The following is a 144,179-nucleotide window of genomic DNA, read 5'->3' as shown; positions in this document are numbered from 1 at the left end:
GATAAACGGGGCCAGGGTGGGGAATATTATTACCATAGGGGCTAATTAAGGGATATTATTACTGCAGTGATGTATTTATTTTATTTTTTGAGTATACTGTGTTAAATGGGGGACGGTCTTGTTACTGTGCAGAGTGACACTATATCACCTTTTTTTCTTCATGTGGTGTAATGTAGAAGTTGGGAAAATTTAAGTAATATGTAATTATGATGGAATATAGGCTGAACTGGATGGACAAATGTCTTTTTTCGGCCTTACTAACTATGTTACTATGTTCTGCAAGTGGAGCTTGAGACTTATTTCCTGCAGAGACGAGTCCTGGCTGGATGGCGGTCTGTGCTGGATGAAAGATGAAGGACTTCACCTAGAGACATCACTGGTGAGTCAGTGTTACCTATACACTGACACTATACACTGTATACTATATACAGAGCTCCTGTGTATAATGTCACCAGTGATCACTGTATTACCTCTACACAGACACTGCATACCAAGTACAGATCTCCTGTGAATACTGGCACTTATGGTGATAGTATTGTGGGTTTTTTTAATTACTGATCAGTAGATCAGTATTGTAGTATTCAGTCACTATGTGGTGGTAATATGTGGTCTGGAAATGGTGTTGTGGTATTTGTCCCTTGTATGTGCTATTTGGTCACCAAGTGGTGGTAATATGTGGTCTTGACATGGTGCAGTGGTATTTGTTCCTTGTATGTGATATTATTCGATCACTGTGGTTGTAATTTGTGGTCTGGTCATGGTGCGGTGGTATTTGTCCCTTGTATGTAGTATTATTCGGTCACTGTGGTGGTAATATGTGATCTGGTCATGGTGTGGCAGTATTTGTCCCTTGTATATAGTATTATTCGGTAACAATGTGGTCTGGTCATCGTGTGGTGGTATTTCTTCCTATATGTGATATTATTGGTCTTGGTATAGTGGATTGTGTTGTGTATGGTGGTCATTTGTTCTCGCTGATATTAATTAGGAGAATATTCTTCATTTCCATTAGAGTTTTAATGCTTTGTACACAGCGGCAAAGATGCACTTACAGGGGGTTTCCTGTGGAAAAAAGTAATCGCCTCTCCACAGGATAAGTGATAACGTATTGATTGGTGGAGGTCTGACTGCTTGGACCCATTCAGCAAAATGTGGAACTTTTTATCCCTATTAGACTGGAGTGGCATGTCTGACTAGATCACTGATCCATTCATTCACTCTGTGGCTGCACTTGTTTTTTTCTGGAAGCCCCAAAGAGAATGAATGGAGCTGCGGTCAGAAATCCCACCTGCCGCTGCATTTTAAAATAGTGATAAAAGTGTCCTGTCAGGAATAAAACTTCCCCATTCTTCCGATCGGTGCAGTTTCTAATGGTCGGATCTAAGCGATCACCTATCCTGTGGAGCCCATGGATGGGTGATACCTTGTTTTAACCAAGAACCCCATTAATGTAAACTACCGTAATTATACATCCCAGTTATTGGGGCACACGGTAGATGTGCAGCAGCCGCAGGTGTTTTACAGCCGATGCTCCACTATAATGACAGATATTTGCATATACAGTGGGGCAAAAAAGTATTTAGTCAGTCAGCAATAGTGCAAGTTCCACCACTTAAAAAGATGAGAGGCGTCTGTAATTTACATCATAGGTAGACCTCAACTATGGGAGACAAACTGAGAAAAAAAAATCCAGAAAATCACATTGTCTGTTTTTTTATCATTTTATTTGCATATTATGGTGGAAAATAAGTATTTGGTCAGAAACAAAATTTCATCTCAATACTTTGTAATATATCCTTTGTTGGCAATGACAGAGGTCAAACGTTTTCTGTAAGTCTTCACAAGGTTGCCACACACTGTTGTTGGCATGTTGGCCCATTCCTCCATGCAGATCTCCTCTAGAGCAGTGATGTTTTTGGCTTTTCGCTTGGCAACACGGACTTTCAACTCCCTCCAAAGGTTTTCTATAGGGTTGAGATCTGGAGACTGGCTAGGCCACTCCAAGACCTTGAAATGCTTCTTACGAAGCCACTCCTTCGTTGCCCTGGCGGTGTGTTTTGGATCATTGTCATGTTGAAAGACCCAGCCACGTTTCATCTTCAATGCCCTTGCTGATGGAAGGAGGTTTGCACTCAAAATCTCACGATACATGGCCCCATTCATTCTTTCATGTACCCGGATCAGTCGTCCTGGACCCTTTGCAGAGAAACAGCCCCAAAGCATGAGGTTTCCACCACCATGCTTTACAGTAGGTATGGTGTTTGATGGATGCAACTCAGTATTGTTTTTCCTCTAAACACGACAAGTTGTGTTTCTACCTAACAGTTCCAGTTTGGTTTCATCAGACCATAGGACATTCTCCCAAAACTCCTCTGGATCATCCAAATGCTCTCTAGCAAACTTCAGACGGGCCCGGACATGTACTGGCTTAAGCAGTGGGACACGTCTGGCACTGCAGGATCTGAGTCCATGGTGGCGTAGTGTGTTACTTATGGTAGGCCTTGTTACATTGGTCCCAGCTCTCTGTAGTTCATTCACTAGGTCCCCCCGCGTGGTTCTGGGATTTTTGCTCACCGTTCTTGTGATCATTCTGACCCCACGGGGTGGGATTTTGCGTGGAGCCCCAGATCGAGGGAGATTATCAGTGGTCTTGTATGTCTTCCATTTTCTAATTATTGCTCCCACTGTTGATTTCTTCACTCCAAGCTGGTTGGCTATTGCAGATTCAGTCTTCCCAGCCTGGTGCAGGGCTACAATTTTGTTTCTGGTGTCCTTTGACAGCTCTTTGGTCTTCACCACAGTGGAGTTTGGAGTCAGACTGTTTGAGGGTGTGCACAGGTGTCTTTTTATACTGATAACAAGTTTAAACAGGTGCCATTACTACAGGTAATGAGTGGAGGAAAGAGGAGACTCTTAAAGAAGAAGTTACAGGTCTGTGAGAGCCAGAAATCTTGATTGTTTGTTTCTGACCAAATACTTATTTTCCACCATAATATGCAAATAAAATGTTAAAAAAACAGACAATGTGATTTTCTGGATTTTTTTTTCTCAGTTTGTCTCCCATAGTTGAGGTCTACCTATGATGTAAATTACAGACGCCTCTCATCTTTTTAAGTGGTGGAACTTGCACTATTGCTGACTGACTAAATACTTTTTTGCCCCACTGTAGCTGCAGGGTGGGCCACTAGAGTCCATTCCTCAGGTGGGCCCCAGACACCCCAGTCCGACGCTGCAGGTCGGGAATGGGTTAAGGGTAGGTTAATTTTAACATTGAGAGAATATCAAAAATAAAATCCAGAACATCACATTATATAAATTATATAAATTTATAAACAGCTGTCTTTAACCCCTTTACCCCCAAGGGTGGTTTGCACGTTAATGACCGGGCCAATTTTTACAATTCTGACCACTGTCCCTTTATGAGGTTATAACTCTGGAACGCTTCAACGGATCCCAGTGATTCTGATATTGTTTTCTCGTGACATATTGTACTTCATGATAGTGGTAAAAATTCTTTGATAGTACCTGCGTTTATTTGTGAAAAAAACGGAAATTTGGCGAAAATTATGAAAATTTCGCAATTTTCCAACTTTGAATTTTTATGCAATTAAATCACAGAGATATGTCACACAAAATACTTAAGTAACATTTCCCACATGTCTACTTTACATCAGCACAATTTTTGAACCCAAATTTTTTTTTGTTAGGGAGTTATAAGGGATAAAAGTTGACCAGCAATTTCTCGTTTTTACAACACCATTTTTTTTTTTTTAGGGACCACATCTCATTTGAAGTCATTTTGAGGGGTCTATATGATAGAAAATACCCAAGTGTGACACCATTCTAAAAACTGCACCCCTCAAGGTGCTCAAAACCATATCCAAGAAGTTTATTAACCCTTCTGGTGCTTCACAGGAATTTTTGGAATGTTTAAATAAAAATGAACATTTAACTTTTTTTCACAAAAAAATTATTCAGCTCCAATTTGTTTTATTTTACCAAGGGTAACAGGAGAAAATGGACCCCAAAAGTTGTTTTACAATTTGTCCTGAGTACGCTGATACCCCATATGTGGGGGTAAACCACTGTTTGGGCGCGTGGGAGAGCTCGGAAGGGAAGGAGCGCCGTTTGACTTTTCAATGCAAAATTGACTGGAATTGAGATGGGACACCATGTTGCGTTTGGAGAGCCACTGATGTGCCTAAAGATTGAAACCCCCCACAAGTGACACCATTTTGGAAAGTAGACCCCCTAAGGAACTTATCTAGAGGTGTGGTGAGCACTTTGACCCACCAAGTGCTTCACAGAAGTTTATAATGCAGAACCGTAAAAATAAAAAATCATTTTTTTTCACAAAAATTATCTTTTCGCCCCCAATTCTTTATTTTCCCGAGGGTAACAGGAGAAATTGGACCCCAAAATTTGTTGCCCAATTTGTCCTGAGTGCGATGATACACCATATGTGGGGGGAACCACTGTTTGGGCGCATGGGAGGGCTCGGAAGGGAAGGAGCGCCATTTGGAATGCAGACTTAGATGGAATGGTCTGCAGGTGTCACATTGCGTTTGCAGAGCCCCTAATGTACCTAAACAGTAGAAACCCCCCACAAGTGACACCATTTTGGAAAGTAGACCCCCTAAGGAACTTATCTAGATGTGTGGTGGGCTCTTTGACCCACCAAGGGCTTCACAGAAGCTTATAATGCAGAGCCGTAAAAAATAATAAAAAATAGAATTATTCTTACCGTTAATTCGGTTTCTAGGAGCCTTCCATGACAGCCACAGGAGGTTGTCTCCATACCCTAATGGGGGACAGGAAGCACAAGAGGTTAAAAACCCCTCCCACCTCCCATTAACCAGTGACTTACAACTGAACCCATAGCACCGGTTACCTTTAGGTTCTCAGAATAAATATCCAAGAACATCGGGAGGGAATTAATGCTGTCGTGGAAGGCTCCTAGAAACCGAATTAACGGTAAGAATAATTCTATTTTCTCTAGCAGCCTTCCACGACAGCCACAGGAGGAATGCCAACCAATTCTGTATTTAGGGAGGGACCACAGCCTGAAGAACCTTTCGGCCAAAGGCAAGATCCCGGCTGGACCAGAAGTCCAATCTATAATGCTTAGTAAATGTGTGTAGAGAAGACCATGTTGCAGCCCTGCAAATCTGCTCTGTTGAAGCACCAGCCCTTTCAGCCCAAGAGACGGAAGTAGATCTGGTGGAATGAGCCTTTAGGCCCGCAGGAATCGCAATATTCTGAGCTAGGTATGCTTCAGTAATGGCCTTCTTTATCCAGTTGGCAATGGTACTCTTCCCTACCTTCTTGCCCTTGTTTCGGCCAAATAGATGAACGAAGAGATTTTTGTCAATTCTGAAGGATTTGGTTTGTTCCAAGTAGTATAACACTATACGCCGTACATCCAATGTATGAAATCTGTGTTCTTCCGGATTTGAAGGATTGTGACAGAACGATGGAAGGACTATATCCTGTGATCGATGAAATTCTGACACTACCTTCGGAAGAAAACATGGATCTGGTCGGAACACAATGGAATCATCTCTTATAGTAAGATAAGGTTCTCTAATTGAAAGGGCTTGTATTTCCCCCACTCGTCTTGCAGTAGAAATTGCAACTAAGAAGGCAGTCTTGCAGGATAGAAGCTGTGAGGAACAAGATGATAACGGCTCAAATGGAGGAGCCGTAAGGCCCTTTAGAACTATGTTTAAGTCCCATGATGGTACAACGATTTGTTTTCTTGGACAATGCCTTGATGCTGCGACCATAAACCTTTTTATCCAACGGTAACCTGCAAGGTGTTGGTCGAAGACAGAGCTCAAAGCTGATACTTGAACTTTTAAGGTACTTGGCTTCAGCCCCAACTCCAATCCTCTTTGTAGAAAATCTAATATTTGTGAGATATTAGGATGGAAAGGGTCAGGATTATGAGGATGACACCACGAGGAGAATCTCTTCCAAATTTTGCTATATATAGCATTGGTGACAGATTTTCTAGATTTCTGTAAAGTAGAGATTACTGACTCTGAAAAACCCTTAGCTTTTAGTACCTGGGCTTCAATAGCCAGGCTGCCAGCTTGAACTTTTGCGGCTCCGGATGATAAAAGGGGCCCTGGCAGAGTAGATCCTCTGATGTTTGGAGAAAGATTGGACCATCCACCTTCAGTTCTCTGATGAGGTGATACCAGCTTATCTTTGGCCATGCCGGAGCTACTAGAATAGTCTGGACTTGATAGTCTCGGATCTTCCGGAGGGTTTTTGCAAGCAACGGTATTGGAGGAAACACATATGCTAGATGGAATCTCCATGTATGAGCAAAGGCGTCTACTCACTGAGACCTGTCCTTGGGGTCTAAAGAGAAGTAGTTCTCAACCTGTGCATTCCGGTTTGACGCTAGAAGATCTATGTCGGGAAGTCCCCATCTGTCCGTCAACATTCTGAAAACATCCGCCTTCAGGCTCCATTCTCCTGGATGCAAATCGTGACGACTTAGGAGATCCGCATGAGTATTTACTGACCCTTTGAGGTGTATTGCTGATAGAGAGAGGAGATGTTTCTCTGCCCAGCAAAAAATTCTGTTTGATATTGTTTTCAATTGATTAAACTTTGGACTCCCCTGGTGTTTTAGATGCGCTACAGTCGTCATATTGTCTGAGTAGACTCTGACATGTTGATTTATGATGAGACTGCTGGTGGCCAGAAGGGCCCTCTCCACTGCCATCAATTCTCTGAAGTTGGAGGACCTAGAGCTTTCTTTCCGATTCCAGAGACCCTGGAATGGGATTTGCGAGACAACTGCTCCCCAACCTCTTTGACTGGCATCTGTTGTCACCGTCACCAGCAGATCTTGTATCTAGTCTACTCCTTTTAGCAGGTTTTTTTGGATCACCCACCAGGTTAACGAGGCTTTTACCTTCCCTGGAGTGTACACTCTTCTGTTCAGGAAATTTGGATTTCCGTTCCAGTTTCCTAGGATGTGTGCCTGCAGTACTCTGGAGTGGCTGTGAGCCCACTGGACTGATTGTATACAGGCAGTCATCGACCCCAGAAGAGACATTGCAGTCCGCAGAGTCGGAGACCGTTGTTTCTTAAAGTCTAGGACCTTGGATATCAGGTTCCTCTGGTGTTCCTCTGGTAGGAAAGATTTTTGATTTCCCAAGTCCAAAAGGACTCCGAGGAATTTTATCACCTTTGATGGTAATAATTGAGATTTGCTTAGATTAGGTATCCAACCCAAAAGCTGTAAGATATTCAGAGTTTTGGAAATTCTCTGATTGAGAATTTCGGCGGAAGGACCAATTATAAAAAGGTCGTCCAAGTACGGCACTATAGCGACGTCTTGGTTCCTGATGTGAGCTACAGCTTCCGCCATGACTCTGGAGAAAACCCTTGGGGCCGAGGAGATCCCGAAGGGGAGAACATTGTATTGGAAATGTAGGATTTTTTGATTGAATTGGACCGCAAATCTTAGGTATTTCCTGTGGCGAGGATGCATTGGAATATGGAAATAGGCATCCTTGAGGTCTATTGTTGCCATATAGGAATGAGGAGCTATCAGAGGGATGGCTGTCTTTACTGACTCCATTTTGAATTTGCGGTAAGTTATGTACAGGTCCTTCTCAAAAAATTAGCATATAGTGTTAAATTTCATTATTTACCATAATGTAATGATTACAATTAAACTTTCATATATTATAGATTCATTATCCACCAACTGAAATTTGTCAGGTCTTTTATTGTTTTAATACTGATGATTTTGGCATACAACTCCTGATAACCCAAAAAACCTGTCTCAATAAATTAGCATATTTCACCCATCCAATCAAATAAAAGTGTTTTTTAATAACAAACAAAAAAACCAACAAATAATAATGTTCAGTTATGCACTCAATACTTGGTCGGGAATCCTTTGGCAGAAATGACTGCTTCAATGCGGCGTGGCATGGAGGCAATCAGCCTGTGACACTGCTGAGATGTTATGGAGGCCCAGGATGCTTCAATAGCGGCCTTAAGCTCATCCAGAGTGTTGGGTCTTGCGTCTCTCAACTTTCTCTTCACAATATCCCACAGATTCTCTATGGGGTTCAGGTCAGGAGAGTTGGCAGGCCAATTGAGCACAGTAATACCATGGTCAGTAAACCATTTACCAGTGGTTTTGGCACTGTGAGCAGGTGCCAGGTCGTGCTGAAAAATGAAATCTTCATCTCCATAAAGCATTTCAGCCGATGGAAGCATGAAGTGCTCCAAAATCTCCTGATAGCTAGCTGCATTGACCCTGCCCTTGATGAAACACAGTGGACCAACACCAGCAGCTGACATGGCACCCCACACCATCACTGACTGTGGGTACTTGACACTGGACTTCAGGCATTTTGGCATTTCCTTCTCCCCAGTCTTCCTCCAGACTCTGGCACCTTGATTTCCGAATGACATGCAAAATTTGCTTTCATCAGAAAAAAGTACTTGGGACCACTTAGCAACAGTCCAGTGCTGCTTCTCTGTAGCCCAGGTCAGGCACCTCTGCCGCTGTTTATGGTTCAAAAGTGGCTTTACCTGGGGAATGCGGCACCTGTAGCCCATTTCCTGCACACGCCTGTGCACGGTGGCTCTGGATGTTTCCACACCAGACTCAGTCCACTGCTTCCTCAGGTTCCCCAAGGTCTGGAATCGGTCCTTCTCCACAATCTTCCTCAGGGTCCGGTCTCCTCTTCTCGTTGTACAGCGTTTTCTGCCACATTGTTTCCTTCCAACAGACTTACCATTGAGGTGCCTTGATACAGCACTCTGGGAACAGCCTATTTGTTGAGAAATTTCTTTCTGGGTCTTACCCTCTTGCTTGAGGGTGTCAATGATGGCCTTCTTGACATCTCTCAGGTCGCTAGTCTTAGCCATGATGGGGGTTTTGAGTAATGAACCAGGCAGGGAGTTTATAAAAGCCTCAGGTATCTTTTGCATGTGTTTAGAGTTAATTAGTTGATTCAGAAGATTAGGGTAATAGGTCGTTTAGAGAACCTTTTCTTGATATGCTAATTTATTGAGACTGGTTTTTTGGGTTATCAGGAGTTGTATGCCAAAATCATCAGTATTAAAACAATAAAAGACCTGACAAATTTCAGTTGGTGGATAATGAATCTATAATATATGAAAGTTTAATTGTAATCATTACATTATGGTAAATAATGAAATGTAACACTATATGCTAATTTTTTGAGAAGGACCTGTATTTGTTGAGAGCTTTTAGATTTATTATAATCCGAGCCTGCCCGGAAGGCTTTTTTACCATGAAGATACGGGAATAGTGTCCTTTCCCTTGCTCGTTTACTGGGACCACAGAAATAGCTCTCGAGTCTAGTAAGTCCTGTATTCCTGCCATCATCAGTTTTTGAGTCTCCCGAGATGACGGGGAGGTGACTCTTAAGATCCTGGGAGGAGGCGCATCGAACTCTATCACAAGACCCTGTTGGATGACACTCACAACCCAAGGGCTGTTGGAGATATTCTGCCAACTGTGAACGAAGTTCGAAAGCCTCCCCCCTACCGGATCGGAGTCATTGTTTTTCTTGTTGTGTTTGTTGGGGAATAAGGATGTTTTTAGGTTTCCCCTTGGCATAACTCCACCTCCCAGTTTTCCCTTTTCCTTTACCCTGGGAGAGCTGGGGCTGGGAGGGTCGAAAAAACCGCTTCCTGGGAGGTCTTTGTTCAGGAAGTTTTCTTTCTGTCCATGGCTTTTTCCAGGATGTCATCTAATGAGGGCCCAAACACATAGTCACCCTTAAAGGGAATGGAACAAAGTTTTATCTTTGAAGTGACGTCCCCACTCCACATTTTTAGCCAGAGAGCTCTTCTGGCTGAATTTGTCTGGACTAAAGATCTGGCGGCCACACGGATGGATTCCAGTGAGGCGTCTGCAAGGAACCCAGTTGTTTTATGTAAAATAGGCAAGGAGTCCAACACTTCTTCTCTCGGGGTACCCTGAGAGATGTGGTTTTCTAGCTCTTCTATCCAGCGGAAGAGAGAGCGGGCCACGAAGGTGGATGCAATGTTGAATTTGAGGGCCGGGGTAGAAGTTTCCCAGGATTTTTTGAGAAGGCTCTCAATCTTCTTATCTAAGGGGTCCTTTAACTGGGAAGAATCCTCGAATGGCAGAGCCGTCTTCTTAGCCACTCTTGACACCTGAACATCTATTTTGGGGATGTTCCATTTGATTGAATCCTCATCTAGAGGAAACCGATGTTTAAAGTCTGAAGAAGTAGTTAGCTGTTTCTCAGGCAGTTCCCACTCATTATTGATCATGTCTATGATACTTTTATGTACGGGAAACCCAGGTTGTTTTTCGGTATGTATACCGAATAATTCGTCTTGTATAGACTGAGGAACTGGTTCCTCTTTTAGCCCCATAGTATTCCTCACTGCAGACACAAATTCCTCAATGTATTCAGAGGAGAAAAGATATTTTCTAATTTCCGCAGATTTATGGGGTAACACATCTTCCCATTTGACTGAAGATGACATATAAGACCCTTCAGACTCTGACCCAGAATATTCCTGGATTTTCCTCTTTTTGGGAAGTGATGGACCAGGTGAGGATGGTGGTGGTGGAGGGGGGGGGGGGGCGAGTGTGGCCAAAGAGGTTTGGACCTCTTGTCTAACCAGGAAGCGAATTTCTTCAATTAAAGAAGGGTGTTCCGCCCGGACTACTTTATCCGTACAAGGTTGACAACTTTTTCTCCCAATTTAAGGGCATTTTCACATTACAGGTAGCGCATTTGCGTTTAGTAACGGTTCTAGGGCCAGGCTTGACTCCCTGAAATGAGAGAGGAAGCGGTGTAAGAAGGTATACTTAAAACTACCTTTAAACGGGACCCATCTCTGCCGCACTTACTGGGGCTTGAGGAGCGCTGGGCACTGCAGCTGCAGGGCAAGACAAATCCATGCTTACAGCAGGCTTACCTGAGACGTCTTCGCAGCTTATATAGAAAATAAGACTGCACCAGCGCGTGGCAAATAGCCGCCCCTCCCCCTCCGCGGTCCTAGGCAGGCGTGCGAGGGTGCAGCGTGCCTCACACGCCGTTCCGTAGTCCATAACGCTGGACAGGATATCGCTCCTATGCAGGAGCGCCGACCAGGAAGTAGAGCACCACGTGACTTCCGGGTCGCCGATCAGCGCGCACAGGAGGGGGAGACGCCGGAGAGCTCAGGGAGGCCTCCAGGATGGGCTCACCGGTCCGCTTTATCCCCCAAGAGGATGCAGGAGGACCGGGAATGCTGTCCCTAATCCAGAAGAGACTGGAGCATAACGGAGGAGGAAGCCCTGGGGGCCCGACTACCAATGCCCGGCAAAGAAATATAAAAGGTACAACTGCAGAGCCGGCTGCGCAGCGCACCAGGAACCTCTCCATACCCCATGGGGGACAGGAAAGACACTGGTTAATGGGAGGTGGGAGGGGTTTTTAGCCTCTTGTGCTTCCTGTCCCCCATTAGGGTATAGAGACAATCTCCTGTGGCTGTCGTGGAAGGCTGCTAGAGAAAAGGGAGATTTAAATTCTCAACAAGTTTATATACACCTTCTAACTTGTTTTACAGTACCATATAGCGGTTGTTATTTTGGTTAGATTTTCCAAAAAATGAGGAAGTCTCGTGGAAGAGGTCGTGGGCGGTGGTTGCCAGCTGGTACTGATGGTGGTGGTGCATCTGGTGGTGGCAAAAGCACAATAGCACCTAAGGCTTGAGGTGTTGAGCCAGCGTCATCGTCTGGCTACACAAGGCTTCGAAGGCTCAATATCTGAGAGTAGGAAAACCGCTTTTAAAGCCGGATGATCTAACCTTTATTAAAATGAACCAATCATGGATTTCAAATTATTTTGCCCCACCTTCCCCTGCTGACACGTAGCTTGCCTGAAAAATGTCTTGCTTTTGGCCTCCTCCATTTGCAGCTGCTGAATGTCCACCATAGGCCATTTTTATACCTCCCTAAATGGGCTGACTCCCCCCACAGGGCCGTGGTCACCACCTGGCACAAGCACCCGTGCGAGTGCCGTTTGCCTGGACAGGTGGGTGTGCCCACTCTGGGGCAATGGCACTGGCACAGGGTCCCTCATAGTACAATGAAGTGTCTCTGACGGTGGTGGTGCACAACCAATGTCACACACACCGTCGTAAGATGAGGGGCCCTATGCCAGTACCGCCGCCCACAACAGAGTGTTCACCCCCAGCTCGAACAGTGCTCCACCACTGTGTAGTCTGTGCTGTTAAATCCTTCAATGGCACTGCCAATACAAATTTGTTGAAATGATAGATGATAGTTAAAATATACAGGGGACCTGGCCTCCATTTAGACCAGTTAATACTTTGCACCTACTACCACTGTCTGCTACTCAGCAGAGGAGCCCACCCCAGTACCTAGCTATGCCGCCTGTTTAGTCCTGTTACCAATTTTGAACTGTATTTAGCCTACTTTTGTATTTTGGGCCTACTAACTGTGTCTGCGCCACTCTTTACAATTGCCCTCCACTGAACAAAGCTATGCCGCCTCTTTAGGCCTGTTTCCAATTTTGAACTGCTTTTAGCCTACTTTATTATTTGGGCCTATATCTGTGTTTCCTCCTCATCCTGCCAATTGCCCAGCCACTGCTAGATGAGTCTGCTGGTACATTGACCCAGACCACTACATTCCCCTTGCACTCTACACAGCCTGAATCTGACCCTTCCAGCATGCTATACCACCTTACACGAGGACAAAGAGGAAGGTGCAGATGAAAGTGCAGGTTCCTTTATCAGGTGGGGGGGCATACTCGTTGGCACTGGCACAGGGCCCTCATAGTACGTAAAGGTGTCTCTGGCAGTGGGAGGCGCCGCCCACCGTCAAAAACACCGCCGTACTATGAGGTGCCCTGTGCCAGTGCCAACTAGCGGGCCCCCCTGCTTGCTCAGGATCACAGCACTTGCAAAGTTGAAATACTTACCTCTCCCTGCTCCACTGCTGTGACGTATTCCGCGTTTCCTGGGCCCACGAGAATCTTGAGCCAGCCCTACCCCCCCACAACTTTAGCCAAATGACCCCGTTTTCAATGCCTAACTATTATTATTAAGTAAGTTAAGATTGACAAGCTTAAGAAATAAGAATTGATGTTCTTGGCATTAAAATGGGCACTGTAGGTGTTTTTCTGTCCTCCACTCACTGCTGACTTTGATTCCCCATTGACTTGCATTGGGTTTCGTGTTCCGGTCGGCCACCGACTTTTCGAAATAATCGGCCGATTTCACCCGACTTTTGACAAAGACGGGTTTCGCGAATCCCGACTCGATCCTAAAAAAGTAAAAGTTGCTCAACTCTAATCTGTGATTTAAGGGCATAAAAAAAATAAAAATTCAAAGTTGGAAAATTTCCGTTTTTTCACAAATAAACGCAGGCAATATCAAGGACATTTTACCACTATCATGAAGTACAATATGTCATGAGAAAACAATGTCAGAATCATCAGGATCCATTCAAGCGTTCCAGAGTTATAACCTCATAAAGGGATAGTGGTCAGAATTGTAAAAATTGGCTCGTCATTAACATGCAAACCACCCTTGGGGCTTAAAGGGAACATGTCACCCCGTTTTTTCAGATTGAGATAAAAATACTATTAAATAGGGCCTGAGCTGTGCGTTACAATAGTGTATTTTGTGTACCCTGACTCCCCACCTATGGTGGCGTAGTGGTTTGCGCATGCCCATCTTCTGAATCCACTGGGCAGAAGAAAAAACGCGCGATCGGCGCTATTTCCCTGGTGATCTGTGGGGGCGGCCATCTTCCAGAGGCCGCGCATGCGCATATGGAGTCCTCTGCTGCCCGGGGCTTAAGGAAAAGGGCCGCGGAATGCCACGCATGCGCAGATGGAGATCGCGGCAGCCATTTTCCTGAAGCCGAGATGCAAACTCGGCTTCAGGAAAATGGCCGCCGCGATCTCCATCTGCGCACGCGCGGCATCGCGCAAACCACTACGCCACCAACGGAAATATATGCAAGATCTGGGGGAAGAAACAGCGATGTCGCCACGCCCATATGACCTGACCAGCCTGATTGACAGGCGAAAACGGCGACTTTGGTAAGTTATTTCGGCAGCATAGGTGGGGAATCAGGGTACACAAAATACACTATAGTAACGCACAGCTCAGGCCCTATTTAACAGTATTTTTATCTCGTGCTGAAAAAACATGACAGGTTCCCTTTAAGGTACCTTCACACTGAACAACTTTCCAACAAGAACGACAGCGATCTGTGACGTTGCAGCGTCCTGGATAGCGATCTAGTTGTGTTTGACACGCAGCGATCAGGATCCCGCTGTGACATCGCTGGTCGTCGCTGAAAGTCCAGAACTTTATTTGGTCGTTAGGTCGGCGTGATTCCCCCTGTTTGACAGCAAAAGCAACGACCAGCGAGAACGATAAGTACGTCACTGGATCACTCCTGCATCGTTCTGCTGTTGCTGTGTTTGACGTCTTCTATCGATCTAAACAGCGATGCTGCAGCAATCTATATCGCTGTATATATCGCTGCAGCGTCGCTTAATGTGACGGTACCTTTAAATGGACTCTGTCACCTGAATTTGGAGGGAACAATCTTCAGCCATAGGGGCGGGGTTTTCGGGTGTTTGATTCACCCTTTCCTTACCCGCTGGCTGCAATATTGGATTGAAGTTCATTCACTGTCCTCCATAGTACACGCCTGCGCAAGGCAAGATTGCTTTCCACCAGAAAAAATTATATATATTTATAGTCAACCAACCCCAAACTCTTTAAGGCTATGGTCACATGTTCAGCATCTGTTGTAAGCCAAAACCAGGTGAGGAACCATCAGGAAAAGTTAAATAGAAACACGTCACCCACTCCTGGTTTTGGCTTACAGATACGGAGTGTGAGCGTAGCCTAACTGCAGGCAGCATCAGACACTTTCCTCTGTATGGCTATGTAGTAGAATGTCAAAAGACAGTAGTTATTCTTCCGCCCTACACCATTAGCACAAACTTAGACTGTACATTCACATAATGTCCCACTGAAGTTACAGATTTGTCAGCATTAACTCTATGTGTAGCAAAGCATAAACCACATAGATTAAGATAATGTATATTTTAGGAAGCATTGGCATCAGGGCAAGTGTGCAATATTTAGCTTTTATTTTATACCCACTGGTCCAGGCAATCCAATTTTTTGGTTTGACTACCATGAAATTAGTAAGAAATAAAAAGTGCCATCATCTTTAACAGTGTGATGGATTTACAAACATTACTGCGAGACTGAACACTTCTGCCCTAGCAACAGGTCCTTTTCAAATTCTGCCCTTCAGCATATGGACGGAAAATTTACAGCATATTAGCCGTGTGCTTACGCCATCTAGTCTTTATAGGCGCTTGTTCAAACATTGAGAAAATGCAATGGTAAAAAACTGCACCAAAAGTCAATGACACTTCTGAAGTCTAAGGCCAGTTTCACACGTCAGTAGCTCCGGTACGTGAGGTGACAGTTTCCTCATGTACCGGAGCCACTGACACACGTAGACACAAAAATCAATGCATCTGTTCAGATGTCATTGATTTTTTGCGGACCGTGTCTCTGTGTGCCAAACACGGAGACATGTCAGTCCCCCCCCCCCACTGGTGCTGAAGCCGCGATTCATATCTTCCCTGCAGCAGCGTTTGCTGCAGAGAAGATATGAATAATTGTGTTTAAAATAAAGATCTATGTGCCCACAAACGCTGCTGCAGGGGAGATATGAATCGCGGCTTCAGCACCAGATGCTGGTATGTGTGGTACCCAGCACGGTGCATGTGGTACCCAGTGGGCACACTGGTGGCACACATGTGCCACAAAAACGTAGGGGCACACGGACAATTCCGGTACCGATTTTTTTCTGGTACCGGAATTATCTGGACGTGTGAGACTGCCCTAATGCAGAGTCTCCCAAAACTTTTCCATTGCAGATTTTTAACCTGGCTTTTCTTAGAGGAAACAGGTCACACAAAAAACACTAGTAACCAGCAGATGGCAGGAGTTCTCTACTACTAGGACAACCACTTCTGAAAATAAATATTTGGCCCTGATAAAGTCTATACTCACCTCCCCGTGCAGTGTTGTTCCCATGGTGTCAGCACTCGCTCTCCCTGGAGCTGTGGTGCCGATGTCCAACCAGCGCTGGTGTCACTGCCCCTTCGGACATGCTGAACATAAAGAGTTAAGGTACTGTTACACTAAACGACTTACCAACGATCACGATCAGTGATACGACCTGGCCGTGATCGTTGGTAAGTTGTTATGTGGTCGCTGGGGAGCTGTCACACAGCTCTCTCCAGCGACCAACGATCAGGGGAACGACTTCGGCATTGTTGAAACTGTCTTCAACGATGCCAAAGTCCCCGGGTAACCATCGGGTTACTAAGTGCAGGGCCGTGCTTCGTAACCCGATATTTACCGTTTACCATTGAAACCCCCCCCCCCCAAAAAAAAAAAACAAAACAGTACATCAGAATGAGTATGTACTTTTTTTACTTTTACAATGGTAACCAGGGCAAATATCGGGTTACTAAGCACAGCCCTGCACTTAGTAACCTGATGTTTACCCTGGCTACAAGTGAACACATCGCTGGATCGGCATCACACGCCGATCCAGCGATGACAGCTACCAAAAAGGTCCTGATCATTCCCCAACGACCTCCCAGCAGGGGCCTGATTGTTGGTCGCTGTCACATAACGAGATCGTTAACGATATCGTTGCTACATCACAAAAAGCATGATGTTGCAATGATATCGTTAACAAAATCGTTATTTGTGAAGGTACCTTTAGTCCAGGATCAGCCAATTCCTGGCTTCCTCTTCATGTTCAGTTTGTTTGAAGGTGGAGACCATGACACCAGTGCTGATTGGGCACGGCACCACAGTTCCAGGGAGAGCAAGTGCTGACAGCAAGAACTGAGCCAGCACAGGAGGAGAGTATACACTTTATCAGGGCTAAATATTTTAGTTTAAGAAGGGGGTTGTCCTAGTAATTGATAAACTCTTTAATAGCATTCTGAAGCCATACCTACTGGGAGGAAATCGACTTGATTTCTCCCCAGCAGTGTCTTTCGGTCACAGAGGTGGCACCAGTTCAGTGGCCACTGTGAGGAGAGCAGCTGTAACTGCACCCCCTGGCACTGACTGACAGCTGACTATAGCCAAGCTGCTGTCAGTCCTTGCCAGGGGCAGTTACAACCGCTGCTCTCTTTACACAGAGCGATGACAACCTGCACCACCCAAATGCATTTCCTCCAAGCAGCAGGGCTCCAAGTGCAGGCTCAGAACTAGAGATTTTCTGGCGTTGATGCCATTGTACATTAAACAGCATCTATCAGAGTACCACTGTCAACTATATCCACATGTGGGGTGAGAAATATGTCAGCACTGATTGACGACGATGCTATTGACAATTTTGGATCATGATACCTTCTGGCGATGTTGCCCTCGCATATGCTATGACTCTGCTTTATTATTATATTTTTTGGTGGTGATGCCATCAAGTTTTGATCAGTTTACAATTTGTGCTCTATTTTTGGGACATTTTCGTTTTTTTTTTTTTTTCTCTGGCGATGATGTCATTATGTTTTATCATCATTTGTCTGGCAAAGATGCTCTTATAAATATTTGTATAAATCAAATAGAGTGATTATCTATCTGGCGCCGATGTTATTGTGCACCATAAAAGGACTAAACATTGTTCATCACGTATGTTCAGATATCTGAATGAATATATATGTCTTTCTGGCGTTGATGCCACTGCGCATTATAAAGGACTGTATTGAACGTCATTGATAGCCATGTTCCTATATATACAGTCCGTTTGGCATCGACACCATAAGTTGTACCTAGACTCTTCTGCCTGCTAATAAGTGACTTTTTTTTTTTTCTCTCGTGTACTCCATCTGATTCCACCTTTTAGAGGAGTATAGTGTGTTATCTAATATAGTCTATACCCTATTTCTGTAAATCACTTTATCTTCTAGTGTTTACATGATCAAGAGTCTTGGCTATTTCTCAGAGTCTATTTTATAAGCTCACCATTACTATCAGCAGTCAGTACTAGTTACAGCATTTCAGTGTTCATATTTCACTTTTTTCTTTTGTTTTTGTGTGGTGTTTGTTTGGGTGGTGGCTTGTGGTAGGGATACCTACTAGGGTCATCAGGGTCAGTCGACGTTGAGCGGGGGCGCCATTTCGTATCCCAGGGTGCCAACCTCCGCGGCAAGGAAGGGTACAGTTCTAGGGTGAGGCACCACTATCATCCCTAGCCCTTTCCTTATAGTATTATATTATATTTTTTCTGCTCTATCATTTTTTATGAGCTTATCCTGACCCTAGGATCCCTACTTTTTGTATTATAGGTTCTCAGTGGTTCGTTAGTTTTATTTATTTACAATAATAAAAATATACTTTTTAGGTCTTTTTTGTTTTTTTCAGAACTAGAGATGAGCAAATTGATCGGGTCCCAGCCTATTTAGCAAGGTATAGCGGTTAACCGAATAAGCTGCAGAGGGAACTTTGCTTCCTGGATCACTCTGATAATTAGCTCTTCGGCTCTGCAGCTGTGTGACAGTCAGCACATACTCGAGAGCCCAACAGCCAGGCTCTCCATGCATGCGTTGTGACTGTCAGAGCCGCATGACATGCAGCTGCGGAGCCAGACAGCTGATTATCCGAAGCACTCCAGGTTTCCTCTACAGCTTATTCAGTTAACCGCTATACCTTGCCAAATAAGCCCTGACCCAAGCAAATTAGCACATCTATTCAGACCACCATTAACCTCCACACAACAGTAAGTTGTTTTTTTTTGTTTTTTTTAAACACAAAACCCATCCCCTTTAAAGGGAACCTTTCACCCCAAAATCGAAGATGAGCTAATCCCACCGTCATCAGGGGCTTATCTACAGCATCCTGAAAGATGAGAGAAAGAGGTTAGATTATACTCACCCAGGGGTGGTCCTGGTTCAGTCAGATCCGATGAGTGTTGCGGTCCGGGGCCTCCCATCTTCTTATGATGACGTCCTCTTGTCTTCTTGCAGCGGCTCTGGTGTACTTTGTCTTCCCTGTTAAGGGCAAACCAAAGTACTGCAGTGCGCAGGTGCTGGGCCTCTGACCTTTCCCAGCACCTGCGCACTGCAGTACTTTGCTCTGCCCTCAACAGCGCAGACAAAGTACGCCGGAGCGTGAAGACAAGAGGACATCGTAAGAAGACAGGAGGCCCCGGACCAGACTGCGATACCCATCGGACCGGACCACCCCAGGGTGAGTATAATCAACTTCTTCCTCATCCTTCAGGATACATCCGGGGGCTTACCTCTTCAATGATTTTCACCCATTCAAAAACACATTTTATACCAAGTTCTTCCTACCAACACTTACCTAGTGCAGAAGAAACCCAACCTTTCTGCAAGTGATAATGTGTGCAAAACTGTAAAGTGCTGCAGAAGGTTATTATAAAATGTTTTTATAAAGTGCTCAATGTTCACATAGCCCAAGCTCCTACCACCATGCATAGAATGAACGGCAAACTCAGATTATTGCACAAAATTGTTTATTCCATTCAAACACTGAACAGGGAAGACTAACACAACATTCCCTTTAATTTTTGGCGTTTCTTGGTCCGACAGGGGTTTGGTTATTAACCTTTTCATTCACAGTGCATTTTAGTCTCCAACACTGGTGTCAAGTCATTATATGGGGTGTTGAGATTCATCCATCACCAATTCAGTTTTGTTTCTCTTGCTCAATTGCTGGAAAAAGGGGAAAAAGCTGATTAATAGAAGGTAGAAGTACAGGACCCTTCAGAGGAGACCTCAGCTCATGGGGAGTGTGGGGTAGAGGTGACAGCTGATAACAGGGAACAATAGATGCAGCCATTCATCCGGCAGATACTTACTCTCTTTTGTAGGCAGCGGGTTCTTCTCTTGGGTCACAGTTTTCTTCAGTTTGGACTTGTCAAATGTGCCAATTTCTCCCAGATCTGGTTTGTCTGCCATGGTGTGTGCTGCAGAGACCAGCAATGCCAGGGTCAGGACAGTAAGAGCCGCTCAGCACAATCACACCGCCATCAGCCCCGTGATAAACACCCCCGCGGCCATAACCGGCGCGGCCACACCGACAGCCCCGTGCTCACCTGTCACTGAACGCGCGGCTCACAAGCTGTACCGGCTGCCAGTCTCCACAAGAGGAACAATGGGAAAGAGGTCCCGGCCCCCTTTATATAGAAGACCCAGCCCAGAGGCCGCGTCACTGCTTCTGATCATTGGCCGAGACGGGGGAAAGTTCTCACGTGACGCAGCGCAAGGATGGGTCGGAACCGGCGGGCACGTGTGTGCTGCAGAACAATGGCTGGCGGGAAAGCACTGCGCTGTACTCCCCTCACATACTGTCGGACACTTGTGTTACAAAAAAACGGCCACTTATGCATTTAGTGGGGTGGGGGGCTTGGGGACTAAACTGTGAGGGGAGAAAAGCTCAACAGAAGCTGCTGCAGTCAGAGGAGCAGCATAGGAATAAAGAGCTGCCATTACTTCAGTCATGGAGCCAGACACCCTTGTGGCATTGGGTTTACACAGGAGAAATGTATGGTAGTCAGGACACGTCCTAACAGGAGGAATGACAGTGACCCTCCCACGGAGAACATGGGACGCCGCGACACGTAGTGTGGCAAGTCATGATTTGCTATGGTATCGCCTGCGACCCGGTCACAAATGTGCTGGATTTTCTGTCACACGTTGCACACGACAAACCATAAACGTTAGTGCAAGTGACACGCAGCTTGTGTGTGACGCCTGTGCGCTTCGGCCATTTATTTTATATGGTAGAGTCCCGTCTATGAAATGGTGGAGCGACAGCATGTCACACACAAGTTGCACAAACGGTTTTGGTGAGGCAGCACGTCGCCATGTAGGCCCAGGTTAGGCTAGGTTCACATTTGCGTTGTGCAGTCCGTCTAGCGCATACGCTAACGGACTGCATTAACGCAATGTCTAAAAAGGGATCGCGTTTAGCTAGCGCAGATGCCCGATCTGCGCTAGCGAGAACGGACCCAAAAACGCTGCAGACGGCGTTCGAGGTCCGTCAGAATAACGGATTCCGTCAGCGGACACCCACTAACGCAATGTGAACCTAGCCTTAGAGTTTGTGGGACTGTCAATGTTTCCCAAGAAAATGATGGTGCAAACAGAAAGTAATGAAAAACTACTGGGAAAGTGGCATGAACAAATGGGGGAAAAGAGGTTGATGAAAAAAGGGGTAGGCTCAAAACTCCCTGGCTAGCCTCCAAGGAACATGGTGCGTATGGCAGGATTAGATTAGGTCTGCTGTGTGTCCACGCACATCGGACATGCTGGCAGCAGATTTTCTACAGATATCAGCATTGTGGAAGAACTCGTCATCAACACGTTGCTGAGCAAAGTGTAAACTGAGAGATGCTGAAGACTTGACTTCACAGTTTATTCATTTATGCTGTGGAGATTGCATTCGGATGCGTGAAATCTGTAGTCAACCTACAGCGGAATTTGTATAGTCTGAACACCTAAAAGAGAACCTGTCAGCTAGATTTATCACTATAAATTAAAGATATGGCCATAATGGCACTAATACTCTGATTAACTTGATATTTTTGTTGAAGGAATCCGATTAGTGGTTCTTTTTTAACCCCTTCATGACCGGGGGATTTTTCGTTTTTCCGTGTTCGTTTTTCCCTCCCCTCCTTCCCAGAGCCATAACTTTTTTATTTTTCCGTCAATTTGGCCATGTGAGGGCTTATTTTTTGCGGGACGAGTTGTACTTTTGAACGACATCATTGGTTTTAGCATGTCGTGTACTAGAAAACGGGAAAAAAATTTCAAGTGCGGTGAAATTGCAAAAAAAGTGCAATCCCACATTGGTTTTTTGTTTGGCTTTTTTGCTAGGTTCACTAAATGCTAAAAATGACCTGCCATTATGATTCTCCAGGTCATTACGAGTTCATAGACACCAAACATGACTAGGTTATTTTTTATCTAAGTGGTGAAAAAAAATTCCAAACTTTGCTAAAAAAAAAAAAAAAAAATTGTGCCATTTTCCGATACTCATAGCGTCTCCATTTTTCATCATCTGGGGTCGGTTGAGGGCTTATTTTTTGCGTGCCGAGATGACGTTTTTAATGATAGCATTTCGGTGCAGATACGTTCTTTTGATCGCCCGTTATTGCATTTTAATGCAATGTCGCGGCGACCAAAAAAACCTAATTCTGGCGTTTCGAGTTTTTTTCCCGCTACGCTGTTTAGCGATCAGGTTAATACTTTTTTTTATTTGATAGATCGGGCGATTCTGAGCGCGGCGATACCAAATATGCGTAGATTTGATATTTTTTTTATTGATTTATTTTGATTGGGGCGAAAGGGGGGTGATTTAAACTTTTATGTTTTTTTTATTTTTTTCACATTTTTTTAAACTTTTTTTTTTAACTTTTGCCATGCTTCAATAGCCTCCATGAGAGGCTAGAAGCAGGCACAACCCGATCGGCTCTGCTACATAGCAGCGATCTGCTGATCGCTGCTATGTAGCAGAATTGCACGTGTGCTGTGAGCGCCGACCACAGGGTGGCGCTCACAGCGACGGGCAATCAGTAACCATAGAGGTCTCAAGGACCTCTATGGTTACCATTCACAAGCATCGCCGACCCCCGATCATGTGACGGGGGTCGGCGATGACGTCATTTCCGGCCGCCCGGCCGGAAGCGGTAGTTAAATGCCGCTGTCTGCGTTTGACAGCGGCATTTAACTAGTTAATAGGTGCGGGCAGATCGCGATTCTGCCCGCGCCTATTACGGGCACATGTCAGCTGTTCAAAACAGCTGACATGTCCCGGCTTTGGTGCGGGCTCACCGCGGAGCCCTGCATCAAAGCAGGGGAGCCGGCATCAGACGGTATAGTACGTCCGATGCCGGTAAGGGGTTAATCAAGGCTTTAAGTTTTTGTCTGATGATGTCTTCTGGGGGGGGGGGGGGTTGGGGTCTTCTGCTCCGGACCCTCCCCTTGCCTTCTGTGTTTCTACAGTCACTGATTATTCATGGACCTGATTTTGTTTTGAAACTTGGCGTTGTCACCATCATTGGGTGGGCAGTACTTGCACACTATGAGATTCAATGTCTGGTCTTCAATAAAATGTCGCCGGACTCAGCGCATGCACAGTTCAAGATCTGTAACCCTCAAAAAATATTCATCAGACCAAAGTTTGTTTTTGTTTTTTAAACAAAATATTAATTTTACTTTAAGGCTGTGTGCACACAATGCAGATTTGGTGCAGAATTTTCTGCGTTTTTTATGCGTTTTTTACCAATGGATTTCTATTATGGAGGGGTGCAGAAACGCTGCAGAACTGCACAAAAGAAGTGACATGCACTTCTTTGAAATCTGCAGCGTTTCTGCGCAGATTTTTCTGCACCATGTGCACAGCTTTTTTTTTTCACATTGATTTACATTGTACTGTAAATCACAGTGCAGTTCTGCAGCGTTTCTGCTGCAGAAAAATCTGCTGCAGTTCTGCACTAAATCTGCACCGTGTGTACATACCCTAATAGAATCACAATTATATCACCACAATTCATATACTTGAAATCTTTATTGATATTGACAAGATAAAATTATTATTTTTTAAAACAATAAGGATTAAAATATATATAACGTATAAAATGTGTATATATATATCTCCTATAAATGTGATTTGTGGAGATCAACATTTATTGAAACCTATGTATGTGCAGGGCAGGCCATACCCAAACTGATTGGCACAAATAATATAAATAATTATATAAATATATGTAATACTAAAATTAATTGGCAGCAATAAAATAATAATTCATATAAATATGTGATAATATATAAAAATAAAAAACAAATCCAGTGGTAAAAAGTATAAATATGTGTATATATTATATTATTTATCCCAATTTATTTAATAATCAAAGTGCCAAGGTGAAAAATATTCAAAATACTCAAAGTAAATACAACACTAGACTCAAATGTGTGACACAAGTAACAACAAGTGCATGAATCCAAAAAATGTCACCAAGATATAATTATACCCAAAATCACAATTGCTACCAATAAAAAGTGCCACATAAAATTAGTGCAATATACCAACAAGTATCAGGACACCACTGCCCCGCACACACCACTCCAATGCACGTTTCGCTTGCCGCTTCGTCAGGGAGGCACTTGCACACTATGAGATTCAATGTCTGGTCTTCAATAAAATGTCTCCAGACTCAGCGCATGCACAGATCAAGATCTGACCTGAGATCCCAAAGACCAGGTGAGGAATCTCACACTGAGCATGTGCTGCCCACCCAATGATGACAGCGCAAATTTTGAAAGCGGAGGCAGATCATTGAATAATTAAAGAGGACTTCCGGCACAACCGTCCAAAGATAAAAATTTATTGTGAAACCATTAAAAAACTCGGCATCCAAAATTACATGTTAAAACTAAGTAATCGGGAGCCTGCAGAAGCCCAGGAGGCAGGTGGAGGTACAGAAGAAGACCCAACCTCCCCCAGACCACCCCAATGCACAGAAGACGTTATCCGAAGATAACCTAACGCATGATTAGAAAAGAGCCACTGATCAGACTGCTTCAACAAAGGTATCAATTTAATCAGTGTTAATAGCGCCACTATAGCCAAACCTTTTATTTACATAGTAACATAGTTATTAAGGTTGAAGGAAGACTTTAAGTCCATGTAGTTCAACCCATAGCCTAACCTAACATGCCCTAACATGTTGATCCAGAGGAAGGCAAAAAAAACCCATGTGGCAAAGAGTAAGCTCCACATTGGGGAAAAAAATTCCTTCCCAACTCCACATACAGCAATCAGACTAGTTCCCTGGATCAACGCCCTATCAAGGAATCTAATATATATAACATGTAACATTATACTTTTCAAGAAAGGCATCCAGTCCCCCATCACAGGTCCTGCTCATACCAGCCCTGGGACCAGAAGCTGACGCTTGCAATGGAGCGGTCCCGGGAGCGTCGCGAGGAGCGGGAAAGGCGGCGGATGGTGAGTATAGCAGGACTTCAACGGGCCTTCGGAAGGTGAGTATATGTTTTGTTTTTTTTAAGTCTCTATACTACGTGGCTCTGTGCTGTATACTCCGTCGCTGTGCAATATACTATGTGGCTGGGCAATATACTATGTGGCTGGGCAATATACTATGTGGCTGGGCAATATATTACGTGACTGGGCAATATACTACGTAGCTCTGCTATATACTATGTGGCTGGGCAATATACGACATGGCTGGGCAATATGCTACGTGGCTGGGCAATATACTACGTGGCTGGGCAATATACTACGTGACTGGGCAATATACGACGTGACTGGGCAATATACTACGTGACTGGGCAATATACTACGTCGCTGGGCAATATACTACGTGGGCTGGGCAATATACTACGTGGCTGGGCAATATACTACGTGGCTGGGCAATATACTACGTGACTGGGCAATATACTACGTCGCTGGGCAATATACTACGTGACTGGGCAATATACGACGTGACTGGGCAATATACTACGTGACTGGGCAATATACTACGTCGCTGGGCAATATACTACGTGGGCTGGGCAATATACTACGTGGCTGGGCAATATACTACGTGGCTGGGCAATATACTACGTGACTGGGTAATATACTACGTCGCTGGGCAATATACTACGTGACTGGGCAATATACGACGTGACTGGGCAATATACTACGTGACTGGGCAATATACTACGTCGCTGGGCAATATACTACGTGGGCTGGGCAATATACTACGTGGCTGGGCAATATACTACGTGGCTGGGAAATATACTACGTGACTGGGCAATATACTATGTGACTGGGCAATATACTACGTGACTGGGCAATATACGATGTGACTGGGCAATATACTACGTGACTGGGCAATATACTACGTGGCTGGGCAATATACTACGTGGCTGGGCAATATACTACGTGGCTGGGCAATATACTACGTGGCTGGGAAATATACTACGTGACTGGGCAATATAATATGTGACTGGACAATATACTACGTGACTGCCCAATATACTACGTGACTGGGCAATATACTACGTCGCTGGGCAATATACTACGTGGACATGCATATTCTAGAATACCCGATGCGTTAGAATCGGGCCACCATCTAGTATGCAAATAACTGTTAGCCATTAACATCGACTGTAAAGCACACGCAGCTCCTGAACATCCACTGTGCATACACCATAACTGGAATGTACAATTACAGTACGGTAGTTTGCGTTAAAGGGCTCCACGATCCATGGGCTCTACAGGATAGGTGATAACTTATTGATCGCTTGGGTCCCACCATTAGAAACCCACCGATCGGAAGAATTGGGAAGTTTTATCCCTGACAGGACACTTTTATCCCAATTTTAAAATGCAGCGGCAGGTTGGATGTCAGACCGCAGCTCCATTCATTCTCCTCGGGGCATCAAGAAAAAAACAAGTGCTGCGCTAACAACCACTGAGGGAATGAATGGATCAGTGGACAAGTCGCACACGCTGCTCACGTCTAATGGGGATAAAAGGTCCACATTATGTCCATCAGTGTGGGTCCCAGCAGCCGGACCCCCACCAATCAATAACTTATCCCTCATTCTGTGGAGAGGTGATTACTTGTTTTCACCGGAGAACCCCTGTAAGTGCATCTTGTTCCAAGTATTTAATCACTAATAGAAATAAAGAATCTTCTAATTAATATCAAAGAGAACAAATGACCGCCATACACAAACAGTCCACTATACCAAGACCAATAATCCCACATACAAGGGAGAAATACCACCACGCCATGACTGGACGACATATTACGTCCACATAGTGACTGAATAATACCACATACTGTAGAAGGGAGAAATACTGCCACACCATGACCAGACCACATATTACCAACATAAAGCGACCAAATAATTTTACATTCTGTACAATGAGAAATACCGCCACACATTGACCAGACCACATATTACCATCATAAAGCGGCCAAATAATTGCATATACAAGGGAGAAAAACCGCCACAACGTGACCAGACCACATATTACTAGCATATATCTTCCAAATAATTCCAGATACAAGGGAGAAATACCTCCACACCGTGACCAGACCACATAGTGACCAAATAATACCACATACAGTGATAAATCCTGCCACACCATGACTGGACCACATATTACGACATCGTGACCAAATATTAGAATACTGATTATTAATTCAAACCACAATACTAACAACACTGTTATTACCACTGGTTACATTATACACAGGAGCTCTGTATATAGCTTATAGTGTATAGTGTAAGTGTACAGGTAATACAGTGATTCACCAATGACAATATACACAGAAGCTCTGTATATAGTGTACAGGATACAGTAATCGACAGTTACATTATACGCAGGTGCTCTGTATATAATTGTACAGGTAATACAGTGATCACTAGTGACATTATACACAGGAGCTCTGTATATAGTGTCAGTGTACAGGTAATACAGTTGTCACCAGTGACATTATACACAAGAGTTCTGTATATAGGGTAATTGTACAGGTAATACAAGGATCACCAGTGACATTATACACATGAGCTCTGTATATAGTGTACAGGTAATACAGGGATTACAAGTGACATTATACACAGGAGCTCTGTATATAGTGTCAGTGTATAATATAATGTTCCTTAATTGGCCTCTACAGTAATTATGGCCATCCACTTGCCACCATTAACAAATAATGTAGGTTCCTCATTTTGGCCTCCATACAGTAATTAAAGGAAACCTGTCACCTCGTTTTAGCTGTGTGCAATGTGAATCACTAACATGTTTTTGTCAAAGAAAAGCTCCAAGTATTATGCTTAAAAAAATACTTCATATCGTTAGGGGATTACCTCACATACTGTCACGCCGCTCCTGCCGCAGCTTGCCGCGTCCTCTCATACTTACCTGTCCTCGGCGTCCCGCGCGGCTCCTCCTCTGCAGCGTCTCTCCTTCAGCGTCCGCTCCTGGCTCCTGCTGCTCGTCGAATACGCGCGCACGCCAGGTTCAGCTCTGCGCGCGCGCACTTCTGACCTTCTCCTGCACTTCCTGTTCTGGCCTCTCTACTATCCTGGAGGACCTTCACCCGGAGGTAATGTGCAGAGTCCTTTCAAATACTGGCCTCTTCCTCTTCCCTGTGCCTATGATCATTTGTGCTTCAGGTGTTCTAGGCTGCCTACGTCTCTGTGCATTTCCTTGTCTTCTGACTCTAGGTCTTCTCCGCTTTTCCCCGCAGCCCCCGTCAGTTTCCGTGTCTCTGCCGCAATCCTGACAGTCTCCGTGTCACCACAGTATCCTGCCAGTCTGTTTCGCCGTAATATCCCGCCAGTCTTTGTGTCTCTGCCGCAATCCTGCCAGTCTCTGTCTAATCGCAGTATTCCGCCAGTTTGTGTCTCTGCCGTAATCCTGCCAGTCTCCGTCTCACCTCAGTATCCCGCCTGTCTGTGTCTTTCCCGCTACTCTGCCAGTCTATGTGTCTCTGCAGCACCTTGCCAGTTCCCGCGTCTCTGCTGCAATCCTACTAGTCTCTGTGTCTCCGTTAACCCTGCTGGTTCTTATTTCTCCACCGTATTCCTTTTCCGTCTTGGTCCTCCTGCTTCCGTGGCGGTAGTTCCTCACGGGCCTGCCCCTAACTCTCCCTGTATAGAATCGGTCCATCTGGTTAGCTCGTCCGTGGGGGGTTCGTTGCCTACGGTCTAGAGGGTCCACTTTTGCTTCCACGTTCCGCATCACACATACCTTTTCTTTCAGTCATAGGGGTGGCGATTTTATCTTTTCAGTAAGTTCACATTAGCGTTTTGCGTGTTTGCGTCGGGCGCCGCAGCGGCGACGCATGCGTCATGCGCCCCTATATTTAACATGGGGGGCGCATGGACATGCGTTGTGCTGCGTTGTGCTGCGTTGTGCGATGCATGCGTTTTTTTTGCCGCAAGCGTTGGGCGCAGAAAACGCAACAAGTTGCATTTTTTTTTGCGTCCAAATTTCGGCAAAAAAGGACGCATGCGTCGCAAAACGCAGCGTTTTAGCGTCCGTTTTGGTGTGTTTTTATTTGCGTTGTGCGTTGCGTCGCCGACACAGCGGCGCACAACGCAAATGTGAACGTAGCCTAACGGATTCGTCAGTGTGATATAATAATAATAATAATCTTTTTATCTAGCTCCAACATATTCCGCTTTACAATTCAACAGTTCATATACAAGAGTCATAAGTAACAAAGTTAGCTATAATGCAATAATTAATGCAAATATAATGATGATGATGCTGCTCTTCAGAGTTTACATTCTGCAATGAGGTGGGGGAGACACAAAGTACAGATGCATAATAATAATAATAATAATTTTTATTTATATAGCGCCAACATATTCCGCAGCGCTTTACAAATTATAGACGGGAATTGTACAGACAATAGACATTACAGCATAACAGAAATATAGTTCAATACAGATAACAGGAGGAGTGAGGGCCCTGCTCACAAGCTTACAAACTATGAGGAAAAGGTGAGACACGAGAGGTGGATGATAACAATTGCTTTAGTTATTCGGACCAGCCATAGTGTAAGGCTCAGGTGTTCATGTAAAGCTGCATGAACCAGTTATCTGCCTAAGTATGTAGCAGTACAGACACAGAGGGCTAATACTGCATAAAGTGTATGAGAACATGATGCGAGGAACCTTTTTTTTTTTTTTTTTTTTAAATAGGCCACACAGGGATCGTTAGGTTAATGCATTGAGGCGGTAGGCCAGTCTGAACAAATGAGTTTTTAGGGTACGCTTAAAACTGTGGGGATTGGGGATTAATCGTATTAACCTAGGTAGTGAATTCCAAAGAATCGGCGCAGCACGTGTAAAGTCTTGGAGACGGGAGTGGGAGGTTCTGATTATTGAGGATGCTAACCTGAGGTCATTAGCAGAGCGGAGGGCACGGGTAGGGTGGTAGACTGATACCAGGGAGGAGATGTAGGGTGGTGCTGAGCCATGGAGTGCTTTGTGGATAAGGGTAGTAGTTTTGTACTGGATTCTGGAGTGGATGGGTAGCCAGTGTAATGACTGGCACAGGGTAGAGGCATCGGTGTAACGGTTGGTGAGGAATATGATCCTGGCTGCAGCATTCAGGACAGATTGGAGCGGGGAGAGTTTTGCAAGAGGGAGGCCGATTAGTAGAGAGTTACAATAGTCCAGACGAGAATGAATAAGTGAAACAGTAAGAGTTTTTGCAGAGTCGAAAGTAAGAAAAGGGCGAATTCTAGAAATGTTTTTGAGATGCAGGTAAGAAGAGCGAGCCAATGATCGGATGTAGGGGGTGAATGAAAGGTCAGAATCAAGGATGACCCCAAGGCAGCGGGCATGTTGCTTTGGAGTAATGGTGGAACCGCACACGGAGATGGCAATGTCAGGCAAAGGTAGGTTAGTAGAGGGAGAGAACACGAGGAGTTCAGTTTTTGACAGGTTTAGTTTCAGATAGAGGGAGGACATGATGTTAGAGACAGCGGTAAGACAATCACTGGTGTTTTCTAAAAAGGTCAGTGTGATATCAGGAGAAGAAGTGTATAATTGGGTGTCATCAGCATAGAGATGGTACTGGAAACCAAATCTACTGATTGTTTGTCCAATAGGGGCAGTATACAACGAGAAGAGGAGGGGGCCTAGGACTGATCCTTGAGGAACCCCAACAGTAAGGGGAAGGTGAGAGGAGGAGGAACCAGCAAAACATACAGTGAAGGATCGGTCAGAGAGATAGGAGGAGAACCAGGAGAGAACGGTGTCCTTGAGGCCGATGGAGCGGAGCATAGTGAGGAGGAGCTGATGATCCACAGTATCGAATGCTGCAGAGAGATCCAAGAGAATTAGCATGGAGTAGTGACCATTAGATTTAGCTGTTAGTAGGTCATTAGAGACTTTAGTGAGGGCAGTTTCAGTAGAGTGTAAAGAGCGGAAGCCAGATTGAAGAGGGTCAAGAAGAGAGTTATCTGAGAGATAGCGGGTAAGACGGGAGTGGACCAGGCGTTCGAGGAGTTTAGAGATGAAGGGAAGATTAGAGACAGGTCTATAATTTGCGGCACAGTTTTGATCGAGGGATGGTTTTTTAAGTAATGGATGTATGATGGCATGCTTAAATGAGGAGGGAAAAATACCGGAAGTGAGGGAAAGGTTGAATATTTTTGTTAGGTGAGAGGTGACAGCCGGGGAAAGGGACTGGAGGAGATGTGACGGAATGGGGTCACTGGTGCAAGTGGTCGGGCGAGAAGATGCAAGGAGCCTGCTTACTTCTTCTTCTGTAACTGCTTCAAAGTCAGAGAGTGAACTAGATGCAGTGGGGGAGGGAGGACAGTGCATGGTATGAAGAGATTGGGAGATGATTTCCTGTCGAATGTGGTCAATTTTTTCTTTGAAGTAATTGGCCAGATCGTCAGCACGGAGATCCGTGGTTGGGGCCTGCACTCTTGGGTTGAGTAGGGACTGGAACGTGTCGAAGAGACGTTTAGGGTTATTGGACAGGGAGGTGATGAGGGTGTTGAAGTAGGTTTGTTTGGAGAGGTGAAGGGCAGAATTGTATGTCTTTAGCATGAACTTATAATGGATGAAATCTGCGGGTAGATTAGATTTTCTCCACAGACGTTCTGCGCACCTGGAGCACCGCTGCAGGAAACGTGTTTGCAGCGTGTGCCACGGTTGTTGCCATCTGTGCCGAGTTGTTTTATGTATAGGAGGAGCAGCTTCATCCAGAGCACTTTGCAGGGTTTCATTGTAATGCTTCAGAGCAGAATCAGGACATGAGATGGAGGAGATTGGGGCCAATGAGGACTGCAAGTTCTTCATAAGTTTCTGGGTGTTAATGTCCTGTATGTTTCTATAAGTGTGGAAAGTGGGGGTGACCTGAGCGGGAAGGCAGTTCTTGATAGAGAATGAAAGAAGGTTGTGGTCAGAGAGTGGGAGAGGGGAGTTTGTGAAATCATCCACTGAGCAAAGCCGGGAGAAGACCAAGTCAAGGGAGTTTCCATCTTCATGTGTTGGAGAGTTAGTATGCTGCGAGAGGCCAAAAGAGGAGGATAGCGATAAAAGGTGAGAAGCAGATGGGGAGAGAGGAGAGGCAATGGGGATGTTGAAATCACCCATGATAAGGGTGGGGGTGTCACAGGAGAGAAAGTGTGGAAGCCAGGTGGCAAAGTGATCCAGGAACTGATGAGAGGGGCCGGGAGGACGATACACCACCGCCACTCGCATGGAGAAGGGGACGTAGAGTCTGACCACATGGACCTCAAAGGAAGGGAAGACAAGTGAGGGTACTTGGGGGATAACTTGGAAAGTACATTTGGGTGAAAGGAGCAGGCCAACGCCTCCACCTGCTCTGTTGTCTGATCTTGGGGTATGAGAAAAGTGTAGTCCACCATATGAAAGAGCAGCAGCAGCAGTGGTGTCTGACTGCTGAATCCAGGTTTCAGTAAGAGCCAGGAGATTAAGAGAATTATAAAGGAAGAAGTCATGAATGAAGGAGAGTTTATTACACACAGAGCGAGAATTCCAAAGGGCACAATTGAAAGAGACAGAAGGCATGCAGGGAATATTAATAAGGTTAGAGGGGTTTCTGGGTGTAGCAATTGGGAGGTTTGACTGGCTATAACATGGGGGGCCGGGGTTTGGAGATATGTCTCCAGCGACTAGGAGAAGGAGGATCGAAAGAGTGAGCAGATGGTTAAGTGATTTGTGAGAGCGTCTCTTGTGTTGGATGGTGGGACTGAATGGATCTGTGCTGTTAAGCAATGTGAATAGAGCATGAGTGCTATACATAGGAGAGGCAAGGACAGAGGGGCCGATAAGGATGGAGTGTAGAGAGTTAATGCAAGGGCGGTGAATGTGAGTGAATGCGGCAGTCAGGATATAGATTATACAAATAAATATGGTGAGTATTTGTGCTGTTTCAAGTGAATATGGATTAGATTTAGTTTTTCTTACCTGTCTCCTGCCCTGTCTATCTGCCATGTTATAACTGCCGAGTACTTAGAAAAAAAAGTACTTTGAATAAAAATACACGAATAATTGTGCACGAATGCACCCCTGCACGAATGCATCCCCAAGCTAAGTCTACATTTATAGAAGGCTAGCTCTTAGATCTCCCCTTTTTTTTTTTTGGTTAAAGCTCGTTATCAATCAATCTAACTCAGTTGAGACAACAGGACACAATAAATGTAGTGATCAGATAAACAAATGTCCAGGTCTACATGGATCATAAACCGCTTTGAAACAGTTATGTGATCTCTCTGAGTAAAGACATGCAAAAGTCAGTTAAATATCTATAAACACAAACAAATGCATAATAGGATGACTATTGGTAAACTTATAACATATGTAGATACATGCAGGATTCAATGCCGAAGATAGAATGCATATTTACAATGATGATTCAGCCATCTTCAGGAAATGGGGGGTAGATAAAGGCTGAATGAGCTAGTCACAAGACAATATTTGTAGTGCTTTTGGGAGCAATGGAGTAAAGGGAGAAGTCTTGGAGCCGGGAGTGGGAGGTGCGGATTACTGCGGATGTTAAGGTACCTTCACACATAACGATATCGTTAACGATATCGTTGCTATTTGTGACGTAGCAACGATATCGTTAATGAAATCGTTATGTGTGACAGTGACCAACGATCAGGCCCCTGCTGGGAGATCGTTGGTCGCTGAATAAAGTCCAGAACTTTATTTCGTCGCTGGATCTCCTGCTGACATCGCTGGATCGGCGTGTGTGACACCGATCCAGCGATGTCTTCACTGGTAACCAGGGTATACATCGGGTAACTAAGCGCAGGGCCGCGCTTAGTAACCCGATGTTTACCCTGGTTACCATGCTAAAAGTAAAAAAAAACAAACACTACATACTTACCTACAGCCGTCTGTCCTCCAGCGCTGTGCTCTGCCCTCCTCCTGTACTGTCTGTGAGCCGGAAAGCAGAGCGGTGACGTCACCGCTCTGCTTTCCGGCTCCCAGACAGTACAGGAGGAGAGCAGAGAAGCAGAGCACAGCGCTGGAGGACAGACGGCTGTAGGTAAGTATGTAGTGTTTGTTTTTTTTTACTTTTAGCATGGTAACCAGGGTAAACATCGGGTTACTAAGCGCGGCCCTGCGCTTAGTTACCCGATGTTTACCCTGGTTACCGGGGACCTCGGGATCGTTGGTCGCTGGAGAGCGGTCTGTGTGACAGCTCTCCAGCGACCAAACAGCGACGCTGCAGCGATCCGGATCGTTGTCGGTATCGCTGCAGCGTCGCTTAATGTGAAGGGGCCTTTAGTCGAAAGTCACTTGCGGAGCGTAATGAATGGGTAGGTTGGTAAACAAATGAGGGAGGCGATGTAGGGGGTGCTGTACTTTGGAGAGCTTTGTGGGTGAAGTCAAGCAGTTTAAATTGATTCCTATAATGTACTAGAAATAGGCACGATGCAAATCCCCCGCCAAAGCCGGGCAGCACCACTCAGCTAATGAGTGGTGCCGCGCGCCTTGGGGAATTTGAATCCCGCGCTGCACAGCTCATTGGCTCAGCCGGTGGGCAGCTCAGCCAATGAGCGGTGCCGCGCGGCTTTGGCGGGGGATTCAAATCCTGCATGGCACCGCTCATTGGCTTAGCCGGCGGGGGACTTGAATCCCACGCCGTTCATTGGCTGAGCTGTCCCTGGCCGCGCGGCTTTGGCGGGGGGATTCAAATCCTGCGTGGCACCACTCATTGGCTCAGCTGGCGGGACGGGGCATTTGAATCCTGCGCCACTCATTGGCTCAACCGACAGGTGGCTCAGCCAATGAGCTGTGCCGCGCAGCTTTGGCGGGGGATTTCAATCCCGCACCGCTCAATGGCTCAGCCGGCGGCAGCTCAGCCAATGAGTGGCTTTGAGCGGCGGAGGATTCAGGGTATGTGCACACCTTGCAGATTTGCTTGCGGATTTTTCTGCACTGAATCCGCATCGGCAGAAAATGCAGGTGCGTTTTTTGCTCGGTTTTAATGAGTTTTTTTATGCCTTTTTTATGCGTTTTTGAAAGCTAAATAAAGATGTATTATTGAACAAAAAAAAAAAAAAGATTTGTGATGTAATTTCTTGTCCAACCTCCTCTTTTACATTTTTCTAACCCACACTCCATTACACACACAGACGGATAGATAAAGATAGATAGATAGATAGATAGATAGATAGATAGATAGATAGATAGATAGAAGGAATGTGATAGAGGATAGATAGAAGGAATGAGATAGATAATAGATGATATCTATCGATCTATGTATAGATCTATCTATCTATAGATCTATCTATCATCTATCTCATTCCTTCTATCTATAGATCCATTTATCTCATTCCTTCTATCTATCTCATACCTTCTATCTATATATCTATCATCTATCTACCTATCTCATTCCTTCTATCTATCTCATTCTATCTATCCCATATCTATCTATCTATCTATCTATCTATCTATCTATCTATCTATCTATCTATCTATCTATCTATCTATCTATCTATCCCATATCTATTTATTCTATCTATCATTTATCTATCTCATTCCTTCTATCTATCTAATCTATCTATCATCTATATCATTCCTTCTATCTATAGATAGATAGATCAATATGGGATTGATAGATAGAAGGAATGGGATAGATAGATAGATAGATAGATAGATAGATAGATAGATAGATAGATAGATAGATAGATAGATAGATAGATAGGTATTGGATAGATAGATAGATAGAAGTAATGTGATAGATACCTACAGTGCCGGCAAAAAAAATCTTTACACTTGTGCAGCAAAAATAACTTTACATATAAAATCCACATCATAATTTCACTTTTTAAAAGTGTACACAATGGGGGAGATAATAAAAAACTGTCTAATAGTAAAGCTGGCTTTGTTGCAAATATCAACCAATCAACGCTCAGTTTTCACTTCTCTGGTTAAGCAAAAGCTGCACTCTGATTGGTTGTTATGTGCAGCTCAGCCAGTTTTGCTATTAGGCAGTCTTTTATTATCTCCCTCAGTTTTTTATTATCTCCCACAATGGGTCGAAAGAAGCTTAAAATGGAAGAGAAATCCCGTGCCTTGACTCTGCTCGAGAAGGGAGATTCGGTGATTGCTGTAGCTAGAGACCTGGGAGTGTCAAGAGAAGCAATTTATCAACTGAAGCGGTCGGCGGCATCATTGCCAAGTCAGACTCTGGCGCACCTAAGAAGACTTCACCAAGGACTGATAAGCTTCTGAAGCATGAAGTGATGTCACATCCTTCTATAACTGCTGTTGAACTAAAAAACAAGTACCCTATGCTCCTCCAGAACATCGCAACTAGGACAATTCGTCACCGCCTGCAGAAGGACCTGGGTCTACCAAGTTGCCCTGCCGCAAAGAAGCCCCTGCTCACAGCAGCAATGAAGAAGAAAAGGCTTGCCTTTTATAAGAAATATCAAGATTGCACATCTGAAGAGTAGAAGAAAGTGATGTTTAGTGATGAGAGCACTTTCAGGCTGGTCAGGGGAGGCTCAAAGGTTGTGCGTCATCTGAGTACCGTGTCCAGCAACATCAACAATCTAAAGGAGGTGCTGAAGACACTGTGGGTAAACATGGACTCCACATACTTAGCCAGCCTTGCTGAATCCATGCCTAAACGACTGCAGATGGTGATAAAATGTAAGGGTGACATGACAAAATGCTAATTATAATAAAATATCCACAATAAAACACTTGAATCCACTTGAATATTAAGATTTTGTGGTTTCATTGAACTTGTAAAGATTTTTTTTGCCGGCACTGTATATCTATTCATATATCTATCTATAGATATATCTATTGATAGATGTGGATAGATATATGGATAGATATATCTATGTATCTATAGATATATCTATCCATATATCTACCTATCAATATATCTATCTACATCTATCCATAGATATATAATGGCAAGATCAATGTTTATTAATGAACATGCTTAATTTACAAAAGAAAAAAAAAGAAAACAGGGAAAAAATGGCGTGGGCTCCCGCACAATTTTCTGCACCAGAGGGGAAAAGTCGATGGCCGGGGCCTTATATTTGTAGCCTGGGAAGGGGGTAATACCCATGGATCTTCCTAGGCTATGAATATCAGCCCGCAGGTGTCTGTGTAGCCTTTACTGGCTATTAAAATAGGGCCCCCCAAACAAAATGACGTGGGGTCCTCCTATATTTTATAGCCAGAAAGGCTACGCAGACAGCTGTGGGAAGATATTCATAGCCTAGAGATGGGCCATGGATATTTGCCACAGATATATGCCTCAGAAATGGCGCACCTGTAAGATGTATGTACTGTATGTTGTATGTACTGTATGTCTATATGTATGCACTGTATATGTGTGTATGTGTTGTTGTTTTTTTTTTTTTTACATTCAACACATTAGCGAGATAATGGGACTACTATTGTCCCATCATTGGCTAATGTGTCACTCACTGTCACTGTAGCAGGCATAGCTGGATGGGACTTGTAGTCCCATTGGACGATGCCTGCACACACACACACAGCACCGCAGACCCCCGGCCAGCCACGGACACCCCCATCAGACACCCGCACACCCACGGGATTTGAATCTCCCGCCAAACCTCAGCCAGCGGGCGGCTCAGCCAATGAGCGGAGCCGTGCGGCTTTGGCGGGGGATTTGAATCCCGCGCTGCTCATTGGCTGAGCGCCAGGGGACGAACATTAGGTATTATATATTTCAGAAAAATCAAACATGAAGTGATCATAGTGTCATATTCCAGACCTGCAGCCCCCTTGGAATTCCCAGAGGTTTCCGGTGTTTAGTACTCTTAGACATGGCCAAGGTGAGGAAGGCTGAAACCTGACCTCCACTTCAACCCATGCCAGCAATGTGGAGGAGGGAGAGTCCTACTATGAGCTGGTATAATTAAAATGAACCAGTTAGACCTTTTCAGGTTGAAGATGAACTCAAAATCAACTCACAAAACTACTACAAGTTTTTAGAAGATGCTTTCTTCAGTGGGGTAGGAAAAAGTCCAAATTTTTAAAGAAAACCATGATTTCTATGGAGGATAATGCTCCATCACATGCATCAAAGTATTCCACTGCTTGGCTAGCCATTGTTTGGACCAGTCTTGATGTTTCAAATTATGCGTCTTATTCAGTGATGGTCAAATTTTATCCTTTTGTATCTTGACCATATTTTTTAGCACTGAACACCTGAGTTGCCAATGTTATCTGTCTCCTGGCTTCTTCTGGTGTGTCAGAAGACTTCTACAGCCAATCAGGGGTAGAGTGTGTACCTGCTGTACATAGCGGAGAATTCCCACACAGAGATTATGCAATATATAGTTCACTTGGTAATAAATGTGTACTGTATGCCACCAATAAAAAATTACATGGTAATGTAAACTCAGTTTTACCCATTATAGATAATGTGAAGCAGAAAAGAGCAAAGAAGCAGTCATTTAACTAGTGATTCTTTAAAAATCCACAAGGACTGAACCCTGTTGCTTTAAATATTTATCAGATGTTATGTTAGGCCTCATAAAGACATTTGTTCATCAGTGTTTTGGTTCCGATTTTAATCAGTGTTTGTCAGTGTATCGGTTTTAACCATCAGAATTTCATCAGTGATTTTTCACTGATAAAAAAAAACAGAAAAACTTCTATCTATAGGATTTTCATGGACACAGTCTGATAAAATAACAAATATGTCTTCATGATTTTTTGTGGACCAATCAGTTTGCATAAAAAGAGATACATGTGAACAGCCTCATAGAATATAATTGGTACATATTCTATCCGTCAAAAACACAAAACAAATACGTGACTCGCGGATGTCCAAATGAGGCCTTAGCACTGAACTGGTAGGGAGTTTTTAATTCTTCTAATCAATCCATATTTTCAACCAGGAAACTGCAAAACTGAAAAGAACATGAATTGTAGAAAGAATAAATTTGAGCATGGTGAAAGGAATTAAAGGGGTTATCCAATCCAAATTGATAAGTCCACTCTGTGTGACTGCAAACTTATGATTCCCCCCCAGCACACACACTTTGTGCTGTTGGGCCTCGCCGGTTTCTGACCTGGGACTGGAGGGGATGTTTGAGTTATACATACTTGTATTGAACAAGGCCACTCTCCGTCTAGTGATGCAGCCGATCAGTGGGCGTTACCGAGTATGTATGGAGAGCGAGGCCGCGCCGACTGGTCGGGAGTATGTATAACTCGCACATACTCTCCGGTCCCGGGTCAGAAACCAGCGAATAACCCGCAGCACACAGTACGTGTGCGTGGGGGATTCATAGTTCTGCAGTCACCCAGAGTGACTGCAGGCTTATCGATTCAGACCATTTCTATGAGGAAAGAGCAGAAGAAATCTATTACTAGCAAAAGTAAATGTGGAAAATGATGAGTACGAATTAAAATTATTGCCATGTGGTCTGATTAAAACAGAGTCTTCCACCTTACAAACTTTTGCAATTTCCATTTACAGCACTTTATATTGATGTGGTTAATAAGATGCTCAATCTCTGAACTCTGCATACGCATAAGTAGAATAATACAACATGAATAATGCAGACCACATAATATTACTTTTAGGCTTCATTTGCTCATCTTAGTTTTGTTGCAGTTCTTCATGATTTTTCTTTAATAGGAACTGGTAATGCATTCTAAAGAGAGGTAAAGTATAAAATAATTATCGTACTTATAATGTAACCCTGAAACCTCTGATTATGGTAAGGACTTGTTCAAACGAGCATATTTTATGTACATGTGCAGTCCATGTTAAAATCGGACAGCCAGCAAACCCATGTTATTGAAGAGGGCAGTCTATATGAAAGTATTATCACACGTATCCAGAGTCCATGTGGAAAAAAAATGACAGCACAGCATATATTGTTTTGCATGAGACTCTCCTATACAAGTCTATGTGTGTTGAAAAAAAAGTGTATCCCTTATGGATCCGTATTGCATCCCATTTTTACAGATACACTGGGTACGGAATATATTCAGACCCTTATAAATTTTTCACTTTTTGTTTCATTGCAGACATTTGGTATATTCACAAAAGGTTTTTTTTTCTCATTAATGTACACTCTGCACCCCATCTTGACAGAACAAAAATAACAGAAATGTAGGAATTTTTGAGTATTTATTAAAAAAGAAAAACTGAAATATCACATGTTCATATGTATTCAGACCAGAGGCGTAGCTAAGGTTTTGGTTCGGGGGAGGGGGGGGGGGGGCGAAGCTTCTGAGTGGGCCCCTAAACAGGTAACCTTGATTACAACTCAATGACACGCCCTAATAGGGGAGAAGAACCTCAGCAGATGACCGCGCTGTTACTAAAGGTGATATCTATATAAAAACCAATATTGATATTACCATATGCCATATGGTCAGTGGTGGATACCAGTCCTACAGAACATATAAGAGATCACAGTACAGTTACAGATGGTGACTTACAGAGGACGTTCTTTATGATGGAATCATTCATTTTTCCCATCTTTTCCATCTGGCCCAGACCAACATAACAACTTCTTCCAGCCAGGACTCAGCTGCAGAGAGTACAACAAAGACACATTGCACTTCTGATATTCCAGCCCCATCAGCATCTATTTCCAACCTGCACAAACTCCTCATCTTGCTGATACCACATTACTGAGCCGCTGCTGCTGCCGTATGTGTCCTTATTACTGCATCTGATACCCCAGTATTGAGCCTCTGCTGGCGTATGTGTCCCAATTACTGCACCTACTGTGTGGTTCACTGTGCCCTCTAAATTCTAAAGACAAAAACAAAAAAAAGACTCTACTATAAAATGCACACCACCCAACACAATATAGCAAAATACAAATTTTATTGGCACAAAAATTAAAACACAATTAAAAGCACTATGTTGCTTGCAATCCACTTGAATACATAGTATAAGTTGCTACAAAACATCCATATTCCAGCCTGGGGCACAGATACAATACATAATAATCTGTATACCATATATGGTTCAAAAGTGCCCTGCCTAATGGCTCATGGGGAGTCCAAATATATATAGACACTAGTAATCAGAACCATGCAAGACTAAGCAAAACGCCATAAGCAGATACAAACCAGCGTATAAAGCGAACAGGCTGGAGGATATCCGAGGATTTAACAAGCCATGGCCCCACGCGTATCGCCTCCCGAATGAGGCTTCGTCAGGGAATCACGACAGCTCCAGCCCACCCCAACGCGCGTTTCGGTAAAGTCCTTCCTCAGGGGAGGGCTGGAGCTGGCGTGATTCCCCATCTATTAGTGGTATGTTCACCTTTATCATATGTACCTATATATGTCTGTGGTTTGTTACATTGTATCATTTACAGCAATGTCCAGATATAACCATTTGACAGCGTTATATTTTTATATGTGAGCCCACTATATTTTTATGTACCAACTATGGTTTGACTTATTTATTCTTATCTGGGGATCACTACCTTACTCCTAGGTTCCATGAGGTTTGTTGTTTCACGTCCCCTATCTTGCTGACTGTGTTTGTCATTATATCTATTTAATAAAAAATCTTTTTCTATGTATTTGGACTATGGCACTATTTTTGTAGTAGTTTAGCTTATCAGCAATAGTGTGTCCCACACTTTTCCATATATTGGCTGGTTTCATTACATGACCATATGTATGAGTGTGCAAACTTTTAACAGCCTTCAGTGTTTGCCCTGTTTTCTATTCCTGTAGTATAAAGCAGCAGACCTTGTAGTATAAGGCAGCACCCAATAGGCAGACCCTGTAGTATAAGGCATCACCCCTATAGGCAGACCTTGTAGTATAAGGCTGCACCCCCATAGGCAGACCTTGTAGTATAAGGCAGCACCCCTATAGGCAGACCCTGTAGTATAAGGCAACCCCCATAGACAGACCCTGTAGTATAAAGCAGAACCCCCATAGGCAGACTCTGTAGTATAAGGCAGCACCCCATAGGCAGACCCTGTAGTATAATGCAGCACCCCCATAGGCATAAGGCAACACCCCTATAGGCAGACCCTGCAGCATAAGGCAGCACCCCTATAGGCAGACCCTGTAGTAAAATGCAGCACCCCATAGGCAGACCCTGTAGTACAAGGCAGCCCCATAGGCAGACCCTGTAGTATAAAGCAGCACCCTCATAGGCAGACCTTGTAGTATAAGGCAGCACCCCACAAGCAGACCCTCTAGTATAAGGCAGCCCCCATAGTCAGACCCTGTAGTATAAAGCAGCACCCCCATAGGCAGACCTTGTAGTATTAGGCAGCACCCCACAGGCAGCCCTTGTAGTATAAGGCAGCAAACCTTGTAGCATAAGGCAGAACCCCCATAGTCAGACCCTGTAGTATAAAGCAGCAGACCTTGTAGTATAAGGCAGCACCCCATAGGCAGACCCTGTAGTATAAGGCAGCACCCTTATAGGCAGACCCTGTAGTGTAAGGCAGCACCCCTTTAGGCAGACCCTGTAGTATAAGGCAGCACCCCCATAGGCAGACCATGTAGTATAAGGCAGCACCCCCATGGGCAGACCCTGTAGTATAAGGCAGCACCCTTATAGGCAGACCCTGTAGTGTAAGGCAGCACCCCTTTAGGCAGACCCTGTAGCATAAGGCAGCACCTCATAGGCAGACCCTGTAGTATAAGGCAGCCCCCATAGGCAGACCCTGTAGTATAAAGCAGCACCCCCATAGGCAGACCCTGTAGTATAATGCAGCACCCCCATAGGCAGACCTTGTAGTATAAGGCAACACCCCCATAGGCAGACCCTGCAGTATAAAGCAGCACCACTATAGGCAGACCCTGTAGTATAACGCAGCACCCCATAGGCATACTGTTATGATACGGTGGTCTAGGAGCAACATGGAACGAGCTCTGAAGGAAGTGGTAACTGTACTGACCGCAGTCCCTAAGCTCAACACAACACTAGAAGTAGCCGTGGAATGCTCCTAACTCTCCCTAGGCATCTCGTCACAGCCTAAGAGCTAACTACCCTGTTGTGAATTCTGTGGTCAAGCTCCCTCCTGTGGTCATGAGTGGTACTTCGGCTGGTTCTGTCTATGAGCTTCCTCTGGTGGATGTGAGTGGGGCTGCGGCTTCTGAGTTTCCTTCCTCAGGTGACGAGGTTAAGTCGTTAGGTGCTGCTCTATTTAATGCCACCTAGTTCTTTGTTCCTGGCCTCCAGTCAATGTTCCAGTATTGGTCTTGCTCTCTCCTGGATCGTTCTTGTGGCCTGTCTGCCCTGCATAAGCTAAGTTCTGCTTGTGTTACTTTTGTTTGCTATTTTTTCTGTCCAGCTTGCTATATTGGTTTGTCTTGCTTGCTGGAAGCTCTGGGACGCAGAGGAAGCACCTCTGTACCGTTAGTCGGTGCGGAGGGTCTTTTTGCGACCTCTGCGTGGTTGTTTGTAGGTTTTTGTGCTAACCGCAAAGCTATCTTTCCTATCCTCGGTCTATTCAGTAAGTCGGGCCTCACTTTGCTAAAATCTATTTCATCTCTGTGTTTGTATTTTCATCTTTACTCACAGTCATTATATGTGGGGGGTTGCCTTTTCCTTTGGGGAATTTCTCTGAGGCAAGGTAGGCTTATTATTCTATCTTCAGGGCTAGCTAGTTTCTCAGGCTGTGCCCGAGGCGCCTAGGTCTGGTCAGGAGCGCTCCACGGCTACCTCCAGTGTGGTGTGATAGGATTAGGGATTGCGGTCAGCAGAGTTCCCACGTCTCAGAGCTTGTCCAATGTGATTAGCAACTATCAGGTCATTTTCTGTGCTCGTATTCACCAGGTCCATTGTGGTTCTGAATCACCAGTTCATAACAGTACTGGAGGACCAAAGTACTAATGCTTCTCAATAGAGGGAAAAGAGAAGTTCTGAGACCATTTTTTTTTCTTTGCACTGTGTTTTGTCTTTCTTTTCCCCTTTACATCAGGGTGGTTCAGAACACAGGTGTAGACATGGACATTCAGGGTCTGTCCTCTTTGATGGATAATCTCGCTATAATTGTACAGAACATTCAAGATTTAGTGGTTCAGAATCCTATGTTAGAACCTAAAATTCCTATTCCTGAGTTATTTTCTGGAGATAGAGCTAAGTTTCTGAATTTCAAAAATAATAGTAAACTATTTCTGGCTTTGAAACCCCGCTCCTCTAGTGACCCAGTTCAACAAGTAAAGATCATTATTTCTTTATTACGGGGCGACCCTCAAGACTGGGCATTTTCCCTTGCGCCAGGAGATCCTGCATTATGTGATACTGATGCGTTTTTTCTGGCGCTCGGGTTACTTTATGATTAACCTAATTCAGTGGATCAGGCAGAGAAAATCTTGCTGGCTCTGTGTCAGGGTCAGGATGAGGTAGAGATATATTGTCAGAAGTTTAGGAAGTGGTCTGTGCTCACTCAATGGAATGAATGTGCTCTGGCAGCAATTTTCAGAAAGGGTCTCTCTGAAGCCCTTAAGGATGTCATGGTGGCATTTCCTATGCCTGCTGGTCTGAATGAGTCTATGTCTTTGGCCATTCAGATCGATCGACGCTTACGTGAGCGTAAAGCTGTGCACCATTTGGCGGTATTATCTGAGCATAAACCTGAGCCTATGCAATGTAATAGGACTTTAACCAGAGCTGAACGGCAAGAACACAGACGTCGGAATGGGCTGTGTTTTTACTGTGGTGATTCCACTCATGCTATCTCCGATTGTCCTAAGCGCACTAAGCGGTTCGCTAGGTCTGCCACCATTGGTACGGTACAGTCGAAATTTCTTTTGTCCGTTACTTTGATATGCTCTTTGTCATCCTATTCTGTCATGGCATTTGTGGATTCAGGCGCTGCCCTGAATTTGATGGACTTGGAGTTTGCTAGGCGCTGTGGGTTTTTCTTGGAGCCCTTGCAGCATTCTATTCCATTGAGAGGAATTGATGCTACGCCTTTGGCCAAGAATAAGCCTCAGTATTGGACCCAACTGACCATGTGCATGGCTCCTGCGCATCAGGAGGATATTCGCTTTTTGGTGTTGCAGAATCTGCATGATGTGGTCGTGTTGGGGTTGCCATGGCTACAAGTCCATAACCCAGTATTGAATTGGAAATCTATGTCTGTGTCCAGCTGGGGTTGTCAGGGGGTACATGGTGATGTTCCATTTCTGTCTATTTCATCATCCACCCCTTCTGAGGTCCCAGAGTTCTTGTCAGATTACCGGGATGTATTTGTTGAGCCCAAGTCCAATGCCCTACCTCCGCATAGGGATTGTGATTGTGCTATCGATTTGATTCCTGGTAGTAAGTTTCCTAAAGGTCGACTGTTTAATTTGTCTGTACCTGAGCACGCCGCTATGCGGAGTTACGTAAAGGAATCCTTGGAGAAGGGTCATATTTGCCCGTCGTCGTCGCCATTGGGAGCAGGGTTCTTTTTTGTGGCCAAGAAGGATGGTTCGTTGAGACCTTGTATTGATTACCGCCTTCTAAATAAAATCACAGTCAAATTTCAGTACCCCTTGCCGCTGCTGTCTGATTTGTTTGCTCGGATTAAGGGGGCTAGTTGGTTCACCAAGATAGATCTTCGTGGTGCGTATAATCTTGTGCGTATTAAGCAGGGCGATGAATGGAAAACAGCATTTAATACGCCCGAGGGCCATTTTGAGTACCTGGTTATGCCATTCGGGCTTTCCAATGCTCCATCAGTATTTCAGTCCTTTATGCATGACATCTTCCGAGAGTACCTGGATAAATTCCTGATTGTATACATGGATGATATTTTGGTCTTCTCGGATGATTGGGAGTCGCACATGAAGCAGGTTAGAATGGTTTTTCAGGTCCTGCGTGCAAATTCTTTGTTTGTGAAGGGGTCAAAGTGTCTTTTTGGTGTTCAGAAGGTTTCATTTTTGGGTTTCATTTTTTCCCCTTCTACTATCGAGATGGACCCTGTTAAAGTTCAGGCCATTTATGATTGGACTCAGCCGACATCTCTGAAGAGTCTGCAAAAGTTCCTGGGCTTTGCTAATTTTTATCGTTGCTTCATCAATAATTTTTCTAGTATTGCTAAACCGTTGACTGATTTAACCAAGAAGGGTGCTGATGTGGTCAATTGGTCTTCTGCTGCTCTGGAAGCTTTTCAGGAGTTGAAGCGTCGTTTTTCTTCTGCCCCTGCGTTGTGCCAGCCAGATGTTTCGCTCCCGTTCCAGGTCGAGGTGGATGCTTCTGAAATTGGAGCAGGGGCTGTTTTGTCGCAAAGAAGTTCTGATGGCTCGGTGATGAAACCATGTGCCTTCTTTTCCAGGAAGTTTTCACCTGCTGAGCGTAATTATGATGTTGGCAATCGAGAGTTGCTGGCCATGAAGTGGGCATTCGAGGAGTGGCGTCTTTGGCTTGAAGGAGCTAAGCATCGCGTGGTGGTCTTGACTGATCACAAGAACTTGACTTATCTCAAGTCTGCCAAATGGTTGAATCCTAGACAAGCTCATTGGTCGCTGTTTTTCTCCCGTTTTGACTTTGTGGTTTCGTACCTTCCGGGCTCTAAAAATGTGAAGGCGGATGCCCTGTCTAGGAGTTTTGTGCTCGACTCTCCGGGTTTGCCTTAGCCGGATGGTATTCTCAAAGAGGGGGTAATTTTGTCTGCCATCTCCCCTGATTTGCGGCGGGTGCTGCAAAAATTTCAGGCTAATAGACCTGACCGTTGCCCAACGGAGAAACTGTTTGTCCCTGATAAATGGACGAGTAGAGTTATCTCTGAGGTTCATTGTTCGGTGTTGGCTGGTCATCCTGGAATCTTTGGTACCAGAGATTTGGTGGCTAGATCCTTTTGGTGGCCGTTTCTGTCGCGGGATGTGCGTTCGTTTGTGCAGTCCTGTGGGATTTGTGCTCGGGCTAAGCCCTGCTGTTCTCGTGCCAGTGGGTTGCTTTTGCCCTTGCCGGTCCCGAAGAGGCCCTGGACACATATCTCTATGGATTTTATTTCGGATCTCCCCATCTCTCAAAAGATGTCGGTCATTTGGGTGGTTTGTGATCGCTTCTCTAAGATGGTCCATTTGGTACCCTTGTCTAAATTGCCCTCCTCCTCTGATTTGGTGCCATTGTTTTTCCAGCATGTGGTTCCTTTACATGGCATTCCGGAGAACATCGTTTCTGACAGAGGTTCCCAGTTTGTTTCGAGGTTTTGGTGAGCCTTTTGTGCTAGGATGGGCATTGATTTGTCTTTTTCCTCGGCTTTCCATCCTCAGACAAATGGCCAAACTGAACGATCCAATCAGACCTTGGAAACATATCTGAGATGTTTTGTTTCTGCTGATCAGGATGATTGGGTGTCCTTTTTGCCTTTGGCTGAGTTCGCCCTTAATAATTGGGCCAGCCCGGCTACTTTGGTTTCGCCGTTTTTCTGCAATTCTGGTTTCCATCCTCGTTTCTCTTCAGGGCAGGTTGAGTCTTCGGACTGTCCTGGTGTGGATACTGTGGTGGATAGGTTGCAGCAGATTTGGACTCATGTAGTGGACAATCTGACTTTGTCCCAGGAGAAGGCTCAACGTTTCGCTAACCGCAGGCGCTGTGTGGGTCCCCGACTTCGTGTTGGGGATTTGGTTTGGTTGTCGTCTCGTTATATTCCTATGAAAGTTTACTCTCCTAAGTTTAAGCCTCGTTTCATTGGTCCGTATAGGATTTCTGAGGTTCTTAATCCTGTGTCTTTTCGTTTGACCCTTCCAGCTTCTTTTTCCATCCATAATGTATTCCATAGGTCATTGTTGCGGAGATACGTGGCACCTGTGGTTCCATCCGTTGATCCTCCTGCCTCGGTCTTGGTTGAGGGGGAGTTGGAGTATATTGTGGAGAAGATTTTGGATTCTCGTATTTCGAGACGGAAACTCCAGTACCTGGTTAAGTGGAAGGGTTATGGTCAGGAAGATAATTCCTGGGTCTTTGCCTCTGATGTTCATGCTGCCGATCTGGTTCGTGCCTTTCATTTGGCTCATCCTGGTCGGCCTGGGGGCTCTGGTGAGGGTTCGGTGACCCCTCCTCAAGGGGGGGGTACTGTTGTGAATTCTGTGGTCAAGCTCCCTCCTGTGGTCATGAGTGGTACTTCGGCTGGTTCTGTCTATGAGCTTCCTCTGGTGGATGTGAGTGGGGCTGCGGCTTCTGGGTTTCCTTCCTCAGGTGACGAGGTTAAGTCGTTAGGTGCTGCTCTATTTAACTCCACCTAGTTCTTTGTTCCTGGCCTCCAGTCAATGTTCCAGTATTGGTCTTGCTTTCTCCTGGATCGTTCTTGTGGCCTGTCTGCCTTGCATAAGCTAAGTTCTGCTTGTGTTACTTTTGTGTGCTATTTTTTCTGTCCAGCTTGCTATATTGGTTTGTCTTGCTTGCTGGAAGCTCTGGGACGCAGAGGAAGCACCTCCGTACCGTTAGTCGGTGCGGAGGGTCTTTTTGCCCCTCTGCGTGGTTGTTTGTAGGTTTTTGTGCTGACCGCAAAGCTATCTTTCCTATCCTCGGTCTATTCAGTAAGTCGGGCCTCACTTTGCTAAAATCTATTTCATCTCTGTGTTTGTATTTTCATCTTTACTCACAGTCATTATATGTGGGGGGTTGCCTTTTCCTTTGGGGAATTTCTCTGAGGCAAGGTAGGCTTATTATTCTATCTTCAGGGCTAGCTAGTTTCTCAGGCTGTGCCCGAGGCGCCTAGGTCTGGTCAGGAGCGCTCCATGGCTACCTCTAGTGTGGTGTGATAGGATTAGGGATTGCGGTCAGCAGAGTTCCCACGTCTCAGAGCTCGTCCAATGTGATTAGCAACTATCAGGTCATTTTCTGTGCTCGTATTCACCAGGTCCATTGTGGTTCTGAATCACCAGTTCATAACACTACCCCTAAAGAAAGAAGCAGGAAAACTATCTTGCCTCAGAGAAAATCCCCAAAGGATAGATTAGCCCCCCACAAATAATGACTGTGAGTGGAGAGGGAAAAGACATACACAGAATGAAACCAGGATGAGCACAGGAGGCCAGTCTAGCTAAATAGATAGGACAGGATGGAATACTGTGCGGTCAGTATAAAACACTACAAAAATCCACGCAGAGTTTACAAAAAATCTCCACACATGACTAAAGGTGTGGAGGGCAAATATGCCTCCCAGAGCTTCCAGCAAGACAGAATTAATTCACACTGATAAGCTGGACAAACATAGAAAGCACAGAATGGATAAGTCCACAATCTATGGACAGAAAAGAGCAAGCAAAAACTTAGCTTAGCTGAACTGGTCAGGATAACAGGGAACTCCAAAGAGATGTGAATCCAACCAGGAACCATTTACAAGTGGCACTGGCTGAAGAAAGAGCCAGACCTAAATAGCCGAGCAGAAGAGAAGATAAGTGGAGGCAGCTGATGATAGCTAACTCCAAGGAGCAGCCATACCACTAGAAACCACAAGAGGGAGCCCAAGAGCAGAACTCACAAAAGTGCCACTTACAACCACCGGAGGGAGCCCAAGAGCGGAATTCACAACAGTACCCCCCCCTTGAGGATGGGTCATCGAACCCTCACCAGAGCCCCCAGGCCGATCAGGACGAGCCAAGTGAAAAGCACGAACCAAATCGGTGGCATGGACATCGGAGGCAACAACCCAAGAATTATCCTCCTGGCCATAACCCTTCCACTTGACAAGATACTGAAGCCTCCGCCTCGAAAAACGAGAATCCAAAATCTTCTCAACCTCATATTCCAACTCTCCCTCAACCAACACCGGGGCAGGAGGGTCAACTGAGGGAACAACGGGCACCACATATCTCCGCAACAAAGATCTATGGAAAACATTATGAATGGCAAAAGAGGCAGGAAGAGCCAAACGAAAAGACACCGGATTAATAATTTCAGAAATTTTATAAGGACCAATAAACCGAGGCTTAAACTTAGAAGAAGAAACCTTCAGAGGAACATGACGAGAAGACAACCAAACTAAATCCCCCACACGAAGCCGGGGACCAACACACCGACGGCGGTTAGCAAAACGTTGAGCCCTTTCCTGAGACAACGTCAAATTGTCCACCACATGAGTCCAAATCTGCTGCAGCCTGTCCACCATAGAATTAACACCAGGACAATCAGAAGGCTCAACCTGCCCAGAAGAAAAACGAGGATGAAAACCAAAATTACAAAAGAAAGGTGAAACCAAAGTAGCCGAACTAGCCCGATTATTAAGGGCAAACTCGGCCAAAGACACCCAATCATCCTGATCAGCAGACACAAAGCATCTCAAATAGGTCTCCAAGGTCTGATTAGTTCGCTCAGTTTGGCCATTAGTCTGAGGATGAAACGCCGAAGAAAAAGACAAATCAATGCCCATCCTAGCACAAAAGGCCCGCCAAAATTTAGAGACAAACTGAGAACCTCTGTCAGACACAATATTCTCCGGAATGCCATGCAAACGAACCACATGCTGAAAAAATAATGGAACCAGATCTGAGGAGGAAGGCAACTTAGGCAAAGGTACCAGATGGACCATTTTAGAGAACCGGTCACAAACATCCCAGATAACAGACATCTTCTGGGAAACAGGAAGATCCGAAATAAAATCCATGGAAATATGTGTCCAGGGCCTCTCAGGGACTGGCAAAGGCAAAAGCAACCCACTAGCGCGGGAACAGCAAGGCTTGGCCCGGGCGCAAGTCCCACAGGACTGCACAAAAGCACGCACATCGCGAGACAAGGAAGGCCACCAAAAGGACCTAGCAACCAAATCTCTGGTACCAAAAATCCCAGGATGACCAGCCAACACTGAACAATGAACCTCAGAAATTACCTTACTTGTCGATCTATCAGGAACAAACAGCTTCCCCACTGGACAGCGGTCAGGCCTATCAGCCTGAAATTCCTAAAGCACCCGCCGCAAATCAGGGGAGATAGCAGAAAGAATCACCCCCTCCTTAAGAATGCCAACCGGCTCAAGGACTCCAGGAGAATCAGGCGAAAAACTCCTAGAGAGGGCATCAGCCTTAACATTCTTAGATCCCGGAAGATACGAGACCACAAAATCAAAACGGGAGAAAAAACAGGGACCATCGAGCCTGTCTAGGATTCAGCCGCTTGGCCGACTCGAGGTAAATCAGATTCTTATGATCGGTCAGGACCACAACACAGTGTTTAGCTCCCTCAAGCCAATGTCGCCACTCCTCAAACGCCCACTTCATAGCCAACAACTCCCGATTGCCGACATCATAATTGCGTTCCGCAGGCGAAAACTTTCTGAAAAAAAAAACACACGGTTTCATCAAAGAACCATCAGACTCCCTCTGAGACAAAACGGCCCCTGCCCCAATCTCAGAAGCGTTGACCTCACCCTGAAAAGGAAGAGAAACATCCGGTTGACGCAACACAGGGGCAGAAGTAAATCGGCGTTTAAGCTCCTGAAAGGCCTCAACAGCCTCAGAGGACCAATTCGTCACATCAGCGCCTTTCTTCGCTAAATCAGTAAGGGGCTTAACCACACTGGAAAAATTGGCAATGAAACGGCGATAGAAATTAGCAAAGCCCAAAAATTTTTGAAGACCCTTCACAGATGTGGGTTGGATCCAGTCATGAATAGCTTGGACCTTAACAGGATCCATTTCTATAGACGAGGGAGAAAAAATAAAACCCAAAAAAGAGACCTTCTGAACTCCGAATAGGCACTTAGACCCCTTCACAAATAAAGCATTATCACGAAGGATCTGGAACACCATCCTGACCTGCTTCACATGAGACTCCCAATCATCGGAAAAAATCAAAATATCATCCAAATATACGACCATGAATTTATCAAGATAATTGCGGAAAATATCATGCATGAAAGACTGGAACACAGATGGAGCATTAGAGAGCCCAAATGGCATCACAAGGTATTCAAAATGGCCTTCGGGCGTATTAAATGCAGTTTTCCATTCGTCACCCTGTTTAATACAAACAAGATTATATGCCCCTCGGAGGTCAATCTTAGTAAACCAACTAGCCCCCTTAATCTGAGCAAACAAATCAGTAAGCAAAGGCAAGGGGTATTGGAATTTGACCGTGATCTTATTAAGAAGACGATAATCAATACAGGGTCTCAAGGAGCCATCTTTCTTAGCAACAAAAAAGAAACCCGCTCCCAATGGTGACGAAGAGGGCCGAATATGCCCCTTCTCCAAAGACTCCTTAACATAACTCCGCATGGCGGCATGCTCTGGCACAGACAGATTGAAAAGTCGGCCCTTAGGGAACTTACAACCAGGAATCAAGTTAATAGCACAATCACAGTCCCTATGTGGAGGAAGGGAACTGGACTTAGGCTCATCAAATACATCCTGGAAATCCGACAAAAACTCAGGGACCTCAGAAGAGGGGGAAGAGGAAATTGACATCAAAGGAACGTCACTATGTACCCCTTGACAACCCCAACTAGTCACAGACATAGTTTTCCAATCCAGCACCGGATTATGTTCCTGTAACCATGGAAATCCCAGTACAACAACATCATGCAGGTTATGCAACACCAGAAAACGGCAATCTTCCTGATGTGCAGGAGCCATGTACATAGTCATCTGTGTCCAGTACTGAGGTTTATCCTTGGCCAAGGGTGTAGCATCAATGCCCCTCAAAGGAATAGGGCTCTGCAAAGGCTGCAAGGAAAAACCACAGCGCCTGGCGAATTCCAAGTCCATTAATTTCAGGGCAGCGCCTGAATCCACAAATGCCATGACAGAAAAGGATGACAATGAGCAAATCAGGGTCACAGATAAGAGAAATTTAGGCTGTATAGTACTAATGGTAACAGACCTAGCGACTCTCTTAGTACGCTTAGGGCAATCAGAGATAACATGAGCCGAATCACCACAGTAAAAACACAGCCTATTCTGACGTCTGAATTCCTGCCGTTCTGTTCTAGTCAAAATCCTATCACATTGCATAGGTTCAGGACTTTGCTCAGAGGATACTGCCATATGGTGCACAGCTTTGTGCTCTCGCAGACGCCGATCAATCTGAATGGCTAGAGACATAGATTCGCTCAAATCGGCAGGCGTAGGAAAGCCCACCATAACATCTTTAAGGGTTTCAGAAAGACCTTTTCTGAAAATAGCAGCCAGAGCCTCTTCATTCCATTTAGTGAGCACAGACCATTTTCTAAATTTCTGGCAGTATAACGCTGCCGCTTCCTGACCTTGACACAAGGCCAACAGGGTTTTTTCTGCATGATCCACAGAATTAGGTTCGTCATACAATAATCCGAGTGCTTGAAAAAATGCGTCTACATTCAATAATGCCGGATCCCCTGTTTCAAGAGAAAAAGCCCAGTCTTGAGGGTCACCACGCAGCAAGGTTATGATGATTTTTACTTGCTGAATGGGATCACCAGAAGAACGGGGTTTCAAAGCAAAAAAACAATTTACAGTTATTTTTAAAGTTCAAAAACTTGGATCTGTCCCCAAAAAACAAATCAGGAGTAGGAATTCTGGGCTCTAAAGCCGGAGTCTGGACAACATAGTCCTGGATACTCTGTACTCTTGCAGCAAGTTGATCCACACGAGAAAAAAAACCCTGAACATCCATGCCAAAGCATATTTCCTGAACCACCCAGATATCAAGAGGAAAAAAAAAAAAGACAAACCAGAGCACAGAAAAAAAAATGGTTCAGAACTTTCTTTTCCTTCTTTTGAGATGTATTTAATTCATTTTTGGCCACTTGTACTGTTATGATACGGTGGTCTAGGAGCAACATGGAATGAGCTCTGAAGGAAGTGGTAACTGTACTGACCGCAGTCCCTAAGCTCAACACAACACTAGAAGTAGCCGTGGAATGCTCCTAACGCTCCCTAGGCATCTCGTCACAGCCTAAGAGCTAACTACCCATAAAGAAAGAAGCAGGAAAACTATCTTGCCTCAGAGAAAATCCCCAAAGGATAGATTAGCCCCCCACAAATAATGACTGTGAGTGGAGAGGGAAAAGACATACACAGAATGAAACCAGGATGAGCACAGGAGGCCAGTCTAGCTAAATAGATAGGACAGGATGGAATACTGTGCGGTCAGTATAAAACACTACAAAAATCCACGCAGAGTTTACAAAAAATCTCCACACCTGACTAAAGGTGTGGAGGGCAAATCTGCCTCCCAGAGCTTCCAGCAAGACAGAATTAATTCACACTTATAAGCTGGACAAACATAGAAAGCACAGAATGGATAAGTCCACAATCTATGGACAGAAAAGAGCAAGCAAAAACTTAGCTTAGCTGAACTGGTCAGGATAACAGGGAACTCCAAAGAGATGTGAATCCAACCAGGAACCATTTACAAGTGGCACTGGCTGAAGAAAGAGCCAGACCTAAATAGCCGAGCAGAAGAGAAGATAAGTGGAGGCAGCTGATGACAGCTAACTCCAAGGAGCAGCCATACCACTAGAAACCACAAGAGGGAGCCCAAGAGCAGAACTCACAAAAGTGCCACTTACAACCACCGGAGGGAGCCCAAGAGCGGAATTCACAACAGCAGAACCTGTAGTATAAGGCAGCCCCCATGGGCAGACCCTGTAGTATAAAACAGCACCCTCATAGGCAGACCTTGTAGTATAAGGCAGCACCCTATAGGCAGACCCTGTAGTATAAGGCAGCACCCCACAAGCAGGCCCTCTAGTATAAGGCAGCCCCCATAGTCAGACCCTGTAGTATAAAGCAGCACCCCCATAGGCAGACCTTATAGTATAAGGCAGCACCCCACAGGCAGACCTTGTAGTATAAGGCAGCACCCCCATAGGCAGACCCTGTAGTATAAGGCAGCAGACCTTGTAGTATAAGGCAGCACCCCCATAGTCATAACCTGTAGTATAAAGCAGCAGACCTTGTAGTATAAGGCAGTACACCATAGGCAGACACTGTAGTATAAGGCATCACCCCCATAAGGCAGCACCCCCATAGGCAGACCCTGTAGTATAAGGCAGCACCCTTATAGGCAGACCCTGTAGTGTAAGGCAGCACCCCTTTAGCCAGACCCTGTAGTTTAAGGCAGCACCCCATAGGCAGACCCTGTGGTATAAGGCAGCCCCCATAGTATAAAGCAGCACCCCCATAGGCAGACTTTGTAGTATAAGGCAGCACCCCCATAGGCAGACCCTGTAGTATAATGCAGCACCCCCATAGGCAGACCTTGTAGTATAAGGCAACACCCCCATAGGCAGACCCTGCAGTATAAGGCATCACCCCTATAGGCAGACCCTGTAGTATAACGCAGCACCCCATAGGCAGACCCTATAGTATAAGGCAGCCCCCATAGGCAGACCCTGTAGTATAAAGCAGCACCCCATAGGCAGACCTTGTAGCATAAGGCAGCACCCCCATAGGCAGACCCTGTAGTATAAGGCAGCACCTCTATAGGCAGACCCTCTAGTATAAGACAGCACCCCATAGGCAGACCCTGTAGTATAAGGCTGCACCCCCATAAGAAACCCTGTACTATAAGGCAGCATCCCTATAGGCAGACCCTGTACTATAAGGCACCACTCCCCTAGGCAGACCCTGTACTATAAGGCAGCACCCCCAAAGGCAGACCCTGTACTATAAGGCAGCACCCCATAGGCAGACACTGTACTATAAGGCAGCACCCCTATAGGCAGACACTGTAGTAAAAGACAGTACCCCTATAGGCAGACCCTGTAGTATAAGACCGTACCCTTCCATAGGCAGACCCTGTAGTATAGGGCAGACCTCCCATAGGCAGACCCTGTAGTATTAGGCAGCACCCCATAAAAAAATAAATACCTCTCTTCTTCCTGGTTCCTGCGCTGTTCTGCGTGCCCATTCATCTTCTGACAGCGGGCGCCGGGCAGTAACATCATCGTGCCCGCTGTCAGCCAGGTACAGCTGACCTTAGATGACAGGTGGCGGGCCCACTGCTGGCACTGGGGTCCCCCTGCCTGCTCAGGGGCCCCATAGCGGCCGGCGGCAGAGCAGGGAGATCGATTCTCCCTGCTCTACCGCAGAAGGTAACTGTATCGGCGAGCTGCGCGCGTCGATACAATTACAGTAGCAAAGCTCTGGGTGGGCCCCCTCTGAGCACCGGGCCTGGAGCGCCCGCACCCTCTGCCCCCCCAGTAGCTACTGGGTTAAAATTATCACAAGAACGGTGAGCGAAAATCCCAGAAACACACGGGGTGGGGACCTAGTCAATGACCTGCATAGAACTGGGACCACTGTAACAAAGGCTAACATCAGTAACAAACCACGCCGCCAGGGACTCAGATCCTGCAGTGCCAGACGTGTCTCCCTGCTTAAGCTACTACACATTCGGGCCCGTCTTAAGTTTGCTAGAGAGCATTTGGATTATCCAGAAGAGTCTTGGGAGAATGTTATATGGTCTGATGAAACCAAAGCAGAACTGTTTGTTAGAAACAAAACTCATTGTGTTTGGAGGAGACAGAATGCTGAGTTGCATCCAAAGAACACCATACCTACTGTGAAGCATGGGGTGGCAACATCATGCTTTGGGGCTGTTTCTCTACAAAGGAACCAGGACAACTGATCCGTGTATATGAAAGAATGGATGGGGCCATGTATCGTGAGATTTTGAGTGCAAACCTCCTTCCATCAGCAAGGGCATTGAAGATGAAACGTGGATGGGTCACTCAGCATGATAATGATCCCAAGCACTCTGCCATTGCAACGAATGAGTGGCTTTGTAAGAAACATATGAAGGTCCTGGAGTGGCCTAGCCAGTCTCCAGATCTCAACCACATAGAAAAGCTTTGGAGGGAGTTGAAAGTCTGTGTTGCCCAGCGAGAAGCCCAAAACATCACTGCTCTAGAGGGGATCTGCAAGGAGGAATGGGACAACATAACACCAACAGTGTGTGCTGTTATGATAGGCAATTCAGTAACACAATGTACATAGCGATCAGAGCACATACAGTGATCTGACAATAACCCAAAATAATAGAACGAGCTCTGAGACGTGGAAACTCTGTAGACCGCAATTCCTGATCCTCTCCAAACACAACTAGAGGCAGCTGTGGATTGCGCCTAACGCTCCCTATGCAACTCGGCACAGCCTGAGAAACTAACTAGTCTGAAGATAGAAAAATAAGCCTACCTTGCCTCAGAGAAATACCCCAAAGGAAAAGGCAGCCCCCACATATAATGACTGTGAATAAGATGAAAAGACAAACGTAGGGATGAAATAGATTCAGCAAAGTGAGGCCCGATATTCTAGACAGAACAAGGATAGGAAAGATAACTTTGCGGTCTACACAAAACCCTAAAGAAAACCACGCAAAGGGGGCAAAAAGACCCTCCGTACCGAACTAACGGCACGGAGGTACACCCTTTGCGTCCCAGAGCTTCCAGCAAAACAAATAGACAAGCTGGACAGAAAAAATAGCAACAAATAGCAAAGAAGCACTTAGCTATGCAGAGCAGCAGGCCACAGGAATGATCCAGAGAAACACAAGTCCAACACTGGAACATTGACAGGAAGCATGGATCAAAGCATCAGGTGGAGTTAAGTAGAGAAGCAGCTAACGACCTCACCAGATCACCTGAGGGAGGAAACTCAGAAGCTGCAGTACCACTTTCCTCCACAAACGGAAGCTCCCAGAGAGAATCAGCCGAAGTACCACTTGTGACCACAGGAGTGAACTCTGCCACAGAATTCACAACAGTACCCCCCCCTTGAGGAGGGGTCACCGAACCCTCACCAGAGCCCCCAGGCCGACCAGGATGAGCCACATGAAAGGCACGAACAAGATCGGGAGCATGGACATCAGAGGCAAAAACCCAGGAATTATCTTCCTGAGCATAACCCTTCCATTTAACCAGATACTGGAGTTTCCGTCTTGAAACACGAGAATCCAAAATCTTCTCCACAATATACTCCAATTCCCCCTCCACCAAAACCGGGGCAGGAGGCTCAACAGATGGGACCATAGGTGCCACGTATCTCCGCAACAATGACCTATGGAATACGTTATGTATGGAAAAAGAATCTGGAAGGGTCAGACGAAAAGACACAGGATTAAGAACCTCAGAAATCCTATACGGACCAATAAAACGAGGTTTAAACTTAGGAGAGGAAACCTTCATAGGAATATGACGAGAAGATAACCAAACCAGATCCCCAACACGAAGTCGGGGACCCACACGGCGTCTGCGATTAGCGAAAAGTTGAGCCCTCTCCTGGGACAAGGTCAAATTGTCCACTACCTGAGTCCAAATCTGCTGCAACCTGTCCACCACAGTATCCACACCAGGACAGTCCGAAGACTCAACCTGTCCTGAAGAGAAACGAGGATGGAACCCAGAATTGCAGAAAAACGGCGAAACCAAGGTAGCCGAGCTGGCCCGATTATTAAGGGCGAACTCAGCCAAAGGCAAAAAGGACACCCAGTCATCCTGATCAGCAGAAACAAAACATCTCAGATATGTTTCCAAGGTCTGATTGGTTCGTTCGGTCTGGCCATTAGTCTGAGGATGGAAAGCCGAGGAAAAAGACAAGTCAATGCCCATCCTACCACAAAAGGCTCGCCAAAACCTCGAAACAAACTGGGAACCTCTGTCAGAAACAATATTCTCTGGAATGCCATGCAAACGAACCACATGCTGGAAGAACAAAGGCACCAAATCAGAGGAGGAAGGCAATTTAGACAAGGGTACCAGATGGACCATCTTAGAAAAGCGATCACAGACCACCCAAATGACTGACATCTTTTGAGAAACGGGGAGGTCAGAAATAAAATCCATAGAGATATGTGTCCAAGGCCTCTTCGGGACCGGCAAGGGCAAAAGCAACCCACTGGCACGAGAACAGCAGGGCTTAGCCCGAGCACAAATCCCACAGGACTGCAAAAAAGTACGCACATCCCGCGACAGAGAGGGCCACCAAAAGGATCTAGCCACTAACTCTCTGGTACCAAAGATTCCAGGATGACCAGCCAACACCGAACAATGAAGTTCAGAGATAACTCTATTCGTCCACCTATCAGGGACAAACAGTTTCTCCGCTGGGCAACGATCAGGTTTATTAGCCTGAAATTTTTGCAGCACCCGCCGCAAATCAGGGGAGATGGCAGACACAATTACTCCTTCCTTGAGGATACCCGCCGGCTCAGATAAACCCGGAGAGTCGGGCACAAAACTCCTAGACAGAGCATCCGCCTTCACATTTTTAGAGCCCGGAAGGTACGAAATCACAAAGTCAAAACGGGCAAAAAACAACGACCAACGAGCTTGTCTAGGATTCAAGCGCTTGGCAGACTCGAGATAAGTCAAGTTCTTATGATCAGTAAATACCACCACGCGATGCTTAGCTCCTTCAAGCCAATGACGCCACTCCTCGAATGCCCACTTCATGGCCAGCAACTCTCGGTTGCCCACATCATAATTTCGCTCAGCAGGCGAAAACTTCCTGGAAAAGAAAGCGCATGGTTTCATCACTGAGCAACCAGAACCTCTCTGTGACAAAACAGCCCCTGCTCCAATCTCAGAAGCATCAACCTCGACCTGGAACGGAAGAGAAACATCTGGTTGACACAACACAGGGGCAGAAGAAAAACGACGCTTCAACTCTTGAAAAGCTTCCACAGCAGCAGAAGACCAATTGACCAAATCAGCACCCTTCTTGGTCAAATCGGTCAATGGTTTGGCAACACTAGAAAAATTGCAGATGAAGCGACGATAAAAATTAGCAAAGCCCAGGAACTTTTGCAGACTTTTCAGAGATGTCGGCTGAGTCCAATCATGGATGGCTTGGACCTTAACCGGATCCATCTCGATAGTAGAAGGGGAAAAGATGAACCCCAAAAATGAAACCTTCTGCACACCAAAGAGACACTTTGATCCCTTCACAAACAAAGAATTAGCACGCAGGACCTGAAAAACCGTTCTGACCTGCTTCACATGAGACTCCCAATCATCCGAGAAGATCAAAATGTCATCCAAGTACACAATCAGGAATTTATCCAGGTACTCACGGAAGATGTCATGCATAAAGGATTGAAACACTGATGGAGCATTGGCAAGTCCGAACGGCATCACTAGATACTCAAAATGACCCTCGGGCGTATTAAATGCAGTTTTCCATTCATCGCCTTGCCTGATTCTCACCAGATTATACGCACCACGAAGATCTATCTTAGTGAACCAACTAGCCCCCTTAATCCGAGCAAACAAATCAGATAACAATGGCAAGGGGTACTGAAATTTAACAGTGATCTTATTAAGAAGGCGGTAATCTATACACGGTCTCAGCGAACCATCCTTCTTGGCTACAAAAAAGAACCCAGTTCCTAATGGCGACGATGACGGGCGAATATGCCTTCTCCAGGGATTCCTTCACATAACTGCGCATAGCGGTGTGCTCAGACACGGATAAATTAAACAGTCGACCTTTTGGGAATTTACTACCAGGAATCAAATTGATAGCACAATCACAATCCCTATGCGGAGGCAGGGCATCGGACTTGGGCTCATCAAATACATCCCGATAATCAGACAAGAACTCTGGAACCTCAGAAGGGGTGGATGACGAAATTGACAGAAATGGAACATCACCATGTACCCCCTGACAACCCCAGCTGGACACCAACATGGAATTCCAATCCAATACCGGATTATGGGCTTGTAGCCATGGCAACCCCAACACGACCACATCATGCAGATTATGCAACACCAGAAAGCGAATAACCTCCTGATGTGCAGGAGCCATGCACATGGTCAGCTGGGTCCAGTATTGAGGCTTATTCTTGGCCAAAGGTGTAGCATCAATTCCTCTCAATGGAATAGGACACTGCAAGGGCTCCAATAAAAACCCACAACGTTTAGCATAATCCAAGTCCATCAAATTCAGGGCAGCGCCTGAATCCACAAACGCCATGACAGAATACGACGACAAGGAGCATATCAAGGTAACGGACAGAAGAAATTTTGACTGTACAGTACCAATGGCGGCAGACCTAGCGAACCGCTTAGTGCGCTTAGGACAATCAGAGATAGCATGAGTGGAATCACCACAGTAGAAACACAGCCCATTCAGACGTCTGTGTTCTTGCCGTTCAACTCTGGTCATAGTCCTATCGCACTGCATAGGCTCAGGTTTAATCTCAGGTAATACCGCCAAATGGTACACAGATTTACGCTCACGCAAGCGTCGACCGATCTGAATGGCCAAAGACATAGACTCATTCAAACCAGCGGGCATAGGAAATCCCACCATGACATCCTTAATGGCTTCAGAGAGACCCTTTCTGAAAATGGCTGCAAGCGCAGATTCATTCCATTGAGTGAGCACGGACCATTTTCTAAATTTCTGGCAATATAGCTCTATCTCATCCTGAGCCTGACAAAGAGCCAGCAAATTTTTTTCTGCCTGATCTACTGAATTAGGCTCATCGTACAGCAATCCAAGCGCCAGGAAAAACGCATCGATATCACTCAATGCAGGATCTCCTGACGCAAGAGAAAATGCCCAGTCCTGAGGGTTGCCACGCAAAAAAGAAATGACGATCCTAACCTGTTGCGCTGGGTCACCAGAGGAGCGAGGTTTCAAAGCCAGAAACAGTTTACAATTATTCTTGAAACTCAGAAATTTAGTTCTATCTCCAAAAAACAAATCTGGAATAGGAATTCTCGGTTCTAACAAAGAATTCTGAACCACAAAATTTTGAATATCTTGAACTCTTGCCGTGAGTTGATCTACACATGAAGACAGACCTTTAATGTCCATTGTAACACCTGTGTCCTGAACCACCCAAATGTCTAGGGGAAAAAAAAGACAAATCACAGTGCAAAGGAAAAAAAATGGTCTCAGAACTTCTTTTTTCCCTCTATTGAGAATCATTAGTACTTTTGGCTTCCTGTACTGTTATGATAGGCAATTCAGTAACACAATGTACATAGCGATCAGAGCACATACAGTGATCTGACAATAACCCAAAATAATAGAACGAGCTCTGAGACGTGGAAACTCTGTAGACCGCAATTCCTGATCCTCTCCAAACACAACTAGAGGCAGCTGTGGATTGCGCCTAACGCTCCCTATGCAACTCGGCACAGCCTGAGAAACTAAGTAGCCTGAAGATAGAAAAATAAGCCTACCTTGCCTCAGAGAAATACCCCCAAAGGAAAAGGCAGCCCCCCACATATGACTGTGAGTAAGATGAAAAGACAAACGTAGGGATGAAATAGATTCAGCAAAGTGAGGCCCGATATTCTAGACAGAACGAGGATAGGAAAGATAACTTTGCGGTCTACACAAAACCCTAAAGAAAACCACGCAAAGGGGGCAAAAAGACCCTCCGTACCGAACTAACGGCACGGAGGTACACCCTTTGCGTCCCAGAGCTTCCAGCAAAACAAATAGACAAGCTGGACAGAAAAAATAGCAACAAATAGCAAAGAAGCACTTAGCTATGTAGAGCAGCAGGCCACAGGAATGATCCAGAGAAACACAAGTCCAACACTGGAACATTGACAGGAAGCATGGATCAAAGCATCAGGTGGAGTTAAGTAGAGAAGCAGCTAACGACCTCACCAGATCACCTGAGGGAGGAAACTCAGAAGCTGCAGTACCACTTTCCTCCACAAACGGAAGCTCTCAGAGAGAATCAGCCGAAGTACCACTTGTGACCACAGGAGTGAACTCTGCCACAGAATTCACAACAGTGTGCCAACCTTGTGAAGACTTACAGAAAATGTTTGACTTCTGTCATTGCCAACAAAGGATATTTAACAAAATATTGAGATGAACTTTTGTTAATGATCAAATACTTATTTTCCACCATAAGACCAGGGTCACATTAGAGAGGAATACGGATGAGCAAGAGGCGCAAAAACAACGCATTGCACACAGACCAATGATTCTCTATGGGGCAGCTCCTATCTGCCGTATATTTCTCGACTGTATTTCACGGACTGAGTAAATCACAGCAGGCTGCGATTGTCAGCATATTGCGCAAAAAATCCGCCAATGCAAGTCTATGGGGGCGAGAAAAATACGGATTCCACACGGACCACACATGTGAGTTGCGAGAAATACGCAGCGGTGTTCTATAGAAAAGTCGGCAATTCAGTGCGGTGTACAGTAAAATCACACTGACAGGTTAAAATAGAATAGATAGAATAAATGTCTACACATATATATATATAAATATATATATAATGTCATTGACACACATATACAGTGGGGCAAAAAAGTATTTAGTCAGTCAGCAATAGTGCAAGTTCCACCACTTAAAAAGATGAGAGGCGTCTGTAGTTTACATCATAGGTAGATCTCAACTATGGGAGACAAACTGAGAAAAAAAAATCCAGAAAATCACATTGTCTGTTTTTTTTTAACATTTTATTTGCATATCATGGTGGAAAATAAGTATTTGGTCAGAAACAAAATTTCATCTCAATACTTTGTAATATATCCTTTGTTGGCAATGACAGAGGTCAAACGTTTTCTGTAAGTCTTCACAAGGTTGCCACACACTGTTGTTGGTAAGTTGGTCCATTCCTCCATGCAGATCTCCTCTAGAGCAGTGACGTTTTTGGCTTTTCGCTTGGCAACACGGACTTTCAACTCCCTCCAAAGGTTTTCTATAGGGTTGAGATCTGGAGACTGGCTAGGCCACTCCAGGACCTTGAAATGCTTCTTACGAAGCCACTCCTTCGTCGCTCTGGCGGTGTGCTTTGGATCATTGTCATGTTGAAAGACCCAGCCACGTTTCATCTTCAATGCCCTTGCTGATGGAAGGAGGTTTGCACTCAAAATCTCACGATACATGGCCCCATTCATTCTTTCATGTACCCGGATCAGTCGTCCTGGCCCCTTTGCAGAGAAACAGCCCCAAAGCATGATGTTTCCACCACCATGCTTTACAGTAGGTATGGTGTTTGATGGATGCAACTCAGTATTCTTTTTCCTCCAAACACGACAAGTTGTGTTTCTACCAAACAGTTCCAGTTTGGTTTCATCAGACCATAGGACATTCTCCCAAAACTCCTCTGGATCATCCAAATGCTCTCTAGCAAACTTCAGACGGGCCCGGACATGTACTGGCTTAAGCAGTGGGACACGTCTGGCACTGCAGGATCTGAGTCCATGGTGGCGTAGTGTGTTACTTATGGTAGGCCTTGTTACATTGGTCCCAGCTCTCTGCAGTTCATTCACTAGGTCCCCCCGCGTGGTTCTGGGATTTTTGCTCACCGTTCTTGTGATCATTCTGACCCCACGGGGTGGGATTTTGCGTGGAGCCCCAGATCGAGGGAGATTATCAGTGGTTTTGTATGTCTTCCATTTTCTAATTATTGCTCCCACTGTTGATTTCTTCACTCCAAGCTGGTTGGCTATTGCAGATTCAGTCTTCCCAGCCTGGTGCAGGGCTACAATTTTGTTTCTGGTGTCCTTTGACAGCTCTTTGGTCTTCACCATAGTGGAGTTTGGAGTCAGACTGTTTGAGGGTGTGCACAGGTGTCTTTTTATACTGATAACAAGTTTAAACAGGTGCCATTACTACAGGTAATGAGTGGAGGAAAGAGGAGACTCTTAAAGAAGAAGTTACAGGTCTGTGAGAGCCAGAAATCTTGATTGTTTGTTTCTGACCAAATACTTATTTTCCACCATAATATGCAAATAAAATGTTAAAAAAACAGACAATGTAATTTTCTGGATATTTTTTTCTCAGTTTTTCTCCCATAGTTGAGGTCTACCTATGATGTAAATTATAGACGCCTCTCATCTTTTTAAGTGGTGGAACTTGCACTATTGCTGACTGACTAAATACTTTTTTGCCCCACTGTATATATATATATATATACAGTGCCGGCAAAAAAAATCTTTACACTTGCGCAGCAAAAAAAAACTTTACATATAAAATCCACATCATAATTTCACTTTTTAAAAGTGTGCACAATGGGGGAGATAATAAAAAACTGTCTAATATTAAAGCTGGCTTTGTTGCAAATATCAACCAATCAACGCTCAGTTTTCACTTCTCTGGTAAAGTGAAAGCTGCACTCTGATTGGTTGTTATGTGCAGCTCAGACAGTTTTGCTATTAGGCAGTCTTTTATTATCTCTCTCCGTTTTTTATTATCTCCCACAATGGGTCGAAAGCAGCTTAAAATGGAAGAGAAATCCTGTGCCTTCACTCTGCTCGAGAAGGGGGATTCGGTGATTGCTGTAGCTAGGGATCTGGGAGTGTCAAGAGAAGCAATTTATCAAGTGAAGCGGTCGGCGGCATCATTGCCTCCTGGGATGGTACTGCAGAGGAAGTCAGGCTCTGGCGCACCTAAGGGTACCGTCACACAGTGCAATTTTGATCGCTACGACGGCACGATTCGTGACGTTCGAGCGATATAGTTACGATATCGCAGTGTCTGACACGCTCCTGCGATCAGGGACCCCGCTGAGAATCGTACGTCGTAGCAGATCGTTTGAAACTTTCTTTCGTCGTCTAGTGTCCCGCTGTGGCGGCATGATCGCATGGTGTAACATATATCGTATACGATGTGCGCATAGTAACCAACGGCTTCTACATCGCACATACGTCATGAAATTATCGCTCCAGCGTCGTACATTGCAAAGTGTGACAGCAGTCTACGACGCTGGAGCGATATTGTTACGATGCTGGAGCGTCACGGATCGTACCGTCGTAGCGATCAAAATGCCACTGTGTGACGGTACCTCACGAAGACTTCACCAAGGACTGATAAGCTTCTGAAGCGTGAAGATATGTCACATCCTTCTATAACTGCCATTGAACTAAAAAACAAGTACCCTATGCTCCTCCAGAACATCGCAACTAGGACAATTCGTCACCGCCTGCAGAAGGACCTGGGTCTACCAAGTGACCACTTCAGTTGATACAATTTTTTCATTTTACCAAGGGTAAAATGAGAAACTGGACCCCGAAAGTTGTGGTCCAATTTGTCTTGAGTACGCCGATACCCCATATGTGTGTGTGTGTGTGTGGGGGGGGACCACTGTTTGGGCGCACGAAGGCGCACTGTTTGGGCTCGGAAGGGAAGGAGCGCCATTTGACTTTTTGAATGAAAAGTTGGCTCCAGTCTTTAGCGGACACCATGTTGCGTTTGGAGAGCCCCTGTGTGCCTAAATATTTATAGCTCCCCCACAAGTGACCCCATTTTGGAAACTAGACCCCCCAAGGAACTTATCTGGATGCATAGTGAGCACTTTATACCCCCAGGTGCTTCACAAATTGATCCATAACAATGAAAAAGTACTTTTATTTCACAAAAAAAGTTCTTTTAGCCTCAATTTTTTTATTTTCACATGGGCAACAGGATAAAATGGATCCTAAAGTTTGCTGTGCAATTTCTCCTGAGTACACCGTTATCTCACATGTGGGGGTAAACCACTGTTTGGGCACACGGCAAGGCTCGGAAGGGAAGGAGCGCCATTTGACTTTTTGAATGAAAAATTAGCTCCAATTGTTAGCGGACACCATGTCGCGTTTGGAGAGATCCCATTTTGGAAACTAGACCCCCCCAAGGAACTTATCAAGATGTGTGGTGAGCACTTTAAACCCCAAAGTGGTTCACAAAAGTTTATAACGCAGAGCCGTGAAAATAAAAAATCATGTTTCTTTCCTCACATTCAGAAAGACCTTTTTGAATCAGGGCTACCATCCAAGAACATCTAAAAACCAGATTACAAGAGCGACCAGAATATCAAGGAATCACCCGCTACATTACAAAGCTAAAGAAGAAAATAAAAGGGTACCTCTAGTAGTTACCTACAATCCAAATCTGGAGGTGCTAAGGGGAGCTGCACGGAAATTACAACCTTTACTGCAAAAAGATGCCTGCTTACAATCCATTTTTCCAGACCCCCCACTACTGTGTTTTAGATAGCCCCCAAATCTAAGAAGCATCATTGTCAAGAGCTCCCTGTCCTCTCCAACAGCTGCAGGTACCTTTCCTTGCAACCAGAAAAAATGTAAAACCTGTCCATTTATAATGACCACGGACAAGATAAAGATCCCCAATTCACATCAGGACTACAAGATACCAGGTACTTTCAGCTGCGTCACTTCTAATGTGGTGTACCTAATTATTTGTACTAAATGTCCAACTGGGGGTCTGTATGTGGGGGAGACGGGGCAGAATCTGAGAACAACAATGAACTCTCATCGCCATACAATAAGTGAAAAAAGAATGGATCTACCTGTGGCAATACATTTTTGTCTCCCAAATCATAACATTATGGACATGAAATTACTTGTGTTAAAAGGTAGCTTCAAATCTCAGAGAGATGACATTTGACAGTCTTAATGCAGGAATGAATGTGTCGCACGGATTTATGTCTTTTTACATCAACTAAGGAACTTGCCCCTCAGACTATGAGGGGTCATCACAACAGAGACCCTAATCAGAGGGCAATAAAACATTCCTTATCTAAGAGCTGGCCCAATATTTATGGACATAACTGTTTATCACTCATGGTAATTCTGCTTCATGTCACCTGTCTTATCCATGGTTTTCCCCCTTTTTTTTTCTCTGTGCTATGTTGTGCATAAATATGTGATTCTTCAGAATTTGTTTTAGTCTTTGCCTGATGAAGAGACCTGTGTAGTCTCCGAAGCTTGCAATTTGTTACCATCTTTTCAGTTAGCTATTAAAAGGTATCAACCACTGAGGACTCTCAATTCTAAATATTTTTCTTTTCTCAAAAATTATTTTTAAGCCCACAATTATTTAATTTCGCAAGGGTAGCAGGAGAAATTGGACCCCAAAAGTTGTTGTCCAGTTTGTCCTGAGTACGCTGATACCCCATATCTGGGGGTAAACCACTATTTGGGCACACTTCGGGGCTTGGAAGGGAAGTTTTGACGTTTTGAAATGCAGACTTGGAATGGAATGGTCTCCGGGTGTCACGTTGTGGTTGCAGAGCCCCTGATGTGCCTAAACAGTATAAACCCCCCACAAGCGACCCCATTTTGGAAACTAGACCCCCCAAGGAACTTACCTAGATGTGTGGTGAACACTTTGAACCCCCAAGTGCTTCACAGAAGTTTATAACGCAGAGCCGTGAAAATAAAAAATCATTTTTCTTTCCTCAAAAATTATTTTTTAGCCCGCAATTTTTTATTTTCACAAGGGTAACAGGAGAAATTGGACCCCAACACTTGTTTTCCAGTTTGTCCTGAGTACGCTGATACCCAATATGTGGGGGTAAACTACCATTTGGGCACACTTCGGGGCTCGGAAGGGAAGTAGTGACATTTTGAAATGCAGACTTTGATGGAATGGTCTGCGGGCATCACGTTGTGTTTGCTGAGCCCCTGATGCACCTAAACAGTAGAAATCCCCCACAAGTGACCCCATTTTGGAAACTAATCCCCCCAAGGAACTTATCTAGACGTGTGGTGAGCACTTTGAACCCCCAAGTGCTTTACAGGAGTTTATAACGCAGAGCCATGAAAATAAAAAATCATTTTTCTTTCCTCAAAAATGATTTTTTAGCCTGCAATTTTTTATTTTCACAAGGGTGACAGGATAAATTGGACCCCAAAAGTTGTTGTCCAGTTTGTCCTGAGTATGCTGGTACCCCATATGTGGGGGTAAACCACTGTTTGGGCACACGTCGGGGTTCGGAAGTGACTTTTTGAACGCAAGGTTGGCTGGAATCAATAGTGACGCCATGTCGCATTTGGAGACCCCTGATGTGCCTAAACAGTGGAAACCCCTCAATTCTAACTCCATCACTAACCCCAACACATCCCTAACCCTCATCCCAACTCTAACCATGACCCTAATCACAACCCTAACCCCAACACACCCCTAACCACAACCCTAACCCCAACACACCCCTAACCCTAATCCCAACCCTAAACCCAACACAGACCAAAAGTTTGGACACACCTTCTCATTTAAAGATTTTTCTGTATTTTCATGACTATGAAAATTGTACATTCACACTGAAGGCATCAAAACTATGAATTAACACATGTGGAATTGTATACTTAACAAAAAAGTGTGAAACAACTGAAATTATGTCTTATATTCTAGGTTCTTCAAAGTAGCCACCTTTTGCTTTGATGACTGTTTTGCACACTCTTGTCATTCTCTTGATGAGCTTCAAGAGGTAGTCACCGGAAATGGTTTTCACTTCACAGGTGTGCCCTGTCAGGTTTAGTAGGTGGGATTTCTTGCCTTATAAATTGGGTTGGGACCATCAGTTGTGTTGAGCAGAAGTCTGGTGGATACACAGCGGATCGTCCTACTGAATAGACTGTTAGAATTTGTATTATGGCAAGAAAAAAGCAGCTAAGTAAAAAAAAAAACGAGTAGCCATCATTACTTTAAGAAATGAAGGTCAGTCAGTCCGAAAAATTGGGAAACTTTGAAAAGTTTCCCAAAGTGCAGTTGCAAAAACCATCAAGCGCTACAAAGAACCTGGCTCACATGAGGATCGTCCCAGGAAAGGAAGACCAAGAGTCACCTCTGCTTCTGAGGATAAGTTTATCCGAGTCACCAACCTCAGAAATCGCAGGTTAACAGCAGCTCAGATTAGAGACCAGGTCAATGCCACACAGAGTTCTAGCAGCAGACAAATCTCTACAACAGCTGTTAAGAGGAGACTTTGTGCAGCAGGCCTTCATGGTAAAATAGCTGCTAGGAAACCACTGCTAAGGACAGGTAACAAGCAGAAGAGACTTGTTTGGGCTAAAGAACACAAGGAATGGACATTAGACCAGTGGAAATCTGTGCTTTGGTCTGATGAGTCCAAATTTGAGATCTTTGGTTCCAACCACCGTGTCTTTGTGCGACGCAGAAAAGGTGAACGGATGGACTCTACATGCCTGGCTTCCACCGTGAAGCATGGAGGAGGAGGTGTGATGGTGTGGGGGTGCTTTGCTGGTGACACTGTTGGGGATGTATTCAAAATTGAAGGCATACTGAACCAGCATGGCTACCACAGCATCTTAGGCTCCCGTCACACTATCAGTATTTGGTCAGTATTTTACATCAGTATTTGGAAGTATTTGTCTGTAAAAACACTGACAAAATACTGAGGTAAAATACTGACAAAGTACTGAATGTGTGAACGTGGTCTCAGGAAAGGGGCAGAAAAGGCTGGGAGACCAGCTGTACTTTAATTCCTGAGAGAAGTAGATGTTTCTTAGCTGCTGTTATAAAGTGGAGTTGTTGCCTACACTATCCAGTTACAGGCTACTGAAAAAAAGTGGATGCTGACTAGTTGCTATTGCTTACTTTTCTGCTTTCCTTTTGCATGCTCCCCGCTTATAATTACGGTAAACTATTGCATAGCGGAAACAATCAGTATTTTGCAGCCTACTTTGTAATGGTTTTCATGCAGCAAAGCAACGAGCTAAAAAATGAGAAAAACATTGGCAGAGTTTCTAAGTAGTGGTTGGAACATATTTATGGTGTTGGAAACCTTAGGTCACAATGACATGGAGCCTCACAGGTCCGAATCAGTCACACATCTCGTCATGCTTCATTATCCACCAGCGCTCTCAGGTCGTCAACAAAATGGCGCCAACAGCAGACCATGGCAGAACACCGGATATCCCCCTGCCGGCCGCAGTGCGATGGGCTGCTCCGGGCTCAGGCTGATAGCGCAGCTTCCTCTTCCACTTTGCTCTCAGTGGCGGGTGAGGATGCAGTCCCCTGGAGAGGAGGATGGAGAGGTTGCCGGCCAGAGGGCAGGAGCGCCAGACGAGGAGGGCGCGCAGTACGAGGAGTATCCTCGGGAGGTAGACGGGGCCGGCGACTGTGAGCCGGATTACGAGCGGCTGTTTGAGCGCTACATTCCCTACAGGTACTGGCCACCTGGACTGTCCGGACTGCTTTCTCCTGGCTGTATGCCATAGGCGTGTTGTGTGACAGTGTGCGCTCTCGGGGCGCCACCTCTGTTACTATAACGCACGTGTGTGCATGTCTGCTGTCTCCGCAGGGATCGGAAAGAATGGGCAGATGTTACACCGGTTCCCCAGGACGATGGCCCGAGCCCAGTAGTGCAGATCGTGTACAGTGAGAAGTGTGAGTGCGCCATTATGGGGGGCGGCATCTGTGGTGCCACTTGTGGGGGACACCACTGCTAGAAAGCTCTGGAAGCATAGATGATCCATAAGTGCGTGTCCCTGTGTGCAGGTCATCACTTACTGGTTTGCTCTCCGCTGTTATACAGTGGGGCAAAAAAGTATTTAGTCAGTCAGCAATAGTGCAAGTTCCACCACTTAAAAAGATGAGAGGCGTCTGTAATTTACATCATAGGTAGACCTCAACTATGGGAGACAAACTGAGAAAAAAAAATCCAGAAAATCACATTGTCTGTTTTTTTAACAATTTATTTGCATATTATGGTGGAAAATAAGTATTTGGTCAGAAACAAACAATCAAGATTTCTGGCTCTCACAGACCTGTAACTTCTTCTTTAAGAGTCTCCTCTTTCCTCCACTCATTACCTGTAGTAATGGCACCTGTTTAAACTTGTTATCAGTATAAAAAGACACCTGTGCACACCCTCCAAACAGTCTGACTCCAAACTCCACTATGGTGAAGACCAAAGAGCTGTCAAAGGACACCAGAAACAAAATTGTAGCCCTGCACCAGGCTGGGAAGACTGAATCTGCAATAGCCAACCAGCTTGGAGTGAAGAAATCAACAGTGGGAGCAATAATTAGAAAATGGAAGACATACAAGACCACTGATAATCTCCCTCGATCTGGGGCTCCACGCAAAATCCCACCCCGTGGGGTCAGAATGATCACAAGAACGGTGAGCAAAAATCCCAGAACCACGCGGGGGGACCTAGTGAATGAACTGCAGAGAGCTGGGACCAATGTAACAAGGCCTACCATAAGTAACACACTACGCCACCATGGACTCAGATCCTGCAGTGCCAGACGTGTCCCACTGCTTAAGCCAGTACATGTCCGGGCCCGTCTGAAGTTTGCTAGAGAGCATTTGGATTATCCAGAAGAGTATTGGGAGAATGTCATATGGTCTGATGAAACCAAACTGGAACTGTTTGGTAGAAACACAACTTGTCGTGTTTGGAGGAAAAAGAATACTGAGTTGCATCCATCAAACACCATACCTACTGTAAAGCATGGTGGTGGAAACATCATGCTTTGGGGCTGTTTCTCTGCAAAGGGGCCAGGACGACTGATCCGGGTACATGAAAGAATGAATGGGGCCATGTATCGTGAGATTTTGAGTGCAAACCTCCTTCCATCAGCAAGGGCATTGAAGATGAAATGTGGCTGGGTCTTTCAACATGACAATAATCCAAAGCACACCGCCAGGGCAACGAAGGAGTGGCTTCGTAAGAAGCATTTCAAGGTCCTGGAGTGGCCTAGCCAGTCTCCAGATCTCAACCCTATAGAAAACCTTTGGAGGGAGTTGAAAGTCCGTGTTGCCAAGCGAAAAGCCAAAAACATCCCTGCTCTAGAGGAGATCTGCATGGAGGAATGGGCCAACATACCAACAACAGTGTGTGGCAACCTTGTGAAGACTTACAGAAAATGTTTGACCTCTGTCATTGCCAACAAAGGATATATTACAAAGTATTGAGATGAAATTTTGTTTCTGACCAAATACTTATTTTCCACCATAATATGCAAATAAATTGTTAAAAAAACAGACAATGTGATTTTCTGGATTTTTTCTCCTCAGTTTGTCTCCCATAGTTGAGGTCTACCTATGATGTAAATTACAGACGCCTCTCATCTTTTTAAGTGGTGGAACTTGCACTATTGCTGACTGACTAAATACTTTTTTGCCCCACTGTATATGTCTCAGGTCTACTTCTGCTGTATCAATGCAAAATGTAAAAAAAATCCCACTAAGGCTGCCGTCACACTATCAGTATTTGGACAGTATTTTACATCCGTATCTGTAAGCCAAAACCTGGAGTGGAACAATTAGAGGAAAAGTATAATAGAAACATATGCACCACTTCTGTATTTATCACCCACTCCTGGTTTTGGCTACAAATACTGATGTAAAATACTGACCAAATACTGCTAGTGTGACGGCAGCCTAACACTTATTAGAAAAGGTCTGGTTCTCCAGGGGTTAATGTGGCTTTGCTCTCATGTAGTGCTGTGTTTGGTAGGTTAGGCCTTGTGACTTGGGAACTGTTAGAGAAGGAATGATTCTCTCAGTACTGTCATTATTGCTATGACTAGGTAGTGGTTGGAGGGATATTACTTCTCTTAAGGACAGACCACTGAGACCCCTGCCGGTAATTGGGCTCTTAAGGACAGACCACTGAGACCCCTGCCGGTAATTGGGCTCTTAAGGACAGACCACTGAGACCCCTGCCGATAACGGGGCTCTTCAGGACAGACCACTGAGACCCCTGCCGGTAACGGGGCTCTTCAGGACAGACCACTGAGACCCCTGCCGGTAACGGGGCTCTTCAGGACAGACCACTGAGACCCCTGCCGGTAACGGGGCTCTTCAGGACAGACCACTGAGACCCCTGCTGGTGCTGCCGATAACGGGGCTCTTCAGTCCTCTGGATGAAACAATGGATGAGTTTGCACAACACTGCTCCGTTTATCATCTATGCCTCTGAGACATCTAAGCTCTGTTCTTGGCTGTCTACATCCCTCTCATTAAAGGGTTATTTCAATTTCTGAGTACGCCTGGCTGCGGTTTATTTTATTTTTTAGAGGGCCCATGATTCTGGTGGCTGTTATTGTCTGCAGCGCTGATTTCAGCACTGCAGCCAATCAGTGAGCTGAGCGTCCTGAGCAGAGCTGCAGACCTCACTTACTGGCTGCAGCGCAGTTGTCGATATCCGCTCCCGGGACTCGGTGTTGGACGTGCGGAGGGTGAGTAATGCACGGCTTGTTATTTTAAAGCAAACTGCAAGTGGAGGACAGTGGCTTTCTGAAACCGTAAAAGCCCTTTATCAATGATCCATCAGATATGCATTCTCAGCTAATGATGTTTGTATAGCGCCAATTTTACAATTAAGTGGGGACGTGTACTAATAACGACATTACAGATCAACCCAACTCACCTGGTACAAGCCTACAATCTATAACTACAAATGGGGACCCCCAAAGCTCTGTTTTCTGGACTCTAGGTTTCTCCGAGACAGACATCTAGCAATGAGCAGTTATTGGGTGGGGGGGGGGGGGGAGGAGCTGCAGTGAGTTTTGTTTTGCACGTTTCAGTGCAGGGCTAATAATGTCACCTCTCCCTTTCCAGTCCGTGATGTTTATGACTACTTCCGGGCTGTTCTTCAGCGAGATGAGAGGAGTGAGAGAGCTTTTAAGCTGACCGGTGATGCCATCGAACTGAATGCTGCGAACTACACAGTGTGGTGAGTATCATGCAGTATGATGGGTTTCCAGGCTCCAGGAAAACTGGTCCTATTGATTGTCTGGGTAGGAAAAGCACTGACATGAGCCACAGTCTTTTCATTGTGCTAACTTCCACTTCTTAAGGCTGACTTATCTGAAGTCATGTGACAAGGCTCGTTAAAGGGTCGACATTGACTGTTCGGGTTGCTACTTCCAATAGGTGACACTAGAGTTCTAGTCCTCTTCCTCTCTGAACAGACAATTTGCATCCAGAAAACTCAGATGATATATAACGCATTTTTTGGACTATAGGACGCACCTTACTATAAGACTCACCCCAAATTTGGGGTGAAAATTGCAGAAAAAAAGATTTTTTTATAAGATGGGGGTCCGTCTTATTGTCCGAATTTAAGATATCTTACCTGAGGGCAGGCGGTGGCAGAGCAGGGTCACAGGAGGCATGGTTTCAGCAGAGGTGCGGTGATGCTGAGGCGCGGTTGGCGGTACGGCGTGTACTTGAGCAGGGTCCCTTCCTGCTTAGATGGGTGACGCCATGGCCTGGTGTCCATGGGGGCAGTTGCTGCAGTGCTGTGGCGGCAGATGTGCGGTCACTTCCTCAGGTGAGGTGACGCCGCGGCCCGGTATCCAAGGTGAGCAGCAGAGCTGTGTTAATTACCAGTTTCTCAGTGGCGGCGGCCATCTTCCTGAGGCCGCGCGTCCGCAGATTTAGTACTCTGCTTCCCAGGGCTTCAGGAAAATGGCCGCGGGAGGCCGCGTGTGTGCAGATAAAGATCACGGCGGCCTTTTTCCTGAGTTCGAGATCTCAATCTGCGAACTCTGCTTCAGGAAAATGGCCACCGCGATCTCAATCTGTGCACATGCGGCCATTTTCCTTAAGCCCCGGGAAGCAGAGAACTCAATCTGCGCACGCGTGGCCTCAGGAAGATGGCCACCGAGAAAGCCGTGATTCACCTAGCTCTGCTGCTCGCCTTGGATACCGGGCCGCAGCGTCACCTCACCTGTTGAAGGGACCTTGCTCACACCATACCTCTCACCGCGCCTCATCATCCCCGCACCTCTGCCGCCGCCCCACTGCCGGTAAGCCTGTATTCCAACATCACTTATTAGTTTCCTTTTAAAGAACTGCAAATTATCCATAAAAATCGGATTCTATATTTCTCCATATAACATGATTGGTTTTCTTTGTACAATAGACTTGAACGGGTGAGTCTCATCCAACATGTGGAAGAAGCTAATACGTGCTGCAATTTTTTTTTTTCCATGCAGATTGTTAATGGGGAATAAACCCTCTCCTCTGTTCTGCCTTTTTGATACCAAAGGTGCGAGTGTTGTGTGTGGGTTTGTTTTTTTTATTTTTATTAAGCACTGGGACAAATAGTCGTTTGAAACTACCTTTAGGGTATGTGCCCACTATCCGGAACTGGCAGCACTTTGGACCCATCAGATATTCACTGCCTCCAAAGTTCTGCCATCTATTGAACACAGGTGAATCCTCTGTGATCACTGAACCGTGTGGTTTCACCGCGTCCGATACATTGTATGGGTGAAATTTCTCTGTAGGTTGGATGCTGTATAAGTACACAGCGTCCAACCCACAGCGCTTAGGCTACTTTCACATTTCCATCTTTTGTCACGTCGCAATCCGTTTTTTTTTTTTTTTTTTTTTTTTTTTTTTTCCCTTGAAAAAAATTTGCAGTATCCTTCATTTTCCCATAGACTTGTATTGCCGACGGACCGCGACGTATGGCCACACGTTGCGTCCGTCATGCACTGGATTGCGTCTGGTTTTGGTGGACAGTAATCACAGAAAAACGTTCAAGGGAACGTTTTTCTGTACGTCGCATCCAGTTTTCCTGTCTGCGCAAGCTCGGCAGGAAATGTCTCTCTCTGACTTTCTTGCCCGGCAACACAGAAGAAATTGCGAAAGCACACACTTCCGTCGGTACATCGCGCCGACGCTTCGTGACGGGCGACTACCGACAGAAGTGTGAAAGAAGCCTCACTGATCGTGGGCACGTACCCTAAGGAGGGTGGGCATATTTGTTCATTGCGGTGACAAATATTTCAGTAACCCTTTCCGAAAAGGTATTGATTCTTGTTGTCAGTAGTAGCTTTCTATAGTGTGCTATAACTAATCATGCGAAGTCCCTCTTCTCTAATCTCTACTTGTCATCTAGAGAATATCCATCTTCTGCTTCGTAGCTGATATGGAATAGGGACTTTAGGAAAGCGGTAACTCTTTTTTTTTTTTTTTTTTAATCACTTTTTCTGAGCAGATGAGGAGCATGTTATTTTTTTTTACCTTTATTGTGTAGTAACAGTTGAATCTATTTTGTTTCTTAGGCACTACAGAAGAGTACTCTTGCAAGCTCTGAAGAAAGACCTACAAGAGGAAATGAACTATATAACAGCAATAATTGAGGACCAGCCAAAAAATTACCAAGTCTGGTAAGAGTAGATAGGATATTGCTCTGTTTACTGAATATGGCCAACACATCCAGCCTAGAGGATACTATTAAAAATTAACTTTTAATTAAATCATAGCTTAAAAATTCAACAGAGCAGCAAGAGCCCAAATCCAAACCTAACACCTACTATCAGGATAGTACAAGCCACAGAAAATCATTCCCATCATTTAGTAAGAATGCTAGCTAATGCATCTGACTAGTGATGCTAGGACTAAATGAGTAAAGTGTCACAGTACAACAAAGTGAATGAAAAAGAGAGAACCATCATGGATCTCACTCAGTTGAAATGCAGACTGTTCTCCGGGTCACATCCATAAGAGAAGAAACATAACTCACACTGCCCAGTCGTGCCCTCTGCAGTAGCTCTTGCCCTTACAAGGGCAGTACCCAGGTGGAGATAGTATCCCAAAAAGAGGTTCCCTCCCAACATATTTCTCCATTAGGAGACGTCATCAGGGGTGTGTACTTGGTATTTGAAGGAGGGACGTGTGGGTTATCTCCCCATATCTTTATCAGGGTAACAGCACTGTAACAACTCATTGTTGGAGTTGTGACAGCTCTGGTTGTGCTTTAATTTAAACGTGGTTTTTACTTTTGCGCCAGCCACGGTTAATGGCAGCTTCTGTGTTGCTGGTCAGCTGATGTGGGTGGTCACCACTCCCACCATTCTTTCAGTAGTCACATGATGCATCAGCTAACTGTTGGTAAGAGTTTTTCTCTGGAGACCAGCCAAGGAGCTGGGAGCTCCCTGGTGCTATCTGTGTATCAGCTTCTTGAGGTCCTGGTTCCGTATCCTCTGCTGTGTAGAGCTTGCAGCAGAAGCTGGAGCTAAGTTTTTTTTTTTTTTCCGTTTTTTTTTGGTCCTTTCTTTGCCTGTCTCGTGCTTGTCACTACCAGCTGCAGTGGTGAGGCTAGCGTCCTTGCCGGCCAGTGCACTAGCCAGGGTATAGTGAGGTGACTAGGCACGTGACGGCAGCGGGGTAAAGGACCCGCTTAGGGTGTTAGTGGAGTTTAGGGATTGGCACAGATTGTTGTATAGGAGGTACCCCATCCCTTGTTCCCTATTGTTAGGGCCTCCCTCCCCCTTTTTCCATCGCATTGTGTGTTGTTCCATCTGCTGGACCGACCCCTGTTGGGTCGTGAGTCATGACTCGTGACAAGCACTCTGCCCTGAGGGAAAACCCACCACAGTGGGATTCCTTTAGATATTATCAAGCAAAAGCACTTTATATGCACAGATACACTTTATTCTTCTACACTGCAACAACTTCAGTGTATTTATGCTTGTGCCTCCCAATAACAAGTACACTCCCCTGATAACTAATGGAGAAATAAACATTTTCAGGAGGGAACCTCTTTTTGGAATAATAGCTCCACTTGGGTACTCCCCTTGTTAAAGCAGGAGCAACTGCAGAGGGCACGACAGGGCAGAGTGAGGGATGCTTCTACCCCTATGGACATGACCTGGAGAACAGTCTGCCCTTCAGTTGAGTGAGATCCACAATGTTTCTTCCTTTTTCATTGACTTTATTGTACTGTGACAATTTACTCATTTAGTCCTAGCATCACTAGTTAGATGTGTTAGCTTCCATTCTCACTAAAGGAATGGAATTCTTTTTTGTGGTTTGTAGTATCTTGATAGGTGTTAGGTTTGGATTTGGGCTCTTGTTGCTCTGTTGAATTTTTTAAAGCTATTAATTAAACGTTACTTTTTTATATCATCTAGACTGGATGTGTTGGTAATACTGAGGTGGTGCCCTCTTAACCCCTTCACGACCTATGACTCATACGCTGCGTCATGAAAGTCGGTGGCAATCCGATCTGTGACGCAGCGTATGCGTCATGGCGGAATCGCGTTTCTGCAGGCCGGGTGAAAGGGTTAACTGAAATTTCACCCGACCTGCAGGGACAGGGGAACTTGTACTTTAGCCCAGGGGGGGTGGCTTAGCCCCCACTTGGCTACGATCGCCCTGGTGACCACTTTGTCACCACCCCCTAGATCTGATTGGAGCCAGCGTCCATGTGAGGCTAGCTCTCCATTCAGATGTGGAGGGGCGGAGAAAACCATGACTGCCTCGCTGTCCAGCTTCATGCCTTCCATGGAAGCTGAACAGCGAGGTGCCTGTATACTGCCCTGCCACATACAGCGATCGCCGCTGCAGTGGCTGCCACCGCCAGGTGCTCCCCTCTGCTTCCGACCTTTTTCCTGCTCCTGCCCCCGACCTTGGCCCCCCCTCCCCCTGCCCCGGAGATCACCCCCCTGCTGCTGCCGACTCCATTTCCTCCTTCTGCTACATCGCACCTGACAGCCCCCGCCCCCAGTGATCCCCCTGCCTCGCTGATGCCCCCTCCCCCCGCTGATCTCCTCCTCCCTTCCCCGCTGATCTCCCCCCTGCCCTGTGGAACTCCCCCTGCCCTGCTGATGTCCTGCCCTGCCCCGCTGATGTCCTCCCCTGCCCCGCTGATCACCCCCCAGCCCCAGTTTATCCCATTAGGGTTAGGGTTGGGGCTAAAATTAGAATTGGGATTAGGGTTAGGATTAGGGTTGGAATTATGGGTAGGGTTAGGATTAGAGTTGGGATTAGGGGTTGGGGTTAGGGTTGGAGATAGAATTGGGGGTTTCCACTGTTTAGGCACATCAGAGGCTCTCCAAACGCGACATGGCGTCCTATCTCAATTCCAGCCAATTCTACATTGAAAAAGTAAAAGTGCTCCTTCCCTTCCGAGCTCTCCCGTGCGCCTAAACAGGGGTTTACCCCAACATATGGGGTATCAGCATACTCAGGACAAATTGGACAACAACTTTTTTGTCCAACTTCTCTTGTTACCCTTGGCAAAATAAAAATTTGGGGGGCTAAAAAACCCTTTTTGTGGGAAAAAATGATTTTTTTATTTTCGTGGCTCCGCGTTATAAACTGTAGTGAAACACTTAGGGGTTCAGAGTTCTCTAAACACATCTAGATAAGTTCCTTGGGGGTCTAGTTTCCAATATGGGGTCACTTGTGGGGGGCTTCTACTGTTTAGGTACATTAGGGGCTCTGCAAACGCAATGTGACGCCTGCAGACCATTCCATCTAACTCTGCATTCCAAATGGCGCTCCTTCCCTTCCGAGCTCTGCCATGCGCCCAAACGGTGGTTACCCCTCACATATAGGGTATCAGCGTATTCAGGACAAATTAGACATCAACTTTTGGAAACCAATTTCTCCTGTTACCCTTGTGAAAGTAAAAAATTGCGGGCTAAAAATAATTTTTGAAGAAAAAAAAAGATTTTTTTTATTTTCACGGCTCTGCGTTATAAACTTCTGTGAAGCATTTGGGGGTAAAAAGTGCTCACCACACATCTAGTTCCTTGGGGGGTCTAGTTTCCAAAATTTAGTCATTTGTGGGGGGTTTCTACTGTTTAGGCACATCAAGGGCTCTGCAAATGCAGCGTGACGCCCTCAGACCATTCCATAAAAGTCTGCCTTTCAAAACTTCACTACTTTCCTTCCGAGCCCCGATGTGTGCCCAAACAGGGGTCCTTCACCCCCACATATGAAGTATCAGCGTAATCAGGACAAACTGGGCAACAAATATTGGGGTCCAATTTCTCCTGTTACCCTTGTGAAAATAAAAAATTGCTTGCTAAAACATAATTTTTGAGGAAAGAAAAATGATTTTTTATTTTCACGGCTCTGTGTTATAAACTTCTGTGAAGCACTTGGGGGTTTAACCCCTTCATGACCCAGCCTATTTTGACCTTAAAGACCTTGCCGTTTTTTGCAATTCTGACCAGTGTCCCTTTATGAGGTAATAACTCAGGAACGCTTCAACGGATCCTAGCGGTTCTGAGATTGTTTTTTCGTGACATATTGGGCTTCATGTTAGTGGTAAATTTAGGTCAATAAATTCTGTGTTTATTTGTGATAAAAACGGAAATTTGGCGAAAATTTTGAAAATTTCGCAATTTTCACATTTTGAATTTTTATTCTGTTAAACCAGAGAGATATGTGACACAAAATAGTTAATAAATAACATTTCCCACATGTTTACTTTACATCAGCACAATTTTGGAAACAAAATTTTTTTTTGTTAGGAAGTTATAAGGGTTAAAATTTGACCAGCGATTTGTCATTTTTACAACGAAATTTACAAAACCATTTTTTTTAGGGACCACCTCACATTTGAAGTCAGTTTGAGGGGTCTATATGGCTGAAAATACCCAAAAGTGACACCATTCTAAAAACTGCACCCCTCAAGGTACTCAAAATCACATTCAAGAAGTTTATTAACCCTTCAGGTGCTTCACAGCAGCAGAAGCAACATGGAAGGAAAAAATGAACATTTAACTTTTTAGTCACAAAAATTATCTTTTAGCAACAATTTTTTTTATTTTCCCAATGGTAAAAGGAGAAACTGAACCACGAAAGTTGTTGTCCAATTTGTCCTGAGTACGCTGATACCTCATATGTGGGGGTAAACCACTGTTTGGGCGCACGGCAGGGCTTGGAAGGGAAGGAGCGCCATTTGACTTTTTGAATCAAAAATTGGCTCCACTCTTTAGCGGACACCATGTCACGTTTGGAGAGCCCCCGTGTGCCTAAAAATTGGAGCTCCCCCACAAGTGACCCCATTTTGGAAACTAGACGCCCCAAGGAACTTATCTAGATGCATAGTGAGCACTTTGAACCCCCAGGTGCTTCACAAATTAATCCGTAAAAATGAAAAAGTACTTTTTTTTCACAAAAAAATTCTTTTAGCCTCAATTTTTTCATTTTCACATGGGCAACAGGATAAAATGGATCCTAAAATGTGTTGGGCAATTTCTCCTGAGTACACCAATACCTCACATGTGGGGGTAAACCACTGTTTGGGCACATGGTAAGGCTCGGAAGGGAAGGAGCGCCATTTGACTTTTTGAATGAAAAATTATTTCCATCGTTAGCGGACACCATGTCGCGTTTGGATAGCTCCTGTGTGCCTAAACATTGGCGCTCCCCCACAAGTGACCCCATTTTGGAAACTAGACCCCCCAAGGAACTTATTTAGATGCCTAGTGAGCACTTTAAACCCTCAGGTGCTTCACAAATTGATCTGTAAAAATGAAAAAGTACTTTTTTTTCACAAAAAAATTCTTTTCGCCTCAATTTTTTCATTTTCACATGGGCAGTAGGGTAAAATGGATCATAAAATTTGTTGGGCAATTTCTCCCGAGTACGTCGATACCTCATATGTGGGGGTAAACCACTGTTTGGGCACTCGGCAGGGCTCGGAAGGGAAGGCGCGCCATTTGACTTTTTGAATGGAAAATTAGCTCCAATTGTTAGCGGACACCATGTCGCGTTTGGAGAGCCCCTGTGTGCCTAAACATTGGAGCTCCCCCACAAGTGACCCCATTTTGGAAACTAGACCCCCCAAGGAACTTATCTAGATGCATATTGAGCACTTTAAACCCCCAGGTGCTTCACAGAAGTTTATAACGCAGAGCCATGAAAATAAAAAATAATTTTTCTTTCCTCAAAAATGATTTTTTAGCCTGGAATTTCCTAATTTGCCAAGGATAATAGGAGAAATTGGACCCCAAATATTGTTGTCCTGTTTGTCCTGAGTACGCAGATACCCAATATGTGGGGGTAAACCACTGTTTGGGCGCACGGCAGGGCTCGGAAGGGATGGCACGCCATTTGGCTTTTTAAATGGAAAATTAGCTCCAATCATTAGCGGACACCATGTCAAGTTTGGAGAGCCCCTGTGTGCCTAAACATTGGAGATCCCCCAGAAATGACCCCATTTTGGAAACTAGACCCCCAAAGGAACTTATCTAGATGTGTGGTGAGCACTTTGAACCCCCAAGTGCTTCATAGAAGTTTATAATGCAGAGCCGTGAAAATAATAAATACGTTTTCTTTCCTCAAAAATAATTATTTAGCCCAGAATTTTTTATTTTCCCAAGGGTTACAGAAGAAACTGGACCCCAAAAGTTGTTGTCCAGTTTCTCCGGAGTACGCTGATACCCCATGAGTGGGGGTAAACCACTGTTTGGGCACACGTCGGGGCTCAGAAGGGAAGTAGTGACTTTTGAAATGCAGACTTTGATGGAATGGTCTGCGGGTGTCACGTTGCGTTTGCAGAGCCCCTGGTGTGCCTAAACAGTAGAAACCCCCACAAGTGACCCCATTTTAGAAATTAGACCCCCCAAGGAACTTATCTAGATATGTGGTGAGCACTTTGAACCCCCAAGTGCTTCACAGACGTTTACAACGCAGAGCCGTGAAAATAAAAAATCATTTTTCTTTCCTCAAAAATTATGTTTTAGCAAGCATTTTTTTAGATTCACAAGGGTAACAGGAGAAATTGGACCCCAGTAATTGTTGCGCAGTTTGTCCTGAGTATGCTGGTACCCCATATGTGGGGGTAAACCACTGTTTGGGCACACGTCAGGGCTCGGAAGTGAGGGAGCGCCATTTGACTTTTTGAATACGAGATTGGCTGGAATCAATGGTGGCGCCATGTTGCGTTTGGAGACCCCTGATGTGCCTAAACAGTGGTAACCCCTCAATTCTACCTCCAACACTAACCCCAACACACCCCTAACCCTAATCCCAACTGTAGCCATAACCCTAAACACAACCCTAACCGCAACACACCCCTAACCACAACCCTAACCCCAACACACCCCTAACCATAACCACAACCCTAATTCCAACCCTAACCCTAAGGCTATGTGCCCACGTTGCGGATTCGTGTGAGACATTTTCGCACCATTTTTGAAAAATCCGCGGGTAAAAGGCACTGCGTTTTACCTGCGGATTTTCCGCGGATTTCCAGTGTTTTTTGTGCGGATTTCACCTGCGGATTCCTATTGAGGAACAGGTGTAAAACGCTGCGGAATCCGCACAAAGAATTGACATGCTGCGGAAAATACAACGCAGCGTTTCCGCGTGGTATTTTCTGCACCATGGGCACAGCGGATTTGGTTTCCATATGTTTACATGGTACTGTAAACCTGATGGAACACTGCTGCGAATCCGCAGCCAAATCCGCACCGTGTGCACATAGCCTAATTCTAAAGGTATGTGCACACGCTGCGGAAAACGCTGCGGATCCGCAGCAGTTTCCCATGAGTTTACAGTTCAATGTAAACCTACGGGAAACAAAAATCGCTGTGCCCATGCTGCGGAAAAACTGCACGGAAACGCAGCGGTTTACATTCCGCAGCATGTCACTTCTTTGTGCGGATTCCGCAGCGGTTTTACAACTGCTCAAATAGAAAATCGCAGTTGTAAAACCGCAGTGAAATGCGCAGAAAAACTGCGGTAAATCCGCCATAAATCCGCAGCGGTTTAGCACTGCGGATTTATCAAATCCGCAGCGGAAAAATCCGCAGAGGACCAGAATACGTGTGCACATACCGAAACCCTACCCCTACTCCTACCCCTACCCCTACTCCTACCCCTACCCCTACTCCTACCCCTAGCCCTACCCCTAGCCCTACCCCTAGCCCTACCCCTAGCCCTACCCCTAGCCCTACCCCTAGCCCTACCCCTAACCCTACCCCTAACCCTACCCCTAACCCTAACCCTATTCTAACATTAGTGGAAAAAAAAAAATTTCTTTATTTTTTTATTGTCCCTACCTATGGGGGTGACAAAGGGGGGGGGGGGGGGGTCATTTATTATTTTTTTTATTTTGATCACTGAGATAGATTATATCTCAGTGATGAAAATGCACTTTGGAACGAATCTGCCGGCCGGCAGATTCGGCGGGCGCACTGCGCATGCGCCCGCCATTTTGGAAGATGGCGGCGCCCAGGGAGAAGACGGACGGGACCCCGGCTGGATCGGTAAGTATGATGGGGTGGGGGGGGACCACGGGGGGGGGGGGGGGGGGGGATCGGAGCACGGGGGGGGGAATCGGAGTGCGGGAGGGGTGGAACGGAGCACGGGGGGCGTGGAACGGAGCACGGGGGGGCTGGAATGGAGCACGGGGGGTGGAACGGAGCACCGGGGGGGGGGGGGGGGTGGATCGGAGTGCAGGAGGGGTGATTGGAGCACGGGGGGGTGATTGGAGCACGGGGGGAGCGGACAAGAGCACGGGGGGGAGCGGAGCACTGGACGGAGGGGAGCCGGAGCAGTGTACCGGCCAGATCGGAGGGCTGGGGGGGCGATCGGAGGGGTGGGGTGGGGGCACACTAGTATTTCCAGCCATGGCCGATGATATTTCAGCATCGGCCATGGCTGGATTGTAATATTTCACCCGTTATAATAGGTGAAATATTACAAATCGCTCTGATTGGCTGTTGAAAGTGAAACTGCCAATCAGAGCGATCGTAGCCACGAGGGGGTGAAGCCACCCCCCCTGGGCTAAACTACCACTCCCCCTGTCCCTGCAGATCGGGTGAAATGGGAGTTAACCCTTTCACCCGATCTGCAGGGACGCGATCTTTCCATGACGCCGCATAGGCGTCATGGGTCGGAATGGCACCGACTTTCATGACGCCTACGTGGCGTCAAAGGTCGGGAAGGGGTTAAAGTGCTCACCACACATCTAGATTAGTTCCATGGGAGGTCTAGTTTCAAAAATGGGGTCACTTGTGGGGGAGCTCCAATGTTTAGGCACACAGGGGCTCTCCAAACGCCACATGGTGTCCGCTAACAATTGGAGCTAATTTTTCATTCAAAAAGTCAAATGGCGCTCCTTCCCTTCCGAGCCTTGCCGTGTGCCCAAACAGTGGTTTACCCCCACATATGAGGTATCGACTTACTCGGGAGAAATTGCCCAATAAATTTTAGGATCCATTTTATCCTGTTGCCCATGTGGAAATTAACAAATTGAGGCTAAAAGAATTTTTTTTTGTGAAAAAAAGTACTTTTTCATTGTTACGGATCAATTTGTGAAGCACCTGGGGGTTTAAAGTGCTCACTATGCATCTAGATAAGCTCCTTATCTACATGGTGTCCGCTAACGATTGGAGCTAATTTTTCATTGAAAAAGTCAAATGGTGCTCCTTCCCTTCCAAGCCCTGTTGTGCACCCAAACAGTGGTTCCCCCCCCACATATAGGGTATCTGCGTACTCAGGACAAATTGTATAATAGCTTTTGGGGTCCAGTTTCTCTTTTTACCCTTGGGAAAATAAAAAAATTGTTGCTAAAATATCATTTTTGTGACTAAAAAGTTAAATGTTCATTTTTTCCTTCCATGTTGCTTCTGCTGCTGTGAAGCACCTGAAGGGTTAATAAACTTCTTGAATGTGGTTTTGAGTACCTTGAGGGGTGCAGTTTTTAGAATGGTGTCACTTTTGGGTATTTTCAGCCATATAAACCCCTCAAACTGACTTCAAATGTGAGGTTGTCCCTAAAAAAAAAAAAATGGTTTTGTAAATTTCGTTGTAAAAATGAGAAATCGCTGGTCAAATTTTAACCCTTATAACTTCCTAGCAAAAAAAATGTTGTTTCCAAAATTGTGCTGATGTAAAGTAGACATGTGGGAAATGTTATTTATTAACTATTTTGTGTCACATAACTCTCTGGTTTAACAGAATAAAAATTCAGAATTGTGAAATTTTCAAAATTTTCGCCAAATTTCCATTTTTTTCACAAATAAACGCAGAATTTATTGACCTAAATTTACCACTAACATGAAGCCCAATATGTCACGAAAAAACAATCTCAGAACCGCTAGGATCCGTTGAAGCGTTCCTGAGTTATTACCTCATAAAGGGACACTGGTCAGAATTGCAAAAAACGGCCAGGACTTTAAGGTCAAAATAGGCTGGGTCATGAAGGGGTTAAAGACAGAAATGAGGGCCTTTATTGCTTAATAGTGAATGTTTTACACAATGGGCCCAATTCATCATTTACGACTTATCTAAATCTTCTATTTTTGTTGTAGGATATTCACTGTCTTGTTTTTTTACTGATGCATTCCGTCCATGAATTTGGCTCAAAATGAAAAAATACTTTGCATTATTGCCTTTGTTCTTCCCAATTTTTCTGCATCAAAAATGCTCCAGTTTGGAAGCTCCTCCAGAAACCTTACTCCAGGAGGATACTGGAGTCACATGGACCACAATAATGCAACATTTGGTGAAAGTTGCGTTTCATGAATCAGTAGAAGCAGGGTTTTTGTGTACTTTCTCCTGAACTGATAATTATTTATTTATTTTTTTTTAATTTCAGTTCACGGGTAAAATCTGTATTTACTGAAAACTATTACATTACTGAGATATGAGATGACAGCTGTTGCTCATATAGGTCTATCTAAACAAGTGTTTCTCAACTCCGGTCCTCAAGACCCACCAACAGGTCATGTTTTCTGGATATCCTTAGTATTGCACAGGTAATAAATCCATCACCTATGCAATACTAAGGCAATCCTGAAAACATGACCTGTTGGTGAGTCTTCAGGACTGGAGTTGAAAAACACTGCTCTAGGAGTTAGATTAAGAGCTTTCTTCCTTCTACAGTACATAGAACTATATGAGCACCAAGTGCCACCTCCTTTCTCAGCGATGTAGCAATTAGTGATGAGCAAGCGTGCTCAGATAAGGTGTTATCCAGGCATGCTCGTGTCATAATCGAGCATTTTTGGTGTGCTCAAAAAAAAGAAAAAAATGCACGAGTCGCCGCGGATGCATGTCTTGTGGCTCTTTGACAGCCGCAACAAATGCAGGCATTGCCTAACACAGGCAATCCCTGCAGTGAGACATGCAACCGCGGCGTCTCGTGCCTTTTTTTCGAGCACACCAAAAATGCTCGATTATGACACGAGCATGCTCTGATAACACCCTATCTGAGCACGCTTGTTCATCAAACTGTCTTTGCTGAATATAGATTTTCTGTTAATTGTGAAATTTGAAAATGGAGGATTTAGTCCTTGAGGAGAATGAAACGCATTTCTCTTATAATATATTACATCAGTTCTTATTTTTATGTGCAATATTGACTTATCGAATAAAAATTAAATTGACGGTTACTCTTTAAAGGGAATCTGTCATCTCATTTTTGGCCTATAAGCTAAAGCCACCAGCATCAGGGGCTTATCTACAGCATTCTGTAATGCTGTAGATAAGCCCCCTATGTAACCTGAAAGATGAGAAAAAGAGGTTAGATTATTCTCACCCAGGGGCGGCCCCGTTTCGGTCCGACCCAATGGGCATCACGGTCCGGGTCCAGCACCTCCCATCTTGTTACGATGATGTCCTCTTCTTTTCTTCCTGCTGTGGCTCCTGCGCAGGTGTACTTTATCTGCCCTGTTGAGGGCAGAGCAAAGTACTGCAGTGCGCCGGGAAAGGTGAGAGAGGTCTGGCGCCTGCGCACTGCAGTACTTTGCTCTGCCCTCAACAGGGCAGATAAAGTACACCTGCGCCGGAGCCGCGGCAGGAAGAAAAGAAGAGGACGTCATCGTAAGAAGATGGGAGGCGCTGGAGCCGGACCGCGACATCCATCGGACGGGACCGCCCCTGGGTGGGTATAATATAACCTGTTATTATCTTTCAGGTCATTGGGGGGTGTATCTACAGCATTACAGAATGCTGTAGATAAGCCCCTGATGCCGGTGGCCTTAGCTTATAAGCCAGTTTTGGGGTGACAGATTCCCTTTAAGGGGTTGTCCCACAATAAACATTTTAATCAATAGATTTCAGAGCAAGTTTCACAACTTGGATGTGTTTAAAAAAAAATAAAAATAATAATAAATAAAAAATAAGGTCCCTGTGCAGGAATGTGGTCTGTACATACTGATACCACAGATCTTGGGTAGCAGAAGAAGAATACCGTATATACTCGAGTATAAGCCGACCCCCCCCCCCCCCTTCCTCTTCCCCCCTAATTTTGCCACAAAAAACTGGGAAAACTTATTGATTTGAGTATAAGCCTAGGGTGGAAAATGCAGCAGCTACCAGTAAATGTCAAAAATAAAAATAGATACCAATAAAAGTAAAATTAATTGAGACATCAGTAGGTTGTGTTTTTTGAATATCCATATTGAATCAGGAGCCCCATATAATGCTCCATACAGTTCATGATGGGCCCCATAAGATGCTCCATACAAAATACGCCCCGTATAATGCTCCATATAAAAATACGCCCCATATAATGCTGCACAAAGGTTAATAATGGCCCCATAAGATGCTCCATAGAAACATTTGCCCCATACAATGCTGCATAAAGGTTGATGGCCCCATAAGATACTCCACACATTATGGCCCAATAAGATGCTCCATACTTTATGGCTCCATAAGATGCTCCATACATTGTGGCCCCATACGAAGCTCCATACATTGTGGCCCCATACGAAGCTCCATACATTGTGGCCCCATACGAAGCTCCATACATTGTGGCCCCATAAGAAGCTCCATACATTGTGGCCCCATAAGATGCTACACACATTTGCCCCATTTGCTGTTTCTGCGATTAATATAAAAAAAAAATCACATACTCTCCTCTCTTCGCTCAGGCCCCCGGCACTTGCGATAGTCACCTTCCTCGTTCCACACTAATCGCGTCATTGCGCCCTCTGACCTGAACATTGCAGAGGATTGAAGACAGAGCCGCGCGCAGCGGTTGAACGAGGAAGGTGACTATCGCGCAATGCTCACCTCCCCAAATATACTCACCTGCTCCCGGCGCGGTCCCTTGCAGCGTCTCACTGTCAGATGTTCTCCGGAGCCGGCGGCATCTTCCTGTGTTCAGCGGTTACGTGGTACCACTCATTACAGTAATGAATATGCGTCCATATTCATTACTTTAATGAGTAGTACCACGTGACCGCTGAACACAGGAAGAGCTGCCCAGAGACCATGGGACATGTAGGGACAGCGCCAGGAGCAGGTGAGTATGTCACCGCGCCGCTCCCCCGCCGATGCCCCCCTCCCCTGCTGACAATGACTCGAGTATAAGCCGAGAGGGTCACTTTCAGCCTAAAAAAGTGGGCTGAAAATCTCAGCTTATACTCGAGTATATACGGTATATATTACTCAGTGTTTATCGACCTGATAAAGGATTTTAAGGATTCTAGATCTTGTTATATATATATTTTTTTTTTTTTTTTTTTATAGATAGTCCTATTTTTACATTATTCTTTGTATTCTTTTGCCTTTTTAGGCACCACAGAAGAGTTCTGGTTGAATTGCTAAAAGATCCGTCTGAAGAACTTGATTTTGTGGCAGATATCTTAAACCAGGACGCCAAAAACTATCATGCTTGGCAGCACAGGCAGTGGGTCATTCAGGTGCTGTATTAGTGAGCAATGGAACAATTACCCTTTAGCTCGCTTTAGCCAGCAATCACATCTCGTGGCCCTACACTTTTTTTTAATACTTCTCTACAAGGTATGACTAGTAACAAATGTCTGTTTGTACTCTTTATTTAATTTTCTAGGAATTCAATTTATGGGATGGTGAATTACAGTACGTTGACCTTTTGTTGGCCAGAGATCTCCGAAACAACTCTGCATGGAACCAAAGATACTTTATTATTTCTAATACGTCTGGGTATAGCAATCCCCAGATCCTAGAAAGAGAGGTCCAGTAAGTGAGATTTTATCCTGTTTTGACTGCTATAAATACATGCTATATTTATAATTGGTAGTATTTTTGCTAATTGGTAAAGACAAGTACAAGACTTTTCTGGATGTTGATGCTGTAACAATTTAACGAAATAGTGGTATTCTCCAAGAGATGGCAAAATGAAGGGTTATAGTAGGACTGTCAATTAGCTACATCCTCAAAGAGCACCGTCAGGGAAAAGTACAGACTTAGGCCGGCTTCACACTTGCGAGTTTTACGGACGTAAGAGCGCAGAAACTACGTCCGTAAAACTCGCAAAAAATACGGCACAATTATTCTCTATGCCTCTGCTCCTATCTGCCGTATTTTACTGATCAGTATTATACGGCTTTCTACGGCCGTACAAAATCGCAGCATGCTGCGTTTGTCACCGTACTGCGCAAGAAATACGCCAATGAAAGTCTACGGAAGCGTGAAAAATACGGATTACACACGGACAAGCAGTGTGACTTGCGAGAAATACGCAGCGCTGTTAGAGAGAAAACCCGGCAATTCAGTGCGGTGTACAGTAAAATCACACTGACAGCTTACAGTAGAATAGGTAGAATAAATGTCTACACATCGAATAGGTATATATATATATATATATATGTCAGTGAGACACATATATGTATATATATTAATATTTTTTCCAGCGCTATACAGCTTGAAAGCCGGTAATTCAATTACCGGCTTTTTCCTTCTCCTTCCTAAAACCCGACATGATTTGAGACATGGTTTACATACAGTAAACCATGTCTTCTCTCCATTTTTTTTTGCAGATTCCACACTACTAATGTCAGTAGAGTGTATCTGCAAAATTTGGCCGTTCTAGCTCTTAAAATAAAGGGTTAAATGGCGGAAAAAATTGGCGTGGGCTCCCGCGCAATTTTCTCCGCCAGAGTAGTAAAGCCAGTGACTGAGGGCAGATATTAATAGCCTGGAGAGGGTCCATGGTTATTGCCCCCCCCCTGGCTAAAAACATCTGCCCCCAGCCACCCCAGAAAAGGCACATCTGGAAGATGCGCCTATTCTGGCACTTGGCCACTCTCTTCCCATTCCCGTGTAGCGGTGGGATATGGGGTAATGAAGGGTTAATGCCACCTTGCTATTGTAAGGTGACATTAAGCCTAATTAATAATGGAGAGGCGTCAATTGACACCTATCCATTAATAATCCAATTGTAGTAAAGGGTTAAATAAAACACAAACACATTATTTAAAATTATTTTAATGAAATAAAAACAATGGTTGTTGGAGTATTTTATTCTACGCCCAATCCAGTCACTGAAGACCCTCGTTCTGTGAAAGAAATAACATAATAAACCAACAATATACTTACCCTCCGCAGATCTGTAACGTCCAACGATGTAAATCCTTCTGAAGGGGTTAAAACATTTTGCAGCAAGGAGCTTTGCTAATGCAATGCTACTCCTCGCTGCAAAACCCCGGGGAATGAGTCTAAATATAGATCAATGAGCTATATTTAGCTTCATTTGCGGTGAGGCGCCCTCTGCTGGCTGTTCATAGATCGTGGGAAATTACCTAGAAAGCATTTTTTCTCCTTCGCCTCATTGGGGGACACAGGACGATGGGTTATGCTGCTGTCACTAGGAGGCTGACACTAAGCTGAGACAAAAAAGGGTTAGCTCCTCCCCTGCAGTATACACCCTCATGCTGGCATCCAGAGACCCAGTTTAAGCTTAGTGTCCGTAGGAGGCACACTGATTTTTAACCCTTTTGGGTTTTTTTTCTTTTTCTTTTTTCTTTTTCCTTTTTCCGGACGAAGGGGGCGACGGATTCTTCTAAGGTCCGATCTCCCCCGAACCAACAACAGGCGAGCACGGGAGTTTCACCTCTCCGTATCCTCTCCTGCGTCGTGGGAGCCACTGCCTGAGCTGTCCTTTTTTGGGCGACGGTTTCTCCCCTAATGGGCCCCGATCTCCCCTTTTTGTTATACAGACGAGCACTGGTGTTCCTACCTCCAGTATCCTCCTCTGCAGCCAGGCCTTTTTATTGCCGGACATCTGCCCTGTCCACCAGGTCCTACCCTCGGCTGTACAGTGGCTTTATCCCAGTGGCGTCCGTGCAGACCACACTGCATCACCAATGTGACTTGTGACTCAGGTGGTGGACGGTTCCTCTCCACCCCCCATGTGGGGTCGGTGGATAGAAGGCTTCCCAACCCCTGCACCGTTCCTATGCATGGCACCTCCATATGGCACCCTCTCACCTCCATTTCAGGGTAAGTGCCCGGTGGGGGGATTTGGGGGGGGGGGTCGCCAGCGGTCAGGAGGGCTCCTCATCCCTGGGCTCCATCTGCAGGCTTTTTGGGCGGTGTCCCTTTCTTTTTCCGGCGCTTGCGACCGCGCGCCGGGCCGAGGCCGCAAATTTAGCCCCCGGCTTCGGCCTAGCCGCTGGTCGCCGCCGTTAAGCCCCGCCCACTCCAGTCAGTGTCAGCGGCGCCGCCCCCCGCTCCTGGCGCTTCTCACAGCCGCCGAGATTTCTCTTCCTGATCTCGGCGGCCATCTTGGCCCCTCTCCTCAGCGCCGCAGCTCCTGCCTGTCGCATCTCTGGTGCGTCAGTGGCCCACGTGCAGCCGGCTTCCTCTTCTCAGACTGAATATCTCAGCAGTTCGTCTCTCCTGGATAGCGAGACACAGGACCGGGGTAAGGAGACATCGTTAGCTCCCCTCTGCAGCGCCCTCTCAGACACTGGTTACCCTATATAGACCCCGTAAATTTTTTCTGCATTAGCATCATGTCGCAGTCAAGGTCTAAAAAATCCTCTAAGGTACATACAACCTTTTTTTCTGCGTGTACCACCTGCCAGGCCCCACTTCCCAGGCCTCAAAGCTCTCCCCTCTGCTCTGCCTGCGATGCCCCATGTGCCCAGGAGCCCTCCACCGCCGCCGACCCTGGCGTACCTAGCCCCCCCCCCGTGGGTCGCCTCTCTTTCTCAGTCCGTGGATTTTTTAGCTAACGCCATCAAATCCATTCAAAATCCTCCCGGGGAACGAGGCAATCCGCTACAGGTGCTAAGAGATCCCTCCATAGCAGGGGAATCGTCGGCCAGCAGGGGCCGCTCTCCTCTTAAAGAGGCACGGTCGTCCAGAAAACGGACCCGTACTACCTCTCCGGAGCGTTCTCCTCGCCACTCAGACTCTGGCAGCTCCACCTCTCGCTCACCCTCTTTGGGGGCTCGCAGCGTTCAGGACTCTGAACATGAGTCTGAAATTTCTTTGGATCCGGAGGCTCCGGAGTTCAGAGCCACGGTTGACTCCCTCATCGTAGCAGTCAATCACGCACTAAAGGTGGATGACTATTCTAATTCCGCTCCGGAACATGCGGTCTCCTTTTCCAGAACCAAGCGTTCTCACAAATCTTTTGCCTCTCATCCAGCCTTCCTGGATATTGTCAGGCGTCACAGGGAGCGCCCAGACAAGCGCTTCACGGGAAAGAAGGACTTGGTTTCCAAGTATCCCTTCTCAGCTGATCTCGTGAAAGACTGGACGGATCCCCCTACGGTAGATCCGCCGGTCTCGCGCCTGGCTTCTAAGACTCTTCTCTCAGTCCCGGAGGGCGCTTCAATTAAGAGCCCCACCGAACGCCAGATAGACTCTCTAGCTCGCTCTGTGTACGAAGCCTCTGGCTCGTCCCTGTCTCCCTCCTTCGCCGCGGCTTGGGTGTCCAAGGCTATGGTTTCCTGGGCGGATGACCTAGCGAAATCCATTAATGAGCAGGATCTCCCCTCTGAGAATGCGGACCTGGCTAAGCAGCTAGCCATGGCCAGTGATTATGTTATGTTCGCATCTCTCGACGCGGCAAATTGCGCTGCTACCAACACCATCGCTATTAGACGGGCCCTTTGGCTCAGAGATTGGCGTGCAGATTCTTCCTCTAAAAAATCCCTGATTTCTCTCCCTTTTCAAAGCGGGCGTCTTTTCGGCGAAAAGCTTGACCAGCTTATTTCCGACGCCACAGGGGGAAAGAGCAAGTTTCTTCCCCAACAGAGGCCCAAGGCGGCTTTCCAGCGCCAGCCTTATTTTCGTTTTCGGCCTTTTCGTACCAACTCTGCCTGGTCCAATCCCTCTGGCCTTCCCAGATCGGACCGCTCCGCCCGCGCAGACAGAGACGCTCGTCCATCCTTCAGACCTAATCCCTCCTGGCGCGGGAAACCGAGGCAGCCCCGAACCAGAGGTTCGAGACCCCCCAGATTCCCTTCTCAATGACTCGGGAACGGCGCCAGTCGATACCAGAAGAGTAGGCGGTCGTCTACTCCTTTTTCAGCAAGCCTGGCTCTCCGTCGTTCACGACGAATGGGTCAGAGATCTGGTATCATCTGGCTACAAGATAGAGTTCTCCTCTCCCCCTCCAACTCGGTTCTTCCCCTCTCGTCTTCCCAGTTCGGGAGCTCAGTCTCGCGCCCTTCTTTGCGCCATCCACTCCCTCCGCCAGAGCGGGGTCATCGTGCCGGTCCCGGAACACGAGCGGTTCAGAGGCTTCTACTCAAACCTCTTCGTCGTGCCAAAGAAGGACGGGACAGTTCGTCCCATTTTGGATCTGAAGCTCCTGAACAGGTGCGTGAGAGTCCGGCACTTCAGGATGGAATCGCTCAGATCGGTCATCTCCTCCATGGAAAGAGGGGAATTTTTAGCCTCGATAGACATCAAGGATGCCTATCTTCACATCCCGATTTTCCCGCCTCATCAGAGGTTCCTCCGCTTTGCCATTCGAGAAGACCACTTCCAGTTCACGGCCTTACCCTTCGGTCTCGCCACGGCGCCCAGGGTGTTCACCAAGGTCATGGCGGCTGTCATGGCCATTCTTCACTCTCGAGGAGTCGTCGTATTACCTTACTTAGACGATCTCCTCATAAAAGGCCCGTCTTTTCAGGCCTGCGAGTCAAGCGTCCACATTACCCTGGATTCGCTTTCGCGCCTGGGCTGGCTGATCAACTTAGACAAGTCATCTCCCGTTCCTTCCCGTCGGATCTCCTTTCTGGGAATGATCCTGGACACTTCAAGGGGGGCTGGTTTTGCTTCCTCGGTCCAAGGTCCAAGCGCTCCAACAGGGAGCCCGTACACTCTGCCATTCTTGCCCGCGAACCACTCGGTTCGCCATGAAGATCCTGGGAAAGATGGTTGCGGCAATCGAAGCTGTTCCCTTCGCTCAACTCCATCTCCGCCCTTTGCAACAGGCTCTGCTGGACAACTGGGACAGGAGTCTCTTTTCTCTCGACCTCCCTTGCCCTCTGTCCCCACAGGTCAGACATTCTCTCATTTGGTGGACCCTGGGACCGTCTCTTCGCCAGGGGAAGTCCTTCCTCCCGATCCGCTGGTTAGTGGTAACCACCGACGCCAGTCTTCTGGGCTGGGGGGCGGTGTTTCTTCACCACTCGGCCCAGGGCCGTTGGACTGTTCGGGAATCCAGTCTCCCCATCAACATTCTGGAGATTCGTGCTATCAGACTTGCTCTGATTCACTTCCACGCTCTGCTCGCGGGTCACCCAGTACGAGTCCAATCGGACAACGTCACGGCGGTGGCTTACATCAACCACCAGGGGGGTACCCGCAGCAGGGCGGCAATGAGGGAAGTCTCCCTCATCCTTCGTTGGGCCGAGACCAACCACTCCATCTCGGCGGTGCACATTCCGGGAGTCGAGAACTGGGCGGCGGACTTCCTGAGCCGCCAGGGCCTTGCCTCGGGGGAGTGGGAACTTCACCCAGAAGTTTTTCACCAGATCTGTCTTCGCTGGGGGACCCCGGACGTGGATCTGATGGCGTCCAGATGGAACGCCAAAGTCCACAACTTCATTGCTCGATCTCGGGATCCCCAGGCCATAGGAGTGGACGCGCTGATTTCTCCGTGGCATCATTTTCAGCTCCCATATGTGTTTCCTCCTCTTCCCTTACTGCCGAAGGTCATCCGAAAGATCAGGACGGAGGGAGTTCCGGTCATTCTGGTCGCCCCAGACTGGCCTCGTCGCGCGTGGTACGCGGAACTCGTCCAGCTCGTAGCCGACGTCCCCTTGCGGTTGCCAGACCGCCCAGACCTACTTCGCCAAGGACCGATCTACCATCAGAGCTCAGGGGCCCTACGTTTAACGGCGTGGCTGTTGAAACCTGGATTCTAGCTCGTGCTGGTTTCTCTCAGCAGGTCATCCCCACCATGCTAAGTGCTCGCAAGGCGTCTTCTGCCTCTATCTACCACCGCGTCTGGAAGACCTTCTTCTCCTGGTGCAGGCTCCGAGGGCACCCTCCGCTCAGGTTCTCCATCCCTTGTATCCTGAATTTCCTTCAGTCCGGTCTGGATTCCGGTTTGGCCCTGAGCTCTCTTAAAGGTCAGATCTCTGCCTTATCCGTGCTGTTCCAGCGTAGGATCGCCACCAACCTTCAGGTCAAGACTTTCATTCAGGGAGTCTCCCATGTTGTTCCTCCCTACAGGATGCCGTTGGAGACCTGGGATCTCAACTTGGTCTTGGGGGTTCTCCAGGAACCGCCGTTCGAACCCCTTCAAGACGTTCCGCTCTCTGTTCTCTCTTGGAAGGTTGCCTTCCTGGTAGCGGTGACGTCCATCAGAAGGGTTTCAGAGCTCGCCGCTCTATCCTGCCGGGCACCTTTCCTTGCCTTTCATCAGGACAAGGTAGTCCTACGTCCTTCTCCCGCGTTTCTTCCGAAGGTGGTCTCAGCTTTCCACCTTAACGAGGACATCATTCTTCCCTCCTTTTGTCCGCAGCCCAAACATAGGGTCGAGAAAGCTCTCCATACTCTGGACGTGGTACGGGCCCTCAGGAGGTACATCTCCAGAACGGCGCACTTCAGAAAATCGGACGCCCTTTTCGTGCTCCCGGAGGGTCACAGAAAGGGTTTGGCTGCGTCTAAATCCACGATAGCCAGATGGATCCGATCTGCTATCCAGGAATCCTATCGGGTCAGGGGCAGTCCTATCCCGGCGGGGATTAGAGCTCACTCCACTCGGTCGATGGGTGCTTCCTGGGCCATCCGGCACCAGGCATCAGCGGAGCAGGTTTGCAAGGCCGCGACGTGGTCCAGCCTACATACGTTCACAAAGCATTACAATGTTCACATCCAATCCTCTGCGGACGCGGCCCTTGGCAGGCGTATCCTGCAAGCGGCCGTTGCGCACCTGTAGTCAGACGGTACATGGAGTTATTATGGTTGTATTGTTTCCCTCCCAGGGACTGCTTTGGGACGTCCCATGGTCCTGTGTCCCCCAATGAGGCGAAGGAGAAATAGGGATTTTTGTGTGTACTCACCGTAAAATCCTTTTCTCCGAGCCACTCATTGGGGGACACAGCACCCACCCTGGTAGCCTTACGGCTAGTTATCTTTTTTAGTCTTTGACTGTTGTTTGACATGTTATGTTCCAATGTTTTTTGATATATTGTTCTCATTATCCTACTGCTTTTGCACTTAACTGGGTCTCTGGATGCCAGCATGAGGGTGTATACTGCAGGGGAGGAGCTAACCCTTTTTTGTCTCAGCTTAGTGTCAGCCTCCTAGTGACAGCAGCATAACCCATGGTCCTGTGTCCCCCAATGAGTGGCTCGGAGAAAAGGATTTTACGGTGAGTACACACAAAAATCCCTATTTTTGATTCACAAGGGTAACAGGAGAAATTGGACCCCAGTAATTGTTGCGCAGTTTGTCCTGAGTATGCTGGTACCCCATATGTGGGGGTAAACCACTGTTTGGGCACACGTCAGGGCTCGGAAGTGAGGGAGCACCATTTGACTTTTTGAATACGAGATTGGCTGGAATCAATGGTGGCGCCATGTTGCGTTTGGAGACCCCTGATGTGCCTAAACAGTGGAAACCCCTTTATTCTAACTTCAACACTAACCCCAACACAACCCTAATCCCAACTGTAGCCATAACCCTAAACACAACCCTAACCGCAACACACCCCTAACCACAACCCTAACCCCAACACACCCCTAACCATAACCACAACCCTAATTCCAACCCTAACCCTAAGGCTATGTGCCCACGTTGCGGATTCGTGTGAGATATTTTCGCACCATTTTTGAAAAATCCGCGGGTAAAAGGCACTGCGTTTTACCTGCGGATTTCCAGTGTTTTTTGTGCGGATTTCACCTGCGGATTCCTATTGAGGAACAGGTGTAATTCGCTGCGGAATCCGCACAAAGAATTGACATGCTGCGGAAAATACAACGCAGCGTTTCCGCGCGGTATTTTCCGCACCATGGGCACAGCGGATTTGGTTTTTCATATGTTTACATGGTACTGTAAACCTGATTGAACACTGCTGCGGATCCGCAGCCAAATCCGCACCGTGTGCACATAGCCTAATTCTAAAGGTATGTGCACACGCTGCGGAAAACGCTGCGGATCCGCAGCAGTTTCCCATGAGTTTACAGTTCAATGTAGACCTACGGGAAACAAAAATCGCTGTGCCCATGCTGCGGAAAAACTGCACGGAAACGCAGCGGTTTACATTCCGCAGCATGTCACTTCTTTGTGTGGATTCCGCAGCGGTTTTACAACTGCTCAAATAGAAAATCGCAGTTGTAAAACCGCAGTGAAATGCGCAGAAAAACCGCGGTAAATCCGCCATAAATCCGCAGCGGTTTAGCACTGCGGATTTATCAAATCCGCAGCGGAAAAATCCGCAGAGGACCAGAATACGTGTGCACATACCGAAACCCTAACCCTACCCCTAACCCTACCCCTAACCCTAACCCTAACCCTATTCTAACATTAGTGGAAAAAAAATAATTTCTTTATTTTTTTTATTGTCCCTACCTATGGGGGTGACAAAGGGGGGGGGTCATTTATTATTTTTTTTATTTTGATCACTGAGATTATATCTGTGATCAAAATGCACTTTGGAACGAATCTGCCGGCCGGCAGATTCGGCGGGCGCACTGCGCATGCGCCCGCCATTTTGGAAGATGGCGGCGCCCAGGGAGAAGACGGACGGGACCCCGGCTGGATCGGTAAGTATCATGGGGTGGGGGGGGACCACGGGGGGGGGGGATCGGAGCACGGGGGGGGGGGGGGAATCGGAGTGCGGGAGGGGTGGAACGGAGCACGGGGGGCGTGGAATGGAGCACGGGGGGGTGGAACGGAGCACCGGGGGGGGGGGGGGGGGTGGATCGGAGTGCAGGGGGGGTGATTGGAGCACGGGGGGGTGATTGGAGCACGGGGGGAGCGGACAAGAGCACGGGGGGAGCGGAGCACTGGACGGAGGGGAGCCGGAGCAGTGTACCGGCCAGATCGGAGGGCTGGGGGGGCGATCGGTGGGGTGGGTGCACACTAGTATTTCCAGCCATGGCCGATGATATTTCAGCATCGGCCATAGCTGGATTGTAATATTTCACCCGTTATAATAGGTGAAATATTACAAATCGCTCTGATTGGCAGTTTCACTTTCAACAGCCAATCAGAGCGATCGTAGCCACGAGGGGGTGAAGCCACCCCCCCTGGGCTAAACTACCACTCCCCCTGTCCCTGCAGATCGGGTGAATTGGGAGTTAACCCTTTCACCCGATCTGCAGGGACGCGATCTTTCCATGACGCCACATAGGCGTCATGGGTCGGATTGGCACCGACTTTCATGACGCCTACGTGGCGTCATGGGTCGGGAAGGGGTTAAAAACTAAATATTAGACAGATGCTTATAGGTATGTGATGAGGACACAAATGATTAGAACGCCACCATCAAAAACAGTATATAGGGCAATGTACTCTTATTACAAAGCCCAAAAGAGATTTTTTTTTTTTCTTTCCATGTTACATACATAAACAATAAACAGCCACTCCCATGTGAATAGTTGGCAAGACCAAGAGATCAATGTATAAAACTAAATATATATAAATAACCAATCCTAGACCAAATACCCTGTAGGGGGAACCCCAGCACTATGCAACAGATGTAGTAATAAAAATAAATATAAAAAAAAAAAAACACTGGAGCCCTGTGATGAAGTAGCAGTCCTGAACAGAGTGATGAAAAATAATAAATGCAAATATCAGAACAAATACATCAATAGAATCTTATAATGAGAATAACCGTACAGGGACAAGGGCACTAATATCAAGTGTGGGATAAAAGTATGGCCAAGGTATAAGAGGTAGTTAAGCTGAATAGGAGCCTGCAGCATCCCTAAGCAAATCCAGACCTAAAAATACACATGGAGGCTTAGAATCAGCCCCACTGACGACCATAAATGTCATGTGAAATGCACAATAAAGAGCCATAATACATTGAGCACTTGGACCAAACTGGAGATAATGGTGGACAGTCCGGGTGTTCCCCTCACCTCCCCATTATCTCCAGTTTGGTCCAACAGCTCAGGGTATTACGGCTTTCTATTGTGTATTTTAGATCTGAGATTGACAGCGGCTTTTAACATGTTTAAAAGCTGCGGGTGGATCGCGATTCCACCCGTGGCTCTTAGGGGCACATGTCAGCTAATAAAATCAGCTGTTATGTGCCTGAGGAGATGCTGGTTTAATGCCAGAGCCCGCATCAAAGAGGGCGAGTCAACCTATGACGTACCTATACGTCCTAGGTCATAAAGGGGTTAAAGTGTAACAATCGTTTTAATTATTTCATAACTAAGTAATACACATGACAATAAGAGGCTTTGTTATATATATATATATATATATATATATGTATGTATATATGTATGTATATATGTATGTGTATATGTATGTGTATATGTATGTGTATGTGTATATATATATATGTATATATATGTATGTGTATATATATATATATATATATATATATATATATATATATATATATATATATATATATATATATGTGTATATATATATATATATATATATATATATATATATATATATATATATATATATATATATATATATATATATATATATATATATATATATATATATATATATATATATTCAGAAATCTGCTCCTTTCTCCTTCGCCTCATTGGGGGACACAGACCATGGGTGTATGCTGCTGCCACCAGGAGGCTGACACTAAGTAATACAAAGAAAAAGTTAGCTCCTCCCCTGCAGTATACACCCTCCTTCTGGCTCCCAGCTAACCAGTTCTTGCTTAGTGTCCGTAGGAGGCACACGGACGGGTCTGCTATTCAGACCCAAAGAACTCTTTTTTACCGTTTTTTACTTTTTACTACGGTCGAATGGGGCGACGGATTCTTTCATGTTCCGATCTCCTCAAACCAACAACAGGCGAGCACGGGAGTTTCACCTCTCCGTATCCTCTCCTGCGACGTGGGAAGCCACTGCCTGAGCTGATTTTAGGGGCGACGGGCCCCTTCAAGGGCACCGATCTCCCCCCTCCCTTATCAGACGAGCACTGGAGTTTCACCTTCAGTATCCTCTTCTGCAGCCAGGCCTATTGCCGGACATTCAGCCCTGTCCACCAGGTTTTACCCTCGGCTGTACAGAGGCACCTTCCAGCGTGGCGTCCGAGCAGCCCCCACTGCATCACCACTGAAAGAGCGGATGATGGAAGGAGGCAGACGGTTCCTCTCCACCCCTCTTCTGCAGGGATGGTGGATGGAGGCTCCCCAACCCTGCACCGTCCTATCTACCCGGGCACAGCTCCTACCTGCAGCATCTGCCACCCCCTCCATATTGGGGTAAGTGCTCCGTGAGATTTGGCTTTTCCGGCGGTCAGAGGAGGGCTCCATAGCGACTGGGTCCCCACAGAGCTTCGCGGCACTTTTCCCCTCAGTCTGCGGGTGCGCGCCGGCCGAAGCCATAAATTTAGTCCCCGGCTTCGGCCCTGTTTAGGCCGCATCCCGGGAAGCCCCGCCCACCGCTTGCTCCCTTCTAGCGGCTCCGCCCCCCTATTCAGGCGCTTCTCGATCCAGACGAGATCTCGGCGGCCATCTTCTTCCTCCTCCAGTGCGGTCACTATTTCTTCTGGAGGGGGCTGCGGCCGGCGGTTTTTCAGCGCTGAAGTCAGCGCTATACCAGACGGGGGACTCAGAACCTGAGTAAGGTGCATCGCCCCAATATCTCCCCCCCCGGCACGCATCCCGGCAGCATTAAGGGACTAGCTTTCCCTGTTTTTTATATACTTAAGGCCTGCAATCTCTGGTGCTCCTGCAACTACAGAGTGTATAGTACAGTGGTAAGGTGTGCAGGCTTGCAAACAGAGAGCTGTGAGTTCCCAGCAATGAAGCTCTCATGACTCATTCCCTGGTGACTCATTCCCTGGTGACTCATTCCCTGGTATTTAATACTCTGCCCGGTAGTCGCTGGGCCCATAGGTGCATCCCCAGCTTTCCATGCCTTTTTATTAAACCCAGGACCAGCATTCCCTGGTCTTAAGGGTCCCCTAGTTTTAAAAGGGTCACATCCCCAGCATTCTCTGCTCTGCCAGAAGCCGGTCTCCTTTTCCTTAGTACTTAATCAGGCCAGTATGCCCTGGTCTTAAAGGCACAGGGCCAGTAGGCACTGGTCTTAAAGGCACATGGCAAGTATGCCCTCGTCTTAAAGGCACATGACCAGCATCCCTGGTCTTAAAGGAGCATGACCAGCATTCTTGTTCTTAAAGGCACATTACCAGCTTTGCTGGTCTTTATGGCACTTGTTCCAACATTCCTTTCATGACCAGTATTCCTGGTCTTAAAGGCACGTGACCAGCATGCCCTGGTCTTATAGACTCGTGACCAGTATCCCCTGGTCTTAAAGACACGTGTCCAGTATACCCTGGTCTTAAAGGCACATGACCAGTATGCCCTTGTCTTAAAGGCACGTGACCAGTATTTCCTGGTCTTAAAGGCACATGACCAGTATCCCCTGGTCTTAAAGGCACGTGACCAGTATCCCCTGGTCTTAAACGCTATAACCAGTAGGCCCTGGTCTTAAAGGCACATGACTAGTACGTCCTGGTTTTTCAAGGCCATGACCAGTATGCCTTGGTCTTAAAGGCACGTGACCAGTATCCCCTGGTCTTAAACGCTATAACCAGTAGGCCCTGGTCTTAAAGGCACAGGGCCAGTAGGCACTGGTCTTAAAGGCACATGGCAAGTATGCCCTCGTCTTAAAGGCACATGACCAGCATCCCTGGTCTTAAAGGAGCATGACCAGCATTCTTGTTCTTAAAGGCACATTACCAGCTTTGCTGGTCTTTATGGCACTTGTTCCAACATTCCTTTCATGACCAGTATTCCTGGTCTTAAAGGCACGTGACCAGCATGCCCTGGTCTTATAGACTCGTGACCAGTATCCCCTGGTCTTAAAGACACGTGTCCAGTATACCCTGGTCTTAAAGGCACATGACCAGTATGCCCTTGTCTTAAAGGCACGTGACCAGTATTTCCTGGTCTTAAACGCTATAACCAGTAGGCCCTGGTCTTAAAGGCACATGACTAGTACGTCCTGGTTTTTCAAGGCCATGACCAGTATGCCTTGGTCTTAAAGGCACGTGACCAGTATCCCCTGGTCTTAAACGCTATAACCAGTAGGCCCTGGTCTTAAAGGCACATGACTAGTACGTCCTGGTTTTTCAAGGCCATGACCAGTATGCCTTGGTCTTAAAGGCACGTGACCAGTATCCCCTGGTCTTAAACGCAATAACCAGTATGCCCTGGTCTTAAAGGCACATGACTAGTACGTCATGGTTTTCAAGGCACATGACCAGTATGCCCTGGTCTTTAAGGCACGTGACCATTATACCCTGGACTTAAAGGCTCAGGACCAGTACGCCCTGGTCTTAAACGCAAATGACCAGCATACCCTGGTTTTAAGGGCACATGACCATTATCTCCTGGATTTCAGCATGCCCTGCTTTTAAAGGCACATGAACAGTATGTCATCTTACAAAAGGCACAAGACCAGTATTCCCTGGTCTTAAAGGCTCATGGCCAGTAACCCCTAGCCTTAAAGGCGCATGACCAGTATTTACTGGTCTTAAGGGCACATCATCTATCCTAAGCTGGTCACCCTAACTGAGCTCTGGAGCACTCACATGCTCCCTCTCCTACAATGGGAGCCGTCGGCTAGCAGGGGCCGCAAGTATTCTAGAAAAACGTACAGGTTCTAGAAAATCTCCATCAACATTTGACGGTGATGCACTGGAAGACCTCTAAGTAGGATACCATACCTGGTCGGAATTTTATGGGCGACGGGTCCCTTAAAGGGCTCCGATTTCCCCCCACACCTTCAACAGACGAGCACACGGAGTGTCGCCTCCATGTATCTTCTTCTGCATCCAGGTCTATCGCCACAACCTGCCCTGTCCACTCGGAAACCTCAATTCTGGGGATGTGGCGTCCACATTTGTGGCGTCCCAACAAGGAGGTTTTCCCCCCTTTGTATCAGATGCAAGAAAGTGGACGATTCCTCTCCACTTACCTGTTAAGAAGATGGTGGATCGAGGTTTTTCCTTATTTTCTTCTCTGCACGATGATGGCAGAGACCTGCTGGTTACAGTCCCGCATTTTGTCACTTGGCAGACTCGCCGGGCAGAATTTCTTGCGGTATTCCTACCAGTATCCTGGCAGGTGTATCATCAATTAAGATTCCACAGACGGTCGGATAGCAAATCTAGTTCGTTCCGTCTTGTGGTTTCGGGTTCAGCGCTCTACCCTTCCTTAGCCGCCACATGGGTTGCTTGACCAAAGGGAGAGAATGAAAGTCTCCGGGTCCCAGACCTTATCTACTTCGTTCCACAGTATAGCTGGCCAATCAAATCTTCTGAGCGGGAGACTAGCAAGGGATCGTATCTCTTCTTCAGGCTCAACCAGCAGTGGAAGCATTGGCCAGGACAGTCTAGATCTAAGGGATCTTGGTTCCAAAATGGAGGGAATGAAAAGTATCTCCATTCCTGGACCCCAAACTTCTAACAACCTTTGACAGGGCCCTTTCTTTTTTCGGATGGAGTTCCTCCGCTCAGCCACTTCTTCAACAGAGAAACGTGGTTGTTTTCTGGCATCCATCGTCATTCGGGATTCTTACCCTCACATACCTATTTCTCCTCTCTACTATAATCTCTTCGCCTTTCCATTCGCGAACAGTATTTTCACGACCTGGCCCTTCTGCCTGGCTACCACACCAGAGTGGTCGCAAGGGTCATGACGGTTGTCATGTTCTTCTTGCACCTTAGAAGCATGGTCGTCCTGCCCTATTTGGTCGACTTTGTAGCCGCTCTCCTAGGACTACGCTGAGTCGTCCATATCACTTGCAATTACCTCTCTATTGGGCTAGCAGCTAAACTTAGACAAGTTTTTTTTCCTCATTCTCAGCCCAGCAGATCCTCTTTGAGGATGATCCTGCCCAAGAAGGATGGTTATTCTCTCTTGGGTCTAGGTCGTGGCACTTCTACAGGGAGCTTGCGCACTCGATCTCTCATTCCCTCGGCTCTTTCAATTCGCTAGGAGGGTTCTGAGGGAAAGGACGTCTACGGAAGCAGTTTCCTTCGCTGCGCTCGTTTTCTGCAAGTCAATCAGGCTCTCAAAGGGTAGTCTCTGAGCTCCTTTCTCTTCCAGAGCCTTCTCCTGGCCCAAGGGCTATTGGGAGATACCATTGCCAGTTTTCTTCTCCCGATCATCTCTCTGTAGATCCGAACGGTACGGCTATTCCTTCAGCAGGCCCTCTGCCTTCTGGCGGGTCTTCAGTTGGATAATGCCTCGGCTGTGCCCCAAGTTAGCCATCTAGCAAGTACCCTCAGTCAAGCGCCATGGCTAAGGTACCTCGCACTCTCTGATGGGCCGAGTTCTATCTTCGGTGATCTCAACAGTACATTCCCTGGAGTAGAACACTGGGCGGCAGACATATTCAGCCGTCCGGGTTTTTCCTCAAGTGAGTGGGAACTTCACTCGGAAATCTTCCATCGGACCTGCCTTCACTGGAGTACTCCAGAGGTAGTTCGGATGGCGTCCAAACTGAACGCCAATGTACTCCAGTTCATGGTTTGGCCTCGCGATCCAAGACCATTGCAGTGCATGATCTATTCTTCCATGGTACCAATTTCCATAACCCCTCTTCCACTACGTCTGAAACCTTTTCGGAAGCGGGTAGGGCCCCAGTGATCCCGGGAGACCCGCACTGACCATGTCAGGTTTTTTTCTCGCTTGCGGTACTAGTATTTTTCCGGCTTATTGTCTCAAGCTGGAAATATGGTCTTTCTTGCAGGCCTCAACCTGTAGTTCTTCCCTACCGCGTACCGTTAAATCCGTGGGACCTTAATGGTCCTGGGCATCTTACAGTGGACTCCTTTTCTGATCCGGATAGACTTTTCTATCAGGGAGGGTCTCTCCCCTTCTTTCTCTGCGCTCTTGTCCTCCTGATGAGTCTTCAGATCTCGACGCTCTGTTCTTTATCTTTTTTCCTTATTACCTTCAAGGCAAGGTTGCCCTCTAGCCATCCCCTTCCCTCGTTGCCAAGGGGTATTATATCTCCACTGTTGCAGGGGCATCGTCCTCTTATCTCCTTCGGCTCTAGTCCACAAAGCGGAATGGGTTCTCCATAATCTGGAAGAAGCGAGTGCTCCGAGTGGGTACGTATCGAGGACGACGTCCTTCCAAAGGTTGGACATTTTACTCGGGTTTTTCGATGGTAAGTAGGCTTCCTGACGGTCGCAGGAAGGGTTTAGCTGTTTTTCTTCGGCCACGTTAGCCTGGTGGATTCTTTTCTCCATCCAGGAGTCCTTTCGCGCTAGATGCCAGCCTATCTCCCTGTCTGAGGGCTCTAGGCGCCAGACGTCGGCAAGCACGACCGCAGGCTTGCGAATTCCTCCAGGCCGCATGCATTCTTGAAGCAATATAATTCACTCACTTCCACAGATGTGAGTCTGGGCAGGTGGACTTTGCAGGCCGCGGTGGCGCACTTGTAAGTAGCGGCTACACGGCCTGAAGTGATGTTGTCCCCACCCAGGGACTGCTTTGGGACGTCCCATGGTCTGTGTCCCCCAATGAGGCGAAGGAGAAATAGGGATTTTTGTGTACTCACCGTAAAATCCTTTTCTCCGAGCCATTCATTGGGGGACACAGCTCCCACCCTGTTATTAGCTTATGCTTTGTTTTTATCTTTTGATATGTTATACTCTTATATATAATGTGACATGCTTTACGCTTATATGTCGTTATTGATCTCCTACTGCTTTTGCACCGAACTGGTTAGCTGGGAGCCAGCAGGAGGGTGTATACTGCAGGGGAGGAGCTAACTTTTTCTTTGTATTACTTAGTGTCAGCCTCCTGGTGGCAGCAGCATACACCCATGGTCTGTGTCCCCCAATGAATGGCTCGGAGAAAAGGATTTTACGGTGAGTACACAAAAATCCCTATTTTTCCTCCTGGATTGATCTCTCGCTTTCAAATTTTTCAATTCTGGGTAAAATGTGTATCCAGAGAAGACTGAATGTTACGTTACTGAGAGCGATTAGTTCCTACTGATACAATTCTATGTGAACGGGAGGAGCTAGGAATTAACCTTCATGACCCAGCCTATTTTGACCTTAAAGACCTTGCCGTTTTTTGCAATTCTGACCAGTGTCCCTTTATGAGGTAATAACTCAGGAACGCTTCAACGGATCCTAGCGGTTCTGAGATTGTTTTTTCGTGACATATTGGGCTTCATGTTAGTGGTAAATTTAGGTCAATAAATTCTGCGTTTATTTGTGATAAAAACGGAAATTTGGCGAAAATTTCGCAATTTTCACATTTTGAATTTTTATTCTGTTAAACCAGAGAGATATGTGACACAAAATAGTTAATAAATAACATTTCCCACATGTTTACTTTACATCAGCACAATTTTGGAAACAAAATTTTTTTTTGTTAGGAAGTTATAAGGGTTAAAATTTGACCAGCGATTTGTCATTTTTACAACGAAATTTACAAAACCATTTTTTTTAGGGACCACCTCACATTTGAAGTCAGTTTGAGGGGTCTATATGGCTGAAAATACCCAAAAGTGACACCATTCTAAAAACTGCACCCCTCAAGGTACTCAAAACCACATTCAAGAAGTTTATAAACCCTTCAGGTGCTTCACAGCAGCAGAAGCAACATGGAAGGAAAAAATGAACATTTAACTTTTTAGTCACAAAAATTATCTTTTAGCAACAATTTTTTTATTTTCCCAATGGTAAAAGGAGAAACTGAACCACGAAAGTTGTTGTCCAATTTGTCCTGAGTACGCTGATACCTCATATGTGGGGGTAAACCACTGTTTGGGCACACGGCAGGGCTTGGAAGGGAAGGAGCGCCATTTGACTTTTTGAATAAAAAATTGGCTCCACTCTTTAGCGGACACCATGTCACGTTTGGAGAGCACCCGTGTGCCTAAAAATTGGAGCTCCCCCACAAGTGACCCCATTTTGGAAACTAGATGCCTAGTGAGCACTTTAAACCCTCAGGTGCTTCACAAATTGATCTGTAAAAATGAAAAAGTACTTTATTTTCACAAAAAAATTCTTTTCGCCTCAATTTTCTCATTTTCACATGTGCAGTAGGATAAAATGGATCATAAAATTTGTTGGGCAATTTCTCCCGAGTACGCCGATACCTCATATGTGGGGGTAAACCACTGTTTGGGCACTCGGCAGGGCTCGGAAGGGAAGGCGCGCCATTTGACTTTTTGAATGGAAAATTAGCTCCAATTGTTAGCGGACAACATGTCGCGTTTGGAGAGCCCCTGTGTGCCTAAACATTGGAGCTCCCCCACAAGTGACCCCATTTTGGAAACTAGACCCCCCAAGGAACTTATCTAGATGCATATTGAGCACTTTAAACCCCCAGGTGCTTCACAGAAGTTTATAACGTGGAGCCATGAAAATAAAAAATAATTTTTCTTTCCTCAAAAATGATTTTTTTAGCCTGGAATTTCCTATTTTGCCAAGGATAATAGGAGAAATTGGACCCCAAATATTGTCCAGTTTGTCCTGAGTACGCTGATACCCCATATGTGGGGGTAAACCACTGTTTGGGCGCACGGCAGGGCTCGGAAGGGATGGCACGCCATTTGGCTTTTTAAATGGAAAATTAGCTCCAATCATTAGCGGACACCATGTCACGTTTGGAGAGCCCCTGTGTGCCTAAACATTGGAGATCCCCCCCCCCCCCCCCCAGAAATGACCCCATTTTGGAAACTAGACCCCCAAAGGAACTAATCTAGATGTGTGGTGAGGACTTTGAACCCCCAAGTGCTTCACAGAAGTTTATAACGCAGAGCCATGAAAATTAAAAAAAAAAAATTATTTTCTCAAAAATGATTTTTTAGCCTGCAATTTATTTTCCCAAGGGTTACAGGAGAAATTGGACCCCATAAGTTGTTGTCCAGTTTCTCCTGAGTACGCTGATACCCCATGTGTGGGGGTAAACCACTGTTTGGGCACACGTGGGGGCTCAGAAGGGAAGTAGTGACTTTTGAAATGCAGACTTTGATGGAATGGTCTGCGGGCGTCACATTGCGTTTGCAGAGCCCCTGGTGTGCCTAAACAGTAGAAACCCCCCACAAGTGACCACATTTTAGAAACTAGACCCCCCAAGGAACTTATCTAGATATGTGGTGAGCACTTTGAACCCCCAAGTGCTTCACAGACGTTTACAACGCAGAGCCGTGAAAATAAAAAATCATTTTTCTTTCCTTAAAAATGATGTTTTAGCAAGCATTTTTTTAGATTCACAAGGGTAACAGGAGAAATTGGACCCCAGTAATTGTTGCGCAGTTTATCCTGAGTACACTGATACCCCATATGTGGGGGTAAACCACTGTTTGGGCACACGTCAGGGCTCGGAAGTGAGGGAGCACCATTTGACTTTTTGAATACGAGATTGGCTGGAATCAATGGTGGCGCCATGTTGCGTTTGGAGACCCCTGATGTGCCTAAACAGTGGTAACCCCTCAATTCTACCTCCAACACTAACCCCCCCCCCCCCCCACACCCCTAACCCTAATCCCAACTGTAGCCATAACCCTAATTCCAACCCTAACCCTAAGGCTATGTGCCCACGTTGCGGATTCGTGTGAGATATTTCCGCACCATTTTTGAAAAATCCGCGGGTAAAAGGCACTGCGTTTTACCTGCGGATTTTCCACGGATTTCCAGTGTTTTTTGTGCGGATTTCACCTGCGGATTCCTATTGAGGAACAGGTGTAAAACGCCGCGGAATCCGCACAAAGAATTGACATGCTGCGGAAAATACAACGCAGCGTTTCCGCGCGGTATTTTCCGCACCATGGGCACAGCGGATTTGGTTTTTTATATGTTTACATGGTACTGTAAACTTGATGGAATACTGCTGCGAATCCGCAGCGGCCAATCCGCAGTGTGGGCACATGGCCTAATTCCAAAGGTATGTGCACACGCTGCGGAAAACACTGCGGATCCGCAGCAGTTTCCCATGAGTTTACAGTTCAATGTAGACCTATGGGAAACAAAAATCGCTGTACACATGCTGCGGAAAAACTGCACGGAAACGCAGGGGTTTACATTCCGCAGCATGTCACTTCTTTGTGCGGATTCCGCAGCGGTTTTACAACTGCTCAAATAGAAAATCGCAATTGTAAAACCGCAGTGAAATGCGCAGAAAAAAACACGGTAAATCCGCAGCGGAAAAATCTGCAGAGGACCAGAATACGTGTGCACATACCGAAACCCTAGCCCTAGCCCTAACCCTAGCCCTACCCCTAACCCTATTCTAACAGTGGAAAAAAAAATTTCTTTATTTTTTTTTATTGTCCCTACCTTATGGGGGTGACAAAGGGGGGGGGGGGTCATTTATTATTTTTTTTATTTTGATCACTGAGATATAATCTCTCAGTGATCAAAATGCACTTTGGAACGAATCTGCCGGCTGGCAGATTCGGCGGGCGCACTGCGCATGCGCCCGCCATTTTGGAAGATGGCGGCGCCCAGGGAGAAGACGGACGGGACCCCGGCAGGATCGGTAAGTATGATGGGGTGGGGGGGACCACGGGGGGGGGGGGGGGGGGGATCGGAGCACGGGGGGGGGGAATCTGAGCGCGGCAGGCGTGGAACGGAGCACGGGGGGGTGGATCGGAATGCAGGGGGGGTGATTGGAGCACGGGGGGGAGCGGAGCACAGGACAGAGGGGAGCCGGAGCAGTGTACCGGCCAGATCGGGGGGGTGGGGGCACATTAGTATTTCCAGCCATGGCCGATGATATTGCAGCATCGGCCATGGCTGGATTGTAATAATTCACCCGTTATAATAGGTGAAATATTACAAATCGCTCTGATTGGCAGTTTCACTTTCAACAGCCAATCAGAGCGATCGTAGCCACGAGGGGGTGAAGCCACCCCCCCTGGGCTAAACTACCACTCCCCCTGTCCCTGCAGATCGGGTGAAATGGGAGTTAACCCTTTCACCGGATCTGCAGGGACGCGATCTTTCCATGACGCCACATAGGCGTCATGGGTCGGATTGGCACCGACTTTCATGACGCCTACGTGGCGTCATGGGTCGGGAAGGGGTTAAAGGCAGTGCTCCTCCTCTGTGGTCTACACGGAATCTTAATAGTAAGTGCCATCTCCTATCTCAGGAATGTAAAAATCTGTCTTCACTGAATACAAATTTTACCTGAGAATTTTGAAAGTGTAGGATGAGCCCTGACAGAAAAGGCAGATTTCCCTGATGAGGTATATAAAAGTTGCTTGTTTTCATGTGTTACCATTTCTAAAATTAAAAATGTAAACTACAGTTGCTCTTAAGGCTACTTTCACACTAGCGTCATGTGACGGATGCGTTGTGTTTTTGGCGGCCGCTACGCACAAAAAACTTTCAATGTATCTTTTTTTGTGCGTCGGGTCCCCCATTTTTGACTGCGCATGCGCGGCCGAAACTCCGCCCCCTCCTCCCCGGAACTCACAATGGGCAGCGGATGCGTTGTAAAACTGCATCTGCTGCCCACGTTGTGCTACATTAACACACTGTCCGTCGGTACGGGCCATTGCCATTTGTGAAAGTAGCCTTACAGAGCCTTTGCAGCCACAGGTTTCCCCACCCAGCACCGGCCTCTGTAGATAATGAGCTTTCACTCCATCTAAAGGGAGGCAGAAGCTAAGGAAGTGCTCTGTCACACTCCAAGGACGTAACCTCGTTTGCAAACTTCCTTGAAGGAATTATATAATTTTTTTTTTAATTTTTATAGCTTAAATATTTTCATTGGTTTTAACAATGTTTGTTATGAATTATTATATAGACTCCTTTATCCCCCAGGTATGCTCTAGCGATGATCAAAGTTGCTCCTCATAACGAGAGTGCTTGGAACTACTTGCGTGGGTAAGTCCGTGGAATGGTTATATGTAGTACAATTGCAGTTGTTTGCCCCAAGCAATTCTAATGATTTTTTTATAGATATAGATATATCATGTATATAATTAGAATTACAATTAACTTGCTCCTCCTTTTTCAAGGGCTTAGGCAATTCCATTGTATACAGTAATGGGAATTGATTTTTCTCCTTGATATTGTTTGTAATGTCTACAATATTGCTATTTATCAGTTTATAAAATGTGAAATCTTCAATTTTAGATTTCTAAAAGCAAGTACAAAATTGAATATTACTCCCATTTTCTGATCACTTTTTCATATCCCCCCCCCCCTTTTTTTTTTTGCGTGTTTATTTGCATTTATAATGCATTGTCAAAAGCCGTAAGTTTCCTTTCATGTACAATAGTATATAAAGCAATGCCAAGGGTAGACCATCTCTCCTTGCATGGGGAAGACCAGGGTTAATCAGTTATGGGGCTCAGGTACACGGAGGCAAAGGGTAGGGGTGTACAAACAATATTCCTAATTACAAGTATGAGAATACCCTTTTATAAGTAATAATGGACCAGTTATAATGCATATATTCTGTACAAAGTAAGACCCTGAAAATAACAGGAGTATGTGAAAGGCAAGTTCCCATGAAAGGTGTTTGTGAGAGTTAGGGGTACACCGAGAGGTCTGCTTGATGTGCATGGGGTGTATAGAAGTCATTTTCATTATTTCAGAAGTCTTACTTGCAACCAATATGTTTGTTCTAGAATATTACAAGATCGAGGCATGTCGGATTATCCAAGCCTGTTGGAGCAAATTCAGACTTTGCAGCAAACGCACAGCTCTCCACTTCTCGTGGCTTTTCTGATAGATTTATATGATGACATGTTAGAGAAAAAATGTGACAACACAGAAGAAATCTTGAAACAAGCACTAGAGGTTTGTGCTATTTTTTTCGTTTAATTCTGGAAAAATGTAAATCCTTGTTTGGCTTTGTTCTGATTTACTATGTACTAGTATACAAGTAGGTTGGTGAAATATGGACATTAATAGACAAAGAAGTTGATTGTATTAGTTCTGTCAGCAAGTTATTCTTAGAGGGTGAAATAAAGACAGTGGTAAGCAGTCCAATGTTCTCTCATTCATATAGACCAGGGGAGTACAACATTCATGAGTCTGAGGGCTACATTATTAGATTGCACCAACCCCTTGGGCTGCAATATTCCCAAAATATTAACTTCTGATAAATTTACTGCATATTGAAAGTATATGCCATAAATAACTAACCTGCTGGATCCACTTATAGGGCTCCCACCTATCGGGAAGGTAGCGGTACCCCCCTTCTCATTGGCTTGCAGTCCAGAGAGGAAGATGCAATGCATACAGCTTCCCTTCTTCATAGACTACAATTAATATAACGGTACTCATGCATGACCGCTTCTTCACCTCATCTACTCCTTTCTGTGCTATATCAGTCAGGACTCATCCGTTCTGACAAAACATGGCTGTCACAGAAATCCCGACTCGGCATAGTTACCAGTCCATATGGAGCTACACACCACTGGTCTTCTCCATGACCTGTGACCAGACACTATGCAGATGATTGAGGCCTGCACAGGAAAGGGTATCACGGGCTTCAGGTTGTGCACCCCTTCCCAACCTGTGACACAGCATATGCGTCATGAAAGTCGGTGCCATATGCTGCGTCACAGGCCGGGTGAAAGGGGTTAACTGTAATTTCACCCGACCTGCAGGGACAGGGGGAGTGGTACTTCAGCCCAGAGGGAGTGGCTTCGCCCCCCGTGGCTACGATCGCTCTGATTGGCTGTTGAAAGTGACATTTCACTTTCAATCAGAGCAATCGTAATATTTCATCAATGAAAATTGGTGAAATATTACAATCCAGCCTTGGCCGATGCTGCAATATCATCGGCCATGGCTGGAGACCGCGATCTGCCACTGCCACCGATCCACCTCCTCCGTCCTGTCCTGTGCTCTGCTCCCCTCTGTCCTCCTGTCCGCTCCCCCCGCAGCCCGATCTCACCCCCCATCCCCCCCCACCCCAATCAAATAAACTACCCCCCCCCCCCTTATCACCCCCATAGGTAGGGACAATAATAAAATAATGAAAATATATTTACTTTTATTTTTCCGTTAGGGTTAGAACTAGGGTTAGGGTTAGAACTAGGCTTAGTGCACACTGTGCGGATTGTCCGCTGCGGATTCGTATTTGTATTTTCTGCAGCATGTTAATTCTTTGTACGGATTCTGCAGCGTTTTACACCTGTTCCTCAATAGAAATCCACAGGTGAAATCCGCACAAAAAACACTGGAAATCCACAGTAAATCCGCAGGTAAAATGCAATGTGTTGAAAAATCCTCACACGAATCCGCAACGTTTGCACATAGCCTTAGGGTTGGAATTAGGGTTAGGGTTGGAAATGGGGTTAAGATTAGGGTTACGGGTGTGTTGGGGTTAGGGTTGTGGTTAGGGGTGTGTTGGGGTTAGGGTTGTGGTTAGGGGTGTGTTGGGGTTAGGGATGTGATTAGGGTTATGGCTAGAGTTGGGATTAGGGTTAGGGATGTGTTGGGGTTAGTGTTGGAGTTAGAATTGAGGGGTTTCCACTGTTTAGGCACATCAGGGGTCTCCAAACGCAACATGGCGCCACCATTGATTCCAGCCAATCTTGCGTTCAAAAAGTCAAATGGTGCTCCCTCGCTTCCGAGCCCCGACGTGCACCCAAACAGTGGTTTACCCAAACATGTGGGGCATAAGCGTACTCAGGAAAAATTGCACAACAACTTTGAGGGTCTAATTTCTTCCGTTGCCCTTGGGAAAATAACAAAATGGGGGCTAAAATCTAATTTTTGTGGGAAAAAAAATGATTTTTTATTTTCACGGCTCTGCGTTGTAAACTTCTGTGAAGCACTTGGGGGTTCAAAGTGCTCACCTCACATATAGATAAGTTCCTTGGAAGGTCTAGTTTCCAAAATGGGGTCATTGTGGGGGGTTTCTACTGTTTAGGCAAACTTAACATGACGCCCGCAGACCATTCCATCAAAGTCTGTATTCCAAAACCTCATTACTTCCCTTCCGAGCCCTGCCGTGCGCCCAAACAGTGGTTTACCCTCACATATGGGGTATCAGCGTACTCAGGACAAACTAGACAACAACTTTTGGGGTCCAATTTCTCCTGTTACTCTTGTGAAAATAAAAAATTGCGGGCTAAAAAATTATTTTTGAGGAAAGAAAAATGATTTTTTTATTTTCACGGCTCTGCGTTATAAACTTCTGTGAAGCACTTGGGGGTTTAAAGTGCTCACCGCACATCTAGATTAGTTCCTTGGGAGGTCTAGTTTCCAAAATGGGGTCACTTGTGGGGGAGCTCCAATGTTTAGGCACATCAGGGGCTCTCCAAACACGACATTGTGTCTGCTAAAGATTGGAGCCAATTTTTCATTCAAAAAGTCAAATGGCGCACATATGGGGTATCAGCGTACTGAGGATAAATTGTACAATGACTTCCGGGGTCCAGTTTCTCCTTTTACCCTTGGGAAAATAAAAAAATTGTTGCTAAAAGATCATTTTTCTGACTAAAAAGTGAAATGGTCATTTTTTCCTTCCATGTTGCTTCTGCTGCTGTGAAGCACCTGAAGGGTTAATAAACTTCTTGAATGTGGTTTTGTGCACCTTGAGGGGTGCAGTTTTTAGAATGGTGTCACTGTTATTTTCTGCCATATAGACCCCTCAAACTGACTTCAAATGTGAGGTGGTCCCTAAAAAAACAAATGATTTTATAAATTTTGTTGTAAAAATGAGAAATCGCTGGTCAAATTTTAACCCTTAACTTCCTAACAAAAAAAAATGTTTCCAAAATTGTGCTGATGTAAAGTAGACATGTGGGTAATGTTTATTAACTTGTGTCACATAACTCTCTGGTTTAACAAAATAAAAATTCAAAATGTGAAAATTGCGAAATTTTCACAAATAAACGCAAAAATTATCGACCTAAATTTAGTACTAACATGAAGCCCAATATGTCACAAAAAAGAGTCTCCGAATCTCTAGGATCCGTTGAAGCGTTCCTGAGTTATTACCTCCATAAAGGGACACTGATCAGAATTGCAAAAAAATGGCCAGGTCATTAAGGTCAAAATAGGCTGGGTCATGAAGGGGTTAAAGCCAGATTAAAAATATTTGTATATGTTATTTTTAGGTTTTGGTTATTTTGGTACTCTTTACACTAACACAAATCTACAGCAATTGTAGAATTCTGTTATTTTTATGACTTTCATCATGTAAGATGACTTATATTTTTAAACAAGCAAAAAGGAGTGGTTTAATATTTATTCTTAGTTTCCCTGGGGGATTTAAACCTATGATCACTTGATTGCTGATGTAATACACTGCAGAACTGTCAGGACTTTATAGGAGTACAGAGATTGCTGACTTCATTAAGCCCCCAGCTGCCATGACCAATCCATCAGCACACCACAATAATATCTTAGATTGGCTGTGGTACTGTGGGTTAACCCCTTCCCGACATGCCCCATACTAGTACGGCGCATGTCGGGTCCCCTGCTTTGATGTGGGCTCCGGCGGTGAGCCCACATCAAAGTCGCGAGATGTCAGCTGTTTTGTACAGCTGACATGTGCGCGCAATAGCAGCGGGTGAAATCGCGATTAACCCGCCGCTATTAACCTGTTAAATGCCGCTGTCAAACGCTGCGATATTTTTTGAATATCTGAAAAAATATATATAAAGGTTTAAATCACCCCCCTTTCGCCCCATCCAAAATAAAACCATAAATAAAATCAAACCTACACATATTTGGTATCGCCACTTTCAGAATCGCCCAATCAATAAAAAAAGAAGCATTAACCTGATCGCTAAACGGCATAGCGAGAAAAAAATTTGAAATGCCAGAATTGTTGTTTTTTTTGTTTTGGTTTTTTTTTTTTTTTTTTTCCCATCACTTAGATAAAAAAAAAAAAAAAAACTAGACATGTTTGGTGTCTATGAACTCGTAATGACCTGAAGAATCACAATGGCAGGTCAGTTTTAGCATTTAGGGAACCTAGCAAAAAAGCCAATCAAAAAACAAGTGTGGAATTGCACTTTTTTTTTGCAAAAAACGAAAACACAAACGTAAAAGGCCCGTGGCGGGCTGGGGTTAAAATGCCTCTAATACCTTTTTGTTGCAGTTACAGGCGGGTATGAGCTGTATTACAGAACTGGTACCGTTACGTGTGGAACAGGTTAGAGTCCCCAGTATTCACGAGTGCCTGTCATTGACCGTACATATAGAGCGTTGTAACAGTTATCACCTATTCATTACCTAGATGATAACAAGTAGAAGGTGGAAATTGTGTCCCTCATTTTAGGAAGAATTGAATGGAGAAGCTAGTCATGCATGTGTCCTGCTGCCCCATACAAGGCTTTGAGAACGTAAATAATGGAAGGTTGCCTAGCACTACACCAAGCGTGGCTATCTTCATCTGAATCATAGACTTGATTAGAGCAGCAGGGCATAAATATAATCTATGGCTCTATTCTGTGCATTCTGGATGTGGCCTTGCGACCAGGGAGAACGAAGTGCGTTTTCAGTATGGCCAAGCACTGCATTTTATTTTTAAATAACTCTGCAGCAGTCAGAGGCAATAGTCCCAAGCTCTTAATGTAAGGGTATGACGGCCTTGTTCTGGCTCTCATGGACTTCTATTAAGAAGTGACTTCCAGTCTGCCCATCAAACACTGGAGTGATCGGGCAGGTCACAAGCTGCTTGAGATGACCGGAGCAAGTGCCAAAGACAGCAAAAGACGGCGGCTGGTAAGTATTTTACCAAGGGCAGGGAACGTGCATTAGTGACACCACTCTGGTGCTGACATAATACAAAAACGCCAGAATGGTGCATGGTTACATGAGACATTCCTAACCTCTGCATTTATTTCACTTGACCATTGTATCTCCTTCAGCTGGTAATTAAACATTTTTTTTTTTTTTTTTTATTTTGCTGTAAATTGAATTGTGCAATGTAAAGTCCATGAATTTCTTTTAATACAAGATGCTATGTCTTCTTAGCTTTGTGACATCCTGGCAAAAGAGAAGGACACAATTAGGAAAGAATACTGGCGATACATCGGGCGGTCTCTACAAGCAAAATATGACACAAACCCGTCCCGGACAGAAGAGTTTAACTCTGTGGAAAATGAAGTGCAATGAAATTTGACTACTTAAGATATTTTCATATTTTTACAAGTACATAAAACTAATGTCACTGATTAATCTTACTAATGCACTTACATGACCCCTGTAATAGTCTAAAGGCTGACCAAGTTCTGTGTAACTGCTCCGGCAGCACACGTTGCTCTTTGTGACAATTGCATTTTGAAGTTTAACAATTAGCTTTGCAATGCACCGTGGCTTCAATAGAAGTGAACATTCATCCGTAAAAAAATCTGCCACTTTATTAATCCTGTACTGGTTTCTAGTAGCATTAATAATTAATTAGTGCATGCAAATAACAGATATGGAATATTAATAGAAGTTTCAAAAAGGGGCATATGAAGGTCCTTGTAGTGTGCTTGATACATACTGTAGAAGTATTACAAATATACTATTTTAAAGAGTCATTTATTAAGTTATTTTTGGGTTTTTTTTGGTCTATAATTCTGAGCAGGCCTGTTTTCTCCAGGTCTTGACCCTTGCCTACTCCTAAATTCCCTACACGATCACTCAAAAGATGCCTGAGAAGTGTGTGCTTCTCACTCCTGATGTGCTCACCGATTGCTGAAAAGGTGGCAGGGGTCTCAGGACCTGGACCTCCACCCATCTGCTTAGAATTAGACAGTATAAACTTAAAATTAGAAATAAAAATAAGCCAATTTTTCCTTTTTTCTTTATTCTATTTTTTTTTGTAAGAGATTGATCTCTTGATCTTGAATAGTAATAATTGATGTGGTTATGTGGGGACATATGTGGCTCACTGTCCATAACTTGAGTTACCTTCTAAATATATTGTCTAGGTATACATGGATCTTGATCCACACAATGACAACACTCACTTATGAGCATTCTTACAAAGACCACCATATACCTGGCAGCCTTAAATGGAACCTGTCACCCCCAAGATCGAAGATGAACTAAGCCCATCGGCATCAGGGGCTTATCTACAGCATTCTGTAATGCTGTAGATAAGCCCCCGACGTATCCTGAAAGATGAGACCTGGGGGGGTGGTCCGATCTGTTGGGCGTCGCGGTCCGGTCCGGGGCCTCCCATCTTCTTACGATGACGTTGTCTTCTTTCAGCAGCTCTGGCGCAGGTGTACTTTGTCTTCCCTGTTGAGGGCAGAGTAAAGTACTGCAGTGCGCAGGCGCTGGGCCTCTCTGACCTTTCCTGGCGCCTGCGCACTGCAGTGCTTTGCTCTGCCCTCAACAGGGCAGACAAAGTTCGCCTGTGCCGGAGCCGCGGCGTGAAGACCAGAAGAGGACGTCATCCTATGAAGATGGGGGGCACCGGACCGGACTGCGACGCCCATCGGACCCAAATTGAACCAGGACCGCCCCTGGGTGAGTATAATCTAACCTCTTTTTCTCCTCTTTCAGGTTACATCGGGGGCTTATCTACAGCATTACAGAATGCTGTAGATAAGCCCCTGATGCTGGTGGGCTTAGCTCATCTTCGATTTTGGGGGTGACTGGTTCCCTTTTAAAAGGGTTTGAAATTCCATGGTTTAAAAAAACTATCTAGTAAAGTTATATTATCCCACATACTGTGGCGCCAACGAGTGATGAAAGTATATAGCAAAGTGAAGGTCCATCTTATGTGCTGGAATGCTGCATAGTGTGTGTATGGTCACTGCTGACCAGCCAATAGAAATAACTTTCTGCCTCGCCAGCTGTTTCTATTGACTGCTTTTTTGTGACCAGAGACTCTATATGGAGAGTGACTGAGCATGTGTGTCCATCAGCACTCAACTCATTAGCTGCACTCTCGCGTTTTTGTATTCTATGAACTCTAGGTGGCACCATACTACGTTAAAGTATTTATCCAGTGAAGTATGGCCGTTTCCTAGGGTGCTGTCACAATACATTTAAGAACCCGTTTGGGGGCTCGCGTCCAAACCCCCCAGCAAAACTGGATTTGGACATGCGCCCTTACTGGACCATAGACTATAATTGTGCTGGCAAAGTGAACGTACGCTGTCGTGCATCATATTCGGGCGTATACACCTACTGGTGGTGAACACGCAGATGTGTCTGACTGTCTGGGTGCCCGCCTACAGTAGGTATGCCTGAAAATCATGCACGACAGAGCGCATGTTCACTTTGCCAGCACAATTATAGTCTATGGTCCAATCGGCGCATATGTCCAACTCTCATTTTGCAGGGGGTTTGGACGTAGGCCCTGATGGGAGCCAGTGAACAGTCGCTTAGTGTGAAAACACCGTTACAGTGAAACTATTCTAATCTATACAGTGGATGTTTTATGTAAGGATGGGCTGACCCTGTATGGCTGTGGCTACTCTAAACCTTGTCTTGTTGAGGTGGCTTGTTTTTCATCCACAGTTACTTAAGACAACACTGACCATCATGAGCACATAAACATGGTCATAAAGACCAGGTAATCACAAAAGTGATACATTATCCCGAAAGCCAGAAGATTTGCACACAGTTTCACATGCTCCTCTTTTTTAGAAGTTTTACTTTTAACCAGAACATTCATCTGTAAAAACAATACTTCTCTCACCAGATTTTACAGTACACACTGTATAAATTAAATCTAGGGCTGATGCACTTACTTTGAAAATACTTCTGACAATGACAGCATAATCCTTTACGAAAGGTTTCCAACATTATCTTAAATTTAAGTGAAGCTGATATGCAGCTTGTAATGTAAAATATGGTGGCAGATACTGTTACTTGTTTCTAGCCGGTTTATTTTCTTGGAATAAATTTTGAGAAATGTGCATTATGTAAGTGTGCTTTATATTCATATTTTCCTTTTAACTTGCACATTAATTTGAGACCTAGTTAGATTAGATACAGAATAAATATAATTAATAGTTATATGTAAATATGGATTTGATTAAATCTTGTGTAGAATAATGGTAGAAAATTGTAGGGTCATGGCTTAGTGACATTTCTAGTATAAACACATTAAAGGGAAGCGATCATCAGAAAATGACCTGTTTAAATGAGACTTTTTTTTTTTTTACATGTAATAAATTATATTGAATATAAAAAATGGAAATCTGTTTACACTGACCACTGGGGCTTTTTAGACTTAACTTCCTGTAGTTTCAGGAAATTACACATGTACATAACAAACACCTGACTCTACTTTTGCATTGAAGCATCTAATGAGTGTTTGCACAGGTCATGGTGCAGGGAGTAGGGTCAGCTGTGACCTAGCATAAGATCAACCAACCTCTATAGGTGATCAGCTGTGTATAGATGTTACCTGTGACTGATCGTGCTTCGGATAAGGAGCCTCTAGCAAAGCCCCAGTGGTTAGTGTGGAAATTGCAAGACTATTAAATGATTTTTTATTTTTTCCCCAATAAAGATCTTGATCCAAAAAAATACTTTGCCAGTTTGTCTTGCATGCATGTAGCAACCTATATATGGTAATATTCTGATGGACATTATTACTATTCCATTTAAGATTAATATCCCATTTTCAGAATTTCCTTAACCCCTTTACCCCCAAAAGTGGTGATTCTGAGGTTGTTGTTTTTTTGTGACATATTTTAATAATAATTTTTTATATAATTTTTATTTTTATATAGCGCTAACATATTCCGCAGCGATTTACATTTTGCACACATTATCATCGCTGTCCCTGATAGGGCTCACAATCTAAATTCCCTATCAATGTATTTGGAATGTGGGAGGAAACTGGAGAACCCGGAGGAAACCCATGCAAACACATGGAGAACATACAAACTCCTTGCAGATGTTGTACTTGGTGGGACTCCAGCGCTGCAAGGCTGCAGTGCTAACCACTAAGCCAGCGTACTGCCCTATTGCATATTGTACATCATGATAGTGGTAAAATTTCTAAGGTATGACTTATGTTTATTTGTGAAAAAAAATGGAAACTTGGTGACATTTTTGCAGTTTTCCAACTTTGAATTTTCATGCCCTTAAATCACAGAGATATGTCACACAAAATAGTTAATAAATAACATTTCCATTTGTCTATTTTACAACAGCAGAATTTTGGAACCAATTTTTTTTTTGTTAGCAAGTTATAAGGGTTAAAAGTTGACCAGCGATTCTTAATTTTCCCAACAAATTTACAAAACTTTTTTTTTTTTTTTAAGGGACCACATAACATTTGAAGTGACTTTGAGGAGACTATATGATAGAAGATACCCGAAAGTGACAATTCTAAAAAAAACTGCACCCCTCTAGGTGCTCAAAAACATATTCAAGAAGTTTATTAACCCTTCAGGTGCTTCACGGGAATTTAAAAATAAATAAATGAACATTTAACTTTTTTGCACAAAAATTTACTTCATATCCAATTTTTTTATATTTTGACAAGGGTAACAGGAAAAAAAACACCCCCAAAATTTGTTGTGTAATTTCTCCTGAGCATGCCGATACTCCATATGAGGCCCGTGTCACACTTGTGTGTGCAATGCGAGAAACTTGCCTCAATACCCGACACTGCTGCCGGTGGTTCAGACCGGAGTGTTCAGCTGCATAAATACATGCAGACGCACACTCTGGTTCCTAGTGTCGGCAGCAGTGCCTGGGTATTGATACATGAGTTTCTCGCATTGCACACGCAAGTGTAACACCGGCCTAAGGCCGGCGTCACACTGGCGTTATAAACGGCCGAGTGCAATGCGATAAAAAAATCACATTGCACTCGGACCAATGTTAACATATGGGGCAGCTCCCAGCAGCCGACTTTTTGTCGGCTGTTTTCCTCGGTCTGAGACAATCGCAGCATGCTGCGATTGTCTCGGACCGAGGGAAACTCTCGGCTCACTCGCACCCATATAAGCCTATGGGTGCGAGTGAGACAGCGCACATCACTCGGATATCATCCGAGTGATGTGCGCTATAAGCGGACCCCAGCAATGAAGGAGATTGAGAAATTCATTTCTCCGCCTACTCCGCAGCTGTGCTCTGATCCTCGCTGTGCGAGAGAATCGGAGCACAGACGCATGACACTCGGCTCCCGCTCTGCTGCGAGCAGGAGCCGAGTGTCATTAGCATATCGCATCCGATATTCTCGCATCGGAAGCGATACGCCAGCCTAAGGGAGAAAACCACTGTTTGAGTACATGGCAGTGCTCGGAAGGGAAGGAGCGCCATTTGACTTTTTGAATGCAAAATTTGCTGGAACAATTGGCGGAGGCCATGTTGCGTTTGGAGAGCCTCTGATGTGCCTAAACAGTGAAAATCCCCCACATTTGACACCATTATGGAAACTAGACCCCCCCCCCCCCCCCCCCCCCCCCCCGAGAAATGATCTAGATGTGTGGTGAACCTCCAAGTGTTTCACAGTTAACAACGTTAAGCCCTAAAAATACAAATCTAATTTTCCCCACAAATGTTTTTAGCCCAAAATATTGCATTTTCATAACTGTAAGAAGAGAAATTGCATGATACATTTTGTTGTGCAATTTCTCCTGAATATGCCAATACCCAATATGAGGGAGAGAACTACTGTTTGGGTGCATGGCAGGACTCAGAAGGGAAGGAGCGTCATTTTACTTTTTGAATGTAAAATTTCTTGGAATCATTAGTGGACGTCATGTCCCATTTGGAAAGCCCCTAAATGTGGGGGTTTCCACTGTTTAGGCACAAGTGACCATATTTTAAAAAAATAACTACATTTTTACCGTCTAAATTTAGTTTTAGCCCCAAATTTTAAATTTTCACATAAGTGGGTAAAAATGGCAACAAAATTGTCCCACACTTTCTACTGAACGTGGAAATACTCCATATGTGGCTGTACAGTACTACTTAGCCATACTGAGAGACTCGGGAGGAACGGAGCGCTATTTGCCACCTGGAGCGCAGATTTTCCTAGAAGAGTTTGTGGACCCAATGTACAGAATCCCCCCTCAAGTGATATCATTTCGGATTTTTTACCCCTTTGGGAATTTATCTACAGATGTAGTGACTATTGACTCCATGGGTATTTTCCAGAAACAAGCAGCAATGAATGTTTTTTTTTTGTTTGTTTTTTTTTGTCGTTTATTAAACATAAAAAAAAGAACAATAAGATATACATGTTGCTTGCAACCAAGCCAGTACAAATGTATAGCTCAAATCATATCGGCACATATCTTGGTACATAGACTTAGTCTCAGAAAACTTAAAGTAATACAGTATATCCAAGGACCTGTAATAAAACTCTAAAACTGTCTTGCTGCCAAAACTAATTCCATTTTGATTATGTTTAAATGTTGAAACGAGGCGCGAAGCAATGTAGAATTCTACCATTTATTGTAATGAGGCTAGGCTATCTGTCACGTGATAACATGGTGAGGTATGATGAGTTCCATATATCCCAGATCTTATCAAATTTTCCCATACAGCCCCTATTCTGGTATAATGTACGTTCATAAGGTATAACTGAATTCACCAGATCAATCAGGCCCTAAGGGATGGGTGATTGTTTCCCATCCAGCGCAAAGCTATTATTTTCCTTGCCAGAAAACGTTTAAAAAAAAATTTGAACATAGTGCCCCCACGTCTCTTCTTCCAGCACCCTGAATAAACATATTAATGGGTTCCAAGGAACGGAGATATGTACAAGGGAGGTTAGTAACGATGTCACCTCACTCTAAAAGGATTGAATAGCTGGACATCCCCGGACCATATGTAAAAAATCTGCTTCCCCTATATGGCACCTCAGACATTCTGAAGAGTTAGTCCAACCCATTTTAAATAGTCGTGAGTTAAATATGATTGATGTAATATATATATATATATATATATATATATATATATATATATATATATATATATATAGTTGGATCATTTTATTGTTGGCTGAAGAGGACACCCTAGATGGGGAATCAAGAATGGTCTCCCAGTCCTCATCTTGAAGATCAGGAACTAGAAGTTTCCATTTTTGCTTAACCGGCAATGCCATCGAATCCGCACTTACGGACAGCATATGAGTGTACAATGTGGATATAAGACCCCAGGGTCCCTGTGATTTAAGGATCACTATTAATGGGAAGGATGATATTGTTAGCACGGTATTTACTCAGCGCATGTACGATTGTATTGCTGATCTGAGCTGCAGATAACGGAAGAATTGGGGCCTCGGGATATCATACTTAGTCTGGAACTGTTCGAAAGACATTAAGATGCCCTGCTCATATAAATTATTAATGGAAACAACACCGCACGAGGTCCAGAATTGAGTAGATGGGTGGTTCAGTAGCTCCGGGAAGTACATATTATTCCATAATTGCATTTCGGCTCTAATGCCTTCAAAATGAATGGCCCTTTTCACCTGATTCCAAACCAACCTCACTAAGCGGAGAAGTAATAATTTAGAGGTATTGGGTCTATCAATTTTCAAAAATCCTAACAGGCAATCAAGCTTCGCAGCGTGGGCCAGATGACTCTACGAATTTGTTTAATGACCCCCAGGCATCCACTTACCCAGAGCCCTAAGTTGTCCGACCAGGTAATACAGGAAAAAGTCAGGTAACGCCACACCTCCCATTTGCTTGGATCTATATAAGGTAAATAATTTAAGTTTAGTCCTGGCTTTCCCCCATATAAGGATAAGATTAAAGAATTTAGATTTGAGAAAAAGGATCTGGGAACAGGAATTGCACTGTGCTGAAGGGAATAATTGAGCTTCGGAAGTAATATCATCTTGATCAAATATATGCAGCCAGAAACAGACAAGGGTAATTTACTCCACACTGCAAATTTATGTTTGACTAGATCCAATAACGGGAATACATTGAATAGTAGGTCAAATCTATTGTATTTGGGTATAATTATCCCTAAATATTTAAAGTGGGACACCACTGGCAATAAGGATAGCTCTTTAAGATGATCTGCTGAAACATGGGAGGTATTAAGGCGGATTTGTCCCAATTTATATACAATCCCGAGCATTTACTAAATGTGGTAATCACATGCGGCAGTGTCTCCGCTACATCATCCATGAATATTACCATATCATCGGCGTATAAGCCAATAACCTCCACGCGGTCTGCTATCTCAATACCTTTAATGGATGGAGTGGATCTTACGTATTGCTAGTGCTTCAATCGCGAGAGCAAAAAGGGCCGGTGAAAGGGGTCAACCCTGTCGGGTTCCCCTCATCAGGGAGAATGTCTCTGACATGGAGCTATTAATAATTATCCGGGCTTTAGGTTTCATATATATTGCACTGATCCATTTTTGAAATTTGGGGCCAAATCAGTATCTCTGTAAACATGTGGACAGGAATGGCCATTCAAGGGAGTCGAACGCCTTGGCCGCGTACAGCGAGGCCAAAGCCCATCTATTCTCCAATACCAGTGAGCTATATTGGGCAACCAACTGGACCCTCCTAATATTGATGGACGTATTTTTACCTGGCATGAATCCGGTCTGGTCTGGGTGTATTATGTCTGGTACTACCGTATTTAACCTAGTGGCTAATATTTTAGTGAAAATTTTATAATCTACATTTATCAATGAGATAGGGCGATGTGATCCACATTCCAGGGGGTCCTCACCTTCCTTTTTTAAAACTATAATATTTGCTTCATAATAGGAGTCTGGCAAAGAACCTCCCCTCCAGATCCCTTGAAACACCTTCAAAAGACACGGTGCTAAAATATCCCGGCATCGTATATACATTTTTTTGGGGAACCCGTCTGGGCCTGGTGCCTTTCCAGAAGCTATAGCCGCATTAATCTCTTCCAGAGTGAAATCTGCATCTAGAAAAGCTTGTTGTGTAGGGCTCAACGTAGGAAACTCAATGTCTGATAAATAGTCTAAACAACCTGGTGCATCGAGGTCCACCTGAGAGCGATACAGCTCTTTATAATATTCCTGAAAGCATTGAAGTATATCATTTGTGGAGGTCACTATTGCACTATCTGGTTTCCGGATTTTAAGTATAGTATTAGATGTATTGTGTTGTCGTACCATGAATGCTAGTGGTTTACTCGATTGATTCCCTAACTCAAAGTATGCTTGTCGAGTAAAAAAGAGTTTACGATTAAACTTCGTTTCTACATATTGAGTATATAATCTATGGGAAAGCAACCATTCAGTCCTATTCTCACTGGTCTGGCTAGTAATATAGGCCTCTTCTGAGTCTCTCAGTCGTCTCTCCATCTCATCATCTTCCTGTGAGGTTATACGTTTAATGTAGGAAATTGTAGAGGTCAAGCATCCTCTCAAGTATGCCTTCAGAGCATCCCAAAACATTTATATTCTGTGGTTCCGGGTCAGACGTTATGAAAGTCTATAGTTATATCATTAGGGCCTTTCAGCTTGAGCCAGAATGGATTTAGTTTCCAGACCGCATTATGTCTTGTCTGACCAAAGTTGAGCTTAAGTATTACCGGGCTATGGTCTGAAATTCCCCTGTTTCCATGTTCTATCTCCCCCACCCACATCATCAAGTTACTAGAGCCAAAAATATAATCCAAGTGGGATAGGGTGTGTCTAACGGATGAGTGGCAGGTGTATTCTTTTACATCTGGATGACGTATTCTCCACAGATCTAACCACCCACTGCCCTCCATGAATGTGGACAAACGGTAAGGGGAGGGATTCACCCCCAAAACCTCACTACTTAGCCTGAGCCTATCAAGGCCCTCGTCCATAACCAAATTGAAGTCTCCCATGCATAAGATATATGCATCTGGATAATTTAGAGCAAAACTCAGCGCCTTTTTTTTTTATGGACATATTAGCAGGAGGGGGGTTGTATATACAAATTATAACATAGTCTTTCAAGTTAATCCACGCATGTACAAAGATAAAACGGCCCTCAGGATCCCTCCATACTCCCCCAACCTCCCATCTAACATCCTTATGATTTAATAAAGAGACCCCCCTAGAATAACTAGTATGGTATGTATGTACAGACCATTGTACCCACGTTTTTTTTTTTACATAGCGGGCCGTATCTCTGATCAAGTGTGTTTCAACTAGTGTTACAATATGAGGATAGTGATGTCTTATTTGAGAAAATACTTTAACTCTCGTGGTGATCCAAGACCTCTCACATTCCAGGTCAAACATGTAAGATGAGATGCCATACCTTTTCATCCACATATAATACACATTGTCTCGCCAATCACGTTTCTGGTATACAATGGAAAAAAACATGGCCGCAATTCCTATATAACCAATACCTAACAGTACTAAAACAAGATAAAGCAAAATACACTTCAAAAGGGAGCAAAGTTTCTTGCTTCTATCGCTGTCCAAAAAGAAAGACGGCACTATCTCTAAAAACAGAGTCCGGTATAGTTGTTTTCTTGGACTTTGGCGGAAAGAGCTCTTATCATTGAAAATAGAAGAGAAAATAAAAGGAGAAGAAAACCCAGTGAAAGAGTTCCATTTCCGGAGTATCTATATGTAAAGATGGCATGTAATTTAGGATTTTTCCCCCCATTCACTTCCACATGAGATCGCATCCAATCTTCGGCTTCTGCTGGGGTCATAAGAAAAGAGGAAGAGCCCTTGTAAACAATCTTAAGACGGGCTGGATAGATCATTGAATATAAAATGTTGTTTTCCCCGAGTTGTTTCTTTATCTCCATGAATTGGGCACGTTGTTTCTGCAATTCCATAGAGAAATCAGGGAATATTGATATAGTGGCATTATTAAATTTAATAGGGCTTTTTTGTCTTGCCTTACGGAGCACTGCATCTCTATCTCTACAATTCAAAAGGCGCGCCAAAAAGGGTCTCATTGGGGCGCCAAGCAGAAGAGGTTTTGTTGGTACTCTGTGAGCTCTTTCCGCAGAGAAGGTAGAGGAGAATTCATCTCCTAAAGTATCTTTGAGCCAACTCTCCAGGAATTGTTCCGGTTGCTGACCCTCTGAGCATTCTGAGTCTATTTTCCAGGTCGTCCGCCTTTTGCTTCCAGGCATTTATAGAGCCAGCCACTTTTGTCAATTTAGTTTCCATGGGTACAGAGTTGTCTTCCAGGCGAGATACCCGGGACTCCACCTCCGTGATGCGGCCCCTAATAGATTGCATGTCCTGTCGTAGGCGTCCCACCTCAGAGTGCACCTCTTCTATTTTCTCAGTTAAGGATGTCCTGGTTAGTGATATAGCCTGCATTAACTGCTTGGACGCTTGTTCCAAAGTTAGATCCTCCCGATCTCCATCCTCCTCGCTATCAGAAGCTCGTTTTTTTGGCTGACTAGCGGTCTTAAGGTACCGTCACATTTAGCGACGCTGCAGCGATCTAGACAATGATCCCGATCGCTGCAGCGTCACTGTGTGGTCACTGGAGAGCTGTCACACAGACAGCTCTCCAGCGACCAACGATGCAAAGTTCCCTGGTAACCAGGGTAAACATTATTATTACAGCAGTGCACAAAACTGTGGCGACAGCACTTTTATGCAATCCTAAAAAGACGGACACAGCCGGATCACAGGTCAGACGGCGTCCACAGTGACTCCAGTGCCTCCATCTGCCTCATTATAGGGAATCTTTCACCAGAGGTTCTGTCTGAATCACGTATTTCAGAGATTTACACGGAAACCCTGGTGTAAGCAGTCGACGCAGAGTGCAGGATAAATGTGCGCCGAGCCTTACTGAGATCTTTGGCAGGCAGAATGAAAATATCAACAGCAGGTGAAGAATTTTTTTTTTTACGCCATTCCTCGTGCAGCAGTATACAGTAAGTACGGAAAGACCCCTTTTAAATTTTTCACTCTGTTTCATTGCAGCCATTTCATAAATTCAAAAAAGTTCATTTTTTTCCTCATTAATATACACTCTTCACCCCATCTTGACTGAAAAAAAACAGAATTGTAGAAATATTTGAAAATTTAATAAAGAAAAACTGAAATATCACATGGCCATAAGTATTCAGACCCTTTGCTCAGACACTTGTATTTAACCCCTTAACGACCGCCGATACGCCTTTTAACAGCGGCAGTTAAGGGTACTTAAACCACAGCGCCGTTAATTAATGGCGCTGTGGAAAAAGTGAATAGTGCCCCACAGAGTCCGATTTTCGCCGGTCTCGGGTGCCGGGGGTAGCCGAGACCCCAGAGAACATGATTCGGGGGTTTTTTACCGACCCCGCTTTTGCGATCGCCGGTAATTAACCGTTTACCGGCGATCAAAAAAAAAAAAGCGATTTCTTTTTAATTTCTCTGTCCTCCGATGTGATCGCACATCAGAGGACAGAGAAAAGGGGTCCCAGATAGCCCCCCGATACTCACCTGTCTCCCCCGGTGCTTCTCGTGGTTCCCCATGGGCGCCGCCATCTTTTTCCGGCAAAAAAAAATGGCGGGCACATGCGCAGTGCGCCCGCCGGCCGGCACCGGGAGAATCTTTGGGGTCTCGGCTGCCGGGGGTAGCCAAGACCCCAAAGAACATGATCGGGGTCGGTTTTACCGACCCCTGTTTTGCGATCGCCGGTAATTAACTGTTTACCGGCGACCGCAAAAAGAAAAAAAGTAATGTGTAATTCTCTGTCCTCTCATGTGATCGCACATCAGAGGACAGAGAAATAGGGGGATTCGGGGACCCTATTATACTTACCGGTGTCCCTAGGTCCTCCTGCGTCCTTCTCCTGCCCGCCGGCGTCTTCATGGGGAAAGAAAATGGCGGGCGCATGCACAGTGCGTCCGCCATCTGCCGGCCGGCAGGAGAAGAGCAGTTGCGGCTAAAATTAGGGCTAAGGTTAGGGTTGGGGCTAAATTTAGGGTTACGGTTGGGGCTAAATTTAGGGTTAGGGTTGGGGCTAAATTTAGGGTTACGGTTGGGGCTAAATTTAGGGTTAGGGTTGGGGCTAATTTAGGGTTAGGCTTCTTTCACACTTACGTCAGTACGGGGCCGTCGCAATGCGTCGGCCCGACATACCGACGCACGTTGTGAAAATTGTGCACAACGTGGGCAGCGGATGTAGTTTTTCAACGTATCCGCTGCCCAATCTATGTCCTGGGGAGGAGGAGGCGGAGTTACGGCCACGCATGCGCGGTCAGAAATGGCGGACGCGACGTACAAAAAACCGTTACATTGAACGTTCTTTTGTGCCGACGGTCCGCCAAAACACAACTGATCCAGTGCACGACGGACGCGACGTGTGGCCATCCGTCACGATCCGTCGGCAATACAAGTCTATGGGCAAAAAACGCATCCTGCAGGCACATTTGCAGGATCCGTTTTTTGTCCAAAACGACGGATTGCGACGGATGCCAAACGACGCAAGTGTGAAAGTAGCCTTAGGGCTAGGGTTAGGGTTGGGGCTAAAGTTAGGGTTAGAGTTGGGATTGGGGTTAGGGTTTGGATTAGGGTTGGTATTAGGGTTAAGGTTGGCATTAGGGTTACGCTTGGGATTAGGGTTAGGTTTGGGATTAGGGTTAAGGTTAGGGTTGTGATTAGGGGTGTATTGGGATTAGGGTTAGGTTTGAGGTTAGGGTTGAGATTAGGATTAGGGGTGTGTTGGATTTAGGGTTTTGATTAGGGTTATGGTTAGGGTTGACATTAGGGTTGTTTTGGGGTAAGGGTTGTGATTATCGTTAGGGTTAGTGATTAGGATTATGGATCGGGTTGGGATTAGGGTTAGGGGTGTCTTGGGGTTAGGGTTGGAGCTAGAATTGGGGGGTTTCCACTGTTTAGGTACATCAGGGGTCTCCAAACACGACAGCCAACTTTGCGCTCAAAAAGTCAAATGGTGCTCCCTCCCTTCTGAGCTCTGCCGTGCGCCCAAACAGTGGGTTACCCCCACATATGGGGCATCAGCGTACTCGGGATAAATTGGACAACAACTTTGAGTCCAATTTCTCCTGTTACCCTTGTGAAAATAAAAACTTGGGGGCTACAAAATCTTTTTTTGTGGAAAAAAAAAATATTTTTTATTTTCATGACTCTGCATTATAAACTTCTGTGAAGCACTTGGGCATTCAAAGTTCTCACCACACATCTATATAAGTTCTTTGGGGGATCTAGTTTCCAAAATGGGGTCACCTGTGGGGGGGTTACTACTGTTTAGGTACATCAGGGGCTCTGCAAACGCAACATAACACCCACAGACCATTCTATCTAAGTCTGCATTCCAAAACGGAGCTCCTTCCCTTCCGAGCTCTGCTGTGCGCCCAAACAGTGGTTTCCCCTCACGTATGGGGTATCGACGTATTCAGGAGAAATCGCACAACAACTTTTGTGGTCTAATTTCTCCTGTTACCCTTGTGAAAATAAGAATTTGTGGGCGAAAAGATCATTTTTGTGTAAACAAATGCGATTTTTTATTTTCACGGCTCTACGTTATAAACTTCTGTGAAGCACTTGGGGGTTCAAAGTGCTCACCACACATCTAGATAAGTTCCTTAAGGGGTCTAGTTTCCAAAATAGTGGGGGGTTTCCACTGTTTAGGCACATCAGGGGCTCTCTAAACGTGACATGGCGTCCAATCTCAATTCCAGCCAATTCTGCATTGAAAAAGTCAAACGGCGCTCCTTCACTTCCAAGTTCTGTGGTGCGCCCAAAAAGTGGTTTACCCCCACATATGGGGTTTTGGCGTATTCAGGAGAAATTGCATAACAAAATTTATGGTTACATTTCTGTTTTTACACTTGTGAAAATAAAAAAAATGGTTCTGAATTAAAATGTTTGCAAAAAAAAGTTAAATGTTCATTTTTTCCTTCCACATTGTTTCAGTTCCTGTGAAACACCTGAAGGGTTAATAAACTTCTTGAATGTGGTTTTGAGAACCTTGTGGGGTGCAGTTTTTAGAATGGTGTCACACTTCGTTATTTTCTATCATATAGACCCCTCAAAATGAATTCAAATGTGATGTGGTCCCTAAAACAAAATGGTGTTGTAAAAATGAGAAATTGCTGGTCAACTTTTAACCCTTATAACTTCCTAACAAAAAAAAATTTTGTTTCCAAAATTGTGCTGATGTAAAGTAGACATGTGGGAAATGTTATTTATTAACTATTTTTCGTGACATATCTCTCTGATTTAAGGGCATAAAAATACAAAGTTTGAAAATTGCAAAATTTTAAAAATTTTCGCCATATTTCCGTTTTTTTCATAAATAATCGCAAGTAATATCGAAGAAATGTTACCACTGTCATGAAGTACAATATGTCACGAAAAAAGAATCTCAGAATCAGCGGGATCCGTTGAAGCGTTCCAGAGTTAGAACCTCATAAAGTGACAGTGGTCAGAATTGCAAAAATTGGCTCGGTCATTAAGTACCAAATTGACTCTGTCACTAAGGGGTTAAGTCACATGCTGTATATTTCCATGTGATCCTCCTTGAGATGGTTCTACTCCTTCATTGAAGGCCAGCTGTGTTTAACCCCTTCATGACCTTGGGATTTTTCGTTTTTCCGTGTTCGTTTTTCACTCCCCTCCTTCCCAGAGCCATAACTTTTTAATTTTTCCGTCAATTTGGCCATGTGAGGGCTTATTTTTTGCGGGACAAGTTGTACTTTTGAACGACACCATTGGTTTTAGCATGTCGTGTACTAGAAAACGGGAAAAAAATTCCAAGTGTGGTGAAATTGCAAAAAAAAGTGCAATTCCACACTTGTTTTTTGTTTGGCTTTTTTGCTAGGTTCCCTAAATGCTAAAACTGACCTGCCATTATGATTCTCCAGGTCAGTACGAGTTCATAGACACCTAACATCACTAGGTTATTTTTTATCTAAGTGGTGAAAAAAAATTCCAAACTTTGCTAAAAAAAAAAAAACAAAATCGCCATTTTCCGATACTCGTAGCGTCTCCATTTTTCATCATCTGGGGTCGGTTGAGGGCTTATTTTTTGCGTGCCGAGATGACGTTTTTAATTATAGCATTTTGGTGCAGATACGTTCTTTTGATCGCCCATTAATGCATTTTAATGCAATGTCGCGGCGACTAAAAAAAGTAATTCCCTCGTTTCGAATTTTTTTCCCGCTACGCTGTTTAGCGATCAGGTTAATGCTTTTTTTTTTATTGATAGATCGGGCAATTCTGAGCGCGGCGATACCAAATATGTGTAGATTTGATTTTTTTTAATTGATTTATTTTGATTGGGGCGAAAGGGGGGTGATTTAAACCTTTATAAAAAAAATTTTTTGCACATTTTTTTTTAACTTTTGCCATGCTTCAATAGCCTCCATGGGAGGCTAGAAGCAGGCACAGCACGATCACCTCTGCTACATAGCAGCGATCTGCTGTTCGCTGCTATGTAGCAGAAAATCAGATGTGCTGTGAGCGCCGACCACAGGGTGGCGCTCACAGCTACCGGCGATCAGTAACCATAGAGGTCTCAAGGACCTCTATGGTTACAATGGAGAAGCATCGCCGACCCCCGATCATGTGACGGGGGTCGGTGATGATGTCATTTCCGGCCGCCCGGCCGGATGCGGTAGTTAAATGCCGCTGTCTGCGTTTGACAGTGGCATTTAAAGGGAACCTGTCACCCCGTTTTTTCAGATTGAGCTATAAATACTGTTAAATAGGGCCTGCGCTGTGCGTTACTATAGTGTATGTAGTGTACCCTGATTCCCCATGTATGCCGAGAAATACATTACCAAAGTCGCGGTTTTCGCCTGTCAATCAGGCTGGTCTGGTCAGGTGGGCGTGTTCACAGCGCTCTTTTCTTCCCCAGCTTTCCGTTGGTGGCGTAGTGGTGTGCGCATGTCCAAGGTCCGAATTCCCTGCGCCCACGTGAAGACACAGCGCGTGATCTGCGCTGTAATCCCTTGCATCGGTGGGGGCGGCCATCTTCCTGGGGCCGCGCATGCGCAGATGGAGTGCTCTGCTGCACGGGGCTTCAGGAAAATGGCCGCGGGATGCCGCGCGTGCGCATTAGAGATCGCGGCGGCCATTTTCCCAAAGCCGAGATGCAAACTCGGCTTTGGGAAAATCTGACCTCGGACGTACTATCCCGTCCGAGGTCAGAAAGGAGTTAATTAAAGGGAACCTGTCACCTAAATTTGGCGGGACAGCTTTGCGGTCATAGGGGCGGGGTTTTCGGGTGTTTGATTCACCCTTTCCTTACCCGCTGGCTGCAATATTGGATTGAAGTTCATTCTCTGTCCTCTGTAGTACATGCCTGGGCAAGGCAAGATTGCATAAAGGGTGTGGCTAATGGCAAAGGCGTGGCTTAAGCTGATCTCAAGTAGTTAAAGGGATGGTCCAGTGAAGAAAAGGTTATGGCTAAATAATCACAAGATAACTTACTGATTGGTGGGTGGCCACCGCTGGGGCACGAAGAGATCAGCAGCTCAGAGCCCTTGCGCAATCTTGCCTTGTGCAGGCGTGTACTATGGAGGACACAGAATGAACTTCAAGCCAATAGTGCAGCCAGCATGCAGCCAGCGGGTAAGGAAAGGGTGAATCAAACACCCGAAAACTCCGCCCATATGACCGAAAAGCTGTCCCGCCAAATTCAGGTGACAGGTTCCCTTTAAATATTAAGTGCTGCAGAATACGTTGGCACTATAAACCTACAAAATATTGTTATCACTAGATTGAGCAGCAGTCGGCTCCAAAACTGCCATCTTGTAACGGGACTATAAGGGCTCTGATCTGTCGATCTCTTCGTGCCCCAGCGGTGGCCACCCACCAATCAGTAAGTTATCTTGTGATTATTTAGCCATAACCTTTTCTTCACTGGACCATCCCTTTAACTACTTGGGATCAGTTTAAGCCACGCCTTTGCCATTAGCCACACCCTTTATGAAAGTTCGCGCTGAAAACTGGCCTAGCTATATACATAATAAATATGGCACAAAGCGCAATGCAGGCAGAATCCTGGCACATGTGGCTCCGGGTGACTCTCTCCAGAACGTGATGACGTCAGTAACACGTGACTGGCACGTCCGCACACAGAACAGCGGCCGCTGCCTGGTCTCATGAGACCCCGCATTCAGTCACGTGATCATGATGTCATCCAGGTCCTTGTACAGTACAGGAGGCTGCCGCTGCTCTCCTGCACAGGTGTTATGGCGGCCGACTGCTCCCTGGGTGACAGACGTAGCCGGGACCGCGCTGTAGCCGCACCGGTACATACACAGGTTCCCAGCCGCAGTGTGTGCTCACGGCTCAGTACTGCGCGGCAGCTGTACACAGAGCGCCTTCTGTGCCGGACAGTGGAGGCAGGCGGACAGGGCCAGCGCAAAGCGGTGTGGTCAGTATGAAGCCGGGGGAGCAGCCACTCCCCATGATTCCTGAGAAGAGAAACCACCCGAGTACCCGCATGGCTCATCGGAGGAGCAGATCCACCTCCCTCCATAACTCATGAGGAGCAGCTCCACCTTCATGACTCTTGAGGGGAGCAGCTCCGCCTCTGTGACTCTTGAGGGGAGCAGCTCCGCCTCTGTGACTCTTGAGGGGAGCAGCTCCGCCTCTGTGACTCTTGAGGGGAGCAGCTCTGCCTCCTCCATGACTCTTGAGAGGAGCAGCTCCGCCTCCGTGACTCTTGAGAGGAGCAGCTCCACCTTCATGACTCGTGAGAAGAGCAGCTCCGCCTCCGTGACTCGTGAGAGGAGCAGCTCCGCCTCCGTGACTCGTGAGAGGAGCAGCTCCGCCTCCGTGACTCGTGAGGAGCAGCTCCGCCTCCGTGACTCGTGAGGAGCAGCTCCGCCTCCATGACTCGTGAGAGGAGCAGCTCCACCCCCATGACTCGTGAGAGGAGCAGCTCCACCCCATGACTTATCCTAGGAGCAGCTCCACCCCATTGACTCATTAGAGGAGCAGCTCCACCCCAATGACTCCTTACAAGTCATTAGAGTTTAGCACTAGCTGTCTCCTACTTTTATAATCTGCCGTCACAATATAGAAGGACAAGGAGCGACCTCACTTACATTCATGTACCTAACACTGGTTTTGTTTTCCCACTGTGGTTTATACTTTTTTCCCATTCTTTTAGGATGTGACCAGATCTTCTGCAGAGTAGAATGGATAAAAGATCTGGTAGTAAGAAGAATGGCAGCTGGAATTGTCTTCTGCTGCTGGTAATCCTGCTTCTCCTCACCGTCGTGTTCACAAACATTCTGCTGTACGTTTACCTGGAGCACGCCTATGTCTCGCCAAGTTATCCTCATGCAGAAACCAGCACGTGTCCGCAAGGGTTCTTCAAGATTGGCAACATGAAGAATTGCTCTGCATGGCTGAATTGTCAGCGCATGAATGAAGAGGTCCGCAGGCTGAAGCTGGTGGGGGAAGGAGTCGTGAAAAAGGTGAGTATTCTTACAGTGCAGATTATTTTCTGAAGGATTTACAGCTGGTCTTTAATCTTTAAAGGGAACCTGTCACCCCGTTTTTTGAGATTGAGATATAAATACTGTTAAATAGGGCCTGCGCTGTGCGTTACTATAGTGTACCCTGATTCCCCACCTATGCTGAGAAATACATTACCAAAGTCGCCGTTTTCGCCTGTCAGGTGGGGAATCAGGGTACACTACATACACTATAGTAATGCACAGCGCAGGCCCTATTTAACAGTATTTATATCTCAATCTGAAAAAACGGGGGTGACAGGTTCCCTTTAAGCAATTGTCCATAGTAGTGTCGCCCCTTCCTTTCAGAACCAGTTTTTGCCTTCATTTATTTTTCTTCAGACATAACTTTTGCTTTGAAGTTGTAGTTTTGACTGGCACCATATAATGCACTAAGAAAATGGAGAAAAAATTCCAAGTGTGGTGGGGAAAAAACAAACAATTTTGCCAGTACATTTCTTGTTATTACAGTAAAAATGGCCGGACAACATGAATCCTTCGGTCGATATGATTATGGCGATACCAAACCTGAAAAATGTATGTTAGTAATAACTTAATTATTTTCTCATCAGTGGACAGGTGGGAGGGCTTGTTTTTTTTAGCATAGTGAACTATAATTTCCTTATCATTTTGGGGTACATGCAACATTTTTGTTCCAACAAACTTTATTGGGTTTTGATTATTTTTTAACTGGGGAGGAAAGACTGGGGAGGGGAGGAGGGGATAAAGGGGAGGGGTACGAGTGTAGGGAAAAAGAAACCCCTATAGAAATAGGGGAACAGGCAATCACACAATATTGTAAGAATTTACAAGATAGACACGATACGAAAATATTGCATAGTAGAGTGGTGAGTAGGATATATTAGTAGTGAATATTTGAAGGCTGCATACTGTGACTATGTGTTGTAGCTGAGAAAACAAAACCTAAAAGAGGTTTAACTAGTAAGTATGGTAACTTAGGTAGTATCATAATATACATGTTAATATGGATGACCCTTAAGCTGTCCAGTAGATAAGAATATCGTACGAAGGCCTGTTGTCTCCAGGTCATCTTCAGATGACCCTTGGACCTTGTGGGCAAAATGTTCGGTTTAGACACAGGCTGTGACGTGGACTAAACATAAAGAGATGAAATGTCCCTCAAAGCTCTCAATTTGGTTTGGGTTTGGACGAAGGGTCAGAAGGAGATCCGGGAGGGCCCATACCCGCACAGTCTAAAAAGTCCGCCGCCCCATCCGGGGAAGTGAAGGTATGCCACTTTGCCGCAAAGAAGAATCTTAGATTGGAGAACTGGTGCCATATGTATTGTAATCCAGCCTGTTGCAGTCTATGGGTGATGTGTTGGAACGATTTTCGTTTTTGTAGAGTCTCCTTACATAGATCCCTGTAGAAGGTTAAGTGACCGTATGGGGAAGAAAGGAATCTTGATTCTCTTGCAATGTTAAGCAATGAGTCTCTCAGCCAGTTAGGATAAAATGAGACAATAACGTCTGCGGCTAAGTTTGACGGAAGAGATGGTGGTCTGGGTATCCTGTATGCTTTAACAATTAAGTTTTCCCCTTTCGTATGGGGGAGTAAATAAGATAACATAGATGAAACATAGGCTTCCAGTTGAGATCTTCCCACTGATTCCGGGATTCCTCTGACTTTTAAGTTGTTCTTTCTTTTAAAGTTTTCAAAATCTGTTAAGTTGTTTTTAAATGAGATTATATCCCTCTTTAGGTTGATCAGAGGATCCGGTCGTAAAGGCTCGCTCCCTGCGTCATTAGAGGACGTCAGCTTATGATGTTTACTGGAGGTGCCATACTTTTTCGGGGTGTTGGGAGGTTTGGCAGATGACACTTTTAGGCCAGAGGTTGGAACAGCGTTACTTTGTGAAAAAATGTCTTTAAATAGTTTTTTGAGAATTTTCTCAGATATTTTAGTTCCCGCTATTTCCATAGATGATAGTAGAGCCTTGCATAGTTTGACCGTGAATTTCCCTGAGGGGTAACCGTCAGAAGCTGAGATATTGTCTATCAAGGAATGGCTAGGGATCTCGTAGCAGGACTGTTTCTGCTCCATGTCACTGATATCTGAGGAATTTGACGTGACATCTGAGCCACTCAGCTCCTCAATTTCGCTAAAACCCTCTGAGTATCCGTCCGAGTCTGATAAACCCTCGAAGTCGTCAGAGGAACCATTATAGTTGTGATCAGAGGAAGTTGAGGAGTCTGTATAGTTGTCTGAGTGCGCATATTTCTCCGCCGACGGTGACATAGGAGGGTCAGGCGTTGAGTAAAAGTTGTCCGTATTAGAATGGTCTTTGGATATCCCTCTATTAATGGACTCAAGTTTCTCCTTAAGCTGTGAAGTGAGTGTATCAATGAAAGTCTGGGGCATCATTGCAGTAAGTTTTGTTATTTCTCCAAGTGAAGGGGATGTATTTCCATGTACGATGGAACTGCTTTTTGAGGGTATACTTTCATTAGTGTTGTTTATCTGGATTCCCAGTTCCAGTGATAATACTTCTTCCTCATTGTGGCTCAGCATTGGGGGAGATAGGGGGTTAATCCTGTGGCTATGCCCCTGCTGTTTGTGTGATTCCTCCTCATCCCTAAGGATACTGTCCCCGTCTGATTTCTTTTGTGTGTTGTCATTTATTTTGACCATATGTATTGTCCTCCTCCTGCTCAGGAGAGGAGCACAGTTCCATGAGTGCTCTCCCTCCTGGTACGGTGCAGCGTGAGAACCCTGCTGTTGTGGTATCTTTTTACTGTCCTCCGACGCCATTCTCAGCGTCTGGTGCCGCTGGTCACCTTCATTTCCGGGTATGAACTCCGGTGCTTCATACCTGAGGCAGCCTCGGAGCGTCGGGGAGATTACTCCGCGTCTGGGCTGCTGTGCTGCCGGTGAGTACTCCATCTGTCCCCTCAGCGTCGCTGATGCTAGCGGTGCCGGGGGAATCTCTCGGCGTTCCTTCCTCTCCTCCCCGCCCGTCACCGCCGGTTTGACAGGCGCGGGGATTCTCGTCGCTGGCGCCGCTGTTCTGGCTATGGTATCCTTCCGCCGCGTCGCTGCATAGCGAATCTCCGCGGTCGCGTTGTCTCTCACCTGTTCCTCGACAGTCTGTGCTGAGGGTGAGGCAGGGGTATGGGTCTTCCGTGCAGCAGTCCGGGTGTTCGTCTGTGCTCTTTGGGGCTGTAGAGCCGCCGGTTTTCGTCCAGCTGCTCCACCGCTCTGAGTCACGGGACTACTTTTCCCCTCACCATGAGGAGGCTTGTCGCCGCCATTGCTGCATTTCTCCCAGGGACTTCTCTGCCCTATTGAGGGAGATTTCTTCGGTGTGCCCGCAAAATTCTGCTTCCCACTTGTTCCTGGCATATTCTTGTGGGTTTATGAATAGAATAGTCCACGTTTTAGTAAGCCTTTTAAGTAGCAATCAAGGGATAAACAGGAGCTCTGCAGAAACACTGCTCCTGTCCCTTGGCAAACCACGCCCCCCCCGTACATGCAACGTTTTTAACCTTTTTATTGCATTTTCTGGGGGAGGTGGGAAGACTGAAAAATGTGGCATTTTAATTTTTTATTACGGTGTTTACTGTACAAATTAATAAATACATTTATATAATTATTAATCAAATATTTCCAAACTTTTTTTATTTTTCTAATGGGGAAGGGGGATTTAATTTAAATTTTTTTAAGTCACCCTAGGGGACATGAACCTTTGATCATTTGATTGCTTGAAGTATGTTCTGAAACATTTCGATATTGCAGTATATAGTGAAATTAATAATCTACTATGAAGCCCACCACCAGCTGAACTTCATGTCACATGACCACCCGCGCACACATGCAGTCCCAGAGAATCCTCACAGTAAGCCCACCACACGCTGTCAGGTTTCAGATGCCTGCAGTTACATCAGCCTTTTATTCCAAGCCTAGACAACCCCTTTAAGACTTAAGCTGGATTCAGACGCCATTAATATATGCTCAAGCCTCAGTGTCTGGAATGCCAGCGGGTCTCCTGAGCTGAAGTAACTGCCTAAGAGGCCAGACTAGTGGTCAGGAGTGATATTGTGGTCTGAGCACGAACTGTCATGTGAACCCAGGCTGCAGTCACACATCCGGGTGACATCCTAGTGCTCTCTGTGTTTTCTGTCTTAATAATAATAAAAAAAAAAAAAAAACACATTTCATTGATCCACAGACACATCAGTTTTAAAAACGGGTCCCTGTCTCTAGTCCGTGAGGCTCTGATTAAGGCCACGTTCACACTACCAGTATTTGGTCAGTATTTCACATCAGTATTTGTACCTGGAGTAGGTGATAAATACAGAAGTGGTGCGTATGTTTCTATTATACTTTTCCTCTGATTATTCCCCTCCTGGTTATGGCTTATAAATACTGAGGTAAAATACTGACCAAATACTGAGGTAAAATATTGACCAAATACTGAGGTAAAATACTGACAAACACTGAGGTAAAAAAGGCCACGTTCACACATTTCCTATGTCCTGTTCTCATCAGATTTGTGAATTAGACTTGGTATTAAAGTCCATATAAAACTGATGCATAATGGAAGACATACTTTGTATTTCAGAGTTTGATCTGTTTTTTATTTTAACATACACCGTGGGAAAAAAAAGCTCAGTTCCCCTCCGATAGCAACACTCAAACGAATGTGTGAATGCAGCCTACGGCTAAGTAGCCCACTGTCTGTCGTAGTTATCCATGAGGTAGACACCCAACAGTGGTCTCAGTTTGAATGGATTCTTTAGATCTGTCACCAGGTATCACAAAAAACGGCATCAATTATTAAGTAGATCTCATAAACCTAGAGAGGCTGGTGTACTTACTTTGAAAATACATATCAGAATAGCCGTATAATCCTTCTCACTAGTTGTCCTGATTGAAGAATTAGCATTTTATGAGCCCAATGGCAGGCAACGCTGTCTTGTTTGTGGGGGGTCAGGGGTACAGTTATCGATGTGATTCTGCCAGAAAGTATTGAAAGTTATTCATTTGTAAGCCATTCAATGACCGTGTCAGACCTTTACAATGAGCTGTGCTATTTTCTTCCCATTTTAGGTGTATTTGTCAGAGTGGAAAGAAATGAAAGTGGCTCTGTCTGAGCTCACCATCCATGACCTACAAGATGACTTCTTCCATGGATTACGGATGTTGCAATCCCTCCAGAGCAGGCATGTCGTGACTCTTCTGGGGTATTGTGAGGAAAATGGCAGCTTACTGACTGAGTACCACCCTTTGGGATCTCTGACCAACCTGGACAAGACATTCAGCCTCCCTAAATACAGAAACTTTAACACTTGGCAAAATCGTTTGGCGCTGGCCATAGACTACGTAAGTGTAATTGGCTACCTACACAACAGTCCGCTCGGAGTACTAGTTATGTGCGACTCCAATGATCTGGGCAAGGTGCTGTCCCAGTACCTGCTAACCAGTGACTTCCGTTTGGTGGCAAATGATTTGGATGCCCTACCTGTGGTGGATAAAGAGAATGGAGTGTTGGTCAAATGTGGTTCCCGAGAAATTACTGGGGATTTTGTGGCTCCAGAACAACTGTGGCCTTACGGGCCTGATAGGGAGTTTAGGAATGATCTGATGCCATCATATGATGAGAAGACCGATATATGGAAGATCCCAGCGGTAACGGATTATCTCTTGGGGGATGGAGAAGGCAGTGATATCGTTCGCTTTCACTTGTTTGATATCCACGCCGAGTGTAAGAAGAAGAAGCCGGCAGAGAGACCGTCAGCTCAGACCATTCTGGACACGTACAAGAGAGTTATGTCCTTGCTGATGAAGGAGCTCTCTGTGTCAGATACTAGAGAAATGTTATGAATCGGCACATAGCAAACGCCACTCTTCTATTTCAGTGTTGAATTTTTCTGTGTTTTTTTTTTTTAATAAAGTTTCTTTTTGTTTAATCCAGTTGCCTCTTACACAGATTTGTGAAAATAATTTAAAGGGATTTTCTGGTACCTCATACTCCTGCATGATGAGGCGGGAGGTGTGGATGACTTTGCCTGCTAGGTTCTATGCACAGCGGTCAGGTATCATCCACCTGTCCCATTCATTGACACAGGATGTGTGAATGGTACCTGAACGCTGTGCACATGTCCTGACTGGC

General features: G+C 45.4%; 4 protein-coding genes across 7 annotated transcripts; 3 read left to right on the top strand and 1 right to left on the bottom strand.

The window, feature by feature from the left end:
• Window positions 1-19,586: 19,586 nt before the first annotated feature.
• On the bottom strand, window positions 19,587-20,308 carry LOC138658175 (thymosin beta-10-like). Its single transcript, XM_069745699.1, has 3 exons — window positions 20,186-20,308; window positions 19,949-20,056; window positions 19,587-19,802 (listed from the first exon to the last, which is right to left on the bottom strand). The coding sequence occupies exons 2-3, from the start codon at window positions 20,046-20,048 to the stop codon at window positions 19,777-19,779; spliced, it is 126 nt and encodes a 41-aa protein (XP_069601800.1). The 5' UTR covers window positions 20,049-20,056; window positions 20,186-20,308; the 3' UTR covers window positions 19,587-19,776.
• A 50,355-nt stretch (window positions 20,309-70,663) lies between these two features.
• Window positions 70,664-122,221, top strand: FNTA (farnesyltransferase, CAAX box, subunit alpha). 2 transcript variants are annotated; one of them, XM_069742648.1, is made up of 10 exons: window positions 70,664-70,876; window positions 71,012-71,097; window positions 74,284-74,398; window positions 76,743-76,847; window positions 89,954-90,080; window positions 90,230-90,378; window positions 112,589-112,651; window positions 113,401-113,572; window positions 118,718-119,790; window positions 120,242-122,221. In XM_069742648.1, the coding sequence occupies exons 1-9, from the start codon at window positions 70,716-70,718 to the stop codon at window positions 118,856-118,858; spliced, it is 1,119 nt and encodes a 372-aa protein (XP_069598749.1). In that variant the 5' UTR covers window positions 70,664-70,715; the 3' UTR covers window positions 118,859-119,790; window positions 120,242-122,221. The 2 variants fall into 2 exon arrangements, with proteins under 2 accessions (XP_069598749.1, XP_069598758.1); XM_069742657.1 differs by having other exon boundaries at window positions 118,718-119,817; window positions 120,274-122,221.
• On the top strand, window positions 94,311-97,092 carry LOC138651972 (collagen alpha-1(I) chain-like). Its single transcript, XM_069742637.1, has 2 exons — window positions 94,311-96,737; window positions 96,841-97,092. The coding sequence occupies exons 1-2, from the start codon at window positions 95,000-95,002 to the stop codon at window positions 96,957-96,959; spliced, it is 1,857 nt and encodes a 618-aa protein (XP_069598738.1). The 5' UTR covers window positions 94,311-94,999; the 3' UTR covers window positions 96,960-97,092.
• A 14,475-nt stretch (window positions 122,222-136,696) lies between the features above and the next one.
• Window positions 136,697-143,976, top strand: POMK (protein O-mannose kinase). Of its 3 annotated transcripts, none has more exons than XM_069742627.1 (3): window positions 136,697-136,831; window positions 137,698-138,007; window positions 143,117-143,976. In XM_069742627.1, the coding sequence occupies exons 2-3, from the start codon at window positions 137,726-137,728 to the stop codon at window positions 143,888-143,890; spliced, it is 1,056 nt and encodes a 351-aa protein (XP_069598728.1). In that variant the 5' UTR covers window positions 136,697-136,831; window positions 137,698-137,725; the 3' UTR covers window positions 143,891-143,976. The 3 variants fall into 3 exon arrangements, with proteins under 3 accessions (XP_069598728.1, XP_069598719.1, XP_069598710.1); XM_069742609.1 differs by having other exon boundaries at window positions 136,712-136,956; XM_069742618.1 differs by having other exon boundaries at window positions 136,710-138,007.
• Window positions 143,977-144,179: the final 203 nt, after the last annotated feature.

Source organism: Ranitomeya imitator, chromosome 1, assembly GCF_032444005.1.
Source record: "Ranitomeya imitator isolate aRanImi1 chromosome 1, aRanImi1.pri, whole genome shotgun sequence".
Lineage (NCBI taxonomy): Eukaryota > Metazoa > Chordata > Amphibia > Anura > Dendrobatidae > Ranitomeya > Ranitomeya imitator.
This window is presented reverse-complemented; position numbering and strand designations above follow the sequence as displayed.

Excerpts from the sequence above, each read along its gene's own strand:
- FNTA (XM_069742648.1), top strand. The coding sequence starts at position 70,716 with ATGCAGTCCCCTGGAGAGGAGGATGGAGAGGTTGCCGGCCAGAGGGCA. Across the intron at positions 71,098-74,283 it reads GATCGTGTACAGTGAGAAGT|TCCGTGATGTTTATGACTAC; the intron begins GTGAGTGCGCCA and ends CTCCCTTTCCAG. Across the intron at positions 90,379-112,588 it reads ATCCTAGAAAGAGAGGTCCA|GTATGCTCTAGCGATGATCA; the intron begins GTAAGTGAGATT and ends TTTATCCCCCAG.
- LOC138651972 (XM_069742637.1), top strand. The coding sequence starts at position 95,000 with ATGGAATCGCTCAGATCGGTCATCTCCTCCATGGAAAGAGGGGAATTT. Across the intron at positions 96,738-96,840 it reads GGCCCTGAGCTCTCTTAAAG|GATGCCGTTGGAGACCTGGG; the intron begins GTCAGATCTCTG and ends TCCTCCCTACAG.
- POMK (XM_069742627.1), top strand. The coding sequence starts at position 137,726 with ATGGATAAAAGATCTGGTAGTAAGAAGAATGGCAGCTGGAATTGTCTT. Across the intron at positions 138,008-143,116 it reads GGGAAGGAGTCGTGAAAAAG|GTGTATTTGTCAGAGTGGAA; the intron begins GTGAGTATTCTT and ends TTCCCATTTTAG.
- LOC138658175 (XM_069745699.1), bottom strand. The coding sequence starts at position 20,048 with ATGGCAGACAAACCAGATCTGGGAGAAATTGGCACATTTGACAAGTCC. Across the intron at positions 19,803-19,948 it reads CCCGCTGCCTACAAAAGAGA|CAATTGAGCAAGAGAAACAA; the intron begins GTAAGTATCTGC and ends CCCTTTTTCCAG.